The following is a 142047-nucleotide window of genomic DNA, read 5'->3' on the forward strand; positions in this document are numbered from 1 at the left end:
TTTTCTATTTATGTTCCCAGAACGAGTTTCTGATAAAAGAAACCTGTTTGATAACAACAAAAAATTTCTATTTCTAAAACAGAAACCCGTTTGATAACAGCATAAAATTTCTATTTCCTGAAACATGAACCCGTTTGATAACAACATAAATTTCTATTTCCTGGAATAGAAATCCATTTTTTTAGATACCCTTTTGGGGGTTAAACCCCTTTTAGGGTTTTTTAAGGGTTAAAACCCATTTTAAATCTTTAAACTAAGGAGTTTTCAAAAAAACCATTTGGGCACCTCAAAAAATTTAAATTTCACTCAAAGTGAGTGGCCACATGTATTCTAAGCCATCTTTGTGAAGTTTTGAAATTTTTGATTTTTTGATTTTTTTTTAAAAATTCACCAAATTTCTTATTTTCCCGAAATCTGACTTTTTTTATTTTCTGGAAATTTTTATGAATTTTTCTGGAATTTTTCAATTTTTATGGATTTTCTGAAATTTTTTTTTTGAGATTTGTAGAAATTTTCTGGATTTTCTAAATTTTTTTATGAATTTCCTGAATTTTTTTATTTTTTCTGATTTTTCTAATTTTTTTTACAATTTTTTTTATTTTCCCGTTGGGAATGAACCGGACTGAATCGGTTCAAATCGATCTAACTAGGTCAGACTGGGGCCAAATTTAAGAAGAGATGTGTTTTGAAGAGAGAAAACATATTCTTTTAGAAATGATTTTCATTTCTCGTCCAGAAATAAAAAACCTACTTTTTTTTTGTTCTGATTTTTGGTCCAAAACTAGTTTTGGAACAAAAAATTGTTCCATAAATAGAAAAATGGAATTGCGTTAGCAAACAGGTTTCTGTTCCAAACCTGTTTCCGGGAATAGAAAACTAGTTTTTGAAAGAAATAGAATGGTTATTATTTGCGCCCTTAGCTTAGACATGGCCACGGTTCGGAACCAGCAGTTCTGGTTTGTGGCCATGTATGAACCGGAACCGACAGTTCCGGGCCGGTTCCGGTTCCAGCCCGGTTCGGAACCGGCCGGTAAAAATTACAAAAATAAATTATGAAATAAAAAAATAGTGAATTATCAAATTATGAAATAATGAATTATTCAATATAAAATATAATCAAAATGTACATTGTAATCAAATTTGAGAAAAAAAAAGAGTTTCTCCACTTATCTGCAGATTTTTTTTTTTTGGGAACCGGCTGTATCGGGCCGGTTCCAAAATTGTTGGAACCGGAACCGGGCTCGTAGGCCACGGGCCGGTTCCGAACTGCGGACCCGGTCAACGGGCTGGTCCCGGGTTTGACCCGGGCCGAAACCGGCCCATGGCCATGTCTACCTTAGCTTCTCTGAAACAATGGGCTATCCGGATTTTTGAAAATTGGGACGACAGCTCGATACGCTCGGTGATAAGAGCTCGAACTTCCCAAGTGAACTGATACGAGCTCTTTAACTGCACTGGTCTTATCAGATGAAAGTTATCTCCTTGAAACACAATTGCTTCGTTCTTTCGGGACTGGAAATATTGAAGAGAGAGGAGCAGAGCCAGGGTTTCCGTCTGCGCGGCCGAAGAAGCTCGAACCGTCCTTCCAAAACCATCGATGAGGAGTCCCGACGAGTCACGACAGACAGCCGCTATGGATCCTTCCATCTCTCCGGGCAAGAACGATCCATCAAAATTAATCTTCAGGGTTCCTTGTTTCGGTGGGATCCAAAACTGAGAGGAATTTGGGGGTTCGCTCACTGGGCTGGTATCATTCCTTGAGATTTTCTTTTTTCTGGCTCCAATTCTTCACAGTATTCAACATGAGAAAAGCAGAGGCTAGTGTTTCGCCTGGGTCAGGATCCTTATGTCGAAAGACATAGCAATTTCGTGTCTTCCAAATGGCCCAGAAAATAGATGCAATTACTTCAATTCCAGGGGAGTTTGTTGTTCCATTTCTATGTTGGAAGAGCCACGCATCAATTCTGGCTAAACCTTTACTAGTGATATGGATTTGTACTGCAGGGTTGGACCAAACCTCTTGTGTCCATGGGCAGAGAAGGAACAAGTGTTCCGTGGTTTCCACTTCTCTTTTGCAGATCGAACAGGTAGGGTCAGGTATGATTCTCCTTTTGTAGAGGTTCTCCTTTGTGGCTAATGCATTTTGGCTTACATTCCAGAGAAAAATTCGCACTTTAGGAGTAGTTTGCATTCCCCATAGTTTACTCCATAGAGCGCGAGAGGGCTGAAATGAGGAGGATGCTTGATTTAGAATTAGTTTATCTTCTCTCTCTCTAATTCCGTGATACCCACTTTTAACTGAGTGGGTACCAGATTTTGCTCCTGTCCAGACTAGCTTATCTTGTACTAACTGAGACCTTATTGGGATTGTGAGGATTTCTGAAACCGTTTGATCCTCAAAGAGGCTTCTTAGCGATGGTTCATTCCAGCAGTTCTCTTCCCTGATGATCAGTTCAGCAACTGTTTTTGGTTCATTTCTAGTGGCAGGACCCCCCAAAATTCCTCTTTTTAGCCATTTGTCCTCCCTGATTTTAATATTGTCACCATTCCACCACATTATATGAGGGGAAATATTATCTCTTCCCATAAGTATGCTTTGCCACCCCCAAGACGGTCTAGCTTCCTTCTCAGCATTCCAGAAATTTCGTTGGGGGAAATAAAGTCCTTTAAAAAGTCTACTCCATAAAGTTGTTGGCTAAACCTTTACTAGTGATATGATCAGTTCAGAGACATCTGATAAAATTGGAATGTTAAACGAGGTTTTGTCTGAAAAATTATTTGACGGAACCTTAACGGAAAGTAAATTTATCATATAGGTACAAGTTCGATATTTTTTATATCACAAGAAAAAGTTTAGGGTGAATGCGTCATAGTGGGCATAGTTTGGAGTTTTTGATGTTCCAAAAAATAGTTCAGAGTAAATGTGTCATAGTAGATATAGTTTGGGGTTTTTAATGCCTTTTTACCATTAAATAACAGCATACACGATCGACTTTGGCCTCTTGTTTTCAACTCAATTGTATTTTCTTAATATCCATGCAAAATACACCATAAAAGAGATCTCAAGAATCAAAGGAAATACTAAAAGATGACAGAGAAATTAGGGGAGGGGCAGCGAGGAAGAGAATAGGAGCAAAATTTAAGGGTATGGAATTATCAATTCATCATCGATCGCCATTTTACGCAAACAGATCTACAACAATGCATGATAAAGGATAGGCATATCCTAACAAGCTTAAGCTCTTACAACTCATAGAAAAGAAAAGAAAAGAAAAGTTATGCTCATCATGTGCCCTAGCTAGCAGAGCTAGCAAGAGTTATTAATTAATTATGACTTAAGTTACAAATATGTAAATATTACTTGTCATTAATACCATCAAGGAAACACTATATATGATGCTCAAGTTATTATGGACCAGTATAGCCAATTAGCTTGGTCAAACCAAAGGTGATGACCATGGCCAACCACCCTCCAAGTAGCACCCTATGTCACGCCCCGAACCCCCGTCGAGCCCGCGACATCCCGCCTCCGGTCGAACAGAGTGCGACGTCCCAGGAATAACGTCGCCGACCCAACGATCCATCAAAGTTAACTCGCGGCGGAAGCAATAAAAAATCCCGGACATTAAAATTGGAGAACACCAGGAAGGAACAAATCGTCAAACCACCAAGCATATATTACACTTCCAAATATTTACATCATCCGCCAATACAAACCACAAAATAATTTATAAGCACACCGAACTATAAACTCCAAACCACCAAAATATCAAGATCAGCTCTCTAGGTCAGCACTATCCAAAAATGGGGCGCATCCTCCTCCCAGAACTATCCCCTATGCCCTCTCGAAGGCGTCCACTCTTACTCACTGTCCTCGGCATCAACACCTGAATCGTCCGCAGCTGTCTGCTCACCCGACGACTCTGAGTCGACCTCAATCTCGACATTCAGGCGGGGGCTCTGAAATGGTTTGGTTGAAACAACCATGAGATCACATCTCAATAAGTCACAACCTAAGCCCCACCTAGGCTATCACGTAATTCCAGACACATCCAAACGCGCAACCAAACAACCACACAACCAGCAATCAAACATTCACACATACCTGGACTCTCTGCATACGCACCATGCACGTTAGCCCACAATCCCAACATACAATTCTTGCACACATGCCATCACACACTTTCCACATATCAATACACACGCCAATCATACCACAGCAGTACATCACAGCCGCGCGCGTGCCTCGATTATAAAGCAAAACCTACTTGGGCACGTCCCATACCATGCATAGCAGATTTTACCCCATAATCGCGCACTGCATCACGCGATACAAACACACTCGCACACTAACTCACACCATGCATCACTTTCACAATCCTCACATGTCAAGCCAAATCCCGCTGATTCTCAACCTTTCCACCACTACCGCGCCCGCGTAAAACGCATCAGGCCAACGGTCTTCTGACCTCGTCAGGCATCGTCACCCCGTCGGGCCGGGCATCGTCACCTCGTCAGGGACGGCATCGTCCCGCGTAAACGAACACGCCTCAGGACGGAATCCTACACACACTTTCCTTCTACCGCGCCCGCGTAAAACGCATCAGGCCAACGGTCTTCTGACCACGTCAGGCATCGTCACCCCGTCGGGCCGGGCATCGTCACCTCGTCAGGGACGGCATCGTCCCGCGTAAATGTACACGCCTCAGGACGGACCTCACCCCGCGTAAACGTACACGCCTCAGGGTCTCACCTTTCAAACCAATCCTACATTCCAGTGCCTTCGTTCCACTCAAACCACATTTGTCACACGGCCACACCTACACACTGCCAAACACGCACACCTCACACACATTTCACAATTTCACATTCTCGTCACACGAACACGCCACCCAATCACACATTCTTGGCACGCGAATACAATACGCGAATGCACTATCACACCACCACATCTCACGGCCAAACACACACGGCATATCACCAATCCACATTCAAACACACATTCAGGCTCAATTCCCGCCACAAGGGCAGCAACCATTCAACCTCGACACCCCCACCATTCCGCTCATAAAAACGAACATCCAAAGAATCGGGGTAAAATTGGGCAGTTTATACAGTGACCGAAATCCCATCAAAATAAATAGTAAACGAACTCCAAAAATTCTCAATTTTGGATATGTCACAAAAAACATCCCGATAAATATTTCTTATGAAGAACACGAAATCCGGTTCAAACTACAACCATGCCTTTTTGTCCCTTGAAATCAGACCAAAATCAGTTTGCTCCAACAGAATATTTTGTCCTCAAAATACATTTATTTCAACAACCAAATCACCTTGAAAAGCTTTGAAATTTTTATATGTTATAGCCACGAATGTCCCCAACAACTTTTGTGAAGGAAGAATTTTGAAAATAGGCCTGTAAAAATTTATAAAAATTCGAACAGACCCGAAGGTCGAGTGAACAGTAAATCGGGCAGTTTTATTTCGGTCCAAAGATGGACTTCCGAATGACCACAAATGATTTCCAAAAATTCCCAAATTAAAGTATGTTATACTTCAAGATGTTGGGAGAAACTTTCATGAAGAAAATTTCCTCAAATTCGGCCCCCAAAATTCTCTACAAAAATAGCAAACCGAGCGGGTACAGTAACCGTGAATCCGCGATTCACCCCGAACCTCACGGATTCAAACCCGAACCGATTTCTACCGAATTCCAACCGCCTAAACTCATTTCCCGACGTCTAATCCAACCCGCAACAACCGCTAATAGTCATGATCAGCCACCAATAACCACGATCAACCACCATTATCGACACCTTAATTAACCTCTAAATCCTCTAAACCATACCCGACGAGTCCGAAAATACCCGACGTCCTAAATAGGGATTAGATCGCGACTTACCCGAACTCTAGACTAACTCGGCTAGAGCGGCAAGGGGGAACGGCTGGCCGGCGGCGATCGGCGGTGGCGGCTTGCTCCGGCGATGCTCCGGCGATGATCGGCGGTCCAAGGCCGAGAGAGAGATGAGAGGATTTTTGGTGAGGGAGAGAGGGAGAGAGTTCTCTGTTGGGGGGGGGGGGGGGGGGCTGCCGAGAGAAGAGAGGGAATGAGGAGAGAGAGAGGAGAGAAACAATTAAATATTTGGTCCAAGGTTTGACCACTTTTTTTTTTAATTCCAATTTTGCCCCTAAAACACTTGGTCCACATTCTTCCAAACCAAAATATCTAAGGGCGTTTTTGTCCAATATTTTGGGGCTGATATTTATCCACACTTAATCCCCAAATTCAATTTCCAAAATCCCCAAAATTCGGAATACCCAAAAATAGGCCTAGGGGCAAAATCGTAATTTTCCGGTCCCGGGGCGAAATTCCAATTTTCGCACATACGTGTTCCATATGTGCGTGGCCAACATAATATGGCGTCAGAATCGCGAAATTCACTTTCTAAGTCCTCGAAAATTGACTGCGAAGTTCCGGGAATAAAATAATATTATTTTTCTAATTTTTGTCGAAATTCTAATTTTTGGCCGTAACCACTCCAAATATGCGTGGCCACTCTAAAATGACCTTGGCCTCGAAAAATAACCTCAAACGACCTCAAAATCCAACATCGGTGTCCACAGGGGCAAAACCGTAATTTTTCCGGCCCCGGACCGAAATCTATTTTTTTGCAGAAATGGGTGGCCCCAAGGTTGGCCAAGCCGAAAACGTCATCGGCCGCTCAAAATTGTCACTTTCAAAATTCTCGATTCCCGGGCCCGAATTCCAAGAAATGACTAAAATTGACCAATCGCGACTTTAGCTTATCTCTTGCTAACGGGTGGCTCATTAGGATTACGCGCTCTCGACCCGTGATCGACACTAAGTCAAATCACGTTTAAGTTTGCTCGAACCAAGGCGACCTCAATCGTCATATAATTGCGAGGATCTGTCACTAGTGCCCTTCGGACACGATCAATCAAATAGACCGGTCTCGGTTGGCTCAAAACATTCCCTCGTCAATCCATATAGTCAAAGATCGAACCCAGGTCGAGTTCTTTGGTCGTGCGAACTCAATCCCGTAATAGCCCTACCCCTAAGGTTAGCATCCCGAGAATGCGCGGTTCCCGGGTGAGATCTCACTATAGCGCATTGGTCAAATTCATTTCCTAAATCCCGGGAAAAAGGATCGAAAATTCAGACTGTTACACCCTAGAAGTCCACTTCACCACTAGCGTGTTCTCCAGCATCACACCCAGCTCACTAAACTCGACCAATGCCACGCTTACCGCCTCTATCACCACCGCTAGTTTCACCTTGTACTCCTTTATATGAACATAGCCGCTAGGAGTGGCATCAGTGCCCCCATCGTAAAGGCCAATCTCGATGCACCCAGCGCCTACCGTGAGCTTGGCAGTTTCTCCTTCATCACATCCATCTCGTTGACTTCTAGGGTTTAGTTCCTACCCTCTCTCTTCATCTCGGTCACCTCCTCAATGTTGTACTGCGAGTACACAGATACGAGCTCCCCAATGGTTGTAGGCCCCGGGATGAGCCCTGCCACCTCGAATATCGCCATGGTCTTGACGTCCTTGCGGACAGGATCGACGCCCATCATGAGCGAGACTGTTAAGAGCAAGCCATCCTTTGCACCTAGCATGGCGGCACGGAGCCACTGAGCTCGCTTCGAGAAGTAAACGACCTTAACGTCTTGTTCGAGGGATTTCTTGGTTTGACCTTGAGGTCAACTTTGAGAGGAGGAGGAGGAGGCGGCAATTGTAGGAGGTCTTGTGGTTGAGTTGATGGTGGTGTTGCCATGGATAGATGGAGAGAGAAGGTTAATATGAGGAAGCTCAAGAAACGAATGGGATATTAGAGAGGAAGATACAAGGGCGTGAGGAGGGCACACACCCTGAGAGAAGCTATATAGAGAGAAAAATGTGCGTTATAAAATAACAACCAAGAACGTAATTTTGTATAACATGGTTTTGTATTGTTGGTGGAATCTCATGTGTTCACACTTGAGTTGGTTTATTTCTTTGAGTAGAAGGTGAACACCTTAACTTGTGAAACACAAAGTCTACACTTGAATCTCAGCACTCTTTTCATTTCTTTTTAATGGAATGCAACCCAATTTCAGTAGCTCAAATAAGTGAACAAGTTAGTCGAGGGACAAGCTTTCCACGTAAATGAGAATTATCTTGCTTCTTATAGGAAATTTGGGATAATGAAATCTCATGTGTTCACATTTCACAATTTGTAAGATCTTCTAATAGGTGTCTTCATAAGTGTGCTGAATGTTGTTGTAATGTTGATGAAATCTCATTAGGCTTCCTCCCGAAATGGCAGGACAACATGTACTATTTTTTTTTTTTTTTTGCAATGGAGAGCACGGGGCGTGCATTGGCCGTGCATCGGCTGTTCATTGGCCGTGCATTAGGCGTGGGTTCCATTTGCACACACTTAGTATCTATTGTAGTTTAACCATCAACTCAATTATTGCCTTAGTCCCTCGAGCAAGAGGTCGAACCATCAACTCAACCATTGCCTCAGTCCCTCTGGAGCAAGAGGTCAAACCATCAACTCAACCACTGCCTCCTCCTCCTCCCCTCCAAGTCCACCTCGAAATTGAAACATCAACACAACCATTGCCTCCTCCTCATCCTCCTCCCTCCAAGGCGGAGGTCGTCTACTTCTCGAAGTGAGCTTAGTGGCTCCGCACTACCATGATGGGTGCGAATGATGGCGTGATCGCAATGGTGTCGCTCAGGATGGGCGTCAGCACCATCAACAAGGACAGCAGGATTATGGCAATATCTAGAGCGCTAGGGGCTGATTGTTGGGCCTGCACCATGGTCTTCGGGGAGCTCGTATCGGTTTACTCCCAGTACGATATCGAGGTGGCCCGGATTCAAAGAGAGGACATGAACAGAACCATAGGAGCTGAGGAGAGGGATGCGAGCAAGGAGAAGCTACCAAGCCCATGGCAGATGGCGGGGGCATCCGCACTGACCTCTGCAGTGGGGCTGTTGGTATCGCTCCTAGCAGCTGCGTTCATTGATGATTACAAGTTGAGGCTGCGGACGCTGATAGTGGCGGTAAGCATAGCATTGCTTGGGTTTGGCGCTTTGAGCGCAAAGTGAGGAAAGTGCCGGTGGTGAAGTCCGCTTCTGGGGCACTGCTCGGAGGTTGGTTGGCTATGGGCATTACCTACGGTGTGACCAAGATGATTAATGGTCTACAGTAAATCGAGCATAAATAGTGTTTCCTTTGATTCTCGAGATCTTTTTTCTCATGGTGTATTTTACATGGATGTAATCTTATCGGACTACACAATTTGGGTTGAAAACAAGAGGCCAGAGTCCATGGGGTATGTATGCTATTATTTAATAAAAAAATACATGTTTATCAGGTTTCATAGGCGTGCACGGGGCGTGCATTGGCCGTGCATGGGGCGTGCATCGGCCGTGCATCGGGCGTGCATCGGGCGTGCATCGGGCGTGCATTAGGCGTGTGATAACTCTATAAAAATAAAGTTATTTTACCTACTTTAGGCAACAAATAATGCAATATTTGTGAGAAAATTTTTGGATTTCCATCTATTTACTCAAATTTTTCTTGTTTATGCAGAATAATAAGATATGGAGAAAATAAGGAAAAAATGGCAAAAAGAAGGAAATGAATATGCTACCTAGAGAAAATTTAGAAAGTGGATACCAAATCGGGAATCCTGTGATTTATTCCCTAGTTTTATGCAAAAAAGAAGCAATTGCCTTGTGATAGGAGTCTTAGATGTTATTCTATTTATAGGATAAAATTGAGAGCTTGGGGGGACAACTAGGTTTTTTTTTTATCGTCTTTGTTTTCACCGTTTTGGGAATTTTTCAAATATTTTGAAAAGAAGACAAAAAGTGGCGATAGAATTCTTGTTTTTTGATTCAAGATGTTTGGTTTAATTTATATTTTTGTTTTTGCTCTAATTATGTTCTAATTTTCTTTTGTTAGGGCTACGATGTAGCCTGACCATGATGATATGAATTTATTCTTTTTATGTTTTGCAAGTGATTTCATTTATGTGAGTTATATATTATTATGCTTAATGCATTTAAGTGATTGGCCACCATTTGAATGATTTGATGTGAATATTTGAGACTGAGAAGTGATAATATGCAATTACTCTTTATAATATATAACCATAAAATAAATGTGGATAGATGTATACCATGTTATTTGTATAGCTTTTGGTGATAAGGTGGTCTACAAGATTCATTGTAAATCGGGAATATTCACAGATTTTAATGCGCTTATGTTCATTTAAATTCACATAGAGATATAGTGGATTGGTAAAATGAGTAGGTTTGTTATACCTACAGATATGATAGTAAATATATTAGAAAATTTCGCTATCATATGTTTGATATTGTTTTTGTATGCATAATGATATGAAATTCATATCTAGTGGTTGTGGAGAAATCAGATGATATAACATATTTTATTTGATTGATTATTTGCCTTTAGTTCCGAAATTTTGTTTCTAAGATTGTCAATTTTCATTTATTCTCAATTCTATTTTGATCTGTTAGATAAATTTTAAAATTAGTCAATTTTTAATATTTAATTGGTTTATTAATCATCAATCTCTGTGGAATGATACTTTTATTATCATTATATTACTTGTTCATTAACACATTTAGAATTTTACGAACAGCGTGGCAGTCTCCCAATCCCACACACACTCGGTATCTATTGTAGTTAACTCATGTCTATGCTTATGGGGGCCCTTAGGGTTTAGTAATAATGTACTTACTCATATTGATAGCTTGCAAAACAAACTCCTAGCAAGGCTGAAAATCTCAAAATGATCCATGTAAGGAGTTGAAGTTGTGCTCATTCATGCCTCCTCATATGCCCAAGCTAGAATGAGTTCTTTGCAAAGTAAGCAAGAGGACTTAGTTAATTACGACCTGAGATACAATATGTAAATGTTATTACCGGTCATTAATATCATGAAGGAAATGTTATATGTGATGTTCATTACATATAAAGAAATAGAGGCTTACCGTTGTTTTTGTTGATAAACCTTCATTACTATTGTCTTTGTTGATGAACACTTTCTTTCCTGATAAATTTTCATCATCAACTTTTGTGTTGAATGAAAATAACGTCATACTTAAAATTATAAAAGTTTTCTTTAATTGATAAGATAGATTATTAGTTATTTAATTTTTAAATTCTACTCTAACTTGCGATGTCATGGATTTATATATATTAACTTCCATTATATTTGGTTTCTTTCCATTTGTAAATTTAAATGTCATATATTTTTGTTGTCATCCAATTATAAATTTACGCGTGTTATAAAATTTAATTGGTTAATAAAAATATGTTGACTTGATTCAATTGTAAATTAAATTGATTTTTTTTTGGTAAGGATAAATTAAATTGATTTGTGTTATCATACTTCTCAAAAAAAATTCTGAATAGGCAATATAACTTTAAAATGCATTTCATAATATCTTTTAGTAGTATATTTTGTTTAATCTCAACGAGAGATCACAATTGTGGAGTAACCAATCGATAAATTAACAATTGATATTGATTGGGTGCAATGTACTCCTCGATTTTGATTATATGTTAGAGAATAGTTATAAAATGCAAGACTTTGCAAAATGTTAGAAAGTTTAATAACTTTGCGAGAGAGGTAAAAATGATGAGGATGAAAAATGGTGAAGAGACTAGGTTATTTTAAGGATCATTTGATAATAAGAATTCTAGTTTGGGAAATAGATTTAGGAGAGATCTTTTTTGGGAATTACTTCTCTAAAAAAAGTCATGAAAATCAGCGCAATGGATAAGAACGAATGAATCAAATCTAACAATCGTGTCAACTCCATGAATAAACCAATAACCAACGCTTCCTCCATGTATCTTTCTATACAATAGACAATTCGATATGGTAATTCTATATTCGGTAAGTTCATCCATTGACTTAGATTTATAGTAACTCGCAATCATATCCCAGATCTTACATTCCATTTCTCATCATTTGTTCAGATTCTTTTCTATTTCATTTCCTATTTCCCTGTTCCTGTCAACAAAACAAGGCATGACTTAGTATGTCTTTTATCAGACATCCCCAGTTTCTCTCTGTTTGGTAGATTCATCCCATCTCTCTCTCTCTCTCTCTCTCTCTCTCTCTCTCTCTCTCTCTCTCTCTCTCTCTATTGGTTTTGTTCCTGGATCTTTCTTTCCAATCTTTGGGGCCTCAGGGTAGATATCTCCAATTAAATGTACTTGCCATGTTAGATTTGCTGTATATACTACTGGTTCATGCATGTCAACCCACCAGAGTTGGACAATTTACTAATAGACAATGTAATAACAACATTTCCGAGTTTGGAGTTTGCTTTCATTTCTATTTTTCAGGATATCTTATTTTGGCTACGACACAAACCGCGCCTTCGGCAACAAAAAGGAAAAAAATAACAGATGCAAACACGTCAAGATCGTCAAGATTTAATTAACTGATTTTCTTAGCGACAGACACCAATTTGTTTGTCTTTAGTTTTATTTTTCCAGTAATGAAAGCACGCCAAAGTACTCGTCCATTCTTCCGTAATTGTCCCGGCCCTTTTCCTTAAAGCCGCTCAACCTCTCTCGCTCGCACCGCCGCTAAAATTCCAAGAATCCGAAACCTCTCTCTCTTTGCACTTTGGGTTAACCTATCTTGTCGCACATCGCTCGCCTTTCTTCATCTCCCTCTCTTTTCGTTTCCTGACATACGTCGTGTCTCTCAGGTCATAAAAGCATTCCGACCTCAAATCGCATAACCGTTCTTGACCCCATCATGGACAGACGTGGAAACCGATGTAGAGAACGCAATCGGTATCGGAAGAGGGGAGCAAGAAACTAGAATAGAGATCGGCGTTATTGCCACCACGACTATCAACAAGACCACCGACGTGCAACGGGTGGTCATGGAGAGGAGAGAAGCACTTCCTGAGAATCTCATTGTAGAGATAGGAGCCGGTCACCTCCTGATATGGACGCTCGTCATCCTGGATATGATGTCTCACAGTATCCAGAGCCCGAGCCTATAACTGGTATGTATAAGTTCATCTCATCGACGTTGCCCATTGAATATTTGATTGATTTGCTTTCGAAAGAGAAGTAGTCCAAATGGCCCAAAACTTTTATTGCATTTTCAGAGGATCCTCAGAAACGTTTTCTTTCTGCATTTTTCTTTCAATTTGTTTATACCAGCAGGATCTTTGAATATGAATCATGTCATATTCCATTCAATTCACAAATTACTTATAATGTTTCAACACAAATGATATTGAATTTAGTTGTTTCTCCTGATCAGGTGCATAACGGCTGCATTTGAATTTTGGCCGGTGTTTTGATAGTTAAATGTTCAGAAGTCGCAGCAATAAAAAAGAAGGTCAGAGGTTTCATTGTTTTTTTCTGGATACTAATCTACACAATGGTGCATAGCTGCTGTTATTTTATATTTTCATTTTATCAGTTTTACAACCCTCATACTAAAAAATTCATAAAGAAAAGTATAGGAAGATAATAAGTAAACGACATAGGGTACTTCTCTTAACAGATTTCTGGACTGTCGCTGTCCAGTCGGAGTTTAACCTAGTGCCAGAGTTTAATCTGATTTTCCCAGGAAAGGGGGATAAGATTTGCCCCATCAGACGACCTGATAAAGGTGGCTCGTTGGCTTAATCTGGTTTCCCCAGGAAATGGGGAGTTTAACCTAGTGCAGTTGGTCATTTCTTTCTAGTGTTCGTCGAGAATCCTCCTCATAGTAACCAACATCACAGGACTTTGCTCTGACTGCATTCTCTACTCATCGGCGAGTTGTCTCAAGATGTCGACATCTCCACCTTCCTCTTGTTCTGCCATCGGTTATGCAGTCGATGACTCAAAACATCCCACTCTGTCATTTCCAAGTTGTGGTGACAAGTTGTTACCACCAGCATTATCAGGATCAAGTTTTTTCGTTGTTCTCACCATTGTATCTCCTCAAATAAACCACAATGGTCCCATTGGGCGTGCCAAAAAGATGTTTTGCCAAAATTGCTCCCGCAATGAAATATCTTTCACTGAAAGCCGCTCTTCGACTTTTAATGAGCGGAGACGGGTTGTGTGGCGATTCCGGACAGGAAATATCTGGGCATACAAGAAATAATTGCAAACTTTTACTTTGAACTTTGAACCGAACTGTATGTACAAATCATGATGGAATTTAATTGACGACAAAGCTTGAGAATATGCAAAGATGTAACGCTCGAATTTAATTGAATACGCGACACCCGGGATAGAGATATGCGCCGGAATTTAATCGACGATGCAAATCGGAAAGCTATAGCTAAGGGAAAATGAAGTGCTATAATATCTCGAAAATTCGACACATTTTGGTGATATATGAAATGGTGATTTCATCGATTGCTCTATTAGTAATTCTTACTCTGGCCTGATCACCCAGAGAATACTACCCAAAGCGGAAAGGCTATCGAGGTATTTACTTCCAACAGCCGCCCGTTAGTTTGAGATGTACTATAGCTGCGATTGATCGATCGGCCACGAAGTATGATCCGATTTTGAGTGTCGAATGCTCAAGGATTTCACACTCGAACCATAGAACATCGCCTCATAATTTTTACGAATTGGCCATTGAAAATTCCAATTTTGGAAAAGGATCGAAGAATCGGAAATTCGATGCGAAAAACGAAAGTGAACCGAGCAACGCCTGTTGGGCCTCGCGGCTGAGAAAGGCTGGCCATCAAGACCCGATAAAGTTTAATCGGCCCGTAAATTGGTACACGGATCGAAGTCAAGATTGTAATTTTGGGAGACAAAAATTAGAGAAATTGCAAAAGAAAATAGAAAATGGGAGATATTTTTGTGGGGTAATAATTAGACCCACTTTCTCTCCTCTCTCTTTCTCCTCTCTCTCTTCCCCCTTCCCCCGCTGACACTCCACGCCTGCTGACCAGCCCCACCAACTCCCCATCATTTCCCCCACTTCTTCTTCTTCTTCTTCTTTTCTTTCTTCTTCTTCGTTCTTTCTCCTTTCCGCTCGGCTCCTCCATTTTTGCTGCTCACCGCCGGCCTGTCCTCATCGGACCAGCCATCGCCGTTCGCTGCTCCTCTCCGCCGTCGAGCCACTGCCACCCCAACTCCATCTCAGACCGTGTAGCACCGCCCCCGGTCCCCCAGAACCTCCCGTCGCCGGCCTGCTTTCCAGCCAAGGCGAGTGCACCTCTCGCCGGTCTCACCCTCCGTCCGCCTCCGCCGCTTGCCGCCACTGTCCGGCACCCCAAACCACCACCACCAGCTGCCATTACGTCCTTAGACCAGCCCCCGAGTTGACTCGAACAGCCACCTACAGCTGCTCCTCCGTCGCGCCATCCACCGCCGTTCTTGCTCGCCGTTCGTCCTCGTCGCTGCAGCTGCTGGTCCGCTGCTGTCCAGGCCACCTAGCCGCCGTCGCCAGCTGCCGTTCACGACTAGATCAGCCCCCAAGCAGCCCCGACCAGCCACCACAGCAACCGCTCCTTCACCGCTCCTGGATCGCCGCCGTTCATCACTCGTAACGCAAAACCGGAGCCGCCATGAGCGAGCTCGCGTCGTCGCCGTTGTTCTCATGTTAACGCCATCGTTAAACGAGTAAGTTAACCCCTAATCCCTCGTTTAGGGTGTTAAACTTGCTTAGGGCAGTTTAGTTTAAGTTTATGGCTAGTTAAGTGGGATTATGCGATAGGTTATCAGAAAGTTCGATAAGCTATGATTATTTGTGTGATAGGCTATTGCTGGGTTTGCGATAAGCTATTGCGTATTTGTTGATAAGTTATCAATTATTTTATTATTATTGATTATTTTATTAAATATATTAATTTTCGGAATTAAATATTAATATTTTATTATTAAAAAAATACTATTAAAAATAATTTATTTCCGAAAATTAAATATGCATATTTGAATGATTTTTAATAGCAAATTGCGATTTTTATGCTTGAATTATGATGCTTATGCTAAGAATTATTGTGTTAATTAATTAGTATAGCTAAATGATTATAATAACTATTTTCAAGAAAAGATTTCGATTTTTCGAAAATGAATATTTGTCATCACTATGTCTACAAAATGAATTTGATGTCTTGAGAAAGAAAGCATGTTTGAAATGAGATTTACAAATTGATTGACCGTTTGCATGTGTGACCACTTGGTTTGTTATGCGGCATTGTGTGAGCACTATTCATGGACGCATGGGCTAATTGAAGAGATAATAATTGGCCGGAATGCTTGCGTGCTCGTGTGGTCACACGTCGGAGCCGTCTTGCTGTAGATCGCTTGACGATGCCCGATTTATCGAGGTCTGCTACAGATCGCGCTTGATTTTATCGGATGCCTGGAGATTATCTGGATAGCCGATACTCCGGATGCCGAATCGCGGCCCGATGGCGGATTCGATCCTCCTTACGGGATACCATCTTACTGTAGATCGTTTGATGTTGCTGTATTGGAATGCCGTCTTACTGTAGATCGTTTGACGTAGCCGTGCCCGACGGGGCGAGACGGAGCCCGGTTATGCCGGAAGACTGCCATCTTGCTGCAGATCGCTTGATGTGTGGTGGCCCCGAGGGGGCGTAATAATTGGAATACGTGTGATGCATAGTGCCTGATTATGTGATAGAAACTGCTAGGCATGGTATGGGACGTGCCCAAGTGGATTCTGTCTTATAATCGAGACACGCGCGCCTGTGATGCAATGATGCATGGGAAATCTATTTAAATGCTTCGAGTATGTGACATGTTCATTTCATCAACGAGTGTATCAAGGCGAGGTAAGGATGCATGTGGTTGTTTAATGATGTTGTTGTTGATGCTATATTGCCTGGTTAGGGACCCCCGAGGCGAGTAGGCCTCCTAAGCGGGGCTTAGGCCGTTAACTTATTGAGATTTTATCTCATTTGTTGTTGTTAAACCTTTTTCAAGACCTTAGCATGTCGTTGCTCCCTATGCAGTTTGGAGTACCGTAGTTTTTGGTTGGTCCTTGAGGGTTAGGCCTGGAAGCTGATCTTTTGGATGGAGTAGATTAACCCTAGCCTTTATCTTTTGCTGGCTTTTTGTGTAAACGCCCGAAGTGGGCTTGTAAGTATGTTCCCAGGGTTAATCGATAAAAAAAAATGGCTTTTGTTATGACTAGTTTTCCTCTGCTATCCCAGATTTGATTATTGTCTGGGGTTTGTCGTGTTGGTTATCGTTTCCACTTGTGTAATTCAAAGATAAAAAGAAAAGGGTCGGCGACGAGTCCTGGGTCGTCGCATCTTAACGACCATAGCGGGATGTTGTATGTCCGTAGGGTTCGGGGCGTGACAAGTGCAGTAAAGGAAAGTAAAGATAATTAAAAGATAACATTTTGGTTGATCTATCAGGGGTCTTATCTGAAGAGTACAATGTGGCTATTTAAAGCCTACAATCAACAATTATCAATGGAGGTTACACACGGTTACTAAAAAATAAATAACTTTCTAACGGCTACAAGAAGTTACAAATAAAGGTTACAAAAAGAAGTTACAAGTAGAGGTTATGAATGGTTACCGAACGGTTATCAATGGTTACGTTGACTCCACTATGTCGATGGTTTCTTCGATTTCACTACGTTGACGGTTGCTCTTTTTACGGTTGCATCCAATATTGTTGACTCCGCTTTTTGTCAATTCTTTCAAGTTGGCAAATCGCCGATGGCACTCAAGCGATCGATTTTTCAAATTTGTGGCACTTAAGCGAGCGAAAAAAAATACGTTATGACACTTAAGTGAGCGCTGTACGAAAGTTATGATACTCCTAGTGTACTTATCCCCATGATTTTCTGATCGAACCTTATAGGGTGGCTTACAATAAATTAAATGATTTGATTATCCAATAGCAAATGCTTCTTTAGGTCGCACATCTTTGCCCTCATGTCTCTGTATAATAAAAAATTACAACAACCCTTGGGAAAGCAAAGATAGAGCTTGTCGGCAATGGTTAAACTTATTGAAACCTTGCGGTGGTGCGAGTTGTAGTTCAATTATTAGATTAGTGTATTTACTTGGAAATTCATCCCAGTAAATTCTGTTTATGCTCTGCCATTGGGGTAATAACACTATAAGTACCCGAATTTTTGTCCATTGAGGTAATATTATTTAACCATAATATGTACATGCTGGGGATTGTGGAAAAATATACCAAAGGGAGAAAGTTTTCTAGGATATTGGTCCGAGATTATACAATAGAAAATCTATTTGCATCAATACTAATTTACTATTGTTAACGAAAACTCTTATCCGAACCAAAAACAATTGGAGAGTGATCGAGATTGCTCCATGGTTCACGCTCGACCACAAAATGCACCGACAGGGGCGGGATGGAATGTTGAATTTACGTGAATCCAAGAGCGAGGAAATTTATTGATAACTCAAAATGGTCAAATGAATATAAGAAACCCTAACTAACATGGCCCTGTTGTGGTCAACATAGTCGACAACGACTACTACAGTAGCTTCGGTCTAAGTTTCGACAGCCTTAACATAGAGAGAGACAGAGAGATCACACGACTAAATTTAAGAGGTGCACCGAACAAGGCAGCACAACTCCTGCTGTAGGGCACTAAGAAGAATAGACAAAGCCGTTCTCCGACTTTTCCTTTGCATATTTAATTTATGCATCATATCCTACCTTAATGCCTGAATAAATTATTTGAGTTTTTATCCGGATCTGTTCGGAGGAGAAATTATCCAAAAAAGTTATAAACTTATTACACATTTGTCAGTGGCTGGGCGAGGCGGGGAGGCTCGACCTCGCCAGATCTAGAGAGTTCGAGCCTCCCGCAGTCAGTCGACAAGGAAGAGTTGTGCGAGCTGTTGGCAAAATCTTGCACTACAAAAAAACAAGGATTTAGCCACGGAAATTTGCGACGAATTATTTTTCGTGGCTAATTTGCGACGGAATTTGCGACGAATTTTTTTTCCGTAGCAAATTAGGCACGAAAAATTATTCGTCGCAAATTAGCGACGAAAAAAGAATTCGTCGCAAATTAGCGACGAAAAAAGAATTCGTCACAAATTTCCGACGAATTTTGCGACGAAAAAAAATCCATGGCTAATTTGCGACGGACTTTGCCACGAAAAAAAATTCGTGGCTAATTTGCGACGGAATTTGCCACGAAAATAAATTCGTGGCAAATTTGCGACGAAATTAGCGACGAATTTTTTTCCGTTTCTAATTTGCGACAAAAAAAAAATGTTGTCGCTAATTTGCGACGGAATTTGCCACGAAAAAAAATTCGTGGCGAATTTGCGACGGAATTAACGACGAATTTTTTTCCGTTGTTAATTTGCAACGAAAAAAAATTTCGTCGCTAATTTGCGAAGGGATTTGCCACGAAAAAAATCCGTCGCTAATTTGCAACGGAATTTGAGACGAAAAAAAATTCGTAGCTAATTTGCGAGGGAGTTAGCAACGGATTTTTTTTCGTCGCTAATTGTCCGTGCTACTTGTAGACCCAATTTCTCTCTCTCCCTGCTAATTCCTCTTATCCCTCTTCGCTGTTCTCCCTTCCTCTCCCTCTTTCATTTCTCTCGATAAATCTCTCCGCATGCGCAAAAATCTGTCTCGGTAAACCTTTTCTACCGGTAAGTGGCGTGACTAATTTGCGACGAAGACGATTCGTTGCAAAACTATTGACGAATTTTTGTTATTTTATTGAGTTTTTTTCTTCTCTTTTTTTTTCTAACTTCGTCGCCGGTCAACAGTCCGGCAATCGGCGACCGGGGACCGGTGAGACCTCGCCGGCCATGGGCGGGGTTGCTGGACCTCGTCCAGATCTGGGCGAGGCCGCTCGGCCTCGCCATGGCCGCTGTTCGACCTCGCCGCAGAGGTCCAACATGGCCGCCGCGAGGTCCAACGGCGGCCATGGCGAGGCCCAAGCTTGACCTCGCCGCCCAGATTTGGCCGGCGAAGTGACCTCGTCCATGGCCGGCGAGGTCCAACTCGCCGGCCTCAGCAGGTCGCCGGACCGGAGAAAAATATTTAGGAAAAAAAAATTCGGGAAAAAAAAATTCGAAAAAAATATTTATTTAAAAAAAAATTCGGCAAAAAAAATTATTATAAAAAAATAAAATCTGAAGTCAATTTTTTTTTGGTAGGTACTTATCCGTTTGAAAGTCTCGCAGATAAAGTGAACGTTGCAATTCTCATCAAATTGAGCACTTTCTACTACAAAGATTTCAGTCAAATACTTGGGTAAGTCTTCTTGACATGGTAATTGTTTTATTTTTTTCAATTTCAAAGTCATTGTTTTGGCAAAAAAAAAATTTAATTTTTAGAATTTTATGGTTTTAATTAAGAAAATTTTTTGGTTTTAATATTTTACGAGATTTTGTTATTTTTATATAGACACAATGCAAAGAGACAGAGCTTGGATGTATAATAAGAACTTACCTGGACGTCTAGGATTGACCGATGAGTTTCGTACTGGGTTGGAACTATTTTTGGACTTTGCTAATAGTAAATATGAGTTAATGGATGGAAATAAGTAAATGTGTCCGTGTAGGAAGTGCAGTAATGGTAAATTTCATGTGTGTGATACAGTTAGAGAACATCTTTGTAGATTTGGGTTTACTCCGAACTACTATAATTGGACTTGTCATGGTGAACCATTTATATCTAATGAAGGTTTGCGAATAAGTGGCCAATTTTTAGTTAGGAAAGAATGTAGCTATTATGATCAATTGAACTCATACCAGAGGATGGTGATTGATGCAGCTGGTCAGAATGTTGTTTCAGATCCGAACCATGCAAGTACAAGTACTAGTTTTACTCCTACACTTGAACAATTGGAAGAGATAGGAGTAACAGGTTTTGATGAGAATGTGTGTAATGAAACGTTTCCATCTAATCAGTTCTGGGAAGTGTTGAAAGCAGCAGATGAACCTTTATGGGCAGGTTGTGACAACCATACTCAGTTATCAGTGACAGCAAGATTGTTAAATATTAAGGCAAAGCATAATGTGTCTGAAAATTGCTTTAACTCTTTTGTTGAAGTAATGCGAGAAACAATGCCTCGTGATAACATCATGCCAAGTGATTTTTACGATATGAAGAAGTTAGTGGATAACTTAGGTCTTCCAGTTGAAAGGATTGATATATGTAGTAGGGGTTGTATGTTATATTGGAGAGATGATGAAAATGCAGAATCTTGCAAATTCTGTAGCCAACCTAGGTACAAGATAAACAGGAGGCATGGTCGTAATCAGAAGCGTAGACCATGCAAGCAAATGTTTTATCTACCCTTAATCCCCAGATTGCAAAGGCTTTATGCGTCTCAAGCCACTGCTGAACACATGACTTGGCATGCAAATCATGAAACAGAAGAGGGTCTAATGTGTCATCCTTTAGATGCAGAGGCATGGAAACATTTTGATAGAACATACCCTGAGTTTGCGATAGAGCCTCGAAACATCATGTTAAGTCTCTGTGCTGATAGATTTGCCCCATTTGGAAAATCAGGGAAAAGTTATTCATGTTGGCCAGTTATCTTAACTCCGTACAATCTTCCACCCGGTATGTGCATGAAGACACCTTATATGTTTTTGACATTGATCGTGACCGGCCCGCAAAATCCGAAAAAGTTGATAGATGTTTATATGCAACCATTGATTGAAGAGTTACAACGGCTATGGAATGAAGGTTCGTTACGTATGATGTTTCTACTAATCAAACATTTGTAATGAAGGCTGCTCTTCTTTGGACGATAAATGACTTTCCAGCATATGGAATGTTATCTGGATGGAGTATAACTGGGATCTTAGGATGCCCGATATGTTTGCAGAGATCGAAGTCATTCAGATTAAGACATGGTAAGAAGCCCTGCTATTTTGACTGTCACAGACAATTTTTGCCGATGAATCATACATTCAGAAGGAATAAAAAAGAGTTCATCAAGAATAGGATTGAAAGAACTCCTCCACCATTGAGGTTGACCGGTGATCAAATATGGGAGCAAGTGCATGACTTTCCAACTGTTGTTGAAAACCCTCATGGCACAACTATTGCGTACGGAAGTGTACATAAGTGGACTAAACGCAGTATATTTTGGGATCTACCATATTGGAAGGCTCATCTTATTCATCATAATCTTGACGCCATGCACATTGAAAAGAATGTTTTCGACAATGTCATAAATACTGTGATGGATGTCACGGGAAAAATAAAAGATAACTTGAATGTAAGAAAAGATATGAGAAATATTTGTGATCGACCAACATTAGATGTGGATGCAAGCAGCAGGGGACCAAAACCAAAAGCAGTTTATACATTGGATAAGGAGCAGAGACGAGTCGTTTGTCAATGGTTGAAATCTGTGCGGTTTCCTGATGGATATGCTTCGAACATCGGGAGATATGTTGATTTGAACGAATGCAAGTTGACAGGATTAAAGAGTCATGATTGTCACATATTTATGGAAAGACTAATTCCAATAGCTTTGAAGGAACTTCTACCAAATTTTGTATGGGGCGCCATTACAGAGTTAAGTAATTTCCTTCATGATATTTGCTCAACAGTGTTAAAAGCATCACACATGGAGAAACTGGAGAGAGACATTCCAATTATTCTTTGCAATTTAGAAAGGATATTTCCTCCATCGTTTTTTTATTCAATGGAGCATCTCTTAGTTCACTTGCCTTATGAGGCCAAAGTTGCAGGTTCCGTCCAATTTCGATGGATGTATCCATTTGAGAGGTAAAAAAATTTTCAAAATAAATTTCAAAATACTTTATTATATATTATGTTCTGATAAACTTCTTTCTATTGCAACAAGGTTCTTATATCATTTGAAGAAAAAAGTGAAGAATAAGGCATGTGTTGAAGCTTCAATTTGTAATGCATATATTGTGGAAGAAGTGACAATATTTGCATCATACTATTTTGAGCCGCACGTGCAGTGCAAGAGGCGAAGAGCAGGAAGAAATGATGAAGGTCCCATCGATCCCAATTGCAAATCATTCTCTATTTTCAATTATCTTGGTCGACCAAGCGGCGCATGTCAGTTTCGTTGCTTAACAGGCGAAGAACGGCAGGCAACCCATACCTATATTTTACTGAACTGTCCAGAAGTGGAGCCATACTTCCAGTAAGTGTATATTTGTAAATATATGTATTGCGTGTCAAATATTTACTAATATATAAATGTAAATTGTTAATAGGATTTTTCAAAATTCAATGTATGGACTACCGCCAAATGAGTTCGACCGTTTGTGCGATGAACAATTTGCAGCATGGTTCAAAACATATGTAAGTTGCCTATAGACCAAAATCAAGTTATTAATATTTTATACATCATTTAAATATATATTATTGACTTTGCGTGTGTAATCTTAGGTTCACAGTAATCATGATCAAGTTGAAGAGCAAGGATTGCTATATTATCTGTCATGGGGTGCACAGTCAAGCATACGAACTTGGCCAGCATATTTCATAAACGGGTATAATTTTCACACTCAAGAATATGGAATGGGAAAAGCCACAATGAATAGTGGTGTGTGTGTTCGGTCATCCAATTGTGGTAGTTCAAAAGATGATTTTTATGGCTTGTTGGATGAAATCATCGAGATAGAGTACCCCGGACCATTAATGCGGGTTGTGTTATTTAAGTGCATGTGGTTCAACCCCGTCAAAGGAATGAAGGTGCATACGAAGTTTAATTTGGTTGAAATAAATCACAAGAAAAGGTATAAGAAATATGAACCATTTGTGTTGGCACAACAAGCAATTCAAGTATATTATGCATCATATCCTAGTTTGAAACGTGACAAAGCTGATTGGTGGGCTGTATGTAAAACCAAAGCACGAAGAAAAATCGAGGAACACTGGAAGGATACAGCATATCAACAAGAGGAAGTTTGTAACGCGGTTCAAACTGAGGAATATAACATTCCTACTTTACGAGATCCATGTGGAGCAATGATAGATGTAGATCTAACTGAAATTCGCGAATCAAATTTAGAAGGTGTTGCATAATCTGATTTTGAGACAGAGGATGATGAGGATGATGATGATGATGATGACGATGATGACGACGATGACGATGATGCTCAAGAAGAAGATCAAGATCAAGATGAAGACAAAGGTGAAGATGAAGATTTAGATTTTTGAGACTTTTTACTAATTATGTTGTAATTATTATTATTATTATTATGACAAAAGTTTATTGTTGTTGTCGTAATTATTAGTATAGTTGTTGTTGTTGTTGTTGTTGTTGTTATTATTATTGTAATTGTTGTTGAATATTATTATTGCTATTATTGTTAATGAAACGTTATTGTCTGGAAAAAAAAATGAATTACGCGGGTGTGGGATAGTAGAAATGAAATTCGTGGCAAAAATCCGTGGCAAATTTGCCACGGATTTTTGCCACGAATTTCTTGAAAAAAATCCCACAAACATGAATAATTTTGGGCTTTTTACGAAATTCGTGGCTAAAATCCGTGGCAAATTTGCCACGGATTTTAGCCACGAATTTCGTAAAAAAATCCACAAACATGAATAATTTTCGGCTTTTTTACGAAATTCGTGGCAAAAATCCGTGGCAAAAAAAAATCCCACAAACATGAATAATATTGGGCTTTTTACGAAATTCGTGGCTAAAATCCGTGGCAAATTTGCCACAGATTTTTGCCACGAATTTCCTGAAAAAAATCCCACAAACATGAATAATTTTGGGCTTTTTACGAAATTCATGGCAAAAATCCATGGCAAATTTGCCACGGATTTTTGCCACGAATTTCCTGAAAAAATCCCACAAACATGAATAATTTCGGGCTTTTTACGAAATTCATGGCAAAAATCTGTGAATTTCGTAAAAAGCCCAAAATTATTCATGTTTTTGGGATTTTTTCACGAAATTCGTGGCAAAAATCCATGGATTTGCCACGGATTTTTGCCACGAATTTCCTGAAAAATCCCAAAAACATGAATAATTTTGGGCTTTTTACGAAATTCGTGGCAAAAATCCGTGGCAAATTTGCCACGGATTTTTGCCACGAATTTCCTGAAAAAATCCCACAAACATGAATAATTTTGGGCTTTTTACGAAATTCGTGGCTAAAATCCGTAGCAAATTTGCCACGGATTTTTGCCACGAATTTCCTGAAAAAATCCCACAAAAATCCCACGAATTTTTGCCGCGTTCTTCGGCGGCGGACGCTGGGAAGCGAGGACACCCAGCGCGCGGTCTGCTTCTGTTGGGTTCTTCGGCGGCGTCCGAGAGTGTTGGGTCTCCTTCTGTTGGGAAGCGAGAGGTACGTTTGCTTGGGTTTGCTTTTCGGCGTTATTTCTAGGCGATTGCGTCTGCTTATGCTTCTGTTCTGATATTTGTGTTGGGTCTACGATTGGGTCTGCTTCTGCTTATGCTTCTGTTCTTCTGCTTCTGTGCTTCTGCTTCTGTGTTGGCTGGTTTCTGTGTTGGGTCTACTTCTGCTTCGTTCTGTTCGTGGGCGAAACAGTTATGTTTCGTGGGCGCTTCTGTGCTTCTGCTTCTGTGTTGGGTCTGCTTCTGCTTCGTTCTGTTCGTGGGCGAAACAGAATTCTGTTTCTGTTTCGCCCACGAATTTGATTCTGTTCGTGGGCGAAACAGACCCAATCTATTTCGCCCACGAAACAGAATCAAATTCCTCATATTTAAGTTGAAATTTGGTCGGATTTAGGTTGAAATTTGGTCGGAATGAGCTGAAATTTGGTCAAATTTGGGTTGAAATTTAGTTGAAATTCATTTGAAATTTGGTCGGAATGAGGTGAAATGTGGTCGAAATGAGCTGAAATTTGGTCGGTCAAGTGGAAACGGCCCGCTGATCCAAAATCACCGCCTATGGCCGTGTCGCAAGTCGTTTTTTGGCTTTTTGGAGTCGTTTAGATGGGTTTTTTGGCAAAAAACGATTCTGGTGAATAGTGTTTTTCGTGACATTTGCGTTTTTTTTTTCTTTTCGGAGTCGTTTAGATGGGTTTTGAAAACTATTTCCAAACCTTCTTTGGCATAGGTTGAAGCTTTGGCCATCGGGGTAAAACTATTTCCGTGACATTTGGGTTTTCTGGAATGGCTCCCTTCGGGGTAAAGCCTTATAATTACTTGTTCAAAACTTATTGATTTCCTTGTTGAAGTTGATATATTCATTTTAAAGGGATATGTGCACCATAAAACATGCAATCAAAACTTATTAAAATTTGTTGAACAGAACTTACTGATTTCCTTGCATCATAAAATTTGTTGTGAAAGTGTAACTTATTAAGTTCTAAGGCTTTCAAAGCATGCAATTAAATTTTAAAACAAGTCGAATTACAGCAATTAACTGAAAATTTGATGACCCTGACCAGCTAGATGAGTTCTCCCTTTTTTACAGTTGTAGGACCAGAAATTTAGCTCGTAGACATTTCCGGACAGCTTCCTTTTTTTCAGGGGCCACGTTTCTCTCTTGCTCTCAATAACAAAATGGTAAGCTTCACGACATACGTCATTATGTGTCCTTAATACATGTTCATAATTTTTTACATTTTTGTCTAACCTTGCAACTTTTAGTATAAACGTGGAGGTCACATGCGTCGTGGTGATGCTTCACAAAGAAGACCAGGCCTTTCCACTTCCTCGTCCTCGTCCTCGTCCCTTTCCATTTCCCCTGCCCCTGCCCCTGCCCCTTCATCTAACCCTTAACTAGTACATGGACACATTGGCCCTTCCTCCGACCCTCTTACTTCAGTTCCATCGGCTTCGGTTCCACCTTCTTCTTCAACGCAACACTCGAATTATGAAGAAGATACCCGATTCATGATAGCCCCATTTGGAGATTCTTAAGTATTTCATTTTTTTTAAGTATATGTGAATTATTATGGATGTCAACTGAATTGTCCGTATGCTTCACGGATGCTACGTATGTTGAAATAAGTTATAACCCGTTTGCAGATTCACGGATGCTACGCATGTTGTGAGGAGACTTAATAAAATAATCAATAACTATTGGATGGGCAGTATAGTAGTTGGACCAACGCTCCAAAAGAAGTAAAGGAATTGTGGTGGAATGAGTTCAAGGTAAGTTTTGTCCTTCTATTTCCTCACAAACTAAGTTCGATTTAGCATACTGAGTGTACAATTATTTTTCTATTGATTGCTTGCAGCGGAAGTTCAGGTGGGATGAAGCGGAAGAGAAAGAAGTTAAAAGAATTTTTAAGAAGAAAGCCGGTGATCACATGCAAAATGTGATTAATAAAGCAAAGAGAAAGCAAGAAAAGCCGGATTTTATTACAGCTGACAATTGGACGGAAATTATGAGAACTTGGGACACTGAAAAGCATAAGCAAATCAGTGAAATTAATAAGAAGAATCGAGCTTCTAGTTCTAGTGAAGGGTCTGCCACATATGCTGGGGCTCTATCAACATCGGGGAGCGTAGAAAAAGAATGGTTAGTCTTTTAATCATGTTGTAAGTTAAATCAATAATTATGTCGTAATTATGTCTATATTTTGTAGGCAGATGAATTGGGGACGGAACCAACATTTATGGCTACATTTGAACGCACCTTTCAGAAAAAAGATAAGACATGGACTGGCAATCGAGCAAAAGCTATTAAGGTATGTAAGGTTATATTTTGTATTTATATATATTAAGTTTTTTTTATTTTTATCTATATTGTTAATGTAGGACAAATATGATGAACTTGTAATGACCACGGCTGCTGCTAGTGGTGATGGTGATGGTGATGGTGTTGCTGCGTCCGAGCCATCGGTTGACAGTATGGCATTATGGATGGAGGCATCGGGTGGAATGAGAAGAGGTCAAATATTTGGGATGGGATCCTTGTCAAGGATGTACAGAACGCCGGCTGCTGCAACTTCATCCTCCAGTGCGGCTTTTTTAAGGGCACAACACGAGGAGCGACAGGACCAAGCATTGAACCGCCTGAGACAATTACTTGTACAGAAGGACGAAGAAATGATAGGAGTGAAACAACGTTTGCAATTGATCATGCGACACCTCAACCTCGAAGTTGATGAAGTTCCTCCTGTACCTCCCACTAATCCAGTAGGTGATGACCACAATGATGATGATAATGAGATTCCTGATGATGATGCTGATGATGATGATGATCCTTGCTAGTTTAAATTTCCAAGAGGTACTTATATCTTTATGCTTCTGCTGTTGAATAGATGTGAAAAAATTACCAGGGGTTAGGAGTTTGATATTGTGATGTTTGCGCTGCAGATGGACAGGACTTCGATTCTTGGAGAACACTATAGACAACGTGAAAGAACTTCTTGGCAAGATCAACAGTTTGCCACAACAGTTTGTGAACTGGCTAATTTAGAACTTTGTTTCATTTCTTTCTTTTTGGGGTTTGTTCTTGTCTTGACTGTGATTTTCTATCAATGTTAATTAGATTTCAAATCGAAATCGTCCCTAAACAACATTCGTCCCTAAATTATTCATTAAAATTCGTCGCCAAATTCGTTTTCGAATAATGTTTGTCGCAAAAGTCAAAATTTTTCGTAGCAAAATAATGACCAAAAATTTTTTTTTTGGCAAATTAGCCACGAATTTTGCAACGAATAAGTTCGTCGCAAAAAACCGACAAAAAAAAAATATGGTCCCAAATTAGCCACGAATTTTGTTTGTGGCAAATTAGCCACGAATTTTGCCACTAAATGTGTTCGTGGCAAATTACCCACGAATTTCGCCACGAATAAGTTCGTCGCAAATAATTGAAAAAAAAAAAATTGTGGCAAATTAGCCACGACTTTTGCCACGAATAAATTCGTCGCAAAAAAATGAAATTTTTTTTTGGCAAATTAGCCACGAATTTTGCCACGAAATGCGAGAAATTTTGCCACGGATAATTAGCAACGATTTTTGCCACGAAATATTTCGTCGCAATTTCGCGACCAACAAAAAAAATAATCAAAATAATAGCGACGACTTTTGCCACGAATAGATCTAGTGGCAAATTACCGACGAATTTTGCCACGAATATTTAGCCGAAGTTTGCCACGAGTAATTAGCGACGAATTTTGGCACGAATAATGTTCGTGGCAAATTAGAGACGGAAGTTTGCCACGAATAATGTTCATGGCAAATTAGCCACGAATTTTGCCACGAATATATTTCGTCGCAAATTAGCCACGAATTTTGCCACGAATAATTAGCGACGAATTATTTTTCGTTGCAAATTAGCCACGAATAATTAGCGACGAATTTTGCGACGAATTTTTTTCGTCGCAAATTAGCCACGAAAATTGAAATTTTCCGTGGCAAAATTTTGCGACGGCCTATTAGCGACCAATTTTTTTCCGTCGCTAAACCCGGCTTTTTTTGTAGTGTTGGGTTTGCTCTTTCTTCGATCAAGAGGAAGTCCTGGAAGTCTCTCTGGTGAAAATCGACGCCGGTGAATGTGCTTCACACGAGAATGAACTGCAACGATGTCAGAAGTAAAATTGTCCAGGAATTTTCTACAATCCGAACATGAAATCGAAAATGTTTTCATATAGGAAAATTGATGTGACATTGAAGGGACTTCCTCCCTTGATAACAATAGTAACTCTAGCCAAACGTATAATATACGTTTTTGGGGTCATTTTAAAGTGAGTGCTCTTGGCATACTTGTGTTAAATATAATTGATATGGCAATTAATTCAATCTCCAAAAGTAGTGATTATACATAACGCGAGAGTAATCATAGCATTAAAAAATTGGAAGTTTTTTCATACCACCTTCTTTCCCTCTCTCAACTTCCCAACATACGTTGGCAGCTCTAAACTGTATCACAGCAGTATCTCTAGCTATGATGGTGGGGGTGATGGGTTTGGTCTAGGGTCTCTGCTTTTTGTGGCACTTTTCTTTGTTTTGTACACTTTCTTGTGATTGAACCCATAATGAATTGGACTGTTTGTGTTTCGAATTGAAGTGAGATTGTCTAGGTTTCTATACTTGCCATTATGAAGAAGGTAGCAAAGTATAACTTTCTTCTTTTTTTTTTCAATGAGAGACCATAATTTGTAAAACCATTAACTTAATCTAAAACTAAATTAAACTACCATAAGCAAGTTTAACACCCTAAACACGGGATTAGGGGTTAACTTACTCGTCTAACTACGGCGATTATGCGAGAACAACGGCGACGACGCGACTGTCCACGGTGGTTTCCTATTTGGGCTCGACGAACGGCGGCAAATGAGCGCGGCTAAGGCAGCGGCTGCTGTGGGGCTATTCGGAGGCTGCTCGGGGCTGTTCCTAGTGTGAAATGGCGGCTTGTGGTGTTAGCTAGGTGGCCGGACAGTGGTGGACCAGCAGCTGCAGCAGCGGACGTGTTCGGCGAGCAACGAAGCTAGCATTCCAGCAGAAACCAGCGTGCTATGGACGGCTGTTCAGCGCGGCTTGAGGGCTAAACTGGGGACGAAATGGTGATTGGTTGGTTGTTATATCCTAAAAATTCAACCCAATTTGGTGATTTATCATATGGTGATTTCGTCGACGCTCTATTAGTTATTTCTCGCCCTGACCTAATCACTCAGGGAATACTAATCAAATGGAAAAGGCTATCGAATAATTTATTTCTAACAACCACTCGTTAGTTCGAGATGAACTATAGTTGGGATTGATGGATTTCGGCCATGAATTATGATCTGATATTGAGTGTCGAATGCTCAAGAATTTCACACTCGAACCTTAGGATGTCGTCTCATAATTTTACGAGTTTTCCGTATAAAATTTCAATTTCGGAAAAGGATTGAAGATTCGGAAATTCGACACGAGAAACGGAAGTGAACCGAGCAAAGCCTGTTGGACCTCGCGGCCGAGGGGCCCAGCCATCAAGACCTCATAAGAATGAGTTGGCCTGTAATTCGGTACTTGGGTCGAGGACAAAATGGATTTTGGGGGACAAAATTTAAGAAAATTTCAAAAAGGAAATTTGGAAGATCTTTATTTTTTGGGTAATGATGAACCCAACCCTCCCCTTTCTCTCTCTCCCTCTCTCTCCCCTCCCTCCTCCGGCTGACTTCCGCCGCTGACTCCCCCATTTTCTGCTGCACCCTCCACCGACTCCACCAACTCCTTTCTCTCTCTCTTCTCTTCTTCTTTTTCTTCCTTTTCTTCTTCTTTTCCTATTCTTCTTGACTTTTCCTTCGCTGCTGCTACTTTTGCTTCACCGCTGCTCCTTCTGCTTCTGCTTTACCGCTGCTACTTCTGCTTCTGCATCACCGTTGTTGCTGCTGCTTCATGCTTCTACTTTTGCTTCCTCGTTCTGTTTCTTCTTGCTGCCACCGCCGACTGGACCAGCGTTCTGGACCAACCACCACCGTGCACCGTCCTTCCTCGCCGCTTCTACTCCTACTTCGCTGCTGCTGCTTCTTCTTCGCTTTTGCTTCTTGTTATGCTTCTTATTTTCAGCCAGCGACCAGCCTTTTTCCTCGCAGAACCAGCCATCGCCGAGGACCGCTCCACCCCACCGTCACCCCACCGCCACCCCTACTCTTCCCCTGGCCACGCAGCACCGCCTCTGCTGCCCCGGAACAGCCCGTCGCTAGCTATTCCAGCCAAGGCGAGTTGCGCCTCTCGCCGGTTCATCTGCCATCCGCCTCCGCCACTTGCCGCCGCCATTTTAGCCAGCAAGACGCCATCACCAGCCACCATCCCATCCCTGACTCAACCCCAAATAGCCACCGAACAGCCCCTGGCAGCCGCTCTCTTTGTCACGCTCGTTTGCCGCCGGTCGCCTCCCGCCGAGCTTGAACCGGAAACCACCGCAAATAACCGCGCCGCCGCCGCCGTCCTCGTGTAATCGCAGTAGTTAGATGAGTAAGTTAACCCCTAATCCCGTGTTTAGGGTGTTAAACTTGCTTCGGTTAGTTTAGATTAATTTATTGACTAGTTAAGTGGGATTAGGTGATAGGTTACGTTAGATTATTAGATAATTGTTGATGATAAGTTATCGGCAGATAATAAGTTATCATTGGATGTGGTGATAGGTTATCGGTGTTTAAATGATAAGTTACTGGTAAATTTTAGCGATAGGTTATCGGTATGTTCAATAAGCTATGATTATTTGTGTGATAGGCTATTGTTGTGTTCGCGATAAGTTATCGCTATTTTGACGATAAGTTATCTATTAATTTATTATTGATATTTATTTTATTAAATAAATTAATTTTCGAAATTAAATAATAATATTTTATTCTTACAAAAATTATTTATTAATAAAATATTCAAATTCCGAAAATCAAATATTCATATTTTCAAATAATTTTTAGTACCGAATTGTGATTGTTTTATGCTTGGATTGTAATACCAATGTTGGATTTCACCGTATAAGTTGGCGTATATGGACAAATGATTTGAATGATTATGATTCGAGAAAATATTTTGAATCTTTAAAAATAAATTATTTTATAATTATGTTCGAGAAAGGAATTTGAGGCTTGAGAATGAAAAGCGTGTTTCGAAATGATGATTTACAAAATTGAGTGACTGTTGGCACATGTGGTCACGAGAAATTGGTTATGTGGCATTAATTCGAGCACAATTCATGTTTGCATTGGCTAATTGAAAAGATATGAATTGGCTTGAATGCTTGTGTGTTCGTGTGGTCGTGTGGTCCCATGTCGAAGCCGTCTTGCCGTAGATCGCATGACGATGCTCGATTTATTGAGGTCTGTTGTAGATCGCGCTCGATTTTATCTAATGCTTGGAGATTATCTAGATAGCTGATACTCCGAATGCCGAATCGTGGCCCCCGATGGCGGATTCAATGCTCCTTACGGGATACCACTTGCTATAGATCATTTGATGTTGCCGTATTGGAATGCCGTCATTCTGTAGATCGTTTGACGTTGCCGTGTCCGACGAGGCGGGACGATACCCGGTCATGCCGAAAAACTACCATCTCGCTGCGTATCGCTTGATGTGTAGTTGTGACATTCCGAATTTCGGCCCATTTTTGGGATTTATAAAACGTGTATTTCGTCAGTGCGCTTATAATAAAATCTCGCCCGGAACTAATCACTCTTGGGTTATTTTTAAATTAGAGATTTCGCTAGAATCGCACTCGATCGAATTTGGCCGTTATTTAGAGCCCGAACTTTGGTGTCGAATTTATTGAAGTTTCGTGACAAATTTAATTGAACGGTATCGATATTATTGTGGCCAACGTCAATATTGCTCGAGATAAGTGAAAAGTGAAATTTGGACTGGGTGCGAATTTGGATTAGTACACCTCCCTCGTAGTGTGTTTTAATTAATATCTTCTAGCCTTTTTCCTAATTTATAATTAGGTTTTTTCGTGGACCGTTAGATCGATTTTTGGTTTGAACGTGGGTCGTTGGATCGCGCAATCATTGCGTTGACTTTTGTCTCTCTCTCTCTCTCTCTCCCCCCTTCTGCCGCGTCCCCTCCCCACTGCGCCCGTCCATTCCCCCCTTTCCCCATACACGTCCCCTCCCACCCCTCTCTCTTCCTTTTTCTTCTTCCCTTTTCTTCTTCTTCCTCTCTTCTTCTTCTTCTCTGGTTTTCTCTTCCGCCCCGACTGTTTCTGCTTCTGCTTCTGCTCGCTCGACCAGTCATTGCCGATCGCCCCTCGCCGTCCGCCTCGCGCCACCGTTGCCCCGACTGAGCCGCGCCGCCATTCGTCGCCCGCAACCGCCTGTCGCTGGCCTGCCCACACTTCACGCGAGCAACAACTCGCCATTGCGTCCGCCGCGGTCCAGCGTTGCCCAGTCGCTCACCGGCCTGTCCTCCGTCGCCCGGCCACCCGCAATGCCGCCATGTCGCCTCAGGCCGCTGCGCGACCTCCCTTTCCCCCTGTTTCTCTCTTCCCCAGCCTCTCCCCTGTTTTGAGCTCTCCCCGGCTCCGCCTTGTCCAGCCACCGCGTGCCGCCGTTCCGGCCTCCGCCGTTGCTCCGTCCGCCACTACCTAGCTCCCAGCAACCCTGTCCAGCCACTTGCAGCCGCCGTGCTCACCTGGTCAGCCCAACGCCACCCCAGCTCAACCTTGGCCAGACTGTCCCGGCCGTGGCCGAGCCTTCATCGTCCAGTCTCCGTCGCCATCGGCCGCTCGTCCAACTCACCCCAGGCCATGGCCGAGCTTGCCTGGCCATTGCTCAGGCCGTGCCCGAGCGTGCCCAGCCGTGCCCGAGCTCGCCTAGCCCGTTGCCCAACCGTCCCAGCCGCTGCCCATCTCCACCGTGCCCGTGCCCGTGCCCGTGCCCGCGCCTAGCCGCTCGCCCGGTTGTGGTCGAGAGCCTCGGGCCGTGGCCGAGGGTGTGCCGAGCCGTGGCCGAGCCCCTTGCCCGTCGCGCCCTCGCCCATGCCGAGCCGTTATTGTTCACCCAGGCCATTTTGGGCCCGTGCCGATTTTTCCCGGGCCAAATTTAGGTAAGCGACTCCCTAAACCTTCCCTAGTATTATGGGTATTATTAGACTTGTTTAGGGATTAATTAGTATCGGGTTAGTGGCTAAGCTTGGATTAGGATCAATATGTGAATGTGGTTAATTGATAGATTAAGTTGTGATGATTATGTGGCATGATTAGTGGCTGGTTTATGTGGGTACGATGACCGGATTGTCGTGGCGTTTGTGGGTGAAATTGACGTTTGATTGGGCCAACTTGAGTGTCGGATTGGTGGACTAGTGTGATGAGTTTGTGATTTGAATTGGATTCGTGTGACGTGTGAGAATGGCGAATTGTGATGTGGTGTATGTGCATGTGAAATGTTCAGTGAGGGGCGGAGCCCGGATTGATCAGAGGGCTGACCTGAGGCGTGTTTACGTGGGTCGTGAGAAAGTGTGAAATGTCCAGTGAGGGACGGAGCCCGGATTGATCGAAGGGCTAACCTGAGGCATGTTTACGCGAGTCGTGAGAAAGTGTGAAATGTCCGGTGAGGGACAGAACCCGGATTGATCGGAGGGCTGACCTGAGGCGTGTTTACACGGGTAGTGTGAAAGTGTGGAATGTCCAGTGAGGGACGGAGCCCGGATTGATCGGAGGGCTGACCTGAGGTGTGTTTACGCGGGTCATGAGAAAGTGTGAAAGGTCTAGTGAGGGACGGAGCCTAGATTGATCGGAGGGCTGACGTGTGGGGTGTTGACCCGGGTCGTGGAAAGTTGCTCGGCCACGAATGCGAATTGAGTGTGATTGAATTGATTGAATATATGTGGTTATGGAGTTTGAGTGGTGATGTTATGTTCTTGAATTATTATTGCTTTATGGTGAATTATCTATTGTGCAGAGCTGGCGTGTGAATCGGTGCGAGGTAAATGTGAATTGGCAAGTTTGTTATATCGGTGGTTAGATTGCATGTTAGACTCGTCTGGGTACGCATTGGCCTAGGTGGGGTATAGGTTGTCTGCTTATTGAGATTTATCTCATCCCCCGTTGTTAAACATTTTCAGGTTTGGAGTGACGGATAGTCGTCACGTGCGGTTCAGAGACTGGGAGTGACCTTGGGCATTTGATGCTTTGTTTCATCTTTGGATGCCCCCCTCTTTTGTTTAGTGAAGTAGAATACCTAACCATCGCCCCCCTTTGATAAATGTGGCTTGAAGTTAGTAGCCTAGATTGAATGTTGTAAGTGACTGTCAGTTTTATGAAGTGTGTTTGTTGATTTGTGCCTATGCTATCCCGTTGTCATTGTTTATTATCTGGGTCGTTTTTATTCCGCTTCTGCTTGCCTTTATCGTTGGGTGTTTCGTTTGGGTCGGCGACGCATCCTGGGTTGTCGCGTTCAATATGGCCATCGAAGGGGTGTCGCGAGCCGGTCAGGGTTCGGGGCGTGACAGTAGTGGCCCAGAGGGATCGTGATAAATGGAACACGCATGTTGCATAGTGTTTGATTATGGGTTGAATACTGCTAGGCATGGTATGGGTCGTGCCCAAGTGGTTTTATATTATAATCGAGACACACGAGTGTGGATGCATGATGCACGGAAAATCTCTTTATGTGTTCCGAGTACGTGTTATGCTGTGTGCATGGTTGTGATGTTTGTTGACTAATGTTATGCATGCCACGTGTGCCAAGGCGAGGTAAAGATGCTTGCGATTGTTATTCGGCATGTGATTGATCAGTATATGATGTGTGGTTGCCTGACTAGGAACCTCGAGGCGAGTTGGCCTCCTAAGCGGGGTTTAGGCCGTTAACTTACTGAGATTTTATCGCATTTGTCATTGTTAAACATATTCAGGTCCTTAGCATGTCGATGCACCCGGTACGGTTTGAGGTACCTCAGGACATGGAGACTGTTGTTTCTACGCACGTGTTCCCTGACCAACCATATGTTTTTTAGCGCCATCGGACGATAGTTTGGGTGGATGAGGGCCTGAATCATCGGGCTCCCCACCAGTTCCAGTCCTGGTTTGTTAGGGATGGTGAGGATCTGTTTGGACCTATCAAGGAGTTTGACGGTCCTCCGGAAGAGGGTCCTGGGTACGAGATATGGGATCCTATGAAGATCGACCCACCTAACGGGTCAGTAGAAGATCCTGAGCCTGAGCCTGAGCCCGACCCTGTTCCCGAGGATCTATCGGATTTTAAGCCATCGGAGCACGACCCTGATTCATCCTACTTTGACTCACCAACCCTCTATAATAGCTCATGAGAGACCTGACTGAAAGCTGACTTTTTGACTGACCCACTGATGGTGAAGTAGATCGACCCCAGCCGGGTATCTTTTTATAGGCTTTTTGTGGAAGTGCCCGAAGTGGGCTTGTAAAGAAAAGTTTTCCAGGGGTTAATCAAGTGAATATTAAAATGGTGTTGTTGTTTGTTTGTTGTGAATCGCTTTCCTACCTATCCCTATTTATTATTGTTATCTAGGTGTTGGTTGTTATTGCTTCCGCATGCGTAATAAAAAGAAAGATAAAAATGAAAGGGTCGGCGACGAGTCCTGGGACGTCGCATCATAATGACCATAGCGGGATGTTGCGTGTCCATAGGGTTCGGGGCCTGACATCCTCATTGAATTGGTATCAGAGCAAGGTCAGCTCGATCCAAATTTGGTCAAGACCTGGAGTGATAAGGTGCAATGGGTTTTGGGATAGTGAGTTAGGAAAACACTTTGTGCCTGTGTTTGATTGTTAGATTTCTCGTTCTTAAGCAGGTTGTTCACGATTTCTAATTCCTTGTTGGAATTAGAAAGCAGGTTTCTCCAAAGATCCTGTAAGATGAGAAATCCCGACCCGAGGGCCCTTAGGAGGAGAGTCGAACCAGGTCAGACTGGTGCCAGAAGGAGAGCACCAAAGGATCCTAGATTAGACCGGATCCTTGAGGCCTTAGAGACCCTGGTAGGACAGCAAGCTCGTAATCAAGCTGCTGCCGCCGGCACCGCCGCTGCCGCTATGCCTGCACCTGCACCTGTACCTATACCTGTAGATATTTCTTTAGCTGGGAATGGAAATGGGAATCAACCCATGCATAAGTTGGTGGGGTAATTTCTGAAGTTCAAACTGCCCAAGTTCACTGGTGCGGGTGATCCTGAGGCTACAACCCTCTAGATCAGGGAGTTAGAGAAAGTGTTCGCTTTGCTGAGATGTTTGGACGAAGACAAGGTGACGCTGGCTACCTACCAGTTGCAAGAAAACGCCAGTACTTGGTGGGAAGCTACCCAAAGGAGGGTGTTCCCCGATGGTACGGCCCAGGTGTGGGGTACCTTCGTGGAAGCTTTTTACAACAAGTATTTCTCAGACTGCGCCAGGGAACAAAAGATGAACGAGTTTCAACGTCTCCAGTAGAATCAATTGTCCGTAGACCAGTACGAGGCTAAGTTTGTGGAATTGTCCAAATATGCGCCGAGGTTGGTTAAAGATCGAGTTGATAAGGCAAGGAGGTTTAGGGATGGGCTGAAGCCCGAGATTAAGGATCAAGTGGTGCCTCTGAATCTGAAGGATTATGATGAGTTGTATGAGAGGGCACAGTTGATTGAGAGGAACTTGGTGGACAAGACAGCCGCGTCTTGATCGCGGTTTGTTCCAAGTAAGGATAATCATTGGTTTGGGAAGAAACCAATGACAAGAAGTAAGTTCCCTGTCCCTCCTAACAGGAAAGGTGGCGTGAAGAAGCCGGCACCCAATCAAAATAGTACATGCCACTTTTGCCGTAGGAACCATGGATCAACCCCATGTCCTGTGAGAACGGGAGCTTACTTTGGATGTGGTCAGCACGGTCACCACATGAAGGACTGTCCATGCCAAGACACGGGAGCGCAAGGATCAGCGCAGCAAGTAGGACAACCTGCGAGGAACACCCCACCGAACCAATTGAACCGACCCCAAGTACAAGGAAGGGTCTATGCTGTCAGAAGGAAGGAGGTGGAGGACTCGCCCGCCATAATTATAGGTACGGTCTCATTACACGACCATGCTGCTTATACTTTGTTTGATTCTGGAGCTACGTATTCGTTTGTGGCTAAGCAATTTGTGGAGCTAGTGGGGTTAAGTCCGAAACCGCTAAGAGTGGTCTATAGTATTTCTACCCCTTTAAAGGATAACGTAGTGTCTGCAGTAGGATGTGCTGATTGTAAATTATCTATTGGTGGTCGTGACGACAGCATAGATTTCATTGTCTTGATGATATTTGACTTCAATGTGCTTTTTGGAATGGATTGGCTCACCAAGCAACCAGCCACAGTAAATTGTTATCGTAAGACGATTCAATTTGAGCCTTTAGGGAGTGTTGGGTTTGAGTTTGTCAGAAATCGAGGAGGACCATCAATTCCTTTGATCTCATCACTTGAAGTTACTCGATTGTTGGATGAAGGTTGCCAATGTTATTTGGCAACTGTAGTTGACACTCTAGTAGAGGAATCGAAGGTGCAAGACATAGCTATAGTATGAGAGTTCTCGGATGTTTTTCCTGAGGAATTACCTGGGTTGCCCCCAGAAAGAGAAGTAGAATTCGTGATTGAGTTAGTCCCTGGTATGGAGCCGATTTCTAAGGCACCTTACAGAATGGCGTTATCGGAATTGAAGGAGTTAAAGGTTTAGATGCAGGAGTTGTTGGACAAAGGATTTATTTGTCCTAGTGCATCAACTTAGGGAGTGCCGGTTCTATTTGTAAGGAAGAAGGACGGGTCGTTGCGCCTTTGCATCGACTATCGGCAACTCAATCAGGCGACGGTTAAGAATAAGTATCCGTTACCAAGGATAGATGATTTGTTTGACCAACTTCGAGGAACTTCGGTATTCTCGAAGATAGACCTAAGGACAGGTTATCACCAATTGAGGATTAGAAAGAAAGATATATCGAAGACGGTATTTCGAACGCGCTATGGACACTATGAATTTACCGTGATGCCGTTTGGTCTGACAAATGCGCTTGCAGCTTTTATGGACTTGATGAACAGGGTGTTCAAGGAGTATTTGGATAAGTTTGTAATCGTGTTCATTGACGACATTCTAGTGTATTCGAGGAGTTATGAGGAACACAAACAACACTTGAGGACAATGTTGCAAACCCTTCGAGACCACAAGTTGTATGCCAAGTTTAGCAAGTGCGAGTTTGGTTAACTCAAGTAGCTTTTCTTGGACACGTGATTTATGGGGAAGGAATTTCAGTAGATTCGACTAAGATTGAAGTGGTTATGAATTGGCCTAGACCAACGACGGTAACTGAAGTTCGAAGTTTCTTGGGATTGGATGGCTATTATAGGAAGTTCGTGGAAAAATTTTCTGCTATAGCCATGCCCTTGACACGCTTGCTAAAAAAGGACACAAAGTTTGAATGGACGGATAAGTGTGAGCTTAGTTTTCAAGAGCTTAAGCAAAAGCTCACTACTGCGCCTGTGTTAACGTTATCGTCTGGTTCAGGAGGGTATGAGATTTACAGCAAAGCGTCATACAAAGGATTGGGATGTGTTTTAATGCAGCATGGGAGAGTTGTGGCATATGCGTCCCGACAATTAAGACCGCACAAATTGAACTAGCCGACGCACGACTTGGAATTAGCAGCGATCATTTTCACGCTAAAGATTTGGAGACATTATTTGTGCAGGGAAAGGTTTCATATTTATACGGATCATCAGAGTCTCAAGTATTTGTTCTCGTAAAAGGAATTAAACATGAGGCAACGCAGATGGATGGAGCGGCTTAAAGATTATGACTATGAGATTCCGTACTATCCTGGTAAGGCTAACAAGGTGGCCGATGCATTAAGTCGGAAGTCTTCGATTGCGCATATGATGGTTCAAGAATGGATTTTACTTGAAGAAATTCGAGACTTGGATTTCAAGTTCGAGGTAAGTCACCTCTCGAATTTAATGGCTACTCTTAGAATTGAGCCCAAAATGCAAATCAGGATTAAAGCAACGCAATCTTCGGATCCTAAACTTCAAAAGATTCTGCAAATGGATGCAACCAAAAGAAAACCTGACTTTCAAGTATCTAAGGATGGGATCTTAAAGTTTCGTCGACGGTTGTACGTGCCCAATGATGAAAGACTTAAGGAGGAAATTTTAGCAGAAACTCATCGTAGTAACTATAGTATTCATCTAGGTAGCACAAAGATTTATCAAAATCTGTGCCAATATTATTGGTGAAATGGCATGAAGGGAGATATTGCCAAGCATGTGGCTAGATATTTAACGTGTCAACGGTGAAGGCCCAAGCATTGTAAGCCTGGCCGATTCTTTGCCCCGGGAATACCGGAATGGAAATGGGAGCATATCACGATGGATTTCGTGATGGGTCTACCGAGGAGCCAAAGAGGTAATGACTCTATCTGGGTGGTAGTGGATAGACTTACAAAGCCCGCTCATTTCATTCCGGTGCGAAAGGACTTTGCTATGGACAAGTATGCGGAGTTGTACGTAAGGCATATGGTTCGCCTTCATGGTGTGCCTGTAACGATCACGTCGAATCGAGATTCTAAGTTCACCGCCACGTTCTGAAAGAGTCTTCAAGGTGCCATGGGAACAAAGCTGCAATACAGTACCGCTTTTCATCTGTAGATAGATGGACAATCCGAGGGAACGATTCAGACTCTTGAGGATATGCTGCGAGCCTACGTTCTGGATTTCAAAGGAAGTTGGGAAGAACAACTACATCTTGTTGAGTTCGCGTATAGCAACAGTTATCAGCAAAGTATTAGAATGGTACTTTTCGAGGCGTTGTATGGCAAACCTTATAGGACTCATGTCTGTTGGAACGAAGTTGGAGAACGAAAGATTACGGGACCCGAGTTGGTGCAACAGTCGTAGGATGCTGTTAAAGTTATCAGGGATAGGCTAAGGACGGCCCAAAGTTGCCAGAAAAGTTATGTAGATAGGCGACGTAGACCATTGGAGTTTCAAGTCAGAGATCATGTGTTCCTCAAGGTATCACCCATGTGAGGAATATTGCGCTTTGGCAAGAAAGGCAAGTTGAGCCCAAGATATGTAGGATCGTTCGAGATCTTAGAGCAAATTGGAACGTTGGCGTATCGCCTAGCTTTGCCGCCAAGGTTGGTTCAGGTACATGACCTATTCCACGTGTCAATGTTAAGGAAGTATGAGCCGGATCCGATCCACGTTCTGAATTACGAGGAGATAGACGTCGACGATAGAATGTCGTACGTGGAAAGACCAGTAAGAATCGAGGATCAGAAGGAACAGGTACTACGAAATAAGACGATTCCTCTAGTCAAAGTTATGTGGCAACACCATGGAACCGAGGGAGCCACGTGGGAAAGTGAAAAGATAATGAGGCGCCAGTATCCCTTTCTTTTTGAGGAATTGGATGTAAATTCAAATTTCGGAGACGAAATTTCTGCAAGGGGGGAAGAATTATGATATCTTGAAAATTCGATCCAATTTGATAATTTACGAAATGGTGATTTTGTCGATGCTCTATTAGTTAATTCTCGCCCTGACTTGATCACTCAGGGAATCCTAACCAAAGGGGAAAGGCTATCGAAGAATTTATTTCTAATAGCCATCCGTTAGCTCGAGATGAACTATAGTTATGATTGATCGATTTCGGTCACAAATTATGATCCGATTTTGAGTGTCGAATGCTTAAGGATTTCACACTCGAACGTTAGGACGTCGCCTCGTAATTTTATGAGTTTTCCATAGAAAATTTTAATTTCGGAAAAGGATCGAAGATTCAGAAATTCGACGTGAGAAACGGAAGTAAACCAAGCAAAATTATGTCATTTGTCTTTAGGAACTCTAGGTAGGACTACACAACTAATGTTGTATTAAATGTCGGTTGTTGTTGCCAAAGAAATGTCACTTTCTAGTTGGTAGGAGGATGAAGTTACCCTAAACAAGATATAGGAGCTGCTGGACTCCTTGATTTTAAGAAGTAAATTAAGCTTTCGAAGAGATATTTTCATTTCAAGTTTCAAAGGATGTGAGTGTAGAATGGTATACATGTATCGTATGAGTCGCGGCCATCTAGTCAAGTAAGAAAAAGCCGTTATAACCATCGAAAATGTTTACATATAGGAAAATTGACGTGACATTGAAGGGACTTCTTCCTCTGATAACAAGAGTAACTCTAGCTGTTTTTGGGGGTCATTTTAAAGTGAGAGCTCTTGGAATACTCATGTTAACTATAATTGATACGGTAATTAATTCAATATCTAAAAATAGTGATTATACATAACGCGAGAGTAATCATAGCATTAAAAAATTGGAAGTTTTTTCATTTATTTATTAACGAGTGCCCCTTTTTCTGTTCTTTAATAATTTAAGTTTCCTATCCCAAAGATCATAGAGGAACGAAAGATATAATCGGTGGAGCTTGATCGTCCAAACCAACAATTAATAGAAACATGGTTATTGGAATATAGATACAGGCCCAAGGATAGATCATTAGTTTTTTTTTTTTTTTTGAAATATTCAATGCCCAATGTCTATGTAAAAAGTAGGGTTAATACAACAAAAAATTTCCAAACTAGTACCTCAATTGGCTCTGTTGACATTCTGTCTAATATCCTGGTAAAATACATACGTTTCAACGGACGTGGAGGATGATAGATCCGACATGAAAAATCCACATGTGTTGATAAGTATGCACTTTGACGGAGGGTAGATTTGGGTCAAGGACATTAGTTTTGGATTTTTTGTGAGCAAAAAATTAATCTGGATTAATATGTCATGGGATTTCGATTCAAGATTTTTTGTGAAACAAAAATTGGTTGAGATAAATGTGTCATGGGAATACCAGCTTGAACTTTTTAATAGTAATAACCCCAAAAAGTATATTTCTAGGAAAAAACTAAGAAAATTCATAAAACTTAATATAGGATAACTAAATTATACAGACATAGACATCGTATTCTAGAGGACATGCATATGTTGTTGGAGTAAATCTAAAGCTTTCATGTCATTGTGATCCATCGGATTTAAGCATACATTTTGGTTAATTGGACAAGATCAAGGTGGTTGGAATTTCTTTTAAATTCTGTAGGGCTTAAGGTATCAACATTTACTTTCCAAATTATGGCAACCTTTAAAGTCGGTTGGATTTTCTTCTTTTAAGTTTACATTTGTTTTTCCGGCCTCAAGTTAATTACTTTATCTTCTGGAAAGACCAAAAAAAAATATTCATGGGTTTGAGTAAAAAACAATGTAAAATCACCGCCACCACACCAACCTTTTCAGTGGAATTTTTTAGTATGTAATAAAGCCCGGTTAAAACCCCATTTATCCCCAAGCATCTCATGGATTTTCAAGCCTAATTGCCAGTGTAGATAAATTTTCTATAAGCGACCTTATCCATTCTTAATTTAATTGTTAACGAGAGAGTGGGTAGTTAAAGTTCTCTAATCAAAGATGGATACGACCGCTTGTGTAATGTTTTCTTTATGTCGTTGGTATATACTCTGTTATTGCTTGCGTTGGACTTGTGTTTTGTCAATTGTTTTTGATGGATGGCACCTAATATAAATCGGAATATGACTTTGTATTAATAATATATGAGGGTGTTATCTGCGCGTTGCCGTGTGATAAAGAAATTTATCGATCAAATACTGAAGGTGTTTAGAATGATTGGTTACAAAGATTTCTACGAAATCAATAATTCAATTAGTATTTTCGTTAATATTTCCGTTATATGGATAAATAACGTCAAATTTTCATTATTCAAGTATCCTTTTTCTTTAATTCCATATTTGCCTACTTTTACTTTAAAGCCAACCGACGAGAAAGATATGCGCACCATCTCGTTTATTTCTTTACGAACTGAATTTGAGTAGCATCCCAAATTAATTATAACTGCTAATACTGTGGGAGTGAGAGCAAGTCCATAATCATATGCAATTTTTCAGTTTGTTGAATCGACAAAGCTAAACTTGCAAAATTGCGTATTAACAATCTTTCTCATCGAAATTACATGTGCCAGACTTTTTACTCATATTATAGTATATGTGAGCTTATGAGTTATGATTGTGAAAGTATCTGTAAGTTGTATCAATACCAATATTTTCAGATACAAAAAGTAGACTAAAGGGAAGAGGTTAAGAGGTAACCTCTTAATCGGGGCTTCCCTTGAATTATTGGTGTTCGAGTCGAGGTAACCTCACCAAAGGAAGTGAGATTTCGTTTCTACGAGGGCCTCTGCGGCCTGTCCCCATCCTGTGAGACGGGCTCCGTGGATGGGTTCCTTATTTTAACGTGCTAGTATCCACACGTCTCGCACTCTCAATTCCCTCTGTATCTTTATCTTCCTCAGGAAGATAAAATACCCTCTGAAATTTTTACATCTCGGTGATCTCGAGATCCGAACGAGAACCGACATGAAGTTTTTTAGGGATTTGCTTAGGTCCAAAAAAAAATTGATAAAGAATATAGAGGAAAAAGAAGGAAAAGAAAAATAGAACCAAGTGGAGGGTGTGACATTCTGAATTTCGACCCACTTTCGGGATTTATGAAATGATATTATCATCAATGCACTTTCTGTTATATCTCACTCGGAATTGGCCATTCTTGAGAATACTAACCGTTAGGGAATGGCTAGTTAGGATTTTGATACGCACGACCCAAGAACTCGAACCTGGATCGATACTTCGACCATAAGAATTGACGAGGGGATATTTAGGACCATTTTAGGCAGATCCAAGAATGATTAAGGAACAATTTAACAATGTTATACAATTGAGTCACGGGTGATGCCGTTTAATCACTGTATGCATTCCAAACGTTCCAAAATCAATTTCTAACGATCGTGTCGTTCGGAACTAGTGATTGACCCTCGTAATTACATGACAACCGAAGTCACCATGGCTCGAGTAAACTTAAACGTGGATTGATATCAAATCAACCACGGGTCGACACGCGTAAACCCTAAAAGCCGCCCGTTAGTTTGAGATACACGAAAGTCGCGTTTGAGCGATTTTGACCACGAATTGGAATCCGAACTTGGGTATCGAACTTTCAAGGATATCAAAATTATTATATTGGACGACGCCGCATTAAGCTCGCTTTATTATCGGTTTGCTCAGAAATTCGCGAAAACGGGAAATTAGGCTCGGAAATTAGAAAAGACGATTTTGCCCCTGTGTGTTCTAGAATTTATTTGTTGAGTGGAAGGACTTATTGGTATTTTTACCCTAGTGACCGAAAATCTTCATGGACAACTTTGCCCTTGCCTTTTTGGTTAATTACAAAAATGCCCTTCTAGAAGACTTTTGTCAAGATGCATTTCTAGCCCTTAGATCAATACTTGGGCATCAAGGACTCATCCTAGCCCTCCATTTTGGTGAGATATGTTCAGCTCACACACTCTCTCTCCTCACTTTTCCCTTGCTCTCTCTCTCTCTTCATTTTTCTCTCTCTCTTCCTCTCTCTTGGCCGAGACACTCCCCACCACCGTCCACCACCCATCAGCCCCTCACGCCACCACCTTGGACCACCGTGGACCACCGTGAGCCGCCCGCAAGCCGCCGTTCACACCCGGAGCAGCCGCCGTTCGCCGGATCGCCGTTTGGGCCGCCGCCGTTCGCCGGAGCTCTTGGCTTGGCCGGGACTGGTGCTGCTGGGTTTGGCTTGATTCTTAGCTTATATTAGTGGTAAGTAACTCCCTAAACCTTGATTAGGTTAGTAGGTTACCAATGGATAGTGTTTAGGGGTTGTTAGGGTAATTTAGGGGTTATTTTAGGGGTTAATTTAGGGGTTATGGCATAAGCTGAATTGAGAAATGGTTGGTGGCTGGATTTGATAATTATGTGGCTGTTTTGAATGTTAAGATAGGTAGATTATGTTATTTGAGCTTAATCATATGTTTAATGTTGCTAATTGTGCTTAATTTGGCTAATTATGGTTGTTAGTGATTGTTTTAATTAAATTCGTGGGTTAGTCTTGTGGCTGCAATAATCATGTGGTAGTGGCTGAATTGGATGACTTGGACTTTGATCATATGGCCCCCATTGGTTCTAGAATGGTTAAGGTTAATTTTAGGGCTTAATTATCATGATTAGGTGCTAATTTTGATCCTACGGTTTAGATTAAATTAAGATGTGATAAAAGTTAATCATATGGCTTATTAGAGATTTGAGATTGATCGGGTGACTTTGATTGGCAATCGCATGGCTAATTAGTCGATTATGTGTCGATTAAAGGTTTAATGACGATCGTGTGGTGAATTAGTTGTTTAAAATTGATCGCATGGTTAATTGGTTTGATCGTATGGTTAATTTATTTAATCATGGCTGATTAGTTGACTATGTCTTGATCGTATAGTTTGATGATGATTTCGTGGCCTAGAACGAAGATCGTGTGGTTAATTATGGCTATTGTTGGCTTGGCATGGCGTATCGTGATCATATATCGATGTTTGATGCGAAAACGAGTGCGATTCATGGCATATTTATTCGTAGTACATTGCACGTCATAAACACTTGCATTGGCTAATTAAGAAAGATTAAAATTGGCAATGCGTGGTTATTTACGTGTGTGACCATGATAAGTTCCGTCTAAGACGAGTTCTAGACGATGCCCGCGGAAGTTCGGATCTTTGTCCAGTACCCGACTTGTCGGGGGGTTCGATCCCGAGACATTGCCGATCGCGGTGGAGGCCGGATCGATGCTCCTAAATGGGATGCCGTCCGGTACCCGACTTGTCGGGGGGGGGTTCGATCCCGGACGTTGCCACGCCCAAAGTAGTGGGGTGATGCCTGGCTATGCCGGAAGACCGGCGGGAGTTCGGTGTGACCTATGGTGGGTCGTTAATAATCTGGACAACTTCGAGTGTTATGTGCATATGGTATGCTTGAGCTTTATTATAGGATAAAATCGTGAGGCACGGTATGGGACGGGCCGAAGTGATTTCATCTTATAATCGAGACTCGTGTGAATGATTGATTATGTCTGGATTATTATTATTGATGTTATGCATATTGATAGTTGCCATGGTTGTGATACAAATTGAGACTTGCATAGTATGTGGTACCATTGTCCGTTGGATAGGAACTTAACCTTTTGGTTAGAATGGCATGATTAGGGTGCCGGAGGTACGTATTGCCCTAGTCGAGGCTTAGGCAGTTTACTTATTGAGATTTATCTCATTCCCCGTTGTTAAACATTTTCAGACCCTCGACCTTGATTATGACTGAGCCTCCGCTTCGTTTCGGGGTACCAACGGAGATGGAGCATTGGGTGACTGAGTACCCAGTAGGAGAGGGTAGGGAGTATCGGAAGTATGAGAGCACGGTTTGGGTCGACGATGGGGAGCAGTACTTGACAGCTCATAAGTACATGGCTTGGTTTCTGAGAGACGGAGCTCAGAATATTGGTCCTCTCGAAGGGTTTGATGTTCCCCATGACGATGGTTTAGGATTATGGGATCTTATGGAGATTGATCCCCCTGACGGAACTGTAGTTAATCCGGAGCCAGAACCGATGGTGACAGAGCCTCCAGCGTGGGTCGAGTGGCCAGAACCTGAATGGGAGTCCTTGCCGTCCGGCTCTTATAGTGAGGCATCTGACCCGGCTTCGCCAGGAGCACCGCCAGGATGTTGTGGAGGTTTTTGATAGGGTTAGAGATCCCTATCTTTTTGGGAGCTCCTCTTTTGAATAGAGTAGTGGAGCAGATCGACCACCCTATCCCTTTTTGAGTATGCGTGGTCTGGGTTTGTGGCCTTTAGGAAGGCTTGTATATTCTATCGATGTATGTGATGTTAAGTTTATAAAATAGTTCGTTGGTTTGTTTAAATTCTCTCTCTGTTATCCCGTTTGAATGTTCGTTGAATGGAGTGTTCGTTTGGCTTCCGCGTATTTTCTCTTATTTCGATGGTAACGGGTCGGCGACGAATCCTGGGAGTCGCATTCTTAACGACCGCGGCGGGATGTTACGTGTTCGTAGGGTATGGGGCGTGACAGAGGGAGAGTCCTTGGAAGGATGCCATCGTCCCTCCTAAGAACCCTCCTTTCTTACAAAGGTATAGATAGATTTCTATAAATCTTGTCAAATCAGTTTACAAGTCTATTCTTAGGAACTTTAAGCTAGGACTTTTAACCAATGCGTATCAAATGTCAGTTGTTGTTACCGAAAGAATGTCACTTCGTAGTTGGTAGGAGGATGAAGTTACTGTAAACAAGACATAGGAGCGCTGGACTCCTTGGTTTTGGAAGTGAATTTTCATGAAGAGTTTGTACCTGGATGTTGACAAAAGCGATGGGGGTGAACTCTAGACAGGTGAAATCTTCACATTTAAAGAAAAAGAGCTCTTTACTCAGAGCCGCTGAAAGGTTGTTCACTAGTTTTGACATGATAATATACTAGCGAAAATTGTTTAAAGAGTTATAAACCTATTGTACTTTTGTCAATTCACTCATAAACCATTTAATTTTGCCAATTAAGTTCTAAACCTTTTCACATTTTGCCAATTGAGTCCATTCGGTCAATTTTTAGCCGGAAATCGTTGAAGTGGACGCTGACCGTCTTACGCCATCTTACATGGCATGGCCGGCCCTGATGTGAATAAATTTTTTATAATATTTTAATATTTTTTCGAATTTTTATTTTTATTATTTTTCTTATGCTTTCTTTTCTTTTTTATCTTTCTTTCTTTTTCTTTGGCCAACCTTCACCGGACTTGGAAGAAGAAAAAGAAAAAGAAAGAAAGAAAGAAAAACAAAGAAATAATTAAAAAAATATTATTAAAACTTGTCCACGTTAACACCAGCCGTGTTACGTAGGACTTTTTGGACAATTTTCTAATATGCAAAAAATGAAAATAAAATGAAAAAAAGATCCAAATAGCGTCTATCGTTCCGCTCCTTATTATTTCAATGAAGTAAATTTTAAACTTGTGGTACGTTTGTATTGCTGAAAACTTTATGATAAAGGAAAACATTTTCCATGAGAATCATTTTCGAGGAAAATAGTTAGTTTAAATTTGTTTGGTGGTTTAGGAAAAGTGATTTCCTTAGCAGAAGGGGATGTCATTTTCCCCCAATCTAAGTTTGTCGTTTTCAGTCCATGGAAAACGTTTGTCCGTAGATTGATTAGTTTTCCGTCATCCAAACATGGGAATGTTGGAAAATCATTTGTCAGAAAACAGTTTTAAATTGGATAGTCATATATGGTATAGGCAGAACTCTTTCCACTGTATCGCAACAAGAAGAAGTACCTAATCCCAATCCCCTTAGAAAAATAGAGGAATGCCGTGAGTCAGGCAGCTGAATGCAAGACCTTGGCTGAGCCACTCGACCACCAACCGAGAAATATAAGTCGATAAGAAATAAGTTTTGGCGAGTAATTTCGATAGAAAATAAAACTCTATTTACTACATCTGAATTTTACTAATATCGGTTGTTGTATGAAGGCGGGATGGATAGGATCGATAATGTTACGAGGAGAATATCTTCTCTTCATACGAAATATTCTCACTCGTGTTATTATTCATTAAAATGTGATTGGTTTGCCCTGAAAAATTAAGTCCAAGTAACGAGGTGGCTACGAACATGTTGCCTATAAATACCCATCAAGTGTTGATGTTCTGCAACGCAGCGAAAGCCTCTCCCCATTCTTCGATTTGCGTAGCCGTCCGATATCCGCAAACGAAGCACGAAAATAGTGGGGAACATGTCGGTTCAGGTTTCGGCAATTCCATCTTCTTCTCCGAGTAAAGGAAGAAGCGGCGGGGTCGAACGCCGGTCGGCAGAATATCACGAGAGCGTATGGGGTGATTACTTCCTCAAATATGCTTCTCCCTCCAACTCAACGGTTAGTAATTCTTCTCTTATCTTCTTCCTTTGTTTTCGTGCAACTGCGTTTTGTAGAATTAATAAAAGTCCCTATGTTCACGATAATTGATGGCATCAAAGAACTAAGGTCCGTTTGTTTAAAGGACAATTGTTTCCTAGAAATTATTTTTCAACTTTCCGGTATTTGGATGACGGAAAACTAATCGATCTACGAAAACGCGTTTTCCATGGACCGAAAACAATAAGCTTAAATTGGGGAAAAATAATTTCCCCTTCTAGCAATAAGGAAATTATTTTCCCTAAACCACAAAACAAATGAAAACTATCCATTTTCCTTAGAAATGATTTACATGGAATATATTATCCTTTATCATAAAGTTTTCAGTAACACACATGCACCATAATTCTTAGATTATTGGGCAGCATCGATCCCAATGTTGCTTGATAAATTGGTTACATATCGGAAAACTCTCATCGTCCATCACTATGTAAGTCACCCATTATTCATGTTCCAGGTAAAAAAAAATGTATAACCAGAAAACTTTTGCAATTGCATGTTGTGAAGGTACCAATTACACTATATGTGAACGTAGGGAAAATATGGTGAAAGTAGGGCTGCTAAGGACCGCTTTGAGCTCTTCTTCTGCCTGAAAGCTCTCAACATTTGTGAACTCTGTGACTCTTCATGTTTATGAAAAAAGTGGGTTGTCTTCAAGTGTAAAGAAAGAACTGCTAGTAAGAAGTGGTAGAACAATGAAGGGATTGAGCGAGAAAAAAGTTTCCTTCCTCGTTTACTTTTTTCTCTTAGCCTTTCCATCCGGGAGAAAGAGAATGCGGATACATGGTTCTAGTTGCGTTGGTTTAGGACTAAGTCTTAGTAGCAGAACTTTGTGGTTGGCTTGATGATTTCGATCGTAATTTTGCTGTCCATTCAAGAGAAGTATCACCAATCGTACATGGTGGATTTTACTTTTGAATCTGTCTTTGCTTTCTCGGGCATTCAGCTTTTGTTTTGATCTCCATCCTCTTTATCAATTCAACTATCCCCCTCGGTCTTTCTCCATCAAACAGGGTCAAGTTTAACAAGTTTAGACTACATTGTATGCACCCGACGTATGCTACAGTCCCTCCTTTAAAAACATCAACAGTACTACTCCACCTAAATGAAATGATTTGGTCATCGATTATTCGATTTTAGAGAATAATCTTAGATTTCGTCTCTTTGAAAGTTTCAAAATGAAATGATTTGGCCTTTATCATTAATTCACTTTTCTGAGAATATATGCTCGTCGTAATGAGTTATCAGAAATTACAACTTGCCTTGTTTTCATATTTTCTTTCTATGGGTTTGTAACCAAGAAAACATTATTATTATTTTTCACAGTAACTTCGCTTTCCTTTGAGTTTTTTTTTTTTTGTAATATATATATTTCACATGCTTGCTTTTATTCAGAATAGCGTGTTACATATTTGCAGAAGTTCAAATTCCTTGGAAGAGTGGAGGAACAAGTCGAGGAATTGAAAGGAGTGGTGAGGAAGATGCTGACTGATGTCGCGGATAAGCCTTCACAAATGCTTCACTTGATTGATCAAATTCAACGCTTGGGAATTGACTACCATTTTGAACGAGAAATAGATGAGCAATTAGAACATATCCACAAAAGTTACTCTCAACTCTATCATGGAGGTTTTATGGGAGATGACCTTCACATGGTTGCTCTTATGTTTCGATTGCTGCGACAACAAGGTTTCAATATCTCATCGGGTAAGTCTTAAACTTAGTGAACCAATTCGACAATATGCCCATAAAATTCCTTCTTTGGAAAATTAATGCCGCAAAATTTACTATTGCTCATTCGAATTTTAGGAGAAACAAGTGAAAGAAAATCTACAACATTAACTACGTGTAACGCCTTCCTAATTTCTAATCAATTACGTCTTTTGTCCCATGTTGGCTGGTCGCACAGAGGTCTTTAACAAATTCAAGGACAGTGAAGGCAAATTCAGGGAATCGCTCATCACAGATGTGCGCGGATTATTGACCCTATATGAAGCTTGCCATTTAAGGTGCCATGGCGATGATATTTTGGAGGAAGCACTTCCTTTTGCTATAACTCAACTTGAATCAATTGATGAAATGAAAGTAAGCAATAGTATTGCGAAACAAGTGAGTTGTGCCCTCAATCAGCCACTTCGCAAGGGGCTGCCAAGACTCGAGGCAAGGAATTATATATCACTCTACCAAGAAGAGCCTTCACATGACAAGGTCTTGCTCGCCTTGGCTAAGCTAGATTTCAACTTACTGCAAGAGCAACACCAGAAGGAAGCAACACCAGAAGGAACTCGGCAAGATTACAAGGTCAACTAACTTCACGTGATAGTATAATCTAAAATTAGCTTATAGATTGTGTTTTCCAAAGGTTTACTCGTCTAGTTTCAATTTACCCTGCTAATTAGTGCTTTTGAAAGTCCTTTACAAGTGAAAAAGTGAGTTTGAACTATGCGAATTCATCGGGCTAACGTACTTTCAATAACGCTCATCTTTGTTTTATCATAGGTGGTGGAAGGATATAGATGTTGCGAGGAAGTTCCCATTCTCTAGAGACAGGATTGTGGAGTTGTTCTTTTGGATATCGGGAGTATATTTCCGGCCGGAGTTTGCCGAGGCCAGATATATACTAACCAGAGTGATCGCCCCGATTTCCATTCTCGACGATATCTATGACGTCTATGGCACGTTAGAAGAACTCGTATCCTTCACTGAAGCAATTGAGAAGTACGTAATCCGCATTCTCTTTCTCAAACTTCTGAATTTGATCGAGTATGTGTAGAGTAAGTGTGTAATTTTCAAGGACTCGAATTCAGGTGGAGTGTTGATGCCATGGATGGACTACCGGAGTATATGCAAGCTTATTATAAGGTGCTTCTCGATCTGTATGATGAAATTGGGAATGAACTGGCCACGAAAGGAAGATCATATCGCCTTGTCTATGCAAAAGAAGCCGTAAGCATCATCGGCACCCTTTATATGCACCCAATTCAATTTTTCTCGGGAACCCAACATTCTTGTTTACGTTTAATTTCTCAGATGAAGAAGCAAGCAAGAGGGTACTTTGACGAAGCCAAATGGTTCCATACTGGCTACACACCAACGATGGAGGAATACATGTCCCTTGCATTATTAACGACCGGCTATGAAGAGATAGCGATCACATCGCTTGTAGGAATGGGCGATGTGGTCACAAGAGATGCTTTTGAATGGTTGCTCGGCGACTGCAAGATCTTGAAGGCTTCACAAACCATATGTAGGTTCATGGATGACATTGCTTCTCACCAGGTATAATAGAAACGTAATTATCCTCCAATAATCTAATGAAATTAGATCAACCACTACTCAATCGGAAACGCTGTTGACCTAATCACACCAATTTTATTGATATACAGTTGGAGCAAAAGAGGGGGCACGTAGCATCTTCGGTGGAGTTGTTGATGAAAGAAAATGGCATCTCGGAGCAGGAAGCTGAGGAGGAACTCCAGAAACGAGTTGTTGATGCGTAGAAGGACATCAATGACGAGTTTCTTCGTCTGACCGCGGTCCCAGCACCGGTTCTCATGCGAATTCTCAATCTCTCGCGGGTTATCAATGTTGTATACACCAATGGAGATCATTACACCCATTCGAAGACCAAGGTCAAAGATCATATCATATCGCTCTATGTTAGTCCCCTGCTGATTTGAAGTTTGAACTAAACATCGTCACACTGATGTGGTATTGAAAATAAAGGGTCTATCAACCATGCCTCTGAACTCTCTATTTTTCTTGGATGCATGAGGGAAAATATCATTACTAGTATGTACTTTCAAAATTGATTTGCATGATAAAACTCATAATTTCCCTTTTCTCGTCTTATATTCCATGGATCTTATGATTCGTAATACTTCATCCCGTAATTATCCTCACGTATAATATCTTATCTATTACATATTCTTTGTAACTTTTATTGAGAGGACAAAAGTTCATTTATGGTAGTACGTTTCTCTGAGTTTCATGGTTCATAATTGTTTCGCCAAAATTGCTCTCGCGACGAAATATCTTTCACTGAAATGAAACCTGGCAGTGGTGCGAGTTGTAGTTCAACTATTAGATTAGTGTAATTACGTGGAAAATCGTCCCAGTAAATTATGTTTCCACTCTGCCATTGAGGTAATAACACTATAAGTACCCGAATTTTTGTCCATGGAGGTAATATTATTTAACCATAATATGTACATGCTGGGGATTGTGGACAAATATACCAAAAAGGAGAAGTTTTTCTAGGATATTGGTCCGAGATTATACAATAGAAAATCTATTTGCATCAATACTAGTTCACTATTGTTGACGAAAACTCATATCCGAACCAAAAATAATTGGAGAGTCATCGAGATTGCTCTATGGTTCCACGCTCGACCACAAAATGCGCGGACGGGGTCGGGATGGAATGCTGAATTTACGCAAATCCAAGTGCGAGGAAATTTAATGATAATAACTTCAAAAGGTCAAATGAATATAAGAAAACCTAACTAACATGGCCCTGTTGTGGTCAACGTAGTCAACAACGACTACCACAGTAGCTACGGTCTAAGTTTCGACAGTCTTAACAGAGAGCACTACAAAAAAATATGAATTTTGCGACGGAAATTTGCGACGAAAATTTTTCGTCGCTAATTTGCGACAAACTTTGCGACGGATTTCTAATTCCGTCGCAAATTAGCGACGAAAATTTGCGACGGATCAATTTTCCGTCACAAATTAGCGACGGAAAATAAATCCGTCGTAAATTCCGTCGCAAATTTGCGACGGAAAATAAATCCGTCGCAAAATTCGTCACAAATTAGCGACGGAAAAATTCCGTCGCAAATTTGCGACGGAAAATAAATCCGTCGCAAAATTCGTCGCAAATTTGAGACGGAAAATAAATCCGTCGCAAAATTCGTCGCAAATTTGAGACGGAAAATAAATCCGTCGCAAAATTCGTCGCAAATTTGCGACGGAAAATTTTCGTCGCTAATTCCGTCGCAAATTAGTGACGACTAATTTTCCGTCGCAAATTTGCGACAAATTTTGTGACGGATTTATTTTCCGTCGCTAATTTGTGCAACAAAATTTACCATTTTGCGATGAAAGTAGAGACGAATTGGATGATTGTCACAAGTTCAAATTCAAAAGAGATTGGACGATTTGCTACACGTCCAATTCTAAGAGAGATTAGATATTACAAATTCAAATTAGATAAGAACATCTATTATAAACTCAAGATATTAGATAATCTCTTAAAATGTTCTCGTCCCAAATAAGCTTTTTTAGATTCGATAGGTGCAAATCTTATCTTCTTCTTTTTTTCAAGACTTAGATATAGATAACGCAGATATCTATTTAGTTGAATATGGCGGTTTCCTCCGCACGTAGCTCTTATGTATGCGTAAATATATGGGTAAATAAATTATAGCAATTTTCAAATAGATCTGAATCGAGTGGATGTATGAAATGTAAAGTCAATATATCTATATGGGGATATCTATAGGAGATCATATAAAAGAGATATTCTTATTTAGACCTAACCAGTTTGATCTAACCAATTAGATGAATTATTTCTAAAGGGTTACATCCGAATGATGAGTGAATAGAGGACATGCATTCCATTAGAGAAATATTTAGAAGATTCCCTATATTTCGTTTAATTGATTGTAATTGATATTTTCCCTTTTAGATAGTCATCCTATAAAACCGATAAATAGGTTCGTGTACTCTTCATTTGACAATGATATATATATATATATATTGCTCTTAATTTTTTTTATCACATTCTTGACTTGGTATCAGAGCCCTATTGTTATTTGAGAAAGCGTCAATCGAGTCTGTTTGTAACAACGACATCCACATCAGTCATGTTTCTCCACAGTGCTCGTAATGCTAGTCACATCGGCCCATTTCGCAACAACCTCCCGTGGTTGTTTGACATTCCTCCGCTGCTCTAATGAAAAAAAAAAAATCACCAAACTTGCCGCCCTTAGATGAATTAGATCATGACATTTACTAATTCGTCAAATATGAGTAATGTGTCATTGTAAGAAGCATATCTACTCAAAGTTCCGATGGAATTAGCGACGGATTCGAAAAATTGGTCGGTATAAACATTTCCGTCGGTAATTCCGTTGCAAATTAGCGACGGATTTGAAAAAATGGGCACCATGTGCCGCGAAGATCACTTCCGTCGCAAATTAGCGACGGAAAATAAATCCGTTGCAAGATTTAGAAAATGCTCTTTATTTTTGGAATCTGTCCCAAAATCAGTCGCAAATTTATGACGGAAAAATAAGTCCGTCGCAAATTTGCGACGGAAAAATAAGTCCGTCGCAAAAATTTGCGACGAAAAAAAAAATCCATCGCAAAAATTTGCGACGGAAACAAAATCCGTCGCAATTTTGCGACGGAAACAAAATTTTTGCGACGGAAACAAAATCCGTCGCAAAAATTTGCGACGGAAACAAAATCCGTCGCAAAAATTTGCGACGAACTGAAAAGGTTCGTCGCTAAAATTTGCGACGAAATATGAAGTTCGTCGCAAATTTAATTAAAAAAAGTGCGCCCCAAAGCCCCGCCCTTACCCCCAATTTCTCTCTCTCTCGCTCACTGTTCTCCCTCTCTCTCCCTCTTCTCGCTTCTGCTTCTTCCCTCTCCCCCACACCCCCAAACCTCTCGCGCTCGCGCTTCCTCCCGCGACTCCTCCTCGCCCATGGCCTCCGGAGCCCTAGAGGCCGCGGAGCCCGAAGGGGCGGCGGCTCCTCCCCCCGTCGAGGGCAAGGAGGAGGAGCTCCCCGAGAAATCAGAGGTGGAGGAGGCAGATCAAGAGGACCGAGAGATCGCCGCTCCGGAGGAGGAGGAGGCCGAGGCTTCCGACGAGGAGGCCTCGGCCGAAGATGACGACGGGGACGACGACGCCCCCCCGAAAGGGAAGGAGAGCGAGGAGAATCCGAAAGGAGGGAGCTCCGTGGAGAAACAGGGCGTGCCCAAGAGGAGGAGGAAATCGAGCGCGGCGAAGAATAAGCAGAGCTCTCATTTCAGCCTCCAGCCACACCGTCTCGGCGCGCACATGGACGGAGCAAGCTCTCCACCGTCTCGGCTGCCGCGACCTGCTCACCCCTCAGCTCGTCGCCCGCGTGATCGACCCTTTCCTGATCCCCCACCTCTCGCTCGCCCTCGGCTTCTTCGACTGGGCCTCCCAGCAGCCCGGCTTCGCTCACGACCCCCTCACGTACCGCTCCGTCCTCAAGTCCCTCTCCGCTTCCCGACAGTCCAACGCCGTCGAGGCCCTGTTGAAGCGGGTCAGGGCCCGCGGGATCAGCCTCGACGCCTCGGCATACGGGCACGTCATCGCCTGTTTCGTCAGGAACAAGAGGACCCACGACGGGTTTTTGGTTTTCAGCGAGATTGGTTCGTTAGTTGGGGACGTTGGGCCCGACGTGTGTAACTTGCTTCTGGCTGCCCTCGCGTCTGATGGGTATATCGATAATGCAAGGAAGGTGTTCGATGAAATGATGCAGTGGGGTGTTCGTTTGAGCACTTTGGGATTGGGCGTGTTCTTGTGGAAGTTTTGTGGTAATGGGGAAATTTCCGAGGTTCTGAGCGCGTTAGATGAAGTTAGGAGGCGTAATGCAGGGATTAACGGGTCAGTTATTGCCGTTTTGGTAGTTCATGGTCTTTGTCAAGCTTCAAGGGTATCAGAGGCTCTTTGGGTGCTGGACGAGCTGAGAAGTAGAAGCTGCAAACCTGATTTTATGGCGTATAGAATTGTTGCGGAAGCTTTTCGAGAAATGGGTGATGTGGTGCAGAAAGAGAGAGTTTTGAAGTTGAAGCGGAAGTTAGGAGTAGCTCCGAGGGCGAATGACTATAAAGAGTTTTTATTTACTCTGATTTCTGAAAGACTAATGAAGGAAGCCTCAGAGTTGGGTGAAGTCATCGTTAGTGGGGACTTTCCCCTGGAGGATGATATCCTCAATGCATTGATCGGAACAATCTCAGCTGATGATCCCCAATCAGCTATCGCCTTCTTTAGGTTCATGATTAAGAAGGGAAAGTTCCCGACCCTTTTGACATTGAGCAATTTGTGTAGGAACTTATGCAAGCACAACCAAACTGATGTACTGATGCAGGTGTATCAAGTCTTGGATTCTGGTGGTTATTTTGCTGATGCGGAGAGTTACACTGTGATGGTCTCATTTTTATGCAGGGCTGGAAAAGTAAGAGAAACTTATGGAATCCTTCAGGTGATGAAGAAGAAAGGGTTGGGCCCAGATGTGGTTGGCTATAATTCTGTTCTGGAAGCATGTTGTTGGGAAGATCTTATACGTCCAGCAAAAAGGCTGTGGGATGAGATGTTTTCAAGTGGGTATTCTGGAGATTTTAGAACATATACTATCTTGATCAAGAAGTTCTCTGAAATAGGGCAAGTTGAAGAGGCGAGGAGGCTGTTTTACCACATGTTGGAGAACGGGTTGGAACCAGATTCCTCAATCTACAAATCTCTCATAGAAGGGCTTTGTCAAGAAGCAAACTTTGAAGTTGCCTTTAATATTTTCGATAAGTGTATTGAACAGGATCCAACTCTTGCCAGTAGTGTCCTCAGTGCATTCATCCTGTGTCTCTGCAGAAAAGGTAAAGTTTTGACGAGCTCGGTAAATACTGAATTTGAGTATTCTTGATCTTATATAATTGCACCAACAGATAATGTCTTGGTTCTATGTCTTGACATGCTTGATGCAGGTGATTTTGTTACCGCTTCAAAGTTGCTCCAACGTTTCAATTGTGATTTGGGCAATTTAGACTCCCTTGTCACTTTCCTGAAATACTTAAATGATGCGGACGAGGTGAGACTTGCCCTTGAACACATGAAATGGATTAGGGAAAACTCTTCTCTGATGATGAATCGTATTTCATCAGAACTTGTATTCCTAGTTTCTTCTGCGTCTAAATCGGAACCAATCTTGAACTGGCTTGACATGGAGAAAGTTAGAAGGTTTGGCTGCTAGACTTGGTGGAGCCAAGAACATATTCTGTGAACTTTTTTCTGATAACAAGGCTGATAACGCCTTTTGGTTGGATAGTTCCTCAATTGAGAAAGTCTGTCTTGAAGAGGAAGAATGCACCTTTCAGTTTGGTTCTTTATTTTTATCATTCTTGTGGAAAATGTAGATGAATGTATTTCATTTTCATATTATTATAATATTTTGATGTTATTAAGTGCTTAATCAATGTTAAATATAAATTTCAAAAATTAATTTTGCTTTTAATTAGGTTTAAAATCGAAAAATAAAATAAATGATTTTATCGTACGATCACAAATTACAAAAGTTCAATGCAAAAATAAAATTTCGTCGCTAAACGATATTCGTAGGGGAGTTCGTCGCTAAAGAATTAATAAAAAATTGTCGCTAAATTCGATCATGAATAATGTTAATGGAAAAAGTAAAATTTTTTTATGGCAAATTAGCGACGAATTTTGCCACAAATAAGTTCGTCGTAAATTACTGACCAAATTTTTTTTTTTTGCAAATTAGCGACAAATTTTGCGACGAATAATTAGCGACGAATTTTGCGACGGATAATTAGCGACGAAATGTGCGACTAAATTTGTGACGAAATTTGCGTCGATATTTGCGACGAATTTTGCGACTACATTATTTGCGACGAATTATTTGCGATGAATTTTGCGACGAATTTCGCGACGAATTTCGCGACGAAATTTGCGACGAATTATTTGCGACGAATTTTGCGATGGATAGTGTTCGTGGCTAATTTGCGACGAATTATTTGCGACGAATTTTTGTCCGTCGCAAATTTGCGACGAATTTTTGTCCGTCGCAATCTGACATGGCAATCCAACTTAGCCATCGGACTTGTGTTTGTTGATGTGGTTGTACAAGTCATTGCCAAATCAACAAAAACCGTAAAACTTAAAGACAGAACCAAAATAGGAAAATAAATTAGAAAAAAAGAACATACATGAACTAAAGAGAGGCGGTTCCGTTGAGTGATGTTGTGCGGCTGTGCTCTTTTCTTGATCTCATATCTCCTTTGATGGGCGTCATTAAGTACTAAGTCACATGCTCTATACTCTAAGGGTGTGTTTGTTTGAGTGAAATAAGTTTCCGCGAATTGATTTTCTAGACTTCTACATGCGTCTGGTTTGTTGAAAAGGATTAGTCAACGGAAAACTATTTACGGTCAATGAAAATATGCAAGCTTAAAGTTAGAAAATTGAATTTTCTAACAAGAAATGGGAAAAACACTTTCCTGAAAAATGATTTTCTGGAAAGCATTTCCTTTATCATGAAATTTTTTTTCCGAAATAAACACATTCTAATATGAATTGTTAAAGAGTGAGCATATGTTAGTTAATTCTACGTTCCCTTCAATGTCATAAACATGTGGCAATTGGATTCTAATTACATCCACTTGAGGCTAAGCACGATGCGAATTTCACGCTTGAATGAGGTTAATAAGGTATTTTATGAGTAAATTTACCTAAACTCGACCACACAGGCGAACTCGATGTAGTAAAACCCGACAATGCTCGGAATGAGAACTAAAGAAGATCTTCTAAATACGAACCAAAGAAAGTGACCACGGCGTTTGCTTCTCACCTATGGTTGACACAGGTATTTTTTGTATTTTGTTTTTCTCCTTCTTTCTCACGTCTGATCAGAAATAAGGTAAGCAATGGAGATAGTGATAATATGTTGGAGCATCGACAACAGCTCATGTTGAGTTTGGTCATCAAGAACTGAAGAAGTCAGATGCAATAGATTAGGATTGGATAAAAAATTCCCTCGTATTTCTTATATCCAGTCATAGGGATAATTACCCGAAAAGTCATAAACCTATTATACATATATCAATTTAGTCTTAAACTTTTCAATTTGGCTAAAGTAATCCTAAATCTTTTGATGATTTCTCAATGCAGTCATTCTGGCCGGAAATTGCCAACATAAACATTAGCTACCTTACGTGGTACGGCCAACGCTGACATTGACAATTTTTGCACTTTTGTTTTGAATCTTCTAATTTTTTAATTTTTAAAATCTTTTATGTTCTTTTGTTACTTTTCCTGTTTTGTTGTCAGCTAATGTGATTGTACATGTGGAAATGAATTGGATGCTCCATGGATTTCACCGATGTGGATCTAGTCTTTTGTGCAAAAGCACGCGGACTGTTTGCTGAAGTGTGGAAGCTTGGGGTTTTTTTTGTACCATTCAAGTTTGTTGAGGTGCAATGGAAGTAGTTTACAGTGGTTGATATCTGTACTCCACAGGTCTCTTGATGATTGTATGCCTTACAATCAGATTCAGCAATTTTAAGTGGCTCTCTTAGGCATAGGTGTTCTTGTCCGGCTATCAAAAGGAAAATAGATCCTCCTTTCTGTAATGACACATCAGACTCGTGCTGAATAGAATACCTTGAGCTAGGGTGCGAGCTTTTGACATCAATGAACTTTTACCCTTTGCATGTGGGGAGAGCACCTAAATAATGGGATAGACTTCTGAAATGGTATCATCTGTCTTGACTTTTTTCTAGGCTTCAGATCATGATAACTTTTGTGCGTGATGTCTTTAGCTGTAGAATTAGTATGTTGCCTTTCTTTGGTTCTTAATTTCTTAATTTCTCAATTCTTGTTAATATGGAGTTGATTAATCGAGGGGATGGTTCTTTTTCTTTATTCTTGTGGTAAAGTTATGTGCTCCTTCTTATTCAGCTCAAGGAAACACGGAAATGCTTCATCATTGCATTTTTTTTATTAAATATCTCAGACGGGCTGATCTTGAGTATTTATGTTTTTCCTGACAGGTGGGATCAAGCGGCATAACTTCAAAAGAGGTCTACTGACACACGGGTCCAAGAGCCACAGGCAGTTGGGTTCGATTGGTGCGGGAACAACGCCTGGTCGTGTATATAAGGGGAAGAAGATGATGCCTGGTAGGATGGGAGGATCAAAGAGATAGATTGGGAAGCTTAAGATTGTTAAAATCGATAAAGATCTGAATGTGGTCATGGCCAAAGGCGCCGTTCCTGGAAAGCCCGGAAATCTTTTGCGAATAGCACCCGCCAAGATTGTGGGGAAGAACATTCCTAAGAGTTAGGATTGGCTGCGCTACTTACTTTCTATGTTGGTTTAAATTTTTTCTGCACCAGGTGATAAAACTTTTCAATTGCAGGCTAATTTCTTTGGTTGACGGGATGCCGTTAGATCCATTTAGCATTCATACCCTCAATGAAATGGGGTGGTGAGCGGGACCGACACAGTTTGCTTGATAATGGTGAAGAAAAGAACGATGAAAATGCGATTAATACGCATCTAGAGAAGTTAATCTGTCATAATTAATTGATTTCAGTTGGCGGAGGCCACAAAATACTTGAGAATTCTTCGGTTCTTGAAGTTGGTGGCACATGTACATCCACCATGTTTTTTTTTTTATCGAAATAATTCTTTATTGATAATATTTGGAAAGAGGAGATCCCATAGAGTGGGCATAATTACATAAAAGATCCAAAAGGACCTGAGGGGGGGAAGATAACCAGTAACTTGGCAAGGCTTTTTCTCTATAGCAGCCCAATCTGCAATTGAATTAGGGTGCGAATGACAACCATTATGTTCCAGAAACAATTTCTAAAACAGAAATAAATTTTTCTATTTATGTTCCCAGAACGAGTTTCTGATAAAAGAAACCTGTTTGATAACAACAAAAAATTTCTATTTCTAAAACAGAAACCCGTTTGATAACAGCATAAAATTTCTATTTCCTGAAACATGAACCCGTTTGATAATAACATAAATTTCTATTTCCTGGAATAGAAATCCATTTTTTTAGATACCCTTTTGGGGGTTAAACCCCTTTTAGGGTTTTTTAAGGGTTAAAACCCATTTTAAATCTTTAAACTAAGGAGTTTTCAAAAATACCATTTGGGCACCTCAAAAAATTTAAATTTCACTCAAAGTGAGTGGCCACATGTATTCTAAGCCATCTTTGTGAAGTTTTGAAATTTTTGATTTTTTGATTTTTTTTTAAAAATTCACCAAATTTCTTATTTTCCCGAAATCTGACTTTTTTTATTTTCTGGAAATTTTTATGAATTTTTCTGGAATTTTTCAATTTTTATGGATTTTCTGAATTTTTTTTTTTGAGATTTGTAGAAATTTTCTGGATTTTCTAAATTTTTTTATGAATTTCCTGAATTTTTTTATTTTTTCTGATTTTTCTAATTTTTTTACAATTTTTTTATTTTCCCGTTGGGAATGAACCGGACTGAATCGGTTCAAATTGATCTAACTAGGTCGACCGGGGCCAAATTTAAGAAGAGATGTGTTTTGAAGAGAGAAAACATATTCTTTTAGAAATGATTTTCATTTCTCGTCCAGAAATAAAAAATCTACTTTTTTTTTGTTCTGATTTTTGGTCCAAAACTAGTTTTGGAACAAAAAATTGTTCCATAAATAGAAAAATGGAATTACGTTAGCAAACAGGTTTCTGTTCCAAACCTGTTTCCGGGAATATAAAACTAGTTTTTGAAAGAAATAGAATGGTTATTATTTGCGCCCTTAGCTTAGACATGGCCACGGTTCGGAACAGCGAGTTACAGGTTTGTGGCCATGTATGAACCGAACCGACCGATTCGGGCCGGTTCCGTGCCAGTCCCGGTTCGAAACCGGCGGTAAAAATTACAAAAATAAATTATGAAATAAAAAATAGTGAATTATCAAATTATGAAATAATGAATTATTCAATATAAAATATAATCAAAATGTACATTGTAATCAAATTTGAGAAAAAAAAAGAGTTTCTCCACTTATCTGCAGTTTTTTTTTTTTGGGAACCGGCTGTATCGGGCCGGTTCCAAAATTGTTGGAACCGGAACCGGGCTCGTAGGCCACGGGCCGGTTCCGAACTGCGGACCCGGTCAACGGGCTGGTCCCGGGTTTGACCCGGGCCGAAACCGGCCCATGGCCATGTCTACCTTAGCTTCTCTGAAACAATGGGCTATCCGGATTTTTGAAAATTGGGACGACAGCTCGATACGCTCGGTGATAAGAGCTCGAACTTCCCAAGTGAACTGATACGAGCTCTTTAACTGCACTGGTCTTATCAGATGAAAGTTATCTCCTTCAAACACAATTGCTTCATTCTTTCGGGACTGGAAATATTGAAGAGAGAGGAGCAGAGCCAGGGTTTCCGTCTGCGCGGCCGAAGAAGCTCGAACCGTCCTTCCAAAACCATCGATGAGGAGTCCCGACGAGTCACGACAGACAGCCGCTATGGATCCTTCCATCTCTCCGGGCAAGAACGATCCATCAAAATTAATCTTCAGGGTTCCTTGTTTCGGTGGGATCCAAAACTGAGAGGAATTTGGGGGTTCGCTCACTGGGCTGGTATCATTCCTTGAGATTTTCTTTTTTCTGGCTCCAATTCTTCACAGTATTCAACATGAGAAAAGCAGAGGCTAGTGTTTCGCCTGGGTCAGGATCCTTATGTCGAAAGACATAGCAATTTCGTGTCTTCCAAATGGCCCAGAAAATAGATGCAATTACTTCAATTCCAGGGGAGTTTGTTGTTCCATTTCTATGTTGGAAGAGCCACGCATCAATTCTGGCTAAACCTTTACTAGTGATATGGATTTGTACTGCAGGGTTGGACCAAACCTCTTGTGTCCATGGGCAGAGAAGGAACAAGTGTTCCGTGGTTTCCACTTCTCTTTTGCAGATCGAACAGGTAGGGTCAGGTATGATTCTCCTTTTGTAGAGGTTCTCCTTTGTGGCTAATGCATTTTGGCTTACATTCCAGAGAAAAATTCGCACTTTAGGAGTAGTTTGCATTCCCCATAGTTTACTCCATAGAGCGCGAGAGGGCTGAAATGAGGAGGATGCTTGATTTAGAATTAGTTTATCTTCTCTCTCTCTAATTCCGTGATACCCACTTTTAACTGAGTGGGTACCAGATTTTGCTCCTGTCCAGACTAGCTTATCTTGTACTAACTGAGACCTTATTGGGATTGTGAGGATTTCTGAAACCGTTTGATCCTCAAAGAGGCTTCTTAGCGATGGTTCATTCCAGCAGTTCTCTTCCCTGATGATCAGTTCAGCAACTGTTTTTGGTTCATTTCTAGTGGCAGGACCCCCCAAAATTCCTCTTTTTAGCCATTTGTCCTCCCTGATTTTAATATTGTCACCATTCCACCACATTATATGAGGGGAAATATTATCTCTTCCCATAAGTATGCTTTGCCACCCCCAAGACGGTCTAGCTTCCTTCTCAGCATTCCAGAAATTTCGTTGGGGGAAATAAAGTCCTTTAAAAAGTCTACTCCATAAAGTTGTTGGCTAAACCTTTACTAGTGATATGATCAGTTCAGAGACATCTGATAAAATTGGAATGTTAAACGAGGTTTTGTCTGAAAAATTATTTGACAGAACCTTAACGGAAAGTAAATTTATCATATAGGTACAAGTTCGATATTTTTTATATCACAAGAAAAAGTTTAGGGTGAATGCGTCATAGTGGGCATAGTTTGGAGTTTTTGATGTTCCAAAAAATAGTTCAGAGTAAATGTGTCATAGTAGATATAGTTTGGGGTTTTTAATGCCTTTTTACCATTAAATAACAGCATACACGATCGACTTTGGCCTCTTGTTTTCAACTCAATTGTATTTTCTTACAATCCATGCAAAATACACCATAAAAGAGATCTCGAGAATCAAAGGAAATACTAAAAGATGACAGAGAAATTAGGGGAGGGGCAGCGAGGAAGAGAATAGGAGCAAAATTTAAGGGTATGGAATTATCAATTCATCATCGATCGCCATTTTACGCAAACAGATCTACAACAATGCATGATAAAGGATAGGCATATCCTAACAAGCTTAAGCTCTTACAACTCATAGAAAAGAAAAGAAAAGAAAAGAAAAGTTATGCTCATCATGTGCCCTAGCTAGCAGAGCAAGCAAGAGTTATTAATTAATTATGACTTAAGTTACAAATATGTAAATATTACTTGTCATTAATACCATCAAGGAAACACTATATATGGTGCTCAAGTTATTATGGACCAGTAGAGCCAATTAGCTTGGTCAAACCAAAGGTGATGACCATGGCCAACCACCCTCCAAGTAGCACCCTAGAAGTCCACTTCACCACTAGCGTGTTCTCCAGCATCGCACCCAGCTCACTAAACTCGACCAATGCCACGCTTACCGCCTCTATCACCACCGCTAGTTTCACCTTGTACTCCTTTATATGAACATAGCCGCTAGGAGTGGCATCAGTGCCCCCATCGTAAAGGCCAATCTCGATGCACCCAGCGCCTACCGTGAGCTTGGCAGTTTCTCCTTCATCACATCCATCTCGTTGACTTCTAGGGTTTAGTTCCTACTCTCTCTCTTCATCTCGGTCACCTCCTCAATGTTGTACTGCGAGTACACAGATACGAGCTCCCCAATGGTTGTAGGCCCCGGGATGAGCCCTGCCACCTCGAATATCGCCATGGTCTTGACGTCCTTGCGGACAGGATCGACGCCCATCATGAGCGAGACTGTCAAGAGCAAGCCATCCTTTGCACCTAGCATGGCGGCACGGAGCCACTGAGCTCGCTTCGAGAAGTAAACGACCTTAACGTCTTGTTCGAGGGATTTCTTGGTTTGACCTTGAGGTCAACTTTGAGAGGAGGAGGAGGAGGCGGCAATTGTAGGAGGTCTTGTGGTTGAGTTGATGGTGGTGTTGCCATGGATAGATGGAGAGAGAAGGTTAATATGAGGAAGCTCAAGAAATGAATGGGATATTAGAGAGGAAGATACAAGGGCGTGAGGAGGGCACACACCCTGAGAGAAGCTATATAGAGAGAAAAATGTGCGTTATAAAATAACAACCAAGAACGTAATTTTGTATAACATGGTTTTGTATTGTTGGTGGAATCTCATGTGTTCACACTTGAGTTGGTTTATTTCTTTGAGTAGAAGGTGAACACCTTAACTTGTGAAACACAAAGTCTACACTTGAATCTCAGCACTCTTTTCATTTCTTTTTAATGGAATGCAACCCAATTTCAGTAGCTCAAATAAGTGAACAAGTTAGTCGAGGGACAAGCTTTCCACGTAAATGAGAATTATCTTGCTTCTTATAGGAAATTTGGGATAATGAAATCTCATGTGTTCACATTTCACAATTTGTAAGATCTTCTAATAGGTGTCTTCATAAGTGTGCTGAATGTTGTTGTAATGTTGATGAAATCTCATTAGGCTTCCTCCCGAAATGGCAGGACAACATGTACTATTTTTTTTTTTTTTTTTGCAATGGAGAGCACGGGGCGTGCATTGGCCGTGCATCGGCTGTGCATTGGCCGTGCATTAGGCGTGGGTTCCATTTGCACACACTTAGTATCTATTGTAGTTGAACCATCAACTCAATTATTGCCTTAGTCCCTCGAGCAAGAGGTCGAACCATCAACTCAACCATTGCCTCAGTCCCTCTGGAGCAAGAGGTCAAACCATCAACTCAACCACTGCCTCCTCCTCCTCCCCTCCAAGTCCACCTCGAAATTGAAACATCAACACAACCATTGCCTCCTCCTCATCCTCCTCCCTCCAAGGCGGAGGTCGTCTACTTCTCGAAGTGAGCTTAGTGGCTCCGCACTACCATGATGGGTGCGAATGATGGCGTGATCGCAATGGTGTCGCTCAGGATGGGCGTCAGCACCATCAACAAGGACAGCAGGATTATGGCAATATCTAGAGCGCTAGGGGTTGATTGTTGGGCCTGCACCATGGTCTTCGGGGAGCTCGTATCGGTTTACTCCCAAGACGATATCGAGGTGGCCCGGATTCAAAGAGAGGACATGAACAGAACCATAGGAGCCGAGAGAGAGGGATGCGAGCAAGGAGAAGCTACTAAGCCCATGGCGGATGGCGGGGGCATCCGCACCGACCTCTGCGTAGATGGGGCTGTTGGTACCGCTCCTAGCAGCTGCGTTCATTGATGATTACAAGTTGAGGCTGCGGACACTGATAGTGGCGGTAAGCATAGCATTGCTTGGGTTTGGCGCTTTGAGCGCAAAGTGAGGAAAGTGCCGGTGGTGAAGTCTGCTTCTGGGGCACTGCTCGGAGGTTGGTTGGCTATGGGCATTACCTACGGTGTGACCAAGATGATTAATGGTCTACAGTAAATCGAGCATAAATAGTGTTTCCTTTGATTCTCGAGATCTTTTTTCTCATGGTGTATTTTACATGGATGTAATCTTATCGGACTACACAATTTGGGTTGAAAACAAGAGGCCAGAGTCCATGGGGTATGTATGCTATTATTTAATAAAAAAATACATGTTTATCAGGTTTCATAGGCGTGCACGGGGCGTGCATTGGCCGTGCATGGGGCGTGCATCGGGCGTGCATCGGCCGTGCATTAGGCGTGTGATAACTCTATAAAAATAAAGTTATTTTACCTACTTTAGGCAACAAATAATGCAACAAATAATGCAATATTTGTGAGAAAATTTTTGGATTTCCATCTATTTACTCAAATTTTTCTTGTTTATGCAGAATAATAAGATATGGAGAAAATAAGGAAAAAATGGCAAAAAGAAGGAAATGAATATGCTACCTAGAGAAAATTTAGAAAGTGGATACCAAATCGGGAATCCTGTGATTTATTCCCTAGTTTTATGCAAAAAAGAAGCAATTGCCTTGTGATAGGAGTCTTAGATGTTATTCTATTTATAGGATAAAATTGAGAGCTTGGGGGGACAACTAGGTTTTTTTTTTATCGTCTTTGTTTTCACCGTTTTGGGAATTTTTCAAATATTTTGAAAAGAAGACAAAAAGTGGTGATAGAATTCTTGTTTTTTGATTCAAGATGTTTGGTTTAATTTATATTTTTGTTTTTGCTCTAATTATGTTCTAATTTTTTTGTTAGGCTACGATGTAGCCCGACCATGATGATATGAATTTATTCTTTTTATGTTTTGCAAGTGATTTCATTTATGTGAGTTATATATTATTATGCTTAATGCATTTAAGTGATTGGCCACCATTTGAATGATTTGATGTGAATATTTGAGACTGAGAAGTGATAATATGCAATTACTCTTTATAATATATAACCATAAAATAAATGTGGATAGATGTATACCATGTTATTTGTATAGCTTTTGGTGATAAGGTGGTCTACAAGATTCATTGTAAATCGGGAATATTCACAGATTTTAATGCGCTTATGTTCATTTAAATTCACATAGAGATATAGTGGATTGGTAAAATGAGTAGGTTTGTTATACCTACAGATATGATAGTAAATAGATTAGAAAATTTCGCTATCATATGTTTGATATTGTTTTTGTATGCATAATGATATGAAATTCATATCTAGTGGTTGTGGAGAAATCAGATGATATAACATATTTTATTTGATTGATTATTTGCCTTTAGTTCCGAAATTTTGTTTCTAAGATTGTCAATTTTCATTTATTCTCAATTCTATTTTGATCTGTTAGATAAATTTTAAAATTAGTCAATTTTTAATATTTAATTGGTTTATTAATCATCAATCTCTGTGGAATGATACTTTTATTATCATTATATTACTTGTTCATTAACACATTTAGAATTTTACGAACAGCGTGGCAGTCTCCCAATCCCACACACACTCGGTATCTATTGTAGTTAACTCATGTCTATGCTTATGGGGGCCCTTAGGGTTTAGTAATAATGTACTTACTCATATTGATAGCTTGCAAAACAAACTCCTAGCAAGGCTGAAAATCTCGAAATGATCCATGTAAGGAGTTGAAGTTGTGCTCATTCATGCCTCCTCATATGCCCAAGCTAGAATGAGTTCTTTGCAAAGTAAGCAAGAGGACTTAGTTAATTACGACCTGAGATACAATACGTAAATGTTATTACCGGTCATTAATATCATGAAGGAAATGTTATATGTGATGTTCATTACATATAAAGAAATAGAGGCTTACCGTTGTTTTTGTTGATAAACCTTCATTACTATTGTCTTTGTTGATGAACACTTTCTTTCCTGATAAATTTTCATCATCAACTTTTGTGTTGAATGAAAATAACGTCATACTTAAAATTATAAAAGTTTTCTTTAATTGATAAGATAGATTATTAGTTATTTAATTTTTAAATTCTACTCTAACTTGCGATGTCATGGATTTATATATATTAACTTCCATTATATTTGGTTTCTTTCCATTTGTAAATTTAAATGTCATATATTTTTGTTGTCATCCAATTATAAATTTACGCGTGTTATAAAATTTAATTGGTTAATAAAAATATGTTAACTTGATTCAATTGTAAATTAAATTGATTTTTTTTTGGTAAGGATAAATTAAATTGATTTGTGTTATCATACTTCTCAAAAAAAATTCTGAATAGGCAATATAACTTTAAAATGCATTTCATAATATCTTTTAGTAGTATATTTTGTTTAAGCTCAACGAGAGATCACAATTGTGGAGTAACCAATCGATAAATTAACAATTGATATTGATTGGGTGCAATGTACTCCTCGATTTTGATTATATGTTAGAGAATAGTTATAAAATGCAAGACTTTGCAAAATGTTAGAAAGTTTAATAACTTTGCGAGAGAGGTAAAAATGATGAGGATGAAAAATGGTGAAGAGACTAGGTTATTTTAAGGATCATTTGATAATAAGAATTCTAGTTTGGGAAATAGATTTAGGAGAGATCTTTTTTGGGAATTACTTCTCTAAAAAAAGTCATGAAAATCAGCGCAATGGATAAGAACGAATGAATCAAATCTAACAATCGTGTCAACTCCATGAATAAACCAATAACCAACGCTTCCTCCATGTATCTTTCTATACAATAGACAATTCGATATGGTAATTCTATATTCGGTAAGTTCATCCATTGACTTAGATTTATAGTAACTCGCAATCATATCCCAGATCTTACATTCCATTTCTCATCATTTGTTCAGATTCTTTTCTATTTCATTTCCTATTTCCCTGTTCCTGTCAACAAAACAAGGCATGACTTAGTATGTCTTTTATCAGACATCCCCAGTTTCTCTCTGTTTGGTAGATTCATCCCATCTCTCTCTCTCTCTCTATTGGTTTTGTTCCTGGATCTTTCTTTCCAATCTTTGGGGCCTCAGGGTAGATATCTCCAATTAAATGTACTTGCCATGTTAGATTTGCTGTATATACTACTGGTTCATGCATGTCAACCCACCAGAGTTGGACAATTTACTAATAGACAATGTAATAACAACATTTCCGAGTTTGGAGTTTGCTTTCATTTCTATTTTTCAGGATATCTTATTTTGGCTACGACACAAACCGCGCCTTCGGCAACAAAAAGGAAAAAAATAACAGATGCAAACACGTCAAGATCGTCAAGATTTAATTAACTGATTTTCTTAGCGACAGACACCAATTTGTTTGTCTTTAGTTTTATTTTTCCAGTAATGAAAGCACGCCAAAGTACTCGTCCATTCTTCCGTAATTGTCCCGGCCCTTTTCCTTAAAGCCGCTCAACCTCTCTCGCTCGCACCGCCGCTAAAATTCCAAGAATCCGAAACCTCTCTCTTTTGCACTGGGTTAACCTATCTTGTCGCACATCGCTCGCCTTTCTTCATCTCCCTCTCTTTTCGTTCCTGACATACAGTCGTGTCTCTCAGGTCATAAAAGCATTCCGACCTCAAATCGCATAACCGTTCTTGACCCCATCATGGACAGACGTGGAAACCGATGTAGAGAACGCAATCGGTATCGGAAGAGGGGAGCAAGAAACTAGAATAGAGATCGGCGTTATTGCCACCACGACTATCAACAAGACCACCGACGTGCAACGGGTGGTCATGGAGAGGAGAGAAGCACTTCCTGAGAATCTCATTGTAGAGATAGGAGCCGGTCACCTCCTGATATGGACGCTCGTCATCTTGGATATGATGTCTCACAGTATCCAGAGCCCGAGCCTATAACTGGTATGTATAAGTTCATCTCATCGACGTTGCCAATTGAATATTTGATTGATTTGCTTTCGAAAGAGAAGTAGTCCAAATGGCCCAAAACTTTTATTGCATTTTCAGAGGATCCTCAGAAACGTTTTCTTTCTGCATTTTTCTTTCAATTTGTTTATACCAGCAGGATCTTTGAATATGAATCATGTCATATTCCATTCAATTCACAAATTACTTATAATGTTTCAACACAAATGATATTGAATTTAGTTGTTTCTCCTGATCAGGTGCATAACGGCTGCATTTGAATTTTGGCCGGTGTTTTGATAGTTAAATGTTCAGAAGTCGCAGCAATAAAAAAGAAGGTCAGAGGTTTCATTGTTTTTTTCTGGATACTAATCTACACAATGGTGCATAGCTGCTGATATTTTATATTTTCATTTTATCAGTTTTACAACCCTCATACTAAAAAATTCATAAAGAAAAGTATAGGAAGATAATAAGTAAACGACATAGGGTACTTCTCTTAACAGATTTCTGGACTGTCGCTGTCCAGTCGGAGTTTAACCTAGTGCCAGAGTTTAATCTGATTTTCCCAGGAAATGGGGATAAGATTTGCCCCATCAGACGACCTGATAAAGGTGGCTCGTTGGCTTAATCTGGTTTCCCCAGGAAATGGGGAGTTTAACCTAGTGCAGTTGGTCATTTCTTTCTAGTGTTCGTCGAGAATCCTCCTCATAGTAACCAACATCACAGGACTTTGCTCTGACTGCATTCTCTACTCATCGGCGAGTTGTCTCAAGATGTCGACATCTCCACCTTCCTCTTGTTCTGCCATCGGTTATGCAGTCGATGACTCAAAACATCCCACTCTGTCATTTCCAAGTTGTGGTGACAAGTTGTTACCACCAGCATTATCAGGATCAAGTTTTTTCGTTGTTCTCACCATTGTATCTCCTCAAATAAACCACAATGGTCCCATTGGGCGTGCCAAAAAGATGTTTTGCCAAAATTGCTCCCGCAATGAAATATCTTTCACTGAAAGCCGCTCTTCGACTTTTAATGAGCGGAGACGGGTTGTGTGGCGATTCCGGACAGGAAATATCTGGGCATACAAGAAATAATTGCAAACTTTTACTTTGAACTTTGAACCGAACTGTATGTACAAATCATGATGGAATTTAATTGACGACAAAGCTTGAGAATATGCAAAGATGTAACGCTCGAATTTAATTGAATACGCGACACCCGGGATAGAGATATGCGCCGGAATTTAATCGACGATGCAAATCGGAAAGCTATAGCTAAGGGAAAATGAAGTGCTATAATATCTCGAAAATTCGACACATTTTGGTGATATATGAAATGGTGATTTCATCGATTGCTCTATTAGTAATTCTTACTCTGGCCTGATCACCCAAAGAATACTACCCAAAGCGGAAAGGCTATCGAGGTATTTACTTCCAACAGCCGCCCGTTAGTTTGAGATGTACTATAGCTGCGATTGATCGATCGGCCACGAAGTATGATCCGATTTTGAGTGTCGAATGGTCAAGGATTTCACACTCGAACCATAGAACATCGCCTCATAATTTTTACGAATTGGCCATTGAAAATTCCAATTTTGGAAAAGAATCGAAGAATCGGAAATTCGATGCGAAAAACGAAAGTGAACCGAGCAACGCCTGTTGGGCCTCGCGGCTGAGAAAGGCTGGCCATCAAGACCCGATAAAGTTTAATCGGCCCGTAAATTGGTACACGGATCGAAGTCAAGATTGTAATTTTGGGGGACAAAAATTAGAGAAATTGCAAAAGAAAATAGAAAATGGGAGATATTTTTGTGGGGTAATAATTAGACCCACTTTCTCTCCTCTCTCTCTCTTCCCCCTTCCCCCGCTGACACTCCACGCCTGTTGACCAGCCCCACCAACTCCCCATCATTTCCCCCACTTCTTCTTCTTCTTCTTCTTTTCTTTCTTCTTCTTCGTTCTTTCTCCTTTCCGCTCGGCTCCTCCATTTTTGCTGCTCACCGCCGGCCTGTCCTCATCGGACCAGCCATCGCCGTTCGCTGCTCCTCTCCGCCGTCGAGCCACTGCCACCCCAACTCCATCTCAGACCGTGTAGCACCGCCCCCGGTCCCCCAGAACCTCCCGTCGCCGGCCTGCTTTCCAGCCAAGGCGAGTGCACCTCTCGCCGGTCTCACCCTCCGTCCGCCTCCGCCGCTTGCCGCCACTGTCCGGCACCCCAAACCACCACCACCAGCTGCCATTACGTCCTTAGACCAGCCCCCGAGTCGACTCGAACAGCCACCTACAGCTGCTCCTCCGTCGCGCCATCCACCGCCGTTCTTGCTCGCCGTTCGTCCTCGTCGCTGCAGCTGCTGGTCCGCTGCTGTCCAGGCCACCTAGCCGCCGTCGCCAGCTGCCGTTCACGACTAGATCAGCCCCCAAGCAGCCCCGACCAGCCACCACAGCAACCGCTCCTTCACCGCTCCTGGATCGCCGCCGTTCATCACTCGTAACGCAAAACCGGAGCCGCCATGAGCGAGCTCGCGTCGTCGCCGTCGTTCTCATGTTAACGCCATCGTTAAACGAGTAAGTTAACCCCTAATCCCTCGTTTAGGGTGTTAAACTTGCTTAGGGCAGTTTAGTTTAAGTTTATGGCTAGTTAAGTGGGATTATGCGATAGGTTATCAGAAAGTTCGATAAGCTATGATTATTTGTGTCATAGGCTATTGCTGGGTTTGCGATAAGCTATTGCGTATTTGTTGATAAGTTATCAATTATTTTATTATTATTGATTATTTTATTAAATATATTAATTTTCGGAATTAAATATTAATATTTTATTATTAAAAAAATACTATTAAAAATACTATTAAAAATAATTTATTTCCGAAAATTAAATATGCATATTTGAATGATTTTTAATAGCAAATTGCGATTTTTATGCTTGAATTATGATGCTTATGCTAAGAATTATTGTGTTAATTAATTAGTATAGCTAAATGATTATAATAACTATTTTCAAGAAAAGATTTCGATTTTTCGAAAATGAATATTTGTCATCGCTATGTCTACAAAATGAATTTGATGTCTTGAGAAAGAAAGCATGTTTGAAATGAGATTTACAAATTGATTGACCGTTTGCATGTGTGACCACTTGGTTTGTTATGCGGCATTGTGTGAGCACTATTCATGGACGCATGGGCTAATTGAAGAGATAATAATTGGCCGGAATGCTTGCGTGCTCGTGTGGTCACACGTCGGAGCCGTCTTGCCGTAGATCGCTTGACGATGCCCGATTTATCGAGGTCTCGCTACTGAGATCGCGCTTGATTTTATCGGATGCCTGGAGATTATCTGGATAGCCGATACTCCGGATGCCGAATCGCGGCCCGATGGCGGATTCGATCCTCCTTACGGGATACCATCTTACTGTAGATCGTTTGATGTTGCTGTATTGGAATGCCGTCTTACTGTAGATCGTTTGACGTAGCCGTGCCCGACGGGGCGAGACGGAGCCCGGTTATGCCGGAAGACTGCCATCTTGCTGCAGATCGCTTGATGTGTGGTGGCCCCGAGGGGGCGTAATAATTGGAATACGTGTGATGCATAGTGCCTGATTATGTGATAGAAACTGCTAGGCATGGTATGGGACGTGCCCAAGTGGATTCTGTCTTATAATCGAGACACGCGCGCCTGTGATGCAATAATGCATGGGAAATCTATTTAAATGCTTCGAGTATGTGACATGTTCATTTCATCAACGAGTGTATCAAGGCGAGGTAAGGATGCATGTGGTTGTTTAATGATGTTGTTGTTGATGCTATATTGCCTGGTTAGGGACCCCCGAGGCGAGTAGGCCTCCTAAGCGGGGCTTAGGCCGTTAACTTATTGAGATTTTATCTCATTTGTTGTTGTTAAACCTTTTCAGGACCTTAGCATGTCGTTGCTCCCTATGCAGTTTGGAGTACTGTAGTTTTTGGTTGGTCCTTGAGGGTTAGGCCTGGAAGCTGATCTTTTGTATGGAGTAGATTAACCCTAGCCTTTATCTTTTGCTGGCTTTTTGTGTAAACGCCCGAAGTGGGCTTGTAAGTATGTTCCCAGGGTTAATCGATAAAAAAAAATGGCTTTTGTTATGACTAGTTTTCCTCTGCTATCCCAGATTTGATTATTGTCTGGGGTTTGTCGTGTTGGTTATCGTTTCCACTTGTGTAATTCAAAGATAAAAAGAAAAGGGTCGGCGACGAGTCCTGGGTCGTCGCATCTTAACGACCATAGCGGGATGTTGTATGTCCGTAGGGTTCGGGGCGTGACAAGTGCAGTAAAGGAAAGTAAAGATAATTAAAAGATAACATTTTGGTTGATCTATCGGGGGTCTTATCTGAAGAGTACAATGTGGCTATTTAAAGCCTACAATCAACAATTATCAATGGAGGTTACACACGGTTACTAAAAAATAAATAACTTTCTAACGGCTACAAGAAGTTACAAATAAAGGTTACAAAAAGAAGTTACAAATAGAGGTTATGAATGGTTACCGAACGGTTATCAATGGTTACGTTGACTCCACTATGTCGATGGTTTCTTCGATTTCACTACGTTGACGGTTGCTCTTTTTACGGTTGCATCCAATATTGTTGACTCCGCTTTTTGTCAATTCTTTCAAGTTGGCAAATCGCCGATGGCACTCAAGCGATCGATTTTTCAAATTTGTGGCACTTAAGCGAGCAAAAAAAAATACGTTATGACACTTAAGTGAGCGCTGTACGAAAGTTATGATACTCCTAGTGTACTTATCCCCATGATTTTCTGATCGAACCTTATAGGGTGGCTTACAATAAATTAAATGATTTGATTATCCAATAGCAAATGCTTCTTTAGGTCGCACATCTTTGCCCTCATGTCTCTGTATAATAAAAAATTACAACAACCCTTGGGAAAGCAAAGATAGAGCTTGTCGGCAATGGTTAAACTTATTGAAACCTTGCGGTGGTGCGAGTTGTAGTTCAATTATTAGATTAGTGTATTTACTTGGAAATTCATCCCAGTAAATTCTGTTTATGCTCTGCCATTGGGGTAATAACACTATAAGTACCCGAATTTTTGTCCATTAAGGTAATATTATTTAACCATAATATGTACATGCTGGGGATTGTGGAAAAATATACCAAAGGGAGAAAGTTTTCTAGGATATTGGTCCGAGATTATACAATAGAAAATCTATTTGCATCAATACTAATTTACTATTGTTAACGAAAACTCTTATCCGAACCAAAAACAATTGGAGAGTGATCGAGATTGCTCCATGGTTCACGCTCGACCACAAAATGCACCGACAGGGGCGGGATGGAATGTTGAATTTACGTGAATCCAAGAGCGAGGAAATTTATTGATAACTCAAAATGGTCAAATGAATATAAGAAACCCTAACTAACATGGCCCTGTTGTGGTCAACATAGTCGACAACGACTACTACAGTAGCTTCGGTCTAAGTTTCGACAGCCTTAACATAGAGAGAGACAGAGAGATCACACGACTAAATTTAAGAGGTGCACCGAACAAGGCAGCACAACTCCTGCTGTAGGGCACTAAGAAGAATAGACAAAGCCGTTCTCCGACTTTTCCTTTGCATATTTAATTTATGCATCATATCCTACCTTAATGCCTGAATAAATTATTTGAGTTTTTATCCGGATCTGTTCGGAGGAGAAATTATCCAAAAAGTTATAAACTTATTACACATTTGTCAGTGGCTGGGCGAGGCGGGGAGGCTCGACCTCGCCAGATCTAGAGAGTTCGAGCCTCCCGCAGTCAGTCGACAAGGAAGAGTTGTGCGAGCTGTTGGCAAAATCTTGCACTACAAAAAAAACAAGGATTTAGCCACGGAAATTTGCGACGAATTATTTTTCGTGGCTAATTTGCGACGGAATTTGCGACGAATTTTTTTTCCGTAGCAAATTAGGCACGAAAAATTATTCGTCGCAAATTAGCGACGAAAAAAGAATTCGTCGCAAATTAGCGACGAAAAAAGAATTCGTCACAAATTTCCGACGAATTTTGCGACGAAAAAAAACCCATGGCTAATTTGCGACGGAATTTGCCATGAAAATAAATTCGTGGCAAATTTGCGACGAAATTAGCGACGAATTTTTTTCCGTTTCTAATTTGCGACAAAAAAAAAATGTTGTCGCTAATTTGCGACGGAATTTGCCACGAAAAAAAATTCATGGCGAATTTGCGACGGAATTAACGACGAATTTTTTTCCGTTGTTAATTTGCAACGAAAAAAAATTTCGTCGCTAATTTGCGAAGGGATTTGCCACGAAAAAAATCCGTCGCTAATTTGCAACGGAATTTGAGACGAAAAAAAATTCGTAGCTAATTTGCGAGGGAGTTAGCAACGGATTTTTTTTCGTCGCTAATTGTCCGTGCTACTTGTAGACCCAATTTCTCTCTCTCCCTGCTAATTCCTCTTATCCCTCTTCGCTGTTCTCCCTTCCTCTCCCTCTTTCATTTCTCTCGATAAATCTCTCCGCATGCGCAAAAATCTGTCTCGGTAAACCTTTTCTACCGGTAAGTGGCGTGACTAATTTGCGACGAAGACGGTTCGTTGCAAAACTATTGACGAATTTTTGTTATTTTATTGAGTTTTTTTCTTCTCTTTTTTTTTTCTAACTTCGTCGCCGGTCACCAGTCCGGCAACCGGCGACCGGTGAGACCTCGCCGGCCATGGGCGGGGCTGCTGGACCTCGTCCAGATCTGGGCGAGGCCGCTCGGCCTCGCCATGGCCGCTGCTCGACCTCGCCGCAGAGGTCCAACATGGCCGCCGCGAGGTTCAACGGCGGCCATGGCGAGGCCCAAGCTCGACCTCGCCGCCCAGATTTGGCCGGCGAAGTGACCTCGTCCATGGCCGGCGAGGTCCAACTCGCCGGCCTCAGCAGGTCGCCGGTCGCCGGACCGGCGACCGGAGAAAAATATTTAGGAAAAAAAAATTCGGGAAAAAAAAATTCGAAAAAAATATTATTTAAAAAAAAAATTCGGCAAAAAAAATTATTATAAAAAAATAAAATCTGAAGTCAATTTTTTTTTGTAGGTACTTATCCGTTTGAAAGTCTCGCAGATGAAGTGAACGTTGCAATTCTCATCAAATTGAGCACTTTCTACTACAAAGATTTCAGTCAAATACTTGGGTAAGTCTTCTTGACATGGTAATTGTTTTATTTTTTTCAATTTCAAAGTCATTGTTTTGGCCAAAAAAAAATTTAATTTTTAGAATTTTATGGTTTTAATTAAGAAAATTTTTTGGTTTTAATATTTTACGAGATTTTGTTATTTTTATATAGACACAATGCAAAGAGACAGGGCTTGGATGTATAATAAGAACTTACCTGGACGTCTAGGATTGACCGATGAGTTTCGTACTGGGTTGGAACTATTTTTGGACTTTGCTAATAGTAAATATGAGTTAATGGATGGAAATAAGTAAAGGTGTCCGTGTAGGAAGTGCAGTAATGGTAAATTTCATGTGTGTGATACAGTTAGAGAACATCTTTGTAGATTTGGGTTTACTCCGAACTACTATAATTGGACTTGTCATGGTGAACCATTTATATTTGATGAAGGTTTGCGAATAAGTGGCCAATTTTTAGTTAGGAAAGAATGTAGCTATTATGATCAATTGAACCCATACCAGAGGATGGTGATTGATGCAGCTGGTCAGAATGTTGTTTCAGATCCGAACCATGCAAGTACAAGTACTAGTTTTACTCCTACACTTGAACAATTGGAAGAGATAGGAGTAACAGGTTTTGATGAGAATGTGTGTAATGAAACGTTTCCATCTAATCAGTTCTGGGAAGTGTTGAAAGCAGCAGATGAACCTTTATGGGCAGGTTGTGACAACCATACTCAGTTATCAGTGACAGCAAGATTGTTAAATATCAAGGCAGAGCATAATGTGTCTGAGAATTGCTTTAACTCTTTTGTTGAAGTAATGCGAGAAACAATGCCTCGTGATAACATCATGCCAAGTGATTTTTACGATATGAAGAAGTTAGTGGATAACTTAGGTCTTCCAGTTGAAAGGATTGATATATGTAGTAGGGGTTGTATGTTATATTGGAGAGATGATGAAAATGCAGAATCTTGCAAATTCTGTAGCCAACCTAGGTACAAGATAAACAGGAGGCATGGTCGTAATCAGAAGCGTAGACCATGCAAGCAAATGTTTTATCTACCCTTAATCCCCAGATTGCAAAGGCTTTATGCGTCTCAAGCCACTGCTGAACACATGACTTGGCATGCAAATCATGAAACAGAAGAGGGTCTAATGTGTCATCCTTCAGATGCAGAGGCATGGAAACATTTTGATAGAACATACCCTGAGTTTGCGATAGAGCCTCGAAACATCAGGTTAGGTCTCTGTGCTGATGGATTTGCCCCATTTGGAAAATCAGGGAAAAGTTATTCATGTTGGCCAGTTATCTTAACTCCGTACAATCTTCCACCCGGTATGTGCATGAAGACACCTTATATGTTTTTGACATTGATCGTGACCGGCCCGCAAAATCCGAAAAAGTTGATAGATGTTTATATGCAACCATTGATTGAAGAGTTACAACGGCTATGGAATGAAGGTTCGTTACGTATGATGTTTCTACTAATCAAACATTTGTAATGAAGGCTGCTCTTCTTTGGACGATAAATGACTTTCCAGCATATGGAATGTTATCTGGATGGAGTATAACTGGGATCTTAGGATGCCCGATATGTTTGCAGAGATCGAAGTCATTCAGATTAAGACATGGTAAGAAGCCCTGCTATTTTGACTGTTACAGACAATTTTTGCCGATGAATCATACATTCAGAAGGAATAAAAAAGAGTTCATTAAGAATATGATTGAAAGAACTCCTCCACCATTGAGGTTGATCGGTGATCAAATATGGGAGCAAGTGCATGACTTTCCAACTGTTGTTGAAAACCCTCATGGCACAACTATTGCGTACGGAAGTGTACATAAGTGGACTAAACGCAGTATATTTTGGGATCTACCATATTGGAAGGCCCATCTTATTCATCATAATCTTGACGCCATGCACATTGAAAAGAATGTTTTCGACAATGTCATAAATACTGTGATCGATGTCACGGGAAAAATAAAAGATAACTTGAATGTAAGAAAAGATATGAGAAATATTTGTGATCGACTAACATTAGATGTGGATGCAAGCAGCAGGGGACCAAAACCAAAAGCAGTTTATACATTGGATAAGGAGCAGAGACGAGTCGTTTGTCAATGGTTGAAATCTGTGCGGTTTCCTGATGGATATGCTTCGAACATCGGGAGATATGTTGATTTGAGCGAATGCAAGTTGACAGGATTAAAGAGTCATGATTGTCACATATTTATGGAAAGACTAATTCCAATAGCTTTGAAGGAACTTCTACCAAATTTTGTATGGGGCGCCATTACAGAGTTAAGTAATTTCCTTCATGATATTTGCTCAACAGTGTTAAAAGCATCACACATGGAGAAACTGGAGAGAGACATTCCAATTATTCTTTGCAATTTAGAAAGGATATTTCCTCCATCGTTTTTTTATTCAATGGAGCATCTCTTAGTTCACTTGCCTTATGAGGCCAAAGTTGCAGGTTCCGTCCAATTTCGATGGATGTATCCATTTGAGAGGTAAAAAAATTTTCAAAATAAATTTCAAAATACTTTATTATATATTATATTCTGATAAACTTCTTTCTATTGCAACAAGGTTCTTATATCATTTGAAGAAAAAAGTGAAGAATAAGCCATGTGTTGAAGCTTCAATTTGTAATGCATATATTGTGGAAGAAGTGACAATATTTGCATCATACTATTTTGAGCCGCACGTGTAGTGCAAGAGGCGGAGAGCAGGAAGAAATGATGAAGGTCCCATCGATCCCAATTGCAAATCATTCTCTATTTTCAATTATCTTGGTCGACCAAGCGGCGCATGTCAGTTTCGTTGCTTAACAGGCGAAGAACGGCAGGCAACCCATACCTATATTTTACTGAACTGTCCAGAAGTGGAGCCATACTTCCAGTAAGTGTATATTTGTAAATATATGTATTGCGTGTCAAATATTTACTAATATATAAATGTAAATTGTTAATAGGATTTTTCAAAATTCAATGTATGGACTACCGCCAAATGAGTTCGACCGTTTGTGCGATGAACAATTTGCAGCATGGTTCAAAACATATGTAAGTTGCCTATAGACCAAAATCAAGTTATTAATATTTTATACATCATTTAAATATATATTATTGACTTTTCGTGTGTAATCTTAGGTTCACAGTAATCATGATCAAGTTGAAGAGCAAGGATTGCTATATTATCTGTCATGGGGTGCACAGTCAAGCATACGAACTTGGCCAGCATATTTCATAAACGGGTATAATTTTCACACTCAAGAATATGGAATGGGAAAAGCCACAATGAATAGTGGTGTGTGTGTTCGGTCATCCAATTGTGGTAGTTCAAAAGATGATTTTTATGGCTTGTTGGATGAAATCATCGAGATAGAGTACCCCGGACCATTAATGCGGGTTGTGTTATTTAAGTGCATGTGGTTCAACCCCGTCAAAGGAATGAAGGTGCATACGAAGTTTAATTTGGTTGAAATAAATCACAAGAAAAGGTATAAGAAATATGAACCATTTGTGTTGGCACAACAAGCAATTCAAGTATATTATGCATCATATCCTAGTTTGAAACGTGACAAAGCTGATTGGTGGGCTGTATGTAAAACCAAAGCACGAAGAAAAATCGAGGAACACCGGAAGGATACAAGCATATCAACAAGAGGAAGTTTGTAACGCGGTTCAAACGAGGAATATAACATTCCTACTTTACGAGATCCATGTGGAGCAAATGATAGATGTAGATCTAACTGAAATTCGCGAATCAAATTTAGAAGGTGTTGCATAATCTGATTTTGAGACAGAGGATGATGAGGATGATGATGATGATGACGACGATGATGACGACGATGACGATGATGCTCAAGAAGAAGATCAAGATCAAGATGAAGACAAAGGTGAAGATGAAGATTTAGATTTTTGAGACTTTTTACTAATTATGTTGTAATTATTATTATTATTATTATGACAAAAGTTTATTGTTGTTGTCGTAATTATTAGTATAGTTGTTGTTGTTGTTGTTATTATTATTGTAATTGTTGTTGAATATTATTATTGCTATTATTGTTAATGAAACGTTATTGTCTGGAAAAAAAAACGAATTACGCGGGTGTGGGATAGTAGAAATGAAATTCGTGGCAAAAATCCGTGGCAAATTTGCCACGGATTTTTGCCACGAATTTCTTGAAAAAAATCCCACAAACATGAATAATTTTGGGCTTTTTACGAAATTCGTGGCTAAAATCCGTGGCAAATTTGCCACGGATTTTAGCCACGAATTCGTCAAAAAATCCACAAACATGAATAATTTTCGCTTTTTACCAAATTCGTGGCAAAAAAATCCCACAAACATGAATAATATTGGGCTTTTTACGAAATTCGTGGCTAAAATCCGTGGCAAATTTGCCACAGATTTTTGTCACGAATTTCCTGAAAAAAAATCCCACAAACATGAATAATTTTGGGCTTTTTACGAAATTCATGGCAAAAATCCATGGCAAATTTGCCATGGATTTTTGCCACGAATTTCCTGAAAAAATCCCACAAACATGAATAATTTCGGGCTTTTTACGAAATTCGTGGCAAAAATCTGTGAATTTCCTGAAAAAATCCCAAAAACATGAATAATTTTGGGCTTTTTACGAAATTCGTGGCAAAAATCCGTGGCAAATTTGCCACGGATTTTTACCACGAATTTCCTAAAAAAAATCCCACAAACATGAATAATTTTGGGCTTTTTACGAAATTCGTGGCAAAAATCTGTGAATTTCGTAAAAAGCCCAAAATTATTCATGTTTTTGGGATTTTTTCAGGAAATTCGTGGCAAAAATCCGTGGCAAATTTGCCATGGATTTTTGCCACGAATTTCCTGAAAAAATCCCAAAAACATGAATAATTTTGGGCTTTTTACGAAATTCGTGGCAAAAATCCGTGGCAAATTTGCCACGGATTTTTGCCACGAATTTCCTGAAAAAATCCCACAAAAATCCCACGAATTTTTGCCGTGTTCTTCGGCGGCGGACGCTGGGAAGCGAGGACACCCAGCGCGCGGTCTGCTTCTGTTGGGTTCTTCGGCGGCGTCCGAGAGTGTTAGGTCTGCTTCTGTTGGGAAGCGAGAGGTACGTTTGCTTGGGTTTGCTTTTCGGCGTTATTTCTAGGCGATTGCGTCTGCTTATGCTTCTGTTCTGATATTTGTGTTGGGTCTACGATTGGGTCTGCTTCTGCTTATGCTTCTGTTCTTCTGCTTCTGTGCTTCTGCTTCTGTGTTGGCTGGTTTCTGTGTTGGGTCTACTTCTGCTTCGTTCTGTTCGTGGGCGAAACAGTTATGTTTCGTGGGCGCTTCTGTGCTTCTGCTTCTGTGTTGGGTCTGCTTCTGCTTCGTTCTGTTCGTGGGCGAAACAGAATTCTGTTTCTATTTCGCCCACGAATTTGATTCTGTTCGTGGGCGAAACAGACCCAATCTATTTCGCCCACGAAACAGAATCAAATTCCTCATATTTAAGTTGAAATTTGGTCGGATTTAGGTTGAAATTTGGTCGGAATGAGCTGAAATTTGGTCAAATTTGGGTTGAAATTTAGTTGAAATTCATTTGAAATTTGGTCGGAATGAGGTGAAATGTGGTCGGTCAAGTGGAATTTGGTCGGTCAAGTGGAAACGGCCCGCTGATCCAAAATCACCGCCTATGGCCGTGTCGCAAGTCGTTTTTTGGCTTTTTGGAGTCGTTTAGATGGGTTTTTTGGCAAAAAACGATTCTGGTGAATAGTGTTTTCCGTGACATTTGCGTTTTTTTTTTTTCGTTTCGGAGTAGTTTAGATGGGTTTTGAAAACTATTTCCAAACCTTCTTTGGCCTAGGTTGAAGCTTTGGCCATCGGGGGTAAAACTATTTCCGTGACAATTGGGTTTTCTGGAATGGCTCCCTTCGGGGTAAAGCCTTATAATTACTTGTTCAAAACTTATTGATTTCCTTGTTGAAGTTGATATATTCATTTTAAAGGGATATGTGCACCATAAAACATGCAATCAAAACTTATTAAAATTTGTTGAACAGAACTTACTGATTTCCTTGCATCATAAAATTTGTTGTGAAAGTGTAACTTATTAAGTTCTAAGGCTTTCAAAGCATGCAATTAAATTTTAAAACAAGTCGAATTACAGCAATTAACTAAAAATTTGATGACCCTGACCAGCTAGATGAGTTCTCCCTTTTTTACAGTTGTAGGACCAGAAATTTAGCTCGTAGACATTTCCGGACAGCTTCCTTTTTTTCAGGGGCCACGTTTCTCTCTTGCTCTCAATAACAAAATGGTAAGCTTCACGACATACGTCATTATGTGTCCTTAATACATGTTCATAATTTTTTACATTTTTGTCTAACCTTGCAACTTTTAGTATAAACGTGGAGGTCACATGCGTCGTGGTGATGCTTCACAAAGAAGACCAGGCCTTTCCACTTCCTCGTCCTCGTCCTCGTCCCTTTCCATTTCCCCACGCCCCTGCCCCTGCCCCTGCCCCTGCCCCTGCCCCTTCATCTAATCCTCAACTAGTACATGGACACATTGGCCCTTCCTCCGACCCTCAAATGCGAACTGAATTTACTTCAGTTCCATCGGCTTCGGTTCCACCTTCTTCTTCAACGCAACACTCGAATTATGAAGAAGATACCCGATTCATGATAGCCCCATTTGGAGATTCTTAAGTATTTCATTTTTTTAAGTATATGTGAATTATTATGGATGTCAACTGAATTGTCCGTATGCTTCACGGATGCTACGTATGTTGAAATAAGTTATAACCCGTTTGCAGATTCACGGATGCTACGCATGTTGTGAGGAGACTTAATAAAATAATCAATAACTATTGGATGGGCAGTATAGTAGTTGGACCACCGCTCCAAAAGAAGTAAAGGAATTGTGGTGGAATGAGTTCAAGGTAAGTTTTGTCCTTCTATTTCCTCACAAACTAAGTTCGATTTAGCATACTGAGTGTACAATTATTTTTCTATTGATTGCTTGCAGCGGAAGTTCAGGTGGGATGAAGCGGAAGAGAAAGAAGTTAAAAGAATTTTTAAGAAGAAAGCCGGTGATCACATGCAAAATGTGATGAATAAAGCAAAGAGAAAGCAAGAAAAGCCGGATTTTATTACAGCTGACAATTGGACGGAAATTATGAGAACTTGGGACACTGAAAAGCATAAGCAAATCAGTGAAATTAATAAGAAGAATCGAGCTTCTAGTTCTAGTGAAGGGTCTGCCACATATGCTGGGGCTCTATCAACATCGGGGAGCGTAGAAAAAGAATGGTTAGTCTTTTAATCATGTTGTAAGTTAAATCAATAATTATGTCGTAATTATGTCTATATTTTGTAGGCAGATGAATTGGGGACGGAACCAACATTTATGGCTACATTTGAACGCACCTTTCAGAAAAAAGATAAGACATGGACTGGCAATCGAGCAAAAGCTATTAAGGTATGTAAGGTTATATTTTGTATTTATATATATTAATTTTTTTTATTTTTATCTATATTGTTAATGTAGGACAAATATGATGAACTTGTAATGACCACGGCTGCTGCTAGTGGTGATGGTGATGGTGATGGTGTTGCTGCGTCCGAGTCATCGGTTGACAGTATGGCATTATGGATGGAGGCATCGGGTGGAATGAGAAGAGGTCAAATATTTGGGATGGGATCCTTGTCAAGGATGTACAGAACGCCGGCTGTTGCAACTTCATCCTCCAATGCGGCTTTTTTAAGGGCACAACACGAGGAGCGACAGGACCAAGCATTGAACCGCCTGAGACAATTACTTGTACAGAAGGACGAAGAAATGATAGGAGTGAAACAACGTTTGCAATTGATCATGCGACACCTCAACCTCGAAGTTGATGATGTTCCTCCTGTACCTCCTACTAATCCTGTGACATTCCGAATTTCGACCCATTTTTGGAATTTATAAAACGTATAATTCGTCAGTGTGCTTATAGTAAAATCTCGCCCGGGAACTGATCACTCTCGGTTATCGTTTTTAAAATTGAGATTTCGCTAGAATCGTACTCGATCGAATTTGGCCGTTATTTAGAGCCCGAATTTTGGTGTCAAATTTCTTGGAGTTTCGTGACGAATTTAATTGGACGGTGTCGATATTATTGTGGCCAGCGTCAATATTGCCCGAGATATGCGAAAAGTGAAATTTTGACCGGGTGCGGATTTGAACAAGTAGACCTCCCTCGTAGTGTGTTTTAGTTATTATCTTTTGGCCTTTTTCCTAATTTATAATTAGGGTATTTCGTGGGCCGTTGGATTATTTTCGGATTTGAACGATGGTCGTCGGATCGCACTAAAGTGCGTTTGACTTTCTCTCTCTTCTCTTCTCTCTCTCCTCCCCCACGTCGCCGCTGCCCCCACGCCGCTGACTTTCTCCTCTTTCCCCGCTGCCCTCCTCCACGTTGTTGACTCCTCATCTCACGTTGCTCCACCCATGCTTCTCGCTTTGCTTCGTTTCACTCGCCTTTGCTGCTGCTGCTCGCCGACTTCTTCCACCAACTCCACCAGCCATCATCACTCCCCCATACTTCAGCTGACTCCCCTACGTTGTCGACCTTCCCATGCAGCTGCCATGATGGACTTCCCGCTTTCTACGCTGCCGTGTTGCTTCGCTCCGCCCATGCCATTTCCGGCTTGCTTCGCTTCTGCACTGCGATTGTTTCGCCTCTGTTTCTGCTGACTTGCTGCTGACTTCTTGCTGCACCTTCACGTGTGCTTTGCTGACCATTGACCCATGCTGCCCCATGCTGCTTCACGTGCTGCTTCTGCCGGAATTGCTGCTGCCGCTGCTTCTTCTTCTCTTTCGCTGCTTCTTCTTCACTTCTGTTGCTGCTGTTTTCTTCTTCATTTTGCTTCTTTGCTTCTTGCTTTTTCTTGCTGCCGCTCACCAGACCGACCAGCTCCCTTGCTCAGCCACCCTCAGCCGCGTGAGTGCCAGCGCTCGCCCGTCCAGCTACTGTGAGCTCAGCTCACTGCCGGAGTTGCTGCTGCCTCTTCTTCTTGGTTTGCTTGCTTAGGATTCCTAGTAAGTGGCTTCCTAACCCTTGACTAGGCTAAGGGGTGACTAATGGACATGTTAGGGATGGTTTAAGGGCTGTGGATAGTTGGTTTAGTGGCTGGTTGTGCTTGGTTTGCTTGGTGGTGCTTGTTGGTTAATTTCCGGTAAGGTTGCTGCTGCGTCGCTGGATTTTGCTATTTTTACTGTGACTTGTGTGGGCCGAATTTGAGGAAGTGTTCTTCATGAAAGTTGTTCATAACATCTTGAGGTTTGACATATATTAAATCTGGAATTTTTGGAGACCATTTAGTTCCATTCGTAAGTCCATTTTTGGACCGAATTCAGTCTGCAGGATTTACTGTTCATCCGACCTTCTGGTCTTTCCGATTTTCTAAAAATTTTTCCAGACCTCTTTTCAACAAACTTCCTTCACAAAAATTGTTAAGAAAATTTGTTTCTATGACATATAAAAATTTGAAGGCTTTCCAAAATGATTTGGGTACTGGATGAGATGCATTTTGATGGTCAGACGGCCTGACCGGACGGGTTGAATTTTGTCTGACTTCAAGTGACAAAAAGAGGTGTTTACAGTAGGAACTGGGTTTTGAGTTCTTCGCGGAAAATGTTTATCAAGATGTTTTATACGACATATCCAAATTTCATAATTTTTGGAGTTGATTTACTATTTATTTTAAAGGAAATTCGGTGACTATGTTACTGCCCAGTTTGGCCCCGATTCTGTGCATACTCGGTTTTTCTCTCTCGGGAACTGATCGGTGTTACCATGACATTTTGGTGGATTTAGTTGACATTGGGCTAATTTACAAAGATAAGAATTGGTAATGATTGTTGAGGTGTGTGCATGGTCACGACACGTTCCGTCTAGGCGGGAGTTCTAGACGATGCCCGGCGGGAGTTCGGATGCCGTCTAGGCGGGGGGTTCTAGACGTTGCCGATCGCGGTAGAGGCCGGATCGATGCTCCTTTGTGGAATGCCGTCTGGGCGGGGGTTCCGGACGTTGCCGTCGCCGAAGTAGCGGGACGATGCCTGGTTACGCCAGAAGACCGGCGGGAGTTCGGTGGCCCGAGGTGTCGTTAATAATCTGGACTTAATGAGTGCGATTTGCATTGGGGAATGCTTTGCCTGAGTTAATTGATGAGCACGTCTGGATTATTAACCATGTTATGCTTGATCATGCCATGAATTGCTTTGCGTGTGCTTGATGGGCAATTGGCCATGTTATGGCGATATTCTAACGTGCAGGGCTTGTGTATGCGCCAAGGCGAGGTAAGGACGCCTGTGATTGTTTATGGCACGTCGATTGTTTGAATCGCATGTTTAGAATTGTTCGGAAGTACGCTTTGGCCTAAGCGAGGCTTAGGTAGTTGCTTATTGAGAAGTGTTCTCATGGTTGTATAACCAAACCATTTCAGACCAGCGACCGTGATTGATCCGGAGACGTTGCCAGGATACTACGGGGATTGAGGATAGGTCGAGTTACCTCGTTTTTTGAGTGCACCTTTTTGTAGAGGAGTTAAGCTTACCAACCACCCGATCCATGTTATTGTGCGTGGTTCGTAGATAGTGGCCTCGTAGAAGGCTTGCAAATGTATGTGTTGTAATCGATGTTGTGTTTATAAAAGTGTCTTGTTGATGTGTATTCTTTGTCTCTCTACTATCCCGTTGTTTATATGTTGTACGGAGAGTTCGAGGTTGCTTCCGCATGTGTTACTCGTTAGTGTTTCGATTGGGTCGGCGACAAGTCCTGGGCTGTCGCGTACATTACGACCACAAAGGGATGATCGCGCGCTCGTAGGTTCGGGGCGTGACAAATCCAGTAGGTGATGGCCACAATGATGATGATAATGAGATTCCTGATGATGATGCTGATGATGATGATGATCCTTGCTAGTTTAAATTTCCAAGAGGTACTTATATCTTTATGCTTCTGCTGTTGAATAGATGTGAAAAAATTAACAGGGGTTAGGAGTTTGATATTGTGATGTTTGCGCTGCAGATGGACAGGACTTCGATTCTTGGAGAACACTATAGACAACGTGAAAGAACTTCTTGGCAAGATCAACAGTTTGCCAACTGGCTAATTTAGAACTTTGTTTCATTTCTTTCTTTTTGGGGTTTGTTCTTGTCTTGACTGTGATTTTCTATCAATGTTAATTAGATTTCAAATCGAAATCGTCCCTAAACAACATTCGTCCCTAAATTATTCATTAAAATTCGTCGCCAAATTCGTTTTCGAATAATGTTTGTCGCAAAAGTCAAAATTTTTCGTGGCAAAATAATGACCAAAATTTTTTTTTTTGACAAATTAGCCACGAATTTTGCAACGAATAAGTTCGTCGCAAAAAACCGACAAAAAAAAAATATGGTCCCAAATTAGCCACGAATTTTGTTTGTGGCAAATTAGCCACGAATTTTGCCACTAAATGTGTTCGTGGCAAATTACCCACGAATTTTGCCACGAATAAGTTCGTCGCAAATAATTGAAAAAAAAAAATTGTGGCAAATTAGCCACGACTTTTGCCACGAATAAATTCGTCGCAAAAAAATGAAATTTTTTTTTTGGCAAATTAGCCACGAATTTTGCCACGAAATGCGAGAAATTTTGCCACGGATAATTAGCAACGATTTTTGCCACGAAATATTTCGTCGCAATTTCGCGACCAACAAAAAAAAATTATCAAAATAATAGCGATGACTTTTGCCACGAATAGATCTCGTGGCAAATTAGCGACGAATTTTGACACGAATATTTAGCCGAAGTTTGCCACGAGTAATTAGCGACGAATTTTGCCACGAATAATGTTCGTGGCAAATTAGAGACGGAAGTTTGCCACGAATAATGTTCATGGCAAATTAGCCACGAATTTTGCCACGAATAATTAGCGACGAATTATTTTTCGTTGCAAATTAGCCACGAATAATTAGCGACGAATTTTGCGACGAATTTTTTTCGTCGCAAATTAGCCACGAAAATTGAAATTTTCCGTGGCAAAATTTTGCGACGGCCTATTAGCGACAAATTTTTTTCCGTCGCTAAACCCGGCTTTTTTTGTAGTGTTGGGTTTGCTCTTTCTTCGATCAAGAGGAAGTCCTGGAAGTCTCTCTGGTGAAAATCGACGCCGGTGAATGTGCTTCACACGAGAATGAACTGCAACGATGTCAGAAGTAAAATTGTCCAGGAATTTTCTAGAATCCGAACATGAAATCGAAAATGTTTGCATATAGGAAAATTGATGTGACATTGAAGGGACTTCCTCCCTTGATAACAATAGTAACTCTAGCCAAACGTATAATATACGTTTTTGGGGTCATTTTAAAGTGAGTGCTCTTGGCATACTTGTGTTAAATATAATTGATATGGCAATTAATTCAATCTCCAAAAGTAGTGATTATACATAACGCGAGAGTAATCATAGCATTAAAAAATTGGAAGTTTTTTCATACCACCTTCTTTCCCTCTCTCAACTTCCCAACATACGTTGGCAGCTCTAAACTGTATCACAGCAGTATCTCTAGCTATGATGGTGGGGGTGATGGGTTTGGTCTAGGGTCTCTGCTTTTTGTGGCACTTTTCTTTGTTTTGTACACTTTCTTGTGATTGAACCCATAATGAATTGGACTGTTTGTGTTTCGAATTGAAGTGAGATTGTCTAGGTTTCTATACTTGCCATTATGAAGAAGGTAGCAAAGTATAACTTTCTTCTTTTTTTTTTCAATGAGAGACCATAATTTGTAAAATCAAAGCGACAAGTATTGGCTATTGTTGGCACCTAAAATTTTGTTCAAAGATTTTCCTTGCTCTTTAAAAAATCAAAGAGACTTAAAGATTAATTGATAAGCTAATGGTTGGAAATTAAAGGGACAATGCCATAATTTGTTCATGTACTTTTCTTCAATGTTCAATTTGGTCCTTATGTTCTTTCAATGGGCCAATTTATTCCTTCAATTTGATTTGGTAAGATTGGCATCTGACATGGCAATCCAACTTCGTCATGGGACTCGTGTTTGTTGATGTGTTTTTACACGTGAGTGCCAAATCAACAAAAATTGTAAAAAAAAAAAGACAAACAAAAGAGGAAAATAAATTAGAAAGAAAGAACATACATGAACTAAAGGACAACACAAGCTGGAAAGAGAAAGGGGGTTCCGTTGAGTGATGCTGTGCAGCTGTGTTCTTTTCTTGATCACATATCTCCTTTGATGGCGTCGTTAAGTACTAAGTCACATGCTCTATATTCTAAGCTCTATATTCTAAGGGTATGTTTGTTTGAGTGAAATAAGTTTCCACAAATTGATTTCTAGACTTTTTCACGTGTCTGGTTTGTTGAAAATGATTAGTCAATGGAAACTATTTGCAGGAAAAAGAAAATATGTAGGCTTAAAGTTAGGAGAATAAATTCCCTAATAGGAAAAGGGGAAAACATTTTCTTTTATTATGAAATTTTCCTCTAAACAAATACACCCTAAGATGAATTTTTTAAGTAGTGAGCATGTGCTTATTAATTCTACGTTACCTTCAATGTCATAAACAACTGACCAAAGGCGACAACCAGCGTTGTCACGCCCCGAACCCTACGAGCACGCAACATCCCACTATGGTCGTTATGATGCAATGTCCCAAGACTCGTCGCCGACCCTTTCATTTTTATCGTTCTTTTTATTACACATGCGGAAGTGGTAACAACCAACACCCAGACAACCACCATAAACAGGGATAGGTAGGAAAATGATTCACAACAATCAAACAACAAAACCATTTTAAAAATTACTTGATTAACCCCTAGGAAACATTTTCTTTACAAGCCCACTTCGGGCATTTTCACACGAGCCTACAAAACGATACCAGGCTGGGGGTCAATCTACTTCATCAATAGGTCAGTCCAAAAAGCCAGCTTCTAGGCACCCCGAACCATACTGAGGGCATCGACATGCGAAGGTCCTGAAAGATGTTAACAACAACAAATGAGACGAAAGTCTCAATAAGTTAACGGCCTAAGCCCCGTTTAGGAGGCCAACTCGCCTCGGGGTTCCTAGATAGGCAACCATACATAGAATATGGATCAACCACATACCGTTTAACAATCACAAGCATCCTTACCTCGCCTTGGCACATGTGTCATGCATGACCGTAGTCATCAAACATCACAATAATGCATCCAGCATAACACGTACTCGGAACACAAAGAAATTTCCCATGCATCATGCATCCACACTCGCGCGTGTCTCGATTATAAGGTAAAAACCGCTTGGACACGTCCCATATCATGCCTAGTAGTTTTCACCCCATAATCAAGCACTATGCAACATGCGTGTTTCATTTATCACGACCCCTCTGGGCCACTACACATCAAGCGATACACAGCAAGATGGTAGTCTTCCGGCATGACCGGGCATCGTCCCGCCCAGTCGGGCACGGCAACGTCAAACGATGTACAAGATGACGTCATTCCAATATGGCAACATCAAATAATCTACAGTAAGATGGTATCCCATAACGAGCATCAAATTCGCCATCAGGCCGCGATTCAGCATCCGAAGTATCGGCAATCCAGATAATCTCCAGGCATCCGATAAAATTGAGCGCGATCTACAACAAACCTCGATATATCGGGCATCGTCAAGCGATTTACAGCAAGACGGCTTCGACATGTGACCACACGAACACACAAGCATTCAGGCCAATTCTTATCTTTTCAATTAGCCAATGCAAACATGGATCGTGCTCGAATCAATGCCACATACAATTTCACGTGATCACATATGCAAACAGTCGCTTGACTTTGTAAAAACATCATTTCAAAACATGCTTTCCTTCTCAAGGCATCAAAATCATTTCTTCAACATAACTATAAAATAATTTATTTTCAAAGATACAAAATCTTTTCTTGAAAATAATCAAGCAATTTATTTAGCTATACAAGTTAAATTTATATGGCGATTTCTAACATTGGCATTACAATCCAAGTATAAAACAATCACAATTTGGTACTAAAAATTATTCGAAAATACTAATATTTAATTTTCCGAATTTAAATATTTTATTAATAAATATATATTTTTAAGAATAAAATATTATTATTTAATTCCGAAAATTAATTTATTTAATAAAATAAATAATAAAAAAATAATAGATAACTTATCGTCAAAATAGCGATAACTTATCGCGAACACAACAATAACCTTTCACGATATCACCGATAACCTATCGTCAATTTCACCGATAACCTATCACCGATTTCCAATGATAACTTATGAGTCCAACGATAACCTATCATCCATGATTATCAAATAATTCGTCGATAACTTATCCACTAATTCTATTTAAACAACCATTAACTTAATCTAAAACTAAATTAAACTACCATAAGCAAGTTTAACACCCTAAACACGGGATTAGGGGTTAACTTACTCGTCTAACTACAGCGATTATGCTAGAACAACGGCGACGACGCGACTGTCCACGGTGGTTTCCTATTTGGGCTCGACGAACGGCGGCAAATGAGCGCGGCTAAGGCAGCGGCTGCTGTGGGGCTATTCGGAGGCTGCTCGGGGCTGTTCCTAGTGTGAAATGGCGGCTTGTGGTGTTAGCTAGGTGGCCGGACAGTGGTGGACCAGCAGCTGCAGCAGCGGACGTGTTCGGCGAGCAACGAAGCTAGCATTCCAGCAGAAACCAGCCGGCTATGGGCGGCTGTTCGGCGCGGCTTGAGGGCTAAACTGGGGACGAAATGGTGATTGGTTGGTTGTTATATCCTAAAAATTCGACCCAATTTGGTGATTTATCATATGGTGATTTCGTCGACGCTCTATTAGTTATTTCTCGCCCTGACCTAATCACTCAGGGAATACTAATCAAATGGAAAAGGCTATCGAATAACTTATTTCTAACAACCACTCGTTAGTTCGAGATGAACTATAGTTGGGATTGATGGATTTCGGCCATGAATTATGATCTGATATTGAGTGTCGAATGCTCAAGAATTTCACACTCGAACCTTAGGATGTCGTCTCATAATTTTACGAGTTTTCCGTATAAAATTTCAATTTCAGAAAAGGATTGAAGATTCGGAAATTCGACACGAGAAACGGAAGTGAACCGAGCAAAGCCTGTTGGGCCTCGCGCCCGAGGGGCCCAGCCATCAAGACCTCATAAGAATGAGTTGGCCTGTAATTCGGTACTTGGGTCGAGGACAAAATGGATTTTGGGGGACAAAATTTAAGAAAATTTGAAAAAGGAAATTTGGAAGATCTTTATTTTTTGGGTAATGATGAACCCAACCCTCCCCTTTCTCTCTCTCCCTCTCTCTCCCCTCCCTCCTCCGGCTGATTTCCGCCGCTGACTCCCCCATTTTCTGCTGCACCCTCCACCGACTCCACCAACTCCTTTCTCTCTCTCTTCTCTTCTTCTTTTTCTTCCTTTTCTTCTTCTTTTCCTATTCTTCTTGACTTTTCCTTCGCTGCTGCTACTTTTGCTTCACCGCTGCTCCTTCTGCTTCTGCTTTACCGCTGCTACTTCTGCTTCTGCATCACCGTTGTTGCTGCTGCTTCATGCTTCTACTTTTGCTTCCTCGTTCTGTTTCTTCTTGCTGCCACCGCCGACTGGACCAGTGTTCTGGACCAACCACCACCGTGCACCGTCCTTCCTCGCCTCTTCTACTCCTACTTCGCTGCTGCTGCTTCTTCTTCGCTTTTGCTTCTTGTTATGCTTCTTATTTTCAGCCAGCGACCAGCCTTTTTCCTCGCAGAACCAGCCATCGCCGAGGACCGCTCCACCCCACCGTCACCCCACCGCCACCCCTACTCTTCCCCTGGCCACGCAGCACCGCCTCTGCTGCCCCGGAACAGCCCGTCGCTAGCTATTCCAGCCAAGGCGAGTTGTGCCTCTCGCCGGTTCATCTGCCATCCGCCTCCGCCACTTGCCGCCGCCATTTTAGCCAGCAAGACGCCATCACCAACCACCATCCCATCCCTGACTCAACCCCAAATAGCCACCGAACAGCCCCTGGCAGCCGCTCTCTTTGTCACGCTCGTTTGCCGCCGGTCGCCTCCCGCCGAGCTTGAACCGGAAACCACCGCAAATAACCGCGCCGCCGCCGCTGTCCTCGTGTAATCACAGTAGTTAGATGAGTAAGTTAACCCCTAATCCCGTGTTTAGGGTGTTAAACTTGCTTCGGTTAGTTTAGATTAATTTATTGACTAGTTAAGTGGGATTAGGTGATAGGTTACGTTAGATTATTAGATAATTGTTGATGATAAGTTATCGGCAGATAATAAGTTATCATTGGATGTGGTGATAGGTTATCGGTGTTTAAATGATAAGTTACTGGTAAATTTTAGCGATAGGTTATCGGTATGTTCAATAAGCTATGATTATTTGTGTGATAGGCTATTGTTGTGTTCGCGATAAGTTATCGCTATTTTGACGATAAGTTATCTATTAATTTATTATTGATATTTATTTTATTAAATAAATTAATTTTCGAAATTAAATAATAATATTTTATTCTTACAAAAATTATTTATTAATAAAATATTCAAATTTCGAAAATCAAATATTCATATTTTCAAATAATTTTTAGTACCGAATTGTGATTGTTTTATGCTTGGATTGTAATACCAATGTTGGATTTCGCCGTATAAGTTGGCGTATATGGACAAATGATTTGAATGATTATGATTCGAGAAAATATTTTGAATCTTTAAAAATAAATTATTTTATAATTATGTTCGAGAAAGGAATTTGAGGCTTGAGAATGAAAAGCGTGTTTCGAAATGATGATTTACAAAATTGAGTGACTGTTGGCACATGTGGTCACGAGAAATTGGTTATGTGGCATTAATTCGAGCACAATTCATGTTTGCATTGGCTAATTGAAAAGATATGAATTGGCTTGAATGCTTGTGTGTTCGTGTGGTCCCATGTCGAAGCCGTCTTGCCGTAGATCGCATGACGATGCTCGATTTATTGAGGTCTGCTGTAGATCGCGCTCGATTTTATCTAATGCTTGGAGATTATCTGGATAGCCGATACTCCGAATGCTGAATCGTGGCCCCCGATGGCGGATTCAATGCTCCTTACGGGATACCACTTGCTATAGATCATTTGATGTTGCCGTATTGGAATGCCGTCATTCTATAGATCGTTTGACGTTGCCGTGCCCGACGAGGCGGGACGATACTCGGTCATGCCGAAAAACTACCATCTCGCTGCGTATCGCTTGATGTGTAGTTGTGACATTCCGAATTTCGGCCCATTTTTGGGATTTATAAAACGTGTATTTCATCAGTGCGCTTATAATAAAATCTCGCCCGGAACTAATCACTCTTGGGTTATTTTTAAATTAGAGATTTCGCTAGAATCGCACTCGATCGAATTTGGCCGTTATTTAGAGCCCGAACTTTGGTGTCGAATTTATTGAAGTTTCGTGACAAATTTAATTGAACGGTATCGATATTATTGTGGCCAGCGTCAATATTGCTCGAGATAAGTGAAAAGTGAAATTTGGACTGGGTGCGAATTTGGATTAGTACACCTCCCTCGTAGTGTGTTTTAATTAATATCTTCTAGCCTTTTTCCTAATTTATAATTAGGTTTTTTCGTGGACCGTTAGATCGATTTTTGGTTTGAACGTGGGCCGTTGGATCGCGCAATCATTGCGTTGACTTTTGTCTCTCTCTCTCTCTCCCCCCTTCTGCCGCGTCCCCTCCCCACTGCGCCCGTCCATTCCCCCCTTTCCCCATACACGTCCCCTCCCACCCCTCTCTCTTCCTTTTTCTTCTTCCCTTTTCTTCTTCTTCCTCTCTTCTTCTTCTTCTCTGGTTTTCTCTTCCGCCCGATCGCTTCTCGCTTCGCTTCGCTCGCTCGACCGGTCATTGCCGATCGCCCTCGCCGTCCGCCTCGCGCCACCGTTGCCCCGACCGAGCCGCGCCGCCATTCGTCGCCCGCAACCGCCCGTCGCGGGCCTCGCCCACACTTCACGCGAGCAACAACTCGCCATTGCGTCCGCCGCGGTCCAGCGCTGCCCAGTCGCTCGCCGGCCTGTCCTCCGTCGCCCGGCCACCCGCAACACCGCCATGTCGCCTCAGGCCGCTGCGCGACCTCCCTTTCCCCCTGTTTCTCTCTTCCCCAGCCTCTCCCCTGTTTTGAGCTCTCCCCGGCTCCGCCTTGTCCAGCCACCGCGTGCCGCCGTTCCGGCCTCCGCCATTGCTCCGTCCGCCACTACCTAGCTCCCAGCAACCCTGTCCAGCCACTTGCAGCCGCCGTGCTCACCTGGACAGCCCAACGCCACCCCAGCTCAGCCTTGGCCAGACTGTCCCGGCCGTGGCAGAGCCTTCATCGTCCAGTCGCCGTCGCCATCGGCCGCTCATCCAACTCACCCCAGGCCATGGCCGAGCTTGCCTGGCCATTGCTCAGGCCGTGCCCGAGCGTGCCCAGCCGTGCCCGAGCTCGCCTAGCCCGTTGCCCAACCGTCCCAGCCGCTGCCCATCTCCACCGTGCCCGTGCCCGTGCCCGTGCCTAGCCGCTCGCCCGGTTGTGGTCGAGAGCCTCGGGCCGTGGCCGAGGGTGTGCCGAGCCGTGGCCGAGCCCCTTGCCCGTCGCGCCCTCGCCCATGCCGAGCCGTTATTGTTCACCCGGGCCATTTTGGGCTCGTGCCGATTTTTCCCAGGCCAAATTTAGGTAGCGACTCCCTAAACCTTCCCTAGTATTATGGGTATTATTAGACTTGTTTAGGGATTAATTAGTATCGGGTTAGTGGCTAAGCTTGGATTAGGATCAATATGTGAATGTGGTTAATTGATAGATTAAGTTGTGATGATTATGTGGCATGATTAGTGGCTGGTTTATGTGGGTACGATGACCGGATTGTCGTGGCGTTTGTGGGTGAAATTGACGTTTGATTGGGCCAACTTGAGTGTCGGATTGGTGGACTAGTGTGATGAGTTTGTGATTTGAATTGGATTCGTGTGACGTGTGAGAATGGCGAATTGTGATGTGGTGTATGTGCATGTGAAATGTTCAGTGAGGGGCGGAGCCCGGATTGATCAGAGGGCTGACCTGAGGCGTGTTTACGCGGATCGTGAGAAAATGTGAAATGTCCAGTGAGGGACGGAGCCCGGATTGATCGAAGGGCTAACCTGAGGCGTGTTTACGCGAGTCGTGAGAAAGTGTGAAATGTCCGGTGAGGGACAGAACCCGGATTGATCGGAGGGCTGACCTGAGGCGTGTTTACGCGGGTAGTGTGAAAGTGTGGAATGTCCAGTGAGGGACGGAGCCCGGATTGATCGGAGGGCTGACCTGAGGTGTGTTTACGCGGGTCATGAGAAAGTGTGAAAGGTCTAGTGAGGGACGGAGCCTGGATTGATCGGAGGGCTGACGTGTGGGGTGTTGACCCGGGTCGTGGAAAGTTGCTCGGCCACGAATGCGAATTGAGTGTGATTGAATTGATTGAATATATGTGGTTATGGCGTTTGAGTGGTGATGTTATGTTCTTGAATTATTATTGCTTTATGGTGAATTATCTATTGTGCAGAGCTGGCGTGTGAATCGGTGCGAGGTAAATGTGAATTGGCAAGTTTGTTATATCGGTGGTTAGATTGCATGTTAGACTCGTCTGGGTACGCATTGGCCTAGGTGGGGTATAGGTTGTCTGCTTATTGAGATTTATCTCATCCCCCGTTGTTAAACATTTTCAGGTTTGGAGTGACGGATAGTCGTCACGTGCGGTTCAGAGACTGGGAGTGACCTTGGGCATTTGATGCTTTGTTTCATCTTTGGATGCCCCCCTCTTTTGTTTAGTGAAGTAGAATACCTAACCATCGCCCCCCTTTGATAAATGTGGCTTGAAGTTAGTAGCCTAGATTGAATGTTGTAAGTGACTGTCAGTTTTATGAAGTGCGTTTGTTGATTTGTGCCTATGCTCTCCCGTTGTCATTGTTTATTATCTGGGTCGTTTTTATTCCGCTTCCGCTTGCCTTTATCGTTGGGTGTTTCGTTTGGGTCGGCGACGCATCCTGGGTTGTCGCGTTCAATATGGCCATCGAAGGGGTGTCGCGAGCCGGTCAGGGTTCGGGGCGTGACAGTAGTGGCCCAGAGGGATCGTGATAAATGGAACACGCATGTTGCAAAGTGTTTGATTATGGGTTGAATACTGTTAGGCATGGTATGGGTCGTGCCCAAGTGGTTTTATATTATAATCGAGACACACACGAGTGTGGATGCATGATGCATGGAAAATCTCTTTATGTGTTCCGAGTACGTGTTATGCTGTGTGCATGGTTGTGATGTTTGTTGACTAATGTTATGCATGCCACGTGTGCCAAGGCGAGGTAAAGATGCTTGCGATTGTTATTCGGCATGTGATTGATCAGTATATGATGTGTGGTTGCCTGACTAGGAACCTCGAGGCGAGTTGGCCTCCTAAGCGGGGTTTAGGCCGTTAACTTACTGAGATTTTATCTCATTTGTCATTGTTAAACATATTCAGGCCCTTAGCATGTCGATGCACCCGGTATGGTTCGAGGTACCTCAGGACATGGAGACTGTTGTTTCTACGCACGTGTTCCCTGACCAACCATATGTTTTTTAGCGCCATCGGACGATAGTTTGGGTGGATGAGGGCCTGAATCATCGGGCTCCCCACCAGTTCCAGGCCTGGTTTGTTAGGGATGGTGAGGATCTGTTTGGACCTATCAAGGAGTTTGACGGTCCTCCGGAAGAGGGTCCTGGGTACGAGATATGGGATCCTATGAAGATCGACCCACCTAACGGGTCAGTAGAAGATCCTGAGCCTGAGCCCGACCCTGTTCCCGAGGATCTATCGGATTTTAAGCCATCGGAGCACGACCCTGATTCATCCTACTTTGACTCACCAACCCTCTATAATAGCTCATGAGAGACCTGACTGAAAGCTGACTTTTTGACTGACCCACTGATGGTGAAGTAGATCGACCCCAGCCTAGTATCTTTTTATAGGCTTTTTGTGGAAGTGCCCGAAGTGGGCTTGTAAAGAAAAGTTTCCTAGGGGTTAATCAAGTGAATATTAAAATGGTGCTGTTGTTTGTTTGTTGTGAATCGCTTTCCTACCTATCCCTATTTATTATTGTTGTCTAGGTGTTGGTTGTTATTGCTTCCGCATGCGTAATAAAAAGAAAGATAAAAATGAAAGGGTCGGCGACGAGTCCTGGGACGTCGCATCATAACGACCATAGCGGGATGTTGCGTGTCCATAGGGTTCGGGGCCTGACATCCTCATTGAATTGGTATCAGAGCAAGGTCAGCTCGATCCAAATTTGGTCAAGACCTGGAGTGATAAGGTGCAATGGGTTTTGGGATAGTGAGTTAGGAAAACACTTTGTGCCTGTGTTTGATTGTTAGATTTCTCGTTCTTAAGCAGGTTGTTCACGATTTCTAATTCCTTGTTGGAATTAGAAAGCAGGTTTCTCCAAAGATCCTGTAAGATGAGAAATCCCGACCCGAGGGCCCTTAGGAGGAGAGTCGAACCAGGTCAGACTAGTGCCAGAAGGAGAGCACCAAAGGATCCTAGATTAGATCGGATCCTTGAGGCCTTAGAGACCCTGGTAGGACAGCAAGCTCGTAATCAAGCTGCTGCCGCCGGCACCGCCGCTGCCGCTATGCCTGCACCTGCACCTGTACCTATACCTGTAGATATTTCTTTAGCTGGGAATGGAAATGGGAATCAACCCATGCATAAGTTGGTGGGGTAATTTCTGAAGTTCAAACTGCCCAAGTTCACTGGTGCGGGTGATCCTGAGGCTACAACCCTCTAGATCAGGGAGTTAGAGAAAGTGTTCGCTTTGCTGAGATGTTTAGACGAAGACAAGGTGACGCTGGCTATCTACCAGTTGCAAGAAAACGCCAGTACTTGGTGGGAAGCTACCCAAAGGAGGGTGTTCCCCGATGGTACGGCCCAGGTGTGGGGTACCTTCGTGGAAGCTTTTACAACAAGTATTTCTCGATCGCGCCGGGGAACAAAAGATGAACGAGTTTCAACGTCTCCAGTAGAATCAATTGTCCGTAGACCAGTACGAGGCTAAGTTTGTGGAATTGTCCAAATATGCGCCGAGGTTGGTTAAAGATCGAGTTGATAAGGCAAGGAGGTTTAGGGATGGGCTGAAGCCCGAGATTAAGGATCAAGTGGTGCCTCTGAATCTGAAGGATTATGATGAGTTGTATGAGAGGGCACAGTTGATTGAGAGGAACTTGGTGGACAAGACAACCGCGTCTTGATCGCGGTTTGTTCCAAGTAAGGATAATCATTGGTTTGGGAAGAAACCAATGACAAGAAGTAAGTTCCCTGTCCCTCTTAACAGGAAAGGTGGCGTGAAGAAGCCGGCACCCAATCAAAATAGTACATGCCACTTTTGCCGTAGGAACCATGGATCAACCCCGTGTCCTGTGAGAACGGGAGCTTACTTTGGATGTGGTCAGCACGGTCACCACATGAAGGACTGTCCATGCCAAGACACGGGAGCGCAAGGATCAGCGCAGCAAGTAGGACAACCTGCGAGGAACACCCCACCGAACCAATTGAACCGACCCCAAGTACAAGGAAGGGTCTATGCTGTCAGAAGGAAGGAGGTGGAGGACTCGCCCGCCATAATTATAGGTACGGTCTCATTACACGACCATGCTGCTTATACTTTGTTTGATTCTGGAGCTACGTATTCGTTTGTGGCTAAGCAATTTGTGGAGCTAGTGGGGTTAAGTCCGAAACCGCTAAGAGTGGTCTATAGTATTTCTACCCCTTTAAAGGATAACGTAGTGTCTGCAGTAGGATGTGCTGATTGTAAATTATCTATTGGTGGTCGTGACGACAGCATAGATTTCATTGTCTTGACGATATTTGACTTCAATGTGCTTATTGGAATGGATTGGCTCACCAAGCAACCAGCCACAGTAAATTGTTATCGTAAGACGATTCAATTTGAGCCTTTAGGGAGTGTTGGGTTTGAGTTTGTCAGAAATCGAGGAGGACCATCAATTCCTTTGATCTCATCACTTGAAGTTACTCGATTGTTGGATGAAGGTTGCCAATGTTATTTGGCAACTGTAGTTGACACTCTAGTAGAGGAATCGAAGGTGCAAGACATAGCTATAGTATGAGAGTTCTCGGATGTTTTTCCTGAGGAATTACCTGGGTTGCCCCCAGAAAGAGAAGTAGAATTCGTGATTGAGTTAGTCCCTGGTATGGAGCCGATTTCTAAGGCACCTTACAGAATGGCGTTATCGGAATTGAAGGAGTTAAAGGTTTAGATGCAGGAGTTGTTGGACAAAGGATTTATTTGTCCTAGTGCATCAACTTAGGGAGTGCCGGTTCTATTTGTAAGGAAGAAGGACGGGTCGTTGCGCCTTTGCATCGACTATCGGCAACTCAATCAGGCGACGGTTAAGAATAAGTATCCGTTACCAAGGATAGATGATTTGTTTGACCAACTTCAAGGAACTTCGGTATTCTCGAAGATAGACCTAAGGACAGGTTATCACCAATTGAGGATTAGGAAGAAAGATATATCGAAGACGGTATTTCGAACGCGCTATGGACACTATGAATTTACCGTGATGCCGTTTGGTCTGACAAATGCGCTTGCAGCTTTTATGGACTTGATGAACAGGGTGTTCAAGGAGTATTTGGATAAGTTCGTAATCGTGTTCATTGACGACATTCTAGTGTATTCGAGGAGTTATGAGGAACACAAACAACACTTGAGGACAATGTTGCAAACCCTTCGAGACCACAAGTTGTATGCCAAGTTTAGCAAGTGCGAGTTTGGTTAACTCGAGTAGCTTTTCTTGGACACGTGATTTATGGGGAAGGAATTTCAGTAGATTCGACTAAGATTGAAGTGGTTATGAATTGGCCTAGACCAACGACGGTAACTGAAGTTCGAAGTTTCTTGGGATTGGATGGCTATTATAGGAAGTTCGTGGAAAAATTTTCTGCTATAGCCATGCCCTTGACACGCTTGCTAAAAAAGGACACAAAGTTTGAATGGACGGATAAGTGTGAGCTTAGTTTTCAAGAGCTTAAGCAAAAGCTCACTACTGCGCCTGTGTTAACGTTATCGTCTGGTTCAGGAGGGTATGAGATTTACAGCAAAGCGTCATACAAAGGATTGGGATGTGTTTTAATGCAGCATGGGAGAGTTGTGGCATATGCGTCCCGACAATTAAGACCGCACAAATTGAACTAGCCGACGCACGACTTGGAATTAGCAGCGATCATTTTCACGCTAAAGATTTGGAGACATTATTTGTGCAGGGAAAGGTTTCATATTTATACGGATCATCAGAGTCTCAAGTATTTGTTCTCGTAAAAGGAATTAAACATGAGGCAACGCAGATGGATGGAGCGGCTTAAAGATTATGACTATGAGATTCCGTACTATCCTGGTAAGGCTAACAAGGTGGCCGATGCGTTAAGTCGGAAGTCTTCGATTGCGCATATGATGGTTCAAGGATGGATTTTACTTGAAGAAATTCGAGACTTGGATTTCAAGTTCGAGGTAAGTCACCTCTCGAATTTAATGGCTACTCTTAGAATTGAGCCCAAAATGCAAATCAGGATTAAAGCAACGCAATCTTCGGATCCTAAACTTCAAAAGATTCTGCAAATGGATGCAACCAAAAGAAAACCTGACTTTCAAGTATCTAAGGATGGGATCTTAAAGTTTCGTCGACGGTTGTACGTGCCCAATGATGAAAGACTTAAGGAGGAAATTTTAGCAGAAACTCATCGTAGTAACTATAGTATTCATCTAGGTAGCACAAAGATTTATCAAAATCTGTGCCAATATTATTGGTGAAATGGCATGAAGGGAGATATTGCCAAGCATGTGGCTAGATATTTAACGTGTCAACAGGTGAAGGCCCAGCATTGTAAGCCTGGCCGATTGCTGCAGCCGCTGGGAATACCAGAATGGAAATGGGAGCATATCACGATGGATTTCGTGATGGGTCTACCGAGGAGCCAAAGAGGTAATGACTCTATCTGGGTGGTAGTGGATAGACTTACAAAGCCCGCTCATTTCATTCCGGTGCGAAAGGACTTTGCTATGGACAAGTATGCGGAGTTGTACGTAAGGCATATGGTTCGCCTTCATGGTGTGCCTGTAACGATCACGTCGAATCGAGATTCTAAGTTCACCGCCACGTTCTGAAAGAGTCTTCAAGGTGCCATGGGAACAAAGCTGCAATACAGTACCGCTTTTCATCTGTAGATAGATGGACAATCCGAGGGAACGATTCAGATTCTTGAGGATATTTGCGAGCCTACGTTCGGATTTCAAAGGAAGTTGGGAAGAACAACTACATCTTGTTGAGTTCGCGTACAGCAATGAGTTATCGCAAAGTATTAGAATGGTACTTTTCGAGGCGTTGTATGGCAAACCCTATAGGACTCATGTCTGTTGAAACGAAGTTGGAGAACGAAAGATTACGGGACCCGAGTTGGTGCAACAGTTGTAGGATGCTGTTAAAGTTATCAGGGATAGGCTAAGGACGGCCCAAAGTTGTCAGAAAAGTTATGTAGATAGGCGACGTAAACCATTGGAGTTTCAAGTCAGAGATCATGTGTTCCTCAAGGTATCACCCATGTGAGGAATATTGCGCTTTGGCAAGAAAGGCAAGCTGAGCCCAAGATATGTAGGATCGTTCGAGATCTTAGAGCAAATTGGAACGTTGGCGTATCGCCTAGCTTTGCCGCCAAGGTTGGTTCAGGTACATGACCTATTCCACGTGTCAATGTTAAGAAAGTATGAGCCGGATCCGATCCACGTTCTGAATTACGAGGAGATAGACGTGGACGATAGAATGTCGTACGTGGAAAGACCAGTAAGAATCGAGGATCAGAAGGAACAGGTACTACGAAATAAGACGATTCCTCTAGTCAAAGTTATGTGGCAACACCATGGAACCGAGGGAGCCACGTGGGAAAGTGAAAAGATAATGAGGCACCAGTATCCCTTTCTTTTTTAGGAATTGGATGTAAATTCAAATTTCGGAGACGAAATTTCTGCAAGGGGGGAAGAATTATGATATCTTGAAAATTCGATCCAATTTGATAATTTACGAAATGGTGATTTTGTCGATGCTCTATTAGTTAATTCTCGCCCTGACTTGATCACTCAGGGAATCCTAACCAAAGGGGAAAGGCTATCGAAGAATTTATTTCTAATAGCCATCCGTTAGCTCGAGATGAACTATAGTTATGATTGATCGATTTCGGTCACAAATTATGATCCGATTTTGAGTGTCAAATGCTTAAGGATTTCACACTCGAACGTTAGGACGTCGCCTCGTAATTTTATGAGTTTTCCATAGAAAATTTTAATTTCGGAAAAGGTTCGAAGATTCAGAAATTCGACGTGAGAAACGGAAGTAAACCAAGCAAAATTATGTCATTTGTCTTTAGGAACTCTAGGTAGGACTACACAACTAATGTTGTATTAAATGTCGGTTGTTGTTGCCAAAGAAATGTCACTTTCTAGTTGGTAGGAGGATGAAGTTACCCTAAACAAGATATAGGAGCTGCTGGACTCCTTGATTTTAAGAAGTAAATTAAGCTTTCGAAGAGATATTTTCATTTCAAGTTTCAAAGGATGTGAATGTAGAATGGTATACATGTATCGTATGAGTCGCGGCCATCTAGTCAAGTAAGAAAAAGCCGTTATAACCATCGAAAATGTTTACATATAGGAAAATTGACGTGACATTGAAGGGACTTCTTCCTCTGATAACAAGAGTAACTCTAGCTGTTTTTGGGGGTCATTTTAAAGTGAGAGCTCTTGGAATACTCATGTTAACTATAATTGATACGGCAATTAATTCAATATCTAAAAATAGTGATTATACATAACGCGAGAGTAATCATAGCATTAAAAAATTGGAAGTTTTTTCATTTATTTATTAACGAGTGCCCCTTTTTCTGTTCTTTAATAATTTAAGTTTCCTATCCCAAAGATCATAGAGGAACGAAAGATATAATCGGTGGAGCTTGATCGTCCAAACCAACAATTAATAGAAACATGGTTATTGGAATATAGATACAGGCCCAAGGATAGATCATTAGTTTTTTTTTTTTGAAATATTCAATGCCCAATGTCTATATAAAAAGTAGGGTTAATACAACAAAAAATTTCCAAACTAGTACCTCAATTGGCTCTGTTGACATTCTGTCTAATATCCTGGTAAAATACATACGTTTCAACGGACGTGGAGGATGATAGATCCGACATGAAAAATCCACATGTGTTGATTAGTATGCACTTTGACGGAGGGTCGATTTGGGTCAAGGACATTAGTTTTGGATTTTTTGTGAGCAAAAAATTAATCTGGATTAATATGTCATGGGATTTCGATTCAAGATTTTTTGTGAAACAAAAATTGGTTGAGATAAATGTGTCATGGGAATACCAGCTTGAGCTTTTTAATAGTAATAACCCCAAAAAGTATATTTCTAGGAAAAAACTAAGAAAATTCATAAAACTTAATATAGGATAACTAAATTATACAGACATAGACATCGTATTCTAGAGGACATGCATATGTTGTTGGAGTAAATCTAAAGCTTTCATGTCATTGTGATCCATCGGATTTAAGCATACATTTTGGTTAATTGGACAAGATCAAGGTGGTTGGAATTTCTTTTAAATTCTGTAGGGCTTAAGGTATCAACATTTACTTTCCAAATTATGGCAACCTTTAAAGTCGGTTGGATTTTCTTCTTTTAAGTTTACATTTGTTTTTCCGGCCTCAAGTTAATTACTTTATCTTCTGGAAAGACCAAAAAAAAATATTCATGGGTTTGAGTAAAAAACAATGTAAAATCACCGCCACCACACCAACCTTTTCAGTGGAATTTTTTAGTATGTAATAAAGCCCGGTTAAAACCCCATTTATCCCCAAGCATCTCATGGATTTTCAAGCCTAATTGCCAGTGTAGATAAATTTTCTATAAGCGACCTTATCCATTCTTAATTTAATTGTTAACGAGAGAGTGGGTAGTTAAAGTTCTCTAATCAAAGATGGATACGACCGCTTGTGTAATGTTTTCTTTATGTCGTTGGTATATACTCTGTTATTGCTTGCGTTGGACTTGTGTTTTGTCAATTGTTTTTGATGGATGGCACCTAATATAAATCGGAATATGACTTTGTATTAATAATATATGAGGGTGTTATCTGCGCGTTGCCGTGTGATAAAGAAATTTATCGATTAAATACTGAAGGTGTTTAGAATGATTGGTTACAAAGATTTCTACGAAATCAATAATTCAATTAGTATTTTCATTAATATTTCCGTTATATGGATAAATAACGTCAAATTTTCATTATTCAAGTATCCTTTTTCTTTAATTCCATATTTGCCTACTTTTACTTTAAAGCCAACCGACGAGAAAGATATGCGCACCATCTCGTTTATTTCTTTACGAACTGAATTTGAGTAGCATCCCAAATTAATTATAACTGCTAATACTGTGGGAGTGAGAGCAAGTCCATAATCATATGCAATTTTTCAGTTTGTTGAATCGACTAAGCTAAACTTGCAAAATTGCGTATTAACAATCTTTCTCATCGAAATTACATGTGCCAGACTTTTTACTCATATTATAGTATATGTGAGCTTATGAGTTATGATTGTGAAAGTATCTGTAAGTTGTATCAATACCAATATTTTCAGATACAAAAAGTAGACTAAAGGGAAGAGGTTAAGAGGTAACCTCTTAATCAGGGGCTTCCCTTGAATTATTGGTGTTCAGGTCAGAGGTAACCTCACCAAAGGAAGTGAGATTTCGTTTCTACGAGGGCCTCTGCGGCCTGTCCCCATCCTGTGAGACGGGCTCCGTGGATGGGTTCCTTATTTTAACGTGCTAGTATCCACACGTCTCGCACTCTCAATTCCCTCTGTATCTTTATCTTCCTCAGGAAGATAAAATACCCTCTGAAATTTTTACATCTCGGTGATCTCGAGATCCGAACGAGAACCGACATGAAGTTTTTTAGGGATTTGCTTAGGTCCGAAAAAAAATTGAGAAAGAATATAGAGGAAAAAGAAGGAAAAGAAAAATAGAACCAAGTGGAGGGAGAGTCCTTGGAAGGATGCCATCGTCCCTCCTAAGAACCCTCCTTTCTTACAAAGGTATAGATAGATTTCTATAAATCTTGTCAAATCAGTTTACAAGTCTATTCTTAGGAACTTTAAGCTAGGACTTTTAACCAATGCGTATCAAATGTCAGTTGTTGTTACCGAAAGAATGTCACTTCGTAGTTGGTAGGAGGATGAAGTTACTGTAAACAAGACATAGGAGCGCTGGACTCCTTGATTTTGGAAATGAATTTTCATGAAGAGTTTGTACCTGGATGTTGACAAAAGCGATGGGGGTGAACTCTAGACAGGTGAAATCTTCACATTTAAAGAAAAAGAGCTCTTTACTCAGAGCCGCTGAAAGGTTGTTCACTAGTTTTGACATGATAATATACTAGCGAAAATTGTTTAAAGAGTTATAAACCTATTGTACTTTTGTCAATTCACTCATAAACCATTTAATTTTGCCAATTAAGTTCTAAACCTTTTCACATTTTGCCAATTGAGTCCATTCGGCCAATTTTTAGCCGGAAATCGTTGAAGTGGACACTGACCGTCTTACGCCATCTTACATGGCACGGCCGGCCCTGATGTGAATAAATTTTTTATAATATTTTAATATTTTTTCGAATTTTATTTTTATTATTTTTCTTATGCTTTCTTTTCTTTTTTATCTTTCTTTCTTTTTCTTTGGCCAACCTTCACCGGACTTGGAAGAAGAAAAAGAAAAAGAAAGAAAGAAAGAAAAACAAAGAAATAATCAAAAAAATATTATTAAAACTTGTCCACGTTAACACCAGCCGTGTTACGTAGGACTTTTTGGACAATTTTCTAATATGCAAAAAATGAAAATAAAATGAAAAAAAGATCCAAATAACGTCTATCGTCCCGCTCCTTACTATTTCAATGAAGTAAATTTTAAACTTGTGGTACGTTTGTATTGCTGAAAACTTTATGATAAAGGAAAACATTTTCCATGAGAATCATTTTCGAGGAAAATAGTTAGTTTAAATTTGTTTGGTGGTTTAGGAAAAGTGATTTCCTTAGCAGAAGGGGATGTCATTTTCCCCCAATCTAAGTTTGTCGTTTTCAGTCCATGGAAAACGTTTGTCCGTAGATTGATTAGTTTTCCGTCATCCAAACATGGGAATGTTGGAAAATCATTTGTCAGAAAACAGTTTTAAATTGGATAGTCATATATGGTATAGGCAGAACTCTTTCCACTGTATCGCAACAAGAAGAAGTACCTAATCCCAATCCCCTTAGAAAAATAGAGGAATGCCGTGAGTCAGGCAGCTGAATGCAAGACCTTGGCTGAGCCACTCGACCACCAACCGAGAAATATAAGTCGATAAGAAATAAGTTTTGGCGAGTAATTTCGATAGAAAATAAAACTCTATTTACTACATCTGAATTTTACTAATATCGGTTGTTGTATGAAGGCGGGATGGATAGGATCGATAATGTTACGAGGAGAATATCTTCTCTTCATACGAAATATTCTCACTCGTGTTATTATTCATTAAAATGTGATTGGTTTGCCCTGAAAAATTAAGTCCAAGTAACGAGGTGGCTACGAACATGTTGCCTATAAATACCCATCAAGTGTTGATGTCCTGCAACGCAGCGAAAGCCTCTCCCCAGTCTTCGATTCGTGTAGTCGTCCGATATCCGCAAACGAAGCAAGAAAATAGTGGGGAACATGTCGGTTCAGGTTTCGGCAATTCCATCTTCTTCTCCGAGTAAAGGAAGAAGTGGCGGGGTCGAACGCCGGTCGGCAGAATATCACGAGAGCATATGGGGTGATTACTTCCTCAAATATGCTTCTCCCTCCAACTCAACGGTTAGTAATTCTTCTCTTATCTTCTTCCTTTGTTTTCGTGCAATTGCGTTTTGTAGAATTAATAAAAGTCCTTGTGTTCACGATAATTGATGGCATCAAAGAACTAAGGCCCGTTTGTTTAAAGGACAATTGTTTCCTAGAAATTATTTTCCGAATTTTCGGTATTTTGATGACGGAAAACTAATCAATCTACAAAAACGAGTTTTCCATGGACCGAAAACCATAAGCTTAAATTGGAGAAAAACAATTTCTACTTCTAGCAATAAGGAAATCATTTCTCCTAAACCACAAAACAAATGAAAACTAACCATTTTCCTTAGAAACGAATTACATGGAATATATTTTCTTTTATCATAAAGTTTTCAATAACACACATGCACCATAATTCTTAGATTATTGGGCAGCATCGATCCCAATGTTGCTCGATAAATTGGTTACATATCGGAAAACTCTCATCTTCCATCACTATGTAAGTCACCCATTATTCATGTTCCAGGTAAAAAAAATGTATAACCAGAAAACTTTTGCAATTGCACTTGAATGAAAAAAGGTATATTTACATGTTGTGAAGGTACCAATTACTTCATATGTGAACGTAGGGAAAATATGGTGAAAGTAGGGCTGCTAAGGACCGCTTTGAGCTCTTCTTCTGCCTGAAAGCTCTCAACATTTGTGAACTCTTTGACTCTTCATGTTTATGAAAAATAATGGGTTGTCTTCAAGTGTAAAGAAAGAAATGCTAGTAAGAAGTGGTAGAACAATGAAGGGATTGAGCGAGAAAAAAGTTTTCTTCCTCGTTTACTTTTTTCTCTTAGCCTTTCCATCCGGGAGAAAGAGAATGCGGATACATGGTTCTAGTTACGTTGGTTTAGGACTAAGTCTTAGTAGCAGAACTATGTGGTTGGCTTGATCATTTCGACTGTAATTCCACAGTCCATTCAAGAGAAGTATCACCAAACGTACATGGGGGATTTTACTTTTGAATCTATCTTTGCTTTCTCGGGCATTCAGCTTTTGTTTTGATCTTCATCCTCTTTATCAATTCGACTATCCCCCTAGGTCTATGAATTTCTCTATCAAACAGGGTCATGTTTAACAAGTTTAGACCATATTGTATGCACCCGACGTATGCTACAGTCCCTCCTTCAAAAACATCAACTGTACTACTCCACCTAAATGAAATGATTTGGTCATCGATTATTCAATTTTAGAGAATAATGTTAGATTTCGTCTCTTTGAAAGTTTCAAAATGAAATGATTTGACCTTTATCATTAATTCACTTTTCTGAGCATATATGCTCGTCGCAATGAGTTATCAGAAATTACAACTTGTCTTGTTTTCATATTTTCTTTCTATGGGTTTGTAACCAAGAAAACATGATTATTATTTTTCACAGTAACTTCGCTTTCATTTGAGTTTTTTTTTTGTAATATATATATATTTCACATGCTTGCTTTGATTCAGAATAGCGTGTTACATATTTGCAGAAGTTCAAATTCCTTGGAAGAGTGGAGGAACAAGTTGAGGAATTGAAAGGAGTGGTGAGGAAGATGCTGACTGATGTCGCGGATAAGCCTTCAAAAATGCTTCACTTGATTGATGAAATTCAACGCTTGGGAATTGACTACCATTTTGAACGAGAAATAGATGAGCAATTAGATCATATCCACAAAAGTTACTCTCAACTCGATCATGGAGGTTTTATGGGAGATGACCTTCACATGGTTGCTCTTATGTTTCGATTGCTGCGACAACAAGGTTTCAATATCTCATCGGGTAAGTCTTAAACTTAGTGAACCAATCCGATAATATGCCCATAAAATTCCTTCTTTGGAAAATTATTGCCGCAAAACTTACTATTGCTCATTCGATTTTTAGGAGAAACAAGTGAAAGAAAATCTACAACATTAACTACGTGTATCGCATTCCTAATTTCTAATCAATTACGTCTTTTGTCCCATGTTGGCTGGTCGCACAGAGGTCTTTAACAAATTCAAGGACAGTGAAGGCAAATTCAGGGAATCGCTCATCACAGATGTGCGCGGATTATTGACCCTATATGAAGCTTGCCATTTAAGGTGCCATGGCGATGATATTTTGGAGGAAGCACTTCCTTTTGCTATAACTCAACTTGAATCGATTGATGAAATGAAAGTAACGAATAGTCTTGCAAAACAAGTGAGTTGTGCCCTCAATCGGCCACTTCGCAAGGGGCTGCCGAGACTCGAGGCAAGGCATTATATATCACTCTACCAAGAAGAGCCTTCACATGACGAGGTCTTGCTCGCCTTGGCTAAACTAGATTTCAACTTACTGCAAGAGCAACACCAGAAGGAACTCGGCAGGATTACAAGGTCAACTAACTTCAAGTGATAGTATAATCTAAAATTAGCTTATAGATTGTGTTTTCCAAAGGTTTGCTCGTCTAGTTTCAATTTACCCTGCTAATTAGTGCTTTTGAAAGTCCTTTACTAGTGAAAAAGCGAGTTTGAACTATGCAAATTCATCGGGCTAATGTACTTTCAATAACGCTCATCTTCATTTTATCATAGGTGGTGGAAGGATAAAGATGTTGCGAGGAAGTTCCCATTCTCTAGAGACAGGATTGTGGAGTTGTTCTTCTGGATATCGGGAGTATATTTCCAGCCGGAGTTTGCCGAGGCTAGATATATACTAAACAGAGTGATCGCTCTGATTTCCATTCTCGATGATATCTATGACGTCTATGGCACAATAGAAGAACTTGTATCCTTCACCGAGGCAATTGAGAAGTACATAATCTGCATTCTCTTTCTCAAACTTCTGAATTTGATCAAGTATGTGTAGAGTAAGTGTGTAATTTTCAAGGACTCGAATTCAGGTGGAGTGTTGATGCCATGGATGGACTACCAGAGTATATGCAAGCTTATTATAAGGTGCTTCTCGATCTCTATGATGAAATTGGGAATGAACTGGCCATGAAAGGAAGATCGTACCGCCTCGTCTATGCAAAAGAAGCCATAAGCACCATCGGTACCCTTTATATGCACCCAATGCAGTTTTTCTCGGGAACCCAACATTCTTGTTTACGTTTAATTTCTCAGATGAAGAAGCAAGCAAGAGGGTACTTTGACGAAGCCAAATGGTTCCATACCGGCTACACACCAACGATGGAGGAATACATGCCCCTTGCATTATTAACGACAGGCTATGAAGAGATAGCGATCACATCGCTTGTAGGAATGGGCGAAGTGGTCACAAGAGATGCTTTTGAATGGTTGCTCGGCGACTGCAAGATCTTGAAGGCTTCACAAATCATATGTAGGTTCATGGATGACATTGCTTCTCACCAGGTATAATAGAAACGTAATTATCCTCTAATGATTTGATGAAATTAGATCGACCACTACTCAATCGGAAACGCTGCTGACCAAATCACAGCAATTTTGTTGATATACAGTTGGAACAAAAGAGAGGGCATGTAGCATCTTCGGTGGAGTTGTTGATGAAAGAAAATGGCATCTCGGAGCAGGAAGCTGAGGAGGACCTCCAGAAACGAGTTGTTGATGCGTGGAAGGACATCAATGAGGAGTTTCTTCGTCCGACCGCGGTCCCAGCACCGGTTCTCACGCGAATTCTCAATCTCTCGCAGGTGATCGATGTGTTATACACCAACGGAGATCATTACACCCATTCCAAGACCAAGCTCAAAGATCATATCATATCGCTCTATGTTAGTCCCCTGCCGATGTGAAGTTTGAACTAAACATCGTCCCACCGATGTGGTATTGAAAATAAATGGTCATCGGTGTTGAAAATAAAGGGTCTATCATCCATGCCTCTGAACTCTCTATTTTTCTTGGATGCATGAGGGAAAATATCGTTACTAGTGTGCACTTTCAAAATTGAATCGCATGATGAAACTCATAATTTCCCTTTTCTCGTCATATATTCTATGGATCTTATGTTTCGTAATACTTCATCCCGTAATTATCGTCACATATAATATCTTATCTATTAAATATTCTTTGTAACTTTTGTTTAGAGGACATAAGTTCATTTATGGCAGTACGTTTCTCTGAGTTTCATGGTTCATAATTGTTTAACCAAAATTGCTCTCGCGACGAAATATCTTTCACCGAAAGCCATTCTTTGGCGTTTAATGAGAAGAGACGGGTTCTGTAGCAATTTCAAACAAGAAATAACTGCAAACTTTTACTTCGAACTTCGAACCAAACTATAAGTACAAAATTGTGCCAGACTTTAAGTACAAAGCTTGAGAATGTGCAAAGATGTAACGTCGGAATTTAATCGACGATACGAATCGGAAAGCTACAGCTAAGGAAAAATTGGTGCAATACTGGAAAGTAAAGATAATTGAAATATAACATTTCTGTTGATTTGTCGGGGGGGTCTCTCCGAAGAGTAAAATATGGCTACTTAAAACCTACAATCGACCGTTATCAATGAAGCTTACAAAGGAGGTTACAAACGGTTACTAAAATAGAAATAACTTCCTAACGGTTATGAAAAATTACAAAGAGAGGTTACAAAAGGAAGTTACAAATAGAAGTTATGAATGGTTACCGAACGGATATCGATGGTTACATAGACTCCACTACATCGATGGTCTACGTTGACGGTTGCTTTTTTGACGATTGCATCCGATATTATCGACTCCGCTTTTTGTCAATTCCTTCAAGTTGGCGATTCTTCACTGAAGTTCCCATCCTTTTTCCGCATCCTGATCAGTCACGATTGTCTACCTCCTTTTGAAATCGAAAACTCTACAAGACTTTTAATCTGTCGAGGGTTCTCTCTAAAGAGTAGAATGTGGCTATTTAAAGCCTATAATTGACAGTTATCAACGGAGGTTACAAAGGAGGTTACAAACGGTTACTAAAAAAGAAATAACTTCCTAACGGTTACGAGAAGTTACAAAGAAAGGTTGCAAAAAGAAGTTACAAACAGAGGTTATGAATGGTTACTGAATGGTTATCGATGGTTATGTTGACTCCACTATGTCGATGGTTCCTTCGATTTCACTACGTTGAAGGTTGCTTTTTTACGGTTGCATCCGATATTGTTGACTCCGCTTTTTGTCAATTCTTTCAAGTTGGCAAATCGCCGATGGCACTCAAGTAATCGATTTTTCAAATTTGTGGCACTCAAATAAGCAAAAAAAAAATGTTATGGCACTCAAGTGAGCGCTGTATGAAAGTTATGATACTCCTAGTGTACTTATCCCCTTGATTTTCTGATCGAACCATATAGGGTGGCTTACAATAAATTAAATATTTGATTATCCAATAGCAAATCACTACAAAAAAACAAGTTTTTTCCGACGAAATTTCCAACGAAAAATTCTGAAAAATTCGTTGGAAAACGAAATTCCAACGAATTTTCCAACGAAAAAAAATTCGTGGGTAATTCGTCGTCGGAAAATTTTCCAACAAAAAATTTTCATTTTCGTTGGAAATTTGCGACGAAAATTTTTTCATTGGAAATATCGTTGGAAAAATCGTCGGTAAATTCGTGGATAAATTTGTTGGAAATTTCGTTGAAAAATTCGTCGCTAATTATTCGTTGGAAAACTCGTGGAAAAATTCGTCGGTAATTATTTGTGGGTAAATTCGTGGATAAATTTGTTGGAAATTTCGTTGTAAATTTCGTCGGTAATAATTCGTTGGAAAAGTCATGGAAAAATTCGTCGGTAATAATTGATCGTAACAATCGTGGGAAACAGAATTTCCAACGAATTTCCAACGAAAAAAATTCGTTGGAAATCTCGTTGGAAATTGTTTAAATGTCCGACAAAAAAATAATTTTCGTAGGTAATTTGCAACAAAAAACAAAATTTGTCGGTAAGTTCGTTGGAGAATTAGTTGGAAATATCGTTGCAAATATTTCGTTGGATTTCGTTGGAAAATTCGTCGGAAAAATTTCGTTGGAAAATTCGTTGGAAAATTCGTTGCAAATTATTCGTGGGAAATTTCGTTGGAAAAATTTCGTTGGAAAATTCGTTGCAAATTTTTCGTTGGGAAATTCATTGCAAATTTTTCGTTGGAAAATTCGTTGGAAAATTTTAGTTGGAAATTTCGTTGGAAAATTTGTTTAAAAAATTTCGTTGGAAAATTCGTTGCAAAATTTTCGTTGGAAAATTCGTGGGAAACCATGAATAATTCGTTGCAAATTATGTCGATAATTGTTCGTTACAAAAATTCATCCGTAATTATTCGTGAAAAAAGTCATTGCTAATTTGCAGCAATATTTTTTTTTGTCGCTAAATTGCGACGAATTTTGTTTCGGAACAACTTCGATTTGAAATCTAATTACATATGCAATATTAATTTCTACAATGCATAAGTTGCAAAGTCTCACATGATGGTATTAAAAATTGAATGTCATAATACATAAAGGTAGCTAAGTAAGAATGAACATCAATTAATACATTGAAAACATTGAAAGGACGGGGGACAACCATAAGACATTGGCAGCTTCGGTACTGGGCATGACATTAGGAACAGTCAGCTGTATCGACACCTGATGAAATATGGAAACATAAATAAAGATATGGAATTTGTCCAAAATATAAAAAAAGCATTTATGCATTGACGTAGAACTAGCTATAAAAAAATGTTCTTACCTAAGGGGGACTGACAATAAAATCACCAGCATCATCATCATCAGCATCATCACCAATCGCCGCATCATCGTGTGGTTCATCAATATGCCCATGACCGGCTACATTAACAGGAGGTACAGAAGGAACGTCATTGCGATCGATGTCGAGGTGTCGCATGACGTATTGCATTTGTGATTGCATCACTCTTATTTGTTCGTCCTTCTGTCCAAGTAAATGCTTCATTTCTTCGTCCTTCTGTACAAGCAACTGTTTCAGTTGGCACAATTCTTGGGTCATGTGCTCCTCATGTCGTGTCCTCCTTGCAGCAGCCGCATTGGAGGATGAAGATGCAGCAGCCTTCGTTTTAAACGTCCTTGATAAGGATCCCATCCCAAATATTTTTCCTCTTTTCATCCCACCCGCTGCCTCCACCCATAATGCCATACTATCAACCGATGGCTCAGACACAGCAACACCATCACCACCACCACCATCATCACCACAACCAGAACCACTAGCAGTGCTCATCAAAAGTTGATCATATTTTTCCTATATTAACAGTATAGATAAAAATAAAATAAATTCGAATATATTACCATAAATATTAAAAACATGCATGATTTTCATTCTAGTTTCGATAAAGTCCAAACTATAACCTTCCATACCTTAGTAGCTTTTGCTCGATCGCCAGTCCATGTCTTATCCTTTTTCTGAAATGTGCGTTCAAATGTAGCTGTAAATGTGGGTTCCGTCCCCAATTCATCTGCCTACAAAAATTTAACAAAAATTAGTCACAATTGAATTAAATAAACTTACAAGTTTAAACAGACTTACCATTCTTCTTCTGTGCTCGCCGATGCTGATAGAGCCCCCAGCATATGTGGCTGACGCAGACCCGTCACTAGAACTAGAAGCTCGATTCTTCTTGTTCTGTTCACACCTTTTCTTATGCTTCTCAGTTTCCCAAGTTCTCGTAATTTCTATCCAATCGTCAGCTGTAATGAAATCCGGCTTTTCTTTTGTTCTCTTCGCTTTATTTATCACATAACGCATGTCATCACCGACTTTCTTCTTAAAAATTCTTCTAACCTCAGCCTCTTCCATTTCATCCCACGTAAACTTACGCTACAATCAATAGCAAAAGCAAGGGAAATTAATTATATTGGTCACAAGTGAGATATCCCTTACAATGCACCAAACAATTCATGTCAAATTTCATTATTGACCATCAGTATGCTACACCGAACTTACGTTGTGAGAAAATAAATAAAAACAACACTAACCTTGAACTCATTCCACCACAAAGTTTTTATTTCTTTAGGAGCACTGCTGAAAGATGTAAACTGCCCTATCCAACAGTTATTGACTATTCTATTAAGTTCCCTCACAACATGCGTAGAATCCGTAAATCTGAAAACATGTTATAACAATATAGAGAATAAGACAATCAAGCATATGAAAAATTCGAAACATGGACACTTTTAAATTCGTTCCATAATTTAAATATACATACAAAAATGAATTACTTACGAATCTCCGCATGGGCATATAAGGAATCGGTTCTCTTCTTCCTCATTTGAGTGTTGCACTGATGAAGCAGGTGGCACCGAAGGAGATGAAACTGAAGTAAAATCAGTTCGCATGTCCCCCAGTTCTTCGTGAATATGTTGCTGTGGATCGAAGGATGGGCCAATGTGTCCGTATTGTCCCTGCACATATGGTAGAACAGGGTTCGAAGACAGGACGGGGACGAGGATGAGGAAGCGGAGAGGCCTGGTCTTCTTTGTGAACCCCCACCCCGCATGTGACCTCCTCGATTATGCTGACAATTAGTAAAGAGGTTAGACAAATATTACAAAAAATATGAACAGGTATTAGGGACAGAAAATGAAATCATTTTCCTTACCATTTTGTATTAGATATCAAGAAATAATGTTAACAAATTGAAACTAACAGAGTACCGCCTCTGATAAATAGTCAAGTCACTGGTCCTCGTCGGAAGAACCTATTACAATTTAGATCACATCAGATGCCACTAAACTGTATAATGAAGCATATTTAATTTACAAAACGAATAACAATTACGAAACAAAATTATAATTGCATCCGCGACCCCCCAGGTTGGAATCCGGCGGCCGAAATCCGCGCCGGATTCGGCAGCTGGCATTCGGCCGGCCGGATTTCGACGGACTCATTCCGGCCGCCGGATTCCGGCGGATTCATTCCGGCGCGGATTCCGCCCGCCGGAATCCGGCGGCCTCATTCCGGCCGTGGGATTCCGCCCAGCCGGAATCCCACGGGGACCGCCACCCCGCCGGGTCGGCCGCCACCCCACTCAGCGGGATTCGGCTGCGAACCCCCGCGCCGGCCGGAATCCGGTCGCCAACCCCTGGGAATCTCGCGGCGGCGACCCACCCCGGCCACAACCCCCCACCGCGCAGCCGCGCCCGATCCCCAGCCGGCGGCCCCCCCGCCCCTGGCGGACCCCCACCCCACCCGGCCGCAACCCCCTCCCGCGCGGCCGCGACTCCCTCCTCCGGCCGCAACACCCGCCCCCCCTCCGACCGCACCCCCTCCCGGCGCGGCCGCGACCCCCTCCCCGCCGCAACACCCCCGACCGCACCCCCTCCCCACCCCACGCGGCCGCAACCCCCTCCCCGGCCGCAACACCCCCGCCGCACCCCCCACCCCGCGCGGCCGCGGCCCTCCCTCCGCGCGGCCGAGAGCCCTACCCGCGCAGCCGCCACCCCCGGCCGAGACCACCCCCGCGGCGACAAGACAGCTGAACGGCGAAGAGGGAGGAGAAAAGGACGGCGAGCACTTGCCCACGGACGGGCGAGGCGGACGGCGAGGCGGCGACGGCGCGGGCTGACGGCGAGCGGGCGGCGACAGCGAGGGCGGCAACGGCGCGGGCTGCGACGGCGAGCAGGCGGCGACGGCGAAGAGGACGAGAAGAGAGAGAAACTTTGTCGTGCTCAAAATACTCTGTAGACGCAAACGAGCTAGTTGCCGAACCAAATAAAAGCGTTTCTATCTTTTCGTTGCAAAATTCGTTGGAAATTTCCAACGAATTTTCCAACGAAATCCAAATTTTCAACGACTTTTGCAACGAATAATAAATTCGTGAGCAAATTTGTTGGAAATTTCCCACGAAATTTCCAACAAAATTGAAAAATTAGAAAATTCCAGCGCTTTTTTTTGAAATTCCAACAACATTTCCAACGAACAATAAAATTCGTTGGAAATTTCCAACAAAATTTCCAACAAAATTTCGTTAAAAAGTCGGAAGAAACAATATTTAAAATTCGTTGGAAAATTCGTTGGAAATTACCAACGAATTTCCCAACGAAATCAGTTAACAATTAAATTATTTACCGAAAACTAAGAATTTGTTGGAAAATCCGTTGGAAATTTCCAACGACTTTTCCAAGGAATGTTATTTCGACGGAAAATAAAAAATTTTAAAAATTCATTGGAAAATTCGTTGGAAATTTCCAACGGATTTTCCAATGAATTTTTAATTAACAGATAAACGGACAAGTTTATATTCGTTGGAAAATTCGTGGGAAATCTCCCACGAATTTTCCAATGAAATTATTTAACGATTAAATTAATAAAACAAAATTTTAAAATCGTTGCAAATTTCCAACGATTTTTGCAATGAATTTGATTCTGCACAAACAATTATTTATCGAAAACTATGAATTCGTTGGAAATTTCCAACGAATTTTCCAACGAATTTCATTTGAGCGGAACATAAAAACTTTTAAAAATTCATTGGAAAATTCATTGGAAATTTCCAACGACTTTTCCAACGAATGTTATTTCGACGGAAAATAAAAACTTTTAAAAATTCATTGGAAATTTCCAACGGATTTTCCAACGAATTTTTAATTAACAGATAAACGGGCAAGTTTATATTCGTTGGAAAATTCGTGGGAAATCTCCCACGAATTTTCCAATGAAATTATTTAACGATTAAATTAATAAAACAAAAATTTAAAATCGTTGCAAATTTCCAATGATTTTTGCAATGAATTTGATTCTGCACAAACAATTATTTACCGAAAACTATGAATTCGTTGGAAATTTCCAACGAATTTTCCAACGAATTTCATTTGAGTGGAACATAAAAACTTTTAAAAATTCATTGGAAAATTCGTTGGAAATTTCCAACGAATTTTCCAACGAAATAATTTAACAATTAAATTATTTACCGAAAACTATTAATTCGTTGGAAATTTCCAACGAATTTTCCAACGAATTTCATTTGAGCGGAACATAAAAACTTTAAAAATTCGTTGGAAAAGTCGTTGGAAATTTCCAACGGATTTTCCAACGAATTTTCAATAATCCGATGAAAAGAGCAAATTTTAATTTGTTGGAAAATTCGTGGGAAATTTCCCACGAATTTTCCAACGAAATTAGTTAACAATTACATTAATGAAACAAATTTTCCAACGAAATAAGTTAACAGTTAATTTATTTGCCGAAAACTAAGAATTTGTTGGAAAATTCGTTGGAAATTTCCAACGATTTTTCCAACAAATTTTAATTTCGCTGAAAAAAAAAATTTTAAAAATTCGTTGGAAAATTCTTTAGAAATTTCCAACGATTTTTATTTCACCCTAAGAACTTTGTTTATTAAAATTTTGTTAGATATTTCCAACAAATTTTGCAACGTTTTTTATATAAGCGGAAAAAAAAGATTTTTTTGAAGGAAATTATTACAGAACAATAACAACAGAAATATTAAAAATTACGACAACACCAAAATACGCGTGTCGCATTACTACTAATAATTAGACATAATTAGTAAAAAGTCTCAAAAATCATAATCTTCATCTTCATATGCATCTTCAACTTCATCTTCACCTTCTTCTTCGTCATCATCTTCATCTTCATCTTCTTCCTGATCATCATCTTCATCCTCTGTCTCAAAATCACATTGTGTACCAACTTGAAAATTTGATTCCCGAATTTCAGTTGGATCTACATCGATCATCGCACCACATGGATCTCGTAAAGTAGGAATGTTGTATTCAGCTATTTCATTGATGTTACGAACTTCCTCTTGTTGATATGCCGTGTCCTTCCAGTGTTCCTCGATTTTCTTTCTTGCTTTGGTTTTACATACAGCCCACCAATCGGCTTTGTCTCTCTTCAAACTAGGATATGATGCATAATAGACTTGAATTGCTTGTTGTGCCAAGACAAATTGTTCATATTTCATATATCTTTTCTTGTGATTTATTTCAACCAAATTAAATTTGGTATGTACATTCATTCCTTTCACGGGGTCGAACCACATGCACTTAAATAAGACAACCTGCATTAACTGTCCATGGTACTCAATCTCTATGATTTCATCCAACAAGCCATAGAAATCACCTTGCGAATTGCCACCATTGGATGACTGAACACACACCCCACTATTCATTATAGCCTTTCCCATTCCATATTCGCGAGTGTGAAAATTATACCCGTTAATGAAATATGCTGGCCAAGTTCATACTCTTGACTTTGGACCCCACGATAGATGATATAGCATTCCTTGATGTCCAACTTGAGCATCAATACTGTGAACCTAAGGTGACACACACTGTCACGCCCCGAACCCCATCGAGCTCGCGACATCCCGTGCTCCGGTCGAAATGATGCGACGTCCCAGGAACGTCGCCGACCCAACCCAAACATCAGAGCCACATGCGGAAGCGAAAAATAAAACCCCGGACAAATAATGACGACAACGGGGTAGAACAACAAAACAATCCAGCAACCACATATTCATACAACACCAAATATACATACATCATATTACAGGCATAATTAACAAACTAGCATCCGAAATCACCGTCAACAAAATATCAGGGTCTGGTTAACTTAACTTCCCTATGGGTCAACCCGATTTACACAACCCCCAAAATCTTAAGGAAAAACCTAAGGATCGCCCTCCTCCTGTCTGCTTCTGAATCTCTGGCTCGAATCTCTGGAACTCACCTGCAGCTCCACTGGGTACCAACAGTAGCTCCCCGGACTTCCAAAAAGAAAAGGCGCACTTCCCGGGTTTAGGGCCGGGGGTCTGAAAGTGACGGTTATACAACCGTGAGACGAATCTCAATAAGTGTACAACCCCAAACCCCACGTAGGCACTCACGTACCGCCAGACGAAAACACACATAACACACAACGATCGGCCAAACTAACAATCACATGCGACCCTACCTGGAATCCATCACGCACGTTCCTGCACGTTAGACAATAACACAGCCAACACATCACAGCAAGGAATCACAGACGCGCGTGCCTCAATTATAAGACAGAAACCACTTGGGCACGTCCCATACCGTGCCTAGCAGTTTCTACCCCATAATTAAGCATCACATCACGCGATACAAACACACTCGCACGCTACTCACACCATGCGTCACTTTCCACAATCCTCTCGCTTGTCTTGCCAAATCCCACTCATTCTCAACCTTTCCACCACTACCGCGCCCGCGTAAAACGCATCAGGCCAACGGTCTTCTGACCTCGTCAGGCATCGTCACCCCGTCGGGCCGGGCATCGTCACCTCGTCGGGACGGCATCGTCCCGCGTAAACGTACACGCCTCGGGACGGAATCCTACACACACTTTCCTTCTACCGTGCCGCGTAAAACGCATCAGGCCAACGGTCTCCGACCACGCGGCATCGACACCCCGTCGGGCCGGGCATCGTCACCTCGTCAGGGACGGCATCGTCCCGCGTAAACGTACACGCCTCAGGACGGATCCTTTCCAACCAATCTCACATTTCCATATCCTCGTTCCACTCAAACCACACTTACACACAACCAGCACACGCACGGCCAAACATACACGCCTCACACATTTATAGCCACACACCAAATTCACATCTCACGTACACTTCACAAACACGCATTCTCATCACACGGACACCACATGATCACCCACACTCGGCACACGAACTCAATGCACATTCACATGTCCACGCCACCACACCTCACGGCCACACACACGGCATAGCACCACATCACATTCGGCCCAATCACAAACTAGAACAAGCCAATGACAAGCAAACTACACAATTAATCCGATAAACCCAATCAAGCCAATACATTTCCAATTAATCACCCATTTAATTCCCGATCGATCCTCGACATCACCGCCCTAACTCAGCATTCCTAAACCACGAATTTCGTCACCCAATCAGCCCACAACCTCCAAACATTCAGCCCCTAATTTAGTCCCGAAGACAGCCACGAAATAACCACTAACAGTCCCTAAAATCACTTAAACCGAATACTAAACGAGTCTAGAAATACCCGAGGTCCTAAATGACATTTGGGGAAAACACTTACCCAAAAAGGCGACACAGAACGGGGCTTGAACGGGCCGGGACAGCGGCAGCAGCGTCGCCGGCGATGTACGGACGGCGTGAACAGTGCACCCCCGTACGGACGGCGTGAACAGTGCTTTCGTACGGACACCGTACGGACAGGGCTGGGACGGTGGCCGGCGAGGTGCCGGTGACAGCCGCGGCGTCCGACGGTCCGGCGTGAACAGTGATCCGTACGGACGTGTGAACAGTAACCGTACGGACACTGTACGGACGGTGCTGGACGGCGACGTACGGCGAGGCTGGACGGCTGGGTGTCGACGGAATGGCGATCGGAGCTCCGGCGAAGCTCCGGCGGTACTGTTTGCAGACCGGGAAAGAGAAAAACAGAGAAACAAGGCTGTTTTGGACAAAAACCGGGGCTGTGGTGGCTGCACAGAGGTGGAAATGGTTGCTGGTGATGTTGGCTTGGTGGGGGCAGCACCGGCTGGTACTGTTCCGGCGTGAACAGTACCGGAAATGGCAGAAACGTGCAAAACAGAACAGAAACAGGAAAAGAAGAGAAACCTGCGAGGGAAATGGCCGAATGGTTTGCTGGAGAGAGAGAGGGTCTGGTCCAATGGGTCAAAGATAGCTTAGTGGAGTCCAAGTGTCACAATCTAGGCCCATTGGACAATTTTGCCCTAATCCAAGGGCCCAAATTTGATCCAATCCAATAATTTAGGGGTAGAATGGTCATTTGCTCTTAACCATGGTTGACCAGACCTGAGTTAAGCCTAACTCACCTTGGTTAATCCCAAAATTAAATCCAAATTTCGGAATTAATTAAAAATGGCCTAGGGGTATTTTCGTAATTTTCCGATCCCGAACCGAAATTCCAATTTTCGCACATACGTGTTCCATATGTGCGTGGCCAACATAATATGGCGTCGGAATCGCGAAATTCATCGCGCAAGCCCTCGAAAATCCACGTCAAAGTCTCGGGAATAAAATAATATTATTTTTCCAATTTTTGTCGAAATTCCAATTTTTGGCCAAAATCACTCCTGGTATGCGTGGCCACCCCAAAATGACACTAGCCTCGAAAAATAACCTCAAACGACTTCAGAATCGCCATCGGTGACCAGAGGGGCAAAATCGTCATTTTCCGGGTCCCGGACCGAAATCCATTTTTTTGCAGAAATGGGTGGCCCCAAGGTTGGCCAAGCCAAAAACGTCATCGGCCGTCCAAAATTGTCACTTTCAAAATTCTCGATTCCCGGGCCCGAATTCCAAGAAATGACTAAAATCGAACAATAGCAACTTTAGCTTATCTCGGCTAACGGGTGGCTCTCTGGAATTACGCGCTCTCGACCCGTGACCGACACTAAGTCAAATCACGTTTAAGTTTACTCCACGGGACGACCTCGGTTGTCATATAATTGCGAGGTGCTGTCGCTAGTGCCCTTTGGACACGATCAATCAAGTAGATCGGTCTCGGTTGGCTCAAAACATTCCCTCGTCAATCCATATGGTCGAAGATCGAACCCAGGTCGAGTTCTTTGGTCGTGCGAACTCAATCCCGTAATAGCCCTACCCCTAAGGTTAGCATCCCGAGAATGCGCATTTCCGGGTGAGATCTCACTATAAGTGCATTGGCCAAAATATTCATTTCATGAATCCCGGGAAAAGAATCGAAATTCAGACTGTTACAATTCTTCCCCCCTAATAAAAATTTCGTCCTCGAAATTTGCAACCATACTCGATCATCCAACAAATGGGGGTGATGACGTCTCATTATTCTTTACTCCCGTAATATTCCCACACAACTTAGACCAACGGGACCGTCTTAATCCTTAAAACTTGTTCCTTCCCATTTGTCCCTAAAATCCAATATACATATTCTCAACATATCCTCTACAGTCCGTATAGTCCTTCTAAACTGGTCATCCAATAAGATCTTTTACTTAAGTCCTGCCAACAGCGCAACTATCGAGGTTCCTTCTCGACTCCTTACAATCTCAAATCTAATGTGTCCAGCCGGACTAAACTGAATCACCCTGATGCTGCATTCCATTACAGCATTCTGTTTGACTAACCAATTCAAGCCCACGATCAAACCGAAATCACACATAACTAACTAAGCCAAATCTATCCCGCTTTCTACACCACCAAACACCATTTCACAGCCTGAACATCCCAACAGCATGCACATCTTATTCATCAATGGCATAATCACACACGCTAATACTTCTAGAAACAATTTCAATCCAGCCATATATTAAATCAAACAGACGCAAACGAGTGCAACGCCCCGAATCTATAAAACAAATGCCACCTAATTATACCAAGAACCATACCTGGGGTTACGCCTGGCGCATCCTCAACTCCCCTTTGCGTCAAGGCATACACACGTCCTTGTGCCGGCGGTCTGCTCGAATTAGCCGGTGGGGCTGCACTAGTCGGATTCCCAATCCGAGGTGCCTGCACTGACGGGGGTGGTCGAACTTGAAGATTCGGGCAATTCCTTATGTGATGTCCCATTCCACCGCACCCAAAACATGCTCCAGTCACACTTGGGCAGGGACCATTCCCATGGTATCTCCCACACCGTTTACAGGCGGAATTAGACGAATATGCCGACTTTCCAATATTCCTTCTTGCCGGAGGGACAAAACGTCGATTTTCCATCATCGGCCTTTTCCCCAGCTGACGATCGTCCCCGGCTGAGATATGTGGTGATCCAGACGCGACGGTTCTTTCCATCATATCCTGCTCAATAATTTGAGCCCGCCTATACATTTCTCCATAATCCTTAATGTCATGCGATAATATCAGACTCCGAAGATCCGGCTTCAGTCCATCCCGGAATCTTCGCGCTCTATCTCTCGGGTTCTCCACCATGGTCGGTGCAAACTTAGCCAATCTCGCGAACTCGGCCTCATACTGATCCACAGTCATTTGTCCTTGGCGCAAGCGCATAAATTCCATCAACTTCTTCTCTTGCGCATTTTCCGAGAAATATTTTTCATAAAAATTCTCTACAAACACAGCCCAAGTCGGGGCCGTTCCTACAGGAAACACTCTACCTTCCACAGCATTCCACCAATCATTTGCACCCTCTTGTAACTGATAAACCGCCAATGTCACTTTCTCCTCCTCGGTGCACCCCAAAACCTTAAAAGTTTTCTCCAGGTTCTTCTACCCACCTTGGCGTAGCCTCGGGGTCACCACGACCATGAAATTTAGGCGGCTTCAATTTCATAAATTGCTCTACTAACTGGGGCATTTGCCTAACCCCAGCTGGTTGAACCCTTGCCCTTCTTGGGCTTGATTCCCTCCAATACCAGGCATTTTCATTAAGCTGCATGTTTACGGTGCAGCCTCATCGACAGGCGGTCGCATTATCTCGCTCTTGGGCTTGCCGATCCAACATATTCCCAATCCTTTCTAATACCCTGAGAACTTCTTCCATTCGCGGATCTTCCGCGGGCCTAGCATCAGCTCTGGGGTCCCTTGCAGCTCTAACACCCACTTCAGGATTTTCTACTACTCTAGCATCCATACCCAGATCCTCTACAGCTCTAGCTCTAGCACGACCTCGACCCCTTACTCCTCTTCCTGCACCCCTTCCTTGGCTGCTCATTGTATCAGCTTCCTACTATTCTCCTACCTGCTATAAGTCCACACGGGTATCAGAGGTCTAGGCCAACTATACTAGTCTAAACCCTAGGCACAACACTCGACAACCAGTATTCGACAACCAACAACCCACCATCAAACCGATCACCCAACATCAAACCAACACCACTAAGCACTCAACAGAGTTCTCGTACTCACCTCAAGTCCTGCCGCACCTTCGTTTCAACCATCAATATAACTACAACAAACCACTCAGCAATCACAGGCACGTACTCACAAAACACGCACAATTAACATAAACACACATTTAACGAAGGGCTCCCTAACTGACTACCCTGAAGTCGTCGCTCCTTATCACTCCAGGTCTCGACCTTACTGATATCGAGCTAACCTTGCTCTGATACCAATTCAAACGGGGATGTCACGCCCCGAACCCCATCGAGCTCGCGACATCCCGTGCTCCGGTCGAAATGATGCGACGTCCCAGGAACGTCGCCGACCCAACCCAAACATCAGAGCCACATGCGGAAGCGAAAAATAAAACCCCGGACAAATAATGACGACAACGGGGTAGAACAACAAAACAATCCAGCAACTACATATTCATACAACACCAAATATACATACATCATATTACAGGCATAATTAACAAACTAGCATCCGAAATCACCGTCAACAAAATTATCAGGTCTGGTTAACTTAACTTCCCTATGGGTTAACCCGATTTACACAACCCCCAAAAATCTTTAAGGAAAAACCTAAGGATCGCCCTCCTCCAGTCTGCTTCTGAATCTCTAGCTTGAATTTCTGGAACTCACCTGCAGCCTCCACCGGGTACCAACAAGTAGCTCCCGGACTTCCAAAAAGAAAGGCGCACTTCCCGGGTTTAGGGCCGGGTTCGAAAGTGGCGGTTATACAACCGTGAGACGAATCTCAATAAGTGTACAACCCCAAACCCCACGTAGGCACTCACGTACCGCCTGCACGAAAACACACATAACACACAACGATCGGCCAAACTAACAATCACATGCGACCCTACCGGAATCCATCACGCACGTTCTCGCACGTTAGACAATAACACGCCAACACATCACAAAGAAGGAATCACAGACGCGCGCGTGCCTCAATTATAAGACGAAACCACTTGGGCACGTCCCATACCGTGCCTAGCAGTTTCTACCCCATAATTAAGCATCACATCACGCGATACAAACACACTCGCACGCTACTCACACCATGCGTCACTTTCCACAATCCTCTCGCTTGTCTTGCCAAATCCCACTCATTCTCAACCTTTCCACCACTACCGCGCCCGCGTAAAACGCATCAGGCCAACGGTCTTCTGACCTCGTCAGGCATCGTCACCCCGTCGGGCCGGGCATCGTCACCTCGTCGGGGACGGCATCGTCCCGCGTAAACGTACACGCCTCGGGACGGAATCCTACACACACTTTCCTTCTACCGTGCCCGCGTAAAACGCATCGGGCCAACGGTCTTCGACCACGCCGAGCATCGACACCTCGTCGGGCGGGCATCGTCACCTCGTCGGGGACGGCATCGTCCCCGCGTAAACGTACACGCCTCGGGACGGATCCTTTCCAACCAATCTCACATTTCCATATCCTCGTTCCACTCAAACCACACTTACACACAACCAGCACACGCACGGCCAAACATACACGCCTCACACATTTATAGCCACACACCAAATTCACATCTCACGTACACTTCACAAACACGCATTCTCATCACACGGACACCACATGATCACCCACACTCGGCACACGAACTCAATGCACATTCACATGTCCACGCCACCACACCTCACGGCCACACACACGGCATAGCACCACATCACATTCGGCCCAATCACAAACTAGAACAAGCCAATGACAGCAAACTACACAATTAATCCGATAAACCCAATCAAGCCAATACATTTCCAATTAATCACCCATTTAATTCCCGATCGATCCTCGACATCACCGCCCTAACTCAGCATTCCTAAACCACGAATTTCGTCACCCAATCAGCCCACAACCTCCAAACATTCAGCCCCTAATTTAGTCCCGAAGACAGCCACGAAATAACCACTAACAGTCCCTAAAATCACTTAAACCGAATACTAAACGAGTCTAGAAATACCCGAGGTCCTAAATGACATTTGGGAAAACACTTACCCAAAAAGGCGACACGAACGGGGCTTGAACGGGCGGGACGGCAGCAGCGGCGTCGCGCCGCGATGTACGGACGGCGTGGAACAGTGCACCCCATACGGACGGCGTGAACAGGCTTGCCGTACGGACACCGTACGGACAAGCTGGGACGGTGGCCGGCGAGGTGCCGGTGACAGCCGCGGCGTCCGACGGTCCGGCGTGAACAGTGATCCGTACGGACGGTGAATAAAAGAACCGCACGGACACTTGTACGGACCTGGCCGGACGGCGACGTACTGTGGCGAGGCTGGGACGGCCGGGTGTCGACGGAACGGCGATCGGAGCTCGGCGAAGCTCCGTGCATCTTGCTTGCGAGGCAGGAAAGAGAAAAACAGAGAAACAAGGCTGTTTTGGACAAAAACCGGGCTGTGGTGGCTGCACAAGAGGTGGAAATGGTTCTTTGGTGATGTTGGCTTGGGGGGCAGCAAGACCGGCCGTGGTCTTGTTCGCGCGAATGGGCGATCCGGAAATGGCGTAAACGTGCAAAACGTAACGATGAAACAGGAAAAGAAGAGAAAACTGCGAGGGAAATGGCCGAATGGTTTCTTTGGAGAGAGAGAGGGTCCGGTCCAATGGGTCAAAGATAGCTTAGTGGAGTCCAAGTGTCACATCTAGGCCCATTGGACAATTTTGCCCCTAATCCAAGGGCCCAAATTTGATCCAATCCAATAATTTAGGGGTAGAATGGTCATTTGCTCTTAACCATGGTTGACCAGACCTGAGTTAAGCCTAACTCACCTTGGTTAATCCCAAAATTAAATCCAAATTTCGGAATTAATTAAAAATGGCCTAGGGGCATTTTCGTAATTTTCCGATCCCGAACCGAAATTCCAATTTTCGCACATACGTGTTCCATATGTGCGTGGCCAACATAATATGGCGTCGGAATCGCGAAATTCATCGCGCAAGCCCTCGAAAATCCACGTCAAAGTCTCGGGAATAAAATAATATTATTTTTCCAATTTTTGTCGAAATTCCAATTTTTGGCCAAAATCACTCCTGGTATGCGTGGCCACCCCAAAATGACACTAGCCTCGAAAAATAACCTCAAACGACTTCAGAATCGCCATCGGTGACCAGAGGGGCAAAATCGTCATTTTCCGGGTCCCGGACCGAAATCCATTTTTTTACAGAAATGGGTGGCCCCAAGGTTGGCCAAGCCAAAAACGTCATCGGCCGTCCAAAATTGTCACTTTCAAAATTCTCGATTCCCGGGCCCGAATTCCAAGAAATGACTAAAATCGAGCAATAGCAACTTTAGCTTATCTCTGGCTAACGGGTGGCTCTCTGGAATTACGCGCTCTCGACCCGTGACCGACACTAAGTCAAATCACGTTTAAGTTTACTCCACCCGGGACGACCTCGGTTGTCATATAATTGCGAGGGTCTGTCGCTAGTGCCCTTTGGACACGATCAATCAAGTAGATCGGTCTCGGTTGGCTCAAAACATTCCCTCGTCAATCCATATGGTCGAAGATCGAACCCAGGTCGAGTTCTTTGGTCGTGCGAACTCAATCCCGTAATAGCCTTACCCCTAAGGTTAGCATCCCGAGAATGCGCATTTCCGGGTGAGATCTCACTATAAGTGCATTGGCCAAAATATTCATTTCATGAATCCCGGGAAAAGAATCGAAATTCAGACTGTTACAATTCTTCCCCCCTAATAAAAATTTCGTCCTCGAAATTTGCAACCATACTCAGTCATCCAACAAATGGGGGTGATGACGTCTCATTATTCTTTACTCCCGTAATATTCCCACACAACTTAGACCAACGGGACCGTCTTAATCCTTAAAACTTGTTCCTTCCCATTTGTCCCTAAAATCCAATATACATATTCTCAACATATCCTCTACAGTCCGTATAGTCCTTCCAAACTGGTCATCCAATAAGATCTTTTACTTAAGTCCTGCCAACAGCGCAACTATCGAGGTTCCTTCTCGACTCCTTACAATCTCAAATCTAATGTGTCCAGCCGGACTAAACTGAATCACCCTGATGCTGCATTCCATTACAGCATTCTGTTTGACTAACCAATTCAAGCCCACGATCAAACCGAAATCACACATAACTAACTAAGCCAAATCTATCCCGCTTTCTACACCACCAAACACCATTTCACAGCCTGAACATCCCAACAGCATGCACATCTTATTCATCAATGGCATAATCACACACGCTAATACTTCTAGAAACAATTTCAATCCAGCCATATATTAAATCAAACAGACGCAAACGAGTGCAACGCCCCGAATCTATAAAACAAATGCCACCTAATTATACCAAGAACCATACCTGGGGTTACGCCTGGCGCATCCTCAACTCCCCTTTGCGTCAAGGCATACACACGTCCTTGTGCCGGCGGTCTGCTCGAATTAGCCGGTGGGGCTGCACTAGTCGGATTCCCAATCCGAGGTGCCTGCACTGACGGGGGTGGTCGAACTTGAAGATTCGGGCAATTCCTTATGTGATGTCCCATTCCACCGCACCCAAAACATGCTCCAGTCACACTTGGGCAGGGACCATTCCCATGGTATCTCCCACACCGTTTACAGGCGGAATTAGACGAATATGCCGACTTTCCAATATTCCTTCTTGCCGGAGGGACAAAACGTCGATTTTCCATCATCGGCCTTTTCCCCAGCTGACGATCGTCCCCGGCTGAGATATGTGGTGATCCAGACGCGACGGTTCTTTCCATCATATCCTGCTCAATAATTTGAGCCCGCCTATACATTTCTCCATAATCCTTAATGTCATGCGATAATATCAGACTCCGAAGATCCGGCTTCAGTCCATCCCGGAATCTTCGCGCTCTATCTCTCGGGTTCTCCACCATGGTCGGTGCAAACTTAGCCAATCTCGCGAACTCGGCCTCATATTGATCCACAGTCATTTGTCCCTGGCGCAAGCGCATAAATTCCATCAACTTCTTCTCTTGCGCATTTTCCGAGAAATATTTTTCATAAAAATTCTCTACAAACACAGCCCAAGTCGGGGCCGTTCCTACAGGAAACACTCTACCTTCCACAGCATTCCACCAATCATTTGCACCCTCTTGTAACTGATAAACCGCCAACGTCACTTTCTCCTCCTCGGTGCACCCCAAAACCTTAAAAGTTTTCTCCAGTTCTTCTACCCACCTTGGCGTAGCCTCGGGGTCACCACGACCATGAAATTTAGGCGGCTTCAATTTCATAAATTGCTCTACTAAGCCGGGGCATTTGCCTAACCTGACTGGTTGAACCCGCCCTTCTTTGGGCTTGATTCCCTCCAATACCAAGCATTTTCATTAACTGCAGCAGCTGCAGCCTCATCAGCTTGGGCGGTCGCATTATCTCGCTCTTGGGCTTGCCGATCCAGCATATTCCCAATCCTTTCTAATACCCTGAGAACTCCTTCCATTCGCGGATCTTCCGCGGGCCTAGCATCAGCTCTGGGGTCCCTTGCAGCTCTAACACCCACTTCAGGATTTTCTACTACTCTAGCATCCATACCCAGATCCTCTACGGCTCTAGCTCTAGCACGACCTCGACCTCGACCCCTTACTCCTCTTCCTGCACCCCTTCCTTGGCTGCTCATTGTATCAGCTTCCTACTACTCTCTTACCTGCTATAAGTCCACACGGGTATCAGAGGTCTAGGCCAACTATACTAGTCTAAACCCTAGGCACAACACTCGACAACCAGTATTCGACAACCAACAACCCACCATCAAACCGATCACCCAACATCAAACCAACACCACTAAGCACTCAACAGAGTTCTCGTACTCACCTCAAGTCCTGCCGCACCTTCGTTTCAACCATCAATATAACTACAACAAACCACTCAGCAATCACAGGCACGTACTCACAAAACACGCACAATTAACATAAACACACACTTAACGAAGGCTCCCTAACTGACTACCCTGAAGTCGTCGCTCCTTATCACTCCAGGTCTCGACCTTACTGATATCGAGCTAACCTTGCTCTGATACCAATTCAAACGGGGATGTCACGCCCCGAACCCCATCGAGCTCGCGACATCCCGTGCTCCGGTCGAAATGATGCGACGTCCCAGGAACGTCGCCGACCCAACCCAAACATCAGAGCCACATGCGGAAGCGAAAAATAAAACCCCGGACAAATAATGACGACAACGGGGTAGAACAACAAAACAATCCAGCAACCACATATTCATACAACACCAAATATACATACATCATATTACAGGCATAATTAACAAACTAGCATCCGAAATCACCGTCAACAAAATATCAGGGTCTGGTTAACTTAACTTCCCTATGGGTCAACCCGATTTACACAACCCCCAAAATCTTAAGGAAAAACCTAAGGATCGCCCTCCTCCTGTCTGCTTCTGAATCTCTGGCTCGAATCTCTGGAACTCACCTGCAGCTCCACTGGGTACCAACAGTAGCTCCCCGGACTTCCAAAAAGAAAAGGCGCACTTCCCGGGTTTAGGGCCGGGGGTCTGAAAGTGGCGGTTATACAACCGTGAGACGAATCTCAATAAGTGTACAACCCCAAACCCCACGTAGGCACTCACGTACCGCCGAAAACACACATAACACACAACGATCGGCCAAACTAACAATCACATGCGACCCTACACGGAATCCATCACGCACGTTCCCTGCACGTTAGACAATAACACAGCCAACACATCACAAGAAGGAATCACGAGCGCGCGTGCCTCAATTATAAGACAGAAACCACTTGGGCACGTCCCATACCGTGCCTAGCGGTTTCTACCCCATAATTAAGCATCACATCACGCGATACAAACACACTCGCACGCTACTCACACCATGCGTCACTTTCCACAATCCTCTCGCTTGTCTTGCCAAATCCCACTCATTCTCAACCTTTCCACCACTACCGCGCCCGCGTAAAGCGCATCGAGGCCAACGGTCTTCGACCTCGTCGGGCATCGTCACCCGTCGGGCCGGGCATCGTCACCTCGTCGGGGACGGCATCGTCCCGCGTAAACGTACACGCCTCGGGACGGAATCCTACACACACTTTCCTTCTACCGTGCCCGCGTAAAACGCATCGGCCAACGGTCTTCGACCACGTCGGGCATCGACACCCCGTCGGGCCGGGCATCGTCACCTCGTCGGGGACGGCATCGTCCCGCGTAAACGTACACGCCTCAGGACGGATCCTTTCCAACCAATCTCACATTTCCATATCCTCGTTCCACTCAAACCACACTTACACACAACCAGCACACGCACGGCCAAACATACACGCCTCACACATTTATAGCCACACACCAAATTCACATCTCACGTACACTTCACAAACACGCATTCTCATCACACGGACACCACATGATCACCCACACTCGGCACACGAACTCAATGCACATTCACATGTCCACGCCACCACACCTCACGGCCACACACACGGCATAGCACCACATCACATTCGGCCCAATCACAAACTAGAACAAGCCAATGACAGCAAACTACACAATTAATCCGATAAACCCAATCAAGCCAATACATTTCCAATTAATCACCCATTTAATTCCCGATCGATCCTCGACATCACCGCCCTAACTCAGCATTCCTAAACCACGAATTTCGTCACCCAATCAGCCCACAACCTCCAAACATTCAGCCCCTAATTTAGTCCCGAAGATGACCACGAAATAACCACTAACAGTCCCTAAAATCACTTAAACCGAATACTAAACGAGTCTAGAAATACCCGAGGTCCTAAATGACATTTGGGGAAAACACTTACCCAAAAAGGCGACACAGAACGGGGCTTGAACGGGCCGGGACAGCGGCAGCAGCGCGCCGGCGATGTACGGACGGCGTGAACAGTGCTTTCGTACGGACACCGTACGGACAGGGCTGGGACGGTGGCCGGCGAGGTGCCGGTGACAGCCGCGGCGTCCGACGGGCCGGCGTGAACAGTGATCCGTACGGACGTGCGAACAGTAACCGTACGGACACTGTACGGACGGTGCTGGACGGCGACGTACGGCGAGGCTGGACGGCTGGGTGTCGACGGAATGGCGATCGGAGCTCCGGCGAAGCTCCGGCGGTACTGTTTGCAGACCGGGAAAGAGAAAAACAGAGAAACAAGGCTGTTTTGGACAAAAACCGGGGCTGTGGTGGCTGCACAGAGGTGGAAATGGTTGCTGGTGATGTTGGCTTGGTGGGGGCAGCACCGGCTGGTACTGTTCCGGCGTGAACAGTACCGGAAATGGCAGAAACGTGCAAAACAGAACAGAAACAGGAAAAGAAGAGAAACCTGCGAGGGAAATGGCCGAATGGTTTGCTGGAGAGAGAGAGGGTCTGGTCCAATGGGTCAAAGATAGCTTAGTGGAGTCCAAGTGTCACAATCTAGGCCCATTGGACAATTTTGCCCCTAATCCAAGGGCCCAAATTTGATCCAATCCAATAATTTAGGGGTAGAATGGTCATTTGCTCTTAACCATGGTTGACCAGACCTGAGTTAAGCCTAACTCACCTTGGTTAATCCCAAAATTAAATCCAATTTTCGGAATTAATCAAAAATGGCCTAGGGGCATTTTCGTAATTTTCCGATCCCGAACCGAAATTCCAATTTTCGCACATACGTGTTCCATATGTGCGTGGCCAACATAATATGGCGTCGGAATCGCGAAATTCATCGCGCAAGCCCTCGAAAATCCACGTCAAAGTCTCGGGAATAAAATAATATTATTTTTCCAATTTTTGTCGAAATTCCAATTTTTGGCCAAAATCACTCCTGGTATGCGTGGCCACCCCAAAATGACACTAGCCTCGAAAAATAACCTCAAACGACTTCAGAATCGCCATCGGTGACCAGAGGGGCAAAATCGTCATTTTCCGGGTCCCGGACCGAAATCCATTTTTTTACAGAAATGGGTGGCCCCAAGGTTGGCCAAGCCAAAAACGTCATCGGCCGTCCAAAATTGTCACTTTCAAAATTCTCGATTCCCGGGCCCGAATTCCAAGAAATGACTAAAATCGAGCAATAGCAACTTTAGCTTATCTCTGGCTAACGGGTGGCTCTCTGGAATTACGCGCTCTCGACCCGTGACCGACACTAAGTCAAATCACGTTTAAGTTTACTCCACCCGGGACGACCTCGGTTGTCATATAATTGCGAGGGTCTGTCGCTAGTGCCCTTTGGACACGATCAATCAAGTAGATCGGTCTCGGTTGGCTCAAAACATTCCCTCGTCAATCCATATGGTCGAAGATCGAACCCAGGTCGAGTTCTTTGGTCGTGCGAACTCAATCCCGTAATAGCCTTACCCCTAAGGTTAGCATCCCGAGAATGCGCATTTCCGGGTGAGATCTCACTATAAGTGCATTGGCCAAAATATTCATTTCATGAATCCCGGGAAAAGAATCGAAATTCAGACTGTTACACACACGCAATGTCAATAATATATATTTCAAAATATGATGTATAAAATATTCGAATAAATAGGATTTCGTCCATATTCAACTTACATATGTTTTGAACCATGTTGCAAATTGTTCCTAGCACAAACGGTCAAACTCATTTGGTGGTAGTCCATACATTGCATTTCGGAAATTCCTAGTAACAAATACCATTTATGTATTAGCAATGGTTTGACACACATGACGTATACGTACAAACGTACACTTACTCGAAGTATGGCTCAACGGACAGTTCAATAGAATATATGTATGGGCTGCCAGCTTTTCTTCGCCTGTTAAGTGACGAAACTTACATGTGCCGCTAGGTCAACCCAAATAATTGAAAATAGAGAATGATTTGCAATTGGGATCAATGGGACCCTCATCATTTCTTCCAGCTCTCCGCCTCTTGCATTGCACGTGCGGCTCAAAATAGTATGATGCAAATGTTGTCACTTCTTCCACAATATATGCATTACAAATTGAAGCTTCGACACATGCCTTATTCTTCACTTTTTTCTTCAAATGATATAAGAACCTAGTTGCAGTAAAAAAAAGTTTATCGTAACATAATATGTAATGAAGTAATTTCACATTTAATTTAAAAAAAATTTACCTCTCAAATGGATACATCCATCGAAATTGGACGGGACCTGCAACTTTGGTCTCATAAGGCAAGTGAACTAAAAGATGCTCCATTGAATCGAAGAACGATGGAGAAAATATCATTTCTAAGTTGCAAAGAATAATTGGATTGGGAGACCTTCGAATGGACACGCATCTAGAGCCGCCACAGGCTCGCCCTCAACGCCCAGTCGGAGCTGCTGGACTCGGTCCCGATGCTGTTCGCGTGGTTCGATGCGATTAGTCGGATCTTGAGATACTTACCGCGGTTGGCAAGGCGGACGGCGAGGGCGGCGACGGCGAGAAGGACGGCGAGGTGGACGGCGAAGAGGACGACGAGAAAGAGAGTTTGTTCAGCCAAAAATAATCGGTGCACACGAAATGTTTGTTGCCGAACATATAAATATGTTTTTCTATTTTCGTTGCAAAATTCGTTGGAAATTTCCAATGAATTTTGCAACGAATTTAAAATTTCCAACGAATTTTGCAACAAATTTTAAATTTCCAACGAATTTCACAATTTTGGCCAATAATTGCACCAAGCTATTTTCGTTGGAAAATTCGTCGGAAATTTCCGACGAATTTTCCAACGAATCCAAAAATAATTGCACATAAAACCAATTTTTGTTGGAAAATTCGTTGCAAATTCCAACGAATTTTCCAACGAATCTAGTACAAACAAAAATTATTGAAAGGAATATCGAAATTCGTTGCAAAATTCGTCGGTAATTTTCCAACGAATTTTGCAACAAATTTTAAATTTCAAACGAATTTCACATTCTGGCCAATAATTGCACTGAGTTAGTTTCGTTGGGAAATTCGTCAGAAATTTCCGACGAATTTTCCAACGAAATTGAAAAAATTGACCCGAAAACTTATTTCGTTGGAAAATTCGTTGGAAATTCCAACGAAATTTCCAACGAAGTTTGTACAAACAAAAATTATTGCGCCGAATATCAAAATTCGTTGCAAAATTCGTCGGTAATTTCCAACGAATTTTGAAACAAATTTCAGTGAAACGGAACTATGGTGTTTAATATTTCGTTGCAAAATACGTTGGAAATTTACAACGAATTTTGCAACGAAATTGGTACATAAATAATTTAATGTAACCAAAATTTAAGTTCGTTGCTAAATTTATTGTAAATTTCCAACAAATTTTGCAACAAATTTTAAATTTCCAACGAATTTCACATTTCTGGCCAGTGATTGCGCTGAGTAGTTTCGTTGGAAAATTCGTCAGAAATTTGCGACGAATTTCCCAACAAAATTGAAAAATAATTGAACCGAAAACCTATTTCGTTGGAAAATTCGTTGGAAATTCCAACGAAGTTAGTACGAACAAAAATTATTGTACCGAATATCGAAATTCGTTGCAAAATTCGTCAGTAATTTCCAACGAATTTTGCAACAAATTTACAATATTCCGAACAATTATTCATCTTTTTGAATTCGGTGGAAAATTCGTTGGTACTTTGCAACGAATTTTCCAGTATGGCGAACAATTTCTTTTTGAATTCGTTGGAAAATTCGTTGGATATTTCCAACGAATTTTGCAAGGAAAAATGTTTTAGTCTCAAATTTCCAACGAATTTTGCGACGAAAATTTTTTTGTCGCTAATTTCCGACGAATTTTGCGACGAAAAATTTTTTGTCGCTAATTTCCAACGAATTTTCCAACAAAAATTATTTCCTCGCTAATTTCCGACGAATTTTCCAACGAAAAATTTTTCGTCACTAATTTCCGACGAATTTTTGAATTCGTTGGAAAAGTTGTCGCAAATTTCTAAAGAAAATTTTTTCGTCGCAAATTTTCGTGGCAAAAAACTGGTTTTTTTGTAGTGAATGCTTCTTCAGGTCACACATCTTTGCGCTCATGTCCCCGTATTATAAAAAATTATAAGAACCCTTGTGAAAGCAAAGATAGAGCTTGTCGGCAATGGTTAAACTTACTGAAACCTTGCGGTGGTGCGAGTTGTAGTTCAATCATTAGATTACTTGGAAATTCATCCCAGTAAATTATGTTTATGCTCTACCATTGGGGTAATAACACTATAAGTACCTGAATTTTTGTCCATTGAGGTAATTTTATTTAACCATAATATGTACATTCTGGGGATTGTGGAAAAATATACCAAAACGGAGAAAATTTTCCAGGATATTGGTCCGAGATTATACAATAGAAAATCTATTTGCATCAATACTAGTTTACTATCGTTGACGAAAACTCTTATCCAAACCAAAAATGATTGGAAAGTGATCGAGATTGCTCCATGGTTCCATGCTCGACCACAAAATACACGGATGGGGGCGGGATGGAATGCTGAATTTACGTGAATCCAAGAGCGAGGAAATTTATTAATAACTTAAAAAGGTCATATGAATATAAGAAACCCTAACTAACATGGCCCTGTTGTGGTCAACATAGTCGACAACGACTACCACAGTAGCTTCGGTCTAAGTTTCGACAGCCTTAACACAGAGAGAGACAGAGAGATCACACTGTCATGCCCCGGACCCCACCAAGCCTACGACATCCCTCCGTGGTTGTATTTTGAATGCAATGTCCCAGGACTCGTCACCGACCCAAACGAAACTTCAAGCATAGAATGCACGCAGAAGCAATTATAACACCCAGACAAGATTAAAAACCAAGGGTAGTAGGAGAACACTTGAACAAATCGGCCACATAATTCATTCAACGGCACGTACTTATAAAATCCAACCTTACATATAAAAGACCACTAGGGTTAAAACCACCATCATCAAAAAAAGGACAAGTGGTCGGGTAGGCTAGCCTAGCTATA

The 142047-nt window shown here is 41.8% G+C and overlaps 11 protein-coding genes, 1 long non-coding RNA gene and 5 pseudogenes across 16 annotated transcripts; 13 read left to right on the forward strand and 4 right to left on the reverse strand.

The window, feature by feature from the left end:
• Nucleotides 1–3405: 3405 nt before the first annotated feature.
• LOC130136760 (vacuolar iron transporter homolog 2-like) lies at nt 3406–9809 on the forward strand (annotated as a pseudogene).
• Nucleotides 3409–7801, reverse strand: LOC130136761 (vacuolar iron transporter homolog 4-like; annotated as a pseudogene).
• Nucleotides 3657–6077, reverse strand: LOC130136762 (uncharacterized). The gene is made up of 2 exons (XR_008815514.1): nt 5906–6077; nt 3657–3960 (listed from the first exon to the last, which is right to left on the reverse strand). It is a non-coding gene; the product is annotated as an uncharacterized LOC130136762 (long non-coding RNA).
• Nucleotides 9810–20834: 11025 nt separating the features above from the next.
• Nucleotides 20835–24153, forward strand: LOC130136798 (uncharacterized). 2 transcript variants are annotated; one of them, XM_056307143.1, is made up of 5 exons: nt 20835–22786; nt 22866–23177; nt 23251–23338; nt 23426–23529; nt 23892–24020. In XM_056307143.1, exons 1-5 carry the CDS (start codon nt 21774–21776, stop codon nt 23950–23952), a joined length of 1578 nt encoding a protein of 525 aa, XP_056163118.1. In that variant the 5' UTR covers nt 20835–21773; the 3' UTR covers nt 23953–24020. The 2 variants fall into 2 exon arrangements, with proteins under 2 accessions (XP_056163118.1, XP_056163117.1); XM_056307142.1 differs by having other exon boundaries at nt 20839–22786; nt 23426–24153.
• A 1082-nt stretch (nt 24154–25235) lies between these two features.
• On the forward strand, nt 25236–28481 carry LOC130136797 (uncharacterized). The gene is made up of 4 exons (XM_056307138.1): nt 25236–25344; nt 27209–27492; nt 27560–27661; nt 27732–28481. Exons 2-4 carry the CDS (start codon nt 27281–27283, stop codon nt 27751–27753), a joined length of 336 nt encoding a protein of 111 aa, XP_056163113.1. The 5' UTR covers nt 25236–25344; nt 27209–27280; the 3' UTR covers nt 27754–28481.
• An 8755-nt stretch (nt 28482–37236) lies between these two features.
• LOC130136771 (uncharacterized) lies at nt 37237–38028 on the forward strand. Its single transcript, XM_056307106.1, has 3 exons — nt 37237–37499; nt 37572–37699; nt 37820–38028. Exons 1-3 carry the CDS (start codon nt 37237–37239, stop codon nt 38026–38028), a joined length of 600 nt encoding a protein of 199 aa, XP_056163081.1.
• Nucleotides 38029–38076: 48 nt separating this feature from the next.
• LOC130136772 (uncharacterized) lies at nt 38077–38904 on the forward strand. The gene has a single exon (XM_056307107.1). It carries the CDS (start codon nt 38077–38079, stop codon nt 38902–38904), a length of 828 nt encoding a protein of 275 aa, XP_056163082.1.
• An 11080-nt stretch (nt 38905–49984) lies between these two features.
• Nucleotides 49985–54108, forward strand: LOC130136787 ((-)-germacrene D synthase-like; annotated as a pseudogene).
• A 2866-nt stretch (nt 54109–56974) lies between these two features.
• On the forward strand, nt 56975–59486 carry LOC115669095 (pentatricopeptide repeat-containing protein At5g14080-like). Its single transcript, XM_056307108.1, has 3 exons — nt 56975–57242; nt 57304–58893; nt 59002–59486. Exons 1-3 carry the CDS (start codon nt 56975–56977, stop codon nt 59265–59267), a joined length of 2124 nt encoding a protein of 707 aa, XP_056163083.1. The 3' UTR covers nt 59268–59486.
• A 6840-nt stretch (nt 59487–66326) lies between these two features.
• LOC130136773 (vacuolar iron transporter homolog 4-like) lies at nt 66327–67008 on the reverse strand (annotated as a pseudogene).
• Nucleotides 67009–67014: 6 nt separating this feature from the next.
• LOC115669158 (vacuolar iron transporter homolog 2-like) lies at nt 67015–68442 on the forward strand (annotated as a pseudogene).
• Nucleotides 68443–79274: 10832 nt separating this feature from the next.
• LOC130136788 (uncharacterized) lies at nt 79275–82764 on the forward strand. Of its 3 annotated transcripts, XR_008815522.1 has the most exons (4): nt 79299–79415; nt 82118–82305; nt 82379–82466; nt 82554–82764. XR_008815522.1 is itself a non-coding variant. In XM_056307128.1 (2 exons), the coding sequence occupies exon 2, from the start codon at nt 79922–79924 to the stop codon at nt 80900–80902; it is 981 nt and encodes a 326-aa protein (XP_056163103.1). In that variant the 5' UTR covers nt 79275–79415; nt 79569–79921; the 3' UTR covers nt 80903–81033. The 3 variants fall into 3 exon arrangements, 1 of the variants encoding a protein (XP_056163103.1); XR_008815523.1 differs by lacking the exon at nt 82379–82466 and having other exon boundaries at nt 79286–79415; XM_056307128.1 differs by lacking the exons at nt 82118–82305; nt 82379–82466; nt 82554–82764 and adding an exon at nt 79569–81033 and having other exon boundaries at nt 79275–79415.
• Nucleotides 82765–84401: 1637 nt separating this feature from the next.
• LOC130136789 (uncharacterized) lies at nt 84402–87170 on the forward strand. Of its 2 annotated transcripts, XR_008815524.1 has the most exons (6): nt 84402–84523; nt 85626–85711; nt 86210–86335; nt 86422–86705; nt 86773–86874; nt 86944–87170. XR_008815524.1 is itself a non-coding variant. In XM_056307129.1 (5 exons), exons 2-5 carry the CDS (start codon nt 85709–85711, stop codon nt 86963–86965), a joined length of 411 nt encoding a protein of 136 aa, XP_056163104.1. In that variant the 5' UTR covers nt 84402–84523; nt 85626–85708; the 3' UTR covers nt 86966–87170. The 2 variants fall into 2 exon arrangements, 1 of the variants encoding a protein (XP_056163104.1); XM_056307129.1 differs by lacking the exon at nt 86210–86335.
• Nucleotides 87171–101925: 14755 nt separating this feature from the next.
• LOC130136774 (uncharacterized) lies at nt 101926–102715 on the forward strand. Its single transcript, XM_056307109.1, has 3 exons — nt 101926–102188; nt 102261–102388; nt 102507–102715. The coding sequence occupies exons 1-3, from the start codon at nt 101926–101928 to the stop codon at nt 102713–102715; spliced, it is 600 nt and encodes a 199-aa protein (XP_056163084.1).
• Nucleotides 102716–102763: 48 nt separating this feature from the next.
• On the forward strand, nt 102764–103591 carry LOC130136775 (uncharacterized). The gene has a single exon (XM_056307110.1). It carries the CDS (start codon nt 102764–102766, stop codon nt 103589–103591), a length of 828 nt encoding a protein of 275 aa, XP_056163085.1.
• A 7637-nt stretch (nt 103592–111228) lies between these two features.
• LOC115668524 ((-)-germacrene D synthase-like) lies at nt 111229–115213 on the forward strand. The gene is made up of 7 exons (XM_056307127.1): nt 111229–111413; nt 112902–113190; nt 113393–113768; nt 113967–114185; nt 114275–114413; nt 114498–114746; nt 114854–115213. The coding sequence occupies exons 1-7, from the start codon at nt 111273–111275 to the stop codon at nt 115145–115147; spliced, it is 1707 nt and encodes a 568-aa protein (XP_056163102.1). The 5' UTR covers nt 111229–111272; the 3' UTR covers nt 115148–115213.
• A 2771-nt stretch (nt 115214–117984) lies between these two features.
• LOC130136809 (uncharacterized) lies at nt 117985–119337 on the reverse strand. Its single transcript, XM_056307164.1, has 2 exons — nt 118853–119337; nt 117985–118785 (listed from the first exon to the last, which is right to left on the reverse strand). Exon 2 carries the CDS (start codon nt 118544–118546, stop codon nt 118040–118042), a length of 507 nt encoding a protein of 168 aa, XP_056163139.1. The 5' UTR covers nt 118547–118785; nt 118853–119337; the 3' UTR covers nt 117985–118039.
• Between the last annotated feature and the right edge of the window lie 22710 nt (nt 119338–142047).

The sequence above is a fragment of the Syzygium oleosum genome, unplaced genomic scaffold, assembly GCF_021117445.2.
Source record: "Syzygium oleosum isolate NSW1041296 unplaced genomic scaffold, Sole_v2.1 Sole_v2.50, whole genome shotgun sequence".
Taxonomy (NCBI): domain Eukaryota; kingdom Viridiplantae; phylum Streptophyta; class Magnoliopsida; order Myrtales; family Myrtaceae; genus Syzygium; species Syzygium oleosum.

Excerpts from the sequence above, each read along its gene's own strand:
- LOC130136798 (XM_056307142.1), top strand. The coding sequence starts at position 21,774 with ATGAAGGCTGCTCTTCTTTGGACGATAAATGACTTTCCAGCATATGGA. Across the intron at positions 22,787-22,865 it reads TGGATGTATCCATTTGAGAG|GTTCTTATATCATTTGAAGA; the intron begins GTAAAAAAATTT and ends TATTGCAACAAG. Across the intron at positions 23,178-23,250 it reads GAAGTGGAGCCATACTTCCA|GATTTTTCAAAATTCAATGT; the intron begins GTAAGTGTATAT and ends AATTGTTAATAG.
- LOC130136797 (XM_056307138.1), top strand. The coding sequence starts at position 27,281 with ATGCAAAATGTGATTAATAAAGCAAAGAGAAAGCAAGAAAAGCCGGAT. Across the intron at positions 27,493-27,559 it reads GGGAGCGTAGAAAAAGAATG|GCAGATGAATTGGGGACGGA; the intron begins GTTAGTCTTTTA and ends TATATTTTGTAG. Across the intron at positions 27,662-27,731 it reads ATCGAGCAAAAGCTATTAAG|GACAAATATGATGAACTTGT; the intron begins GTATGTAAGGTT and ends TTGTTAATGTAG.
- LOC130136771 (XM_056307106.1), top strand. The coding sequence starts at position 37,237 with ATGAGAAATCCCGACCCGAGGGCCCTTAGGAGGAGAGTCGAACCAGGT. Across the intron at positions 37,500-37,571 it reads CCCATGCATAAGTTGGTGGG|GGAGTTAGAGAAAGTGTTCG; the intron begins GTAATTTCTGAA and ends CCTCTAGATCAG. Across the intron at positions 37,700-37,819 it reads AAGGAGGGTGTTCCCCGATG|ACCAGTACGAGGCTAAGTTT; the intron begins GTACGGCCCAGG and ends AATTGTCCGTAG.
- LOC130136772 (XM_056307107.1), top strand. The coding sequence starts at position 38,077 with ATGACAAGAAGTAAGTTCCCTGTCCCTCCTAACAGGAAAGGTGGCGTG.
- LOC115669095 (XM_056307108.1), top strand. The coding sequence starts at position 56,975 with ATGGCCTCCGGAGCCCTAGAGGCCGCGGAGCCCGAAGGGGCGGCGGCT. Across the intron at positions 57,243-57,303 it reads GAGCTCCGTGGAGAAACAGG|CCTCCAGCCACACCGTCTCG; the intron begins GCGTGCCCAAGA and ends CTCTCATTTCAG. Across the intron at positions 58,894-59,001 it reads CCTGTGTCTCTGCAGAAAAG|GTGATTTTGTTACCGCTTCA; the intron begins GTAAAGTTTTGA and ends TGCTTGATGCAG.
- LOC130136788 (XM_056307128.1), top strand. The coding sequence starts at position 79,922 with ATGGTGATTGATGCAGCTGGTCAGAATGTTGTTTCAGATCCGAACCAT.
- LOC130136789 (XM_056307129.1), top strand. Across the intron at positions 86,706-86,772 it reads GGGAGCGTAGAAAAAGAATG|GCAGATGAATTGGGGACGGA; the intron begins GTTAGTCTTTTA and ends TATATTTTGTAG. Across the intron at positions 86,875-86,943 it reads ATCGAGCAAAAGCTATTAAG|GACAAATATGATGAACTTGT; the intron begins GTATGTAAGGTT and ends TTGTTAATGTAG.
- LOC130136774 (XM_056307109.1), top strand. The coding sequence starts at position 101,926 with ATGAGAAATCCCGACCCGAGGGCCCTTAGGAGGAGAGTCGAACCAGGT. Across the intron at positions 102,189-102,260 it reads CCCATGCATAAGTTGGTGGG|GGAGTTAGAGAAAGTGTTCG; the intron begins GTAATTTCTGAA and ends CCTCTAGATCAG. Across the intron at positions 102,389-102,506 it reads AAGGAGGGTGTTCCCCGATG|ACCAGTACGAGGCTAAGTTT; the intron begins GTACGGCCCAGG and ends AATTGTCCGTAG.
- LOC130136775 (XM_056307110.1), top strand. The coding sequence starts at position 102,764 with ATGACAAGAAGTAAGTTCCCTGTCCCTCTTAACAGGAAAGGTGGCGTG.
- LOC115668524 (XM_056307127.1), top strand. The coding sequence starts at position 111,273 with ATGTCGGTTCAGGTTTCGGCAATTCCATCTTCTTCTCCGAGTAAAGGA. Across the intron at positions 111,414-112,901 it reads CTTCTCCCTCCAACTCAACG|AAGTTCAAATTCCTTGGAAG; the intron begins GTTAGTAATTCT and ends ACATATTTGCAG. Across the intron at positions 113,191-113,392 it reads AGGTTTCAATATCTCATCGG|AGGTCTTTAACAAATTCAAG; the intron begins GTAAGTCTTAAA and ends CTGGTCGCACAG.
- LOC130136809 (XM_056307164.1), bottom strand. The coding sequence starts at position 118,546 with ATGAGCACTGCTAGTGGTTCTGGTTGTGGTGATGATGGTGGTGGTGGT.